This window comes from Ipomoea nil, unplaced genomic scaffold (genome assembly GCF_001879475.1).
Source record: "Ipomoea nil cultivar Tokyo-kokei standard unplaced genomic scaffold, Asagao_1.1 scaffold2782, whole genome shotgun sequence".
Lineage (NCBI taxonomy): Eukaryota > Viridiplantae > Streptophyta > Magnoliopsida > Solanales > Convolvulaceae > Ipomoea > Ipomoea nil.
In genome coordinates, this window is record NW_017619210.1 from 615,724 (window position 1) to 759,902 (window position 144,179).

Consider the following 144,179-nt stretch of genomic DNA (forward strand, 5'->3'; position numbering starts at 1 on the left):
GTCGCCTCGACTGAGGGACTCGGCGAGAGAGATAGGAAACAAGGGCCCAGACCCTTAGTTGTTTTCGAGAAAAAACCAGAAGGAGTCGCCTCGACTGAGGGTCTTGGCGAGTATATAAAGAAACAACGGGGCACCGACCCTATACCATTCCTAAGAGAAGGAAAAGCCTAAGGAGTCGCCTCGACTGAGGGACTCGGCGAGATGAGATCTGAGATGAATGCTCGAATCCTTATAAATGTCTCTTGCGACCCACGAGAGTCGCCCCAACTGAGTAACTAGATCGAGGGTTAGACCGTTTTAGAAGAACTCGATGCCTTAGCAATTTTTTCGATTTTGAAAATCGCAAAGTGGTTAAGGAGAGATCGAGGCCAAGACCATTCAAAAGGAACAGAAAGCGAAAGATTTCATTAAATAAAATAGGCCCGAAAGGGAGGCCAACCCATACAAAAAAGGCTATCCAAAAAAGACTAGCCCTAAGCTACTGGGGGAGGGGTGTCGACGTTGACCCTTTCAGCTTGCTCTCCCGCCGTTGGTCCAGCGGGGAGAACAGAAGAAGGATCCTCTGCTTGGAGGGGGGGCTCGGCAAGTTCGGAGGGCGTCGCCACCGGAAGAGCTGCCGGATCTACGGTCGACTCTTGCTCAGCAGTCGCCGGTAGAACATCCAACACTGGCTTGAGGCCCCAGCCCTCGGGGGTAAAGGCGGAATCGCGGGCCAGCAGAGCAGCGTAGGTTTCCGTCTGAGCCTCACGGAAACCAAGGCGATAGTCACGCTCGCCCAGATCCAGGAGATAGTCGTCCCCCTCCGACGTCGCCAGCCACTCTTTGGCAATCTCCTTTTGCCGAGCCGCTATTGCCGCCTTCACATCCGCCTCGAAGGCTGCCGACTTCTTGTAATCCTCCACCGAAGTCGCGGCCTTGTCCCGCTCCTCCTCCCACTGACGGGTAACCCTTAGCAGCTCGGAGGTATGCACTTCCACCGACTTGGCATGCTTAGCCTGCTCTTCCAGGAAAGCCTCCTCTGTTTGGCGTAGTCGAGTGGACAGAGACTGCAGCCCAGTCTTATACTCCCTCAGCCGCCTGCGCAGTTCCATCTGGAAAGTGAGGTTCTGCAAGGCCCTATGGAGTCAGATAACAAGAAGAAAAGAACGGGAAGATGGCAAGTCAGAAATACTTACGCGGTATGATTGGCGAAGCGAGGCCTCGATGATGTATTCGTCTGGCATGGCGCCAGTCGTCTCCACGTCCTTAGGAAGAAGGACGTGTTCGGCCCAGGAGCGGACGAAGGAATTGCCTTGCCAGATCTGGGCATCATCATCTACCTCGACGCTCAACCGGATCCTCTTCGGAGCCGGCGCATCCGATTGCTCGACCGGCTGCTTGTTGCTCGGACTCTCAGATGGAGGAGGAGGTGGTAGTCGAGTAGGCGAGACGACTGGCGACGGCGTCAGGTCAACCACCGTACGTGGTGGTGGAGGAGTCGACCTTGGAGCCGGTGACGGCTGGGATGACGAGGCAGCAGCAGCGCCGGTGGCGCGTTGAGTCAGTCGGCGCCTCATCTTTTCAGCTCTGTCAACCATCTCAGGAGTCGGAGCGGCAGGCTCGTCGGAACTGGTGGAGTCGGAGTCGTAAGGACCTGTAAAGAAAAAGATTAGTGTTAGCAGTCGGACAAGAAAAGAAAGAGAAAGGAAAGGCATGGGAGAACTACCTAAGGTGGCCGTGCTGTCTGGCAGCAAGCCTCGTTTTGCCATGGATCGGACCCGAGACCAGTACTTAACGGAGTACGGCCCAAAGCCCTTCAAGAACTCGCCACCCTGGATCGTATCTTGAGAGAAGACGACGCGCCGAGAAAAGGGCTTGAATAGAGCGGCCGGCCACAAGGTCGGAAAGGTGAAGGAAGAAAGAGCAGGACGAACAAAGAAGTAGAGGGGCTTCCAATCCTTGATGGAATTGGACAACCCCTCGAAAAGCTGTCGCCCCGGACGAGCGGCAACCTGGACGAAGCCCGGCGAGTGTGAGCCGAACTTATTCACGGTAAAAAGATACCAAAACAGGTCCAGATCCGGCTCACACATCCACCAATGGCAGAGGTTTATGAAGCAGGTGAGGAGGCGGTGAGAATTGGGCACTAGCTGACCAGGAACCAAATTATAGTGGCGATAGAGAAGGGAGAGAAATGGACACGGAGGAACTCGGAAGCCAAAGGCAACCGAGTGCAAGTGAATACCAACACAACCCTCCGATGGGTCATAAATGGGCCGGCCTTCCGGGGCAAAGACTAAGGCCGAAGGCCCAAGTAGAAAACGAGCCATGTCCAGGTCCGCCGCAGTAACAACGGACGGTAACCCGACCGGCCGGACGATTGAAATAAACTTGCCTCGCGGCCGTTCGGCGCCGTCTGGCAGAGCCGCCACCATCGTTAGAGGAGCGGGGCTCATGGGAGTAACCGCCCCCGAAGAAGAGGGGGTCAGTTGAGAAGAAGACGCCAATGGAAGACCTGCCGGAATTTCCATGCGACGGGGAGAAGAAGAAGAAGAAGAAGAAGAAGAAGGAGAAGAGGATGATGGGGAAGTTGCCGCTGGGATCTCAGCCAAGCAACGACGAGAAGAAGAAGAAGTGGAGGAGGAAGATGGTGAGCTGTGGTAGGCTTCCAAATTAAAACCTTACAAACGTAGTAGCGGGAGTAAGGATCGATCCCACGAGGAGTAACTAGTTTAACTTTTGTGCTCAAATTAAAGGTATGGGGGTTGGAATATATCGAGAATAAAGATAAAATAAAAGAGAATTTAAATAAACAAGAAATTTAATTGAACGAATAAAGCAATGAAAATAATATATTGAAAACACTTATAATAGGAGACCTTGGTTAGTAAAGATCCACCACCGGAATTTAACTCTGATCATTGATTAATAAATTAATTAATATGCAATTGAATATTTGTCGTGAAATTATTTCATTTCTGTTTTCCCTTAGTTATAGATAAATAAAGCACAAGCGGTTTAATTACCCCTAACTACTAAATAATCTAAGACAAGCGCTATAGATTTAATTTAATAGCAGCAATAGGAACTAGGAAAACCGACAAACTAAATAACACAAGCACAAGCGGTTGCATTTAACTTAGGAAAATATTCGACCCGAGACCAATTATCACTAAGCCGTCAATAATTAACCTCAGTTGCTACTGAATATTAGAATAATTTGTAGCACAACATTAACTAATATAGCAAATAATTATATCAAATAAATAACTAGTAGGCCTCCCTAGCAATTAAATGATACAACTATTCAAATAATTTAGAAGAATATTTAATACTCAAATGCATAAAAATATATATAATAAAAATAAATAAATAACCTTACAGTGTAATGAACTCCGGGGCTTCAATTCACTAAACCAAACTAGAAATTAGCCGCGAATGGACATTGATAACAACCTTAAAGAATATTCGAGAGGGGAAGAATGAACATTTTACAATAGGAAACTTCTTCTATTTATAGCATTCTAAAAATAACCTAAGCTATTCTCTACCACACAATTCCTAATTTTCCTCCGCACGTCCGAAGTCAGCTTCCACCATTTGCTTCGCATGAATTGAATATTTCTTCCAAAACAATATTTACCATCATTTTGCATGCATCTCCGTTGGACCAAACTACATTTGACATTAATATATATATTAAAATGCATATATGTACGTACGTAGTCTATATATTAGTGCATTCTATATTATATATATTAAATATATATATATATATGTTTAGTTTGTGCGCAATATATAATACATACTAATATATATATATATATATATATATATATATATATATATATATATATATATATATTATATAAAAAGAACTAATTATTAGATAATATTAAATAACCAATGCAAAATTATTATAAAGATGTACCTAAAATATGAGTGTAAAATGTGCATATCAAACTCCCTCACACTAAAACGTTTGCTTGTCCTCAAGCAAAAATATTATTTGCGAAGTAAATTAAAATAAAACTCCTGAAACTCATAACATATCATGAACAACAATTTGAAACACCCTGCAATTAATAAGTTAGCACCCCTGTTCAAAATTGGAGAGAACTAAACATGTAAGCTCTCACAGGAATATCACTCATCACTCAAGTGTTTGATGGGTTTAGATTTCACTCATATTCATTCCTATAAAATTGCTCTACCATAGGCTTGCATGTCTTCTCAATCACCACTACAAGAGTCATGCATGACACAAATCATAAGGACTTTCCATAGGTTGTAATGGGGCTAGGGTTAAGGTAGGGAATATTTTAGGGAAGTAGTTTAAATAAAACCTTCAAACTAGAGGAGCAAAATATATGCAAATAATCCAAGATACTTGCTTAACACCAAGTATAGAATGCTTCCTTAGTATTCCCTTGCTTAACTTATTTGGACGTAACTTCAACTCAAAATCAATTGCTGATTCTTTCTCATTTTCTCATAAATTTTCAGCAATACTTTTCTTTTTCAAACATATATTCTCTATTTTTCCATTTTTCATTTTTTCAATTTCCATATTTTTTTGGAATCATGAATTGTCTTCGTTTTCTTTTTCATAGAAGACCAGTGACAAATCGGCAATGAAGATACAACCCACCTCATTCTCCATCATATTAACACAAGAAAGTGACCTCCCCCACACTTCTTCCTCACAACCTCACGTAGATTACACGAATAATTCAAAATTTGCTCCACTAGTTATTCAGCTGGGTGAAGGCATTATTTTTAGATATAAAAGGCTTGTAATGTGGTTCAAAATAAAGAAAAGAATGACCATAAAGCTCAAAATGGTTAACAAGGGGAAATAAATCATAGGACAAACCGGTTATTTGGCTAGTGAGGCTCAAGATCAAATAATGGCCTTAATCACACTTGAATCATGCATGGTTTAATTAGCTTTAAAAGAGAATCAAGGCAAGTTCTAGAGAAACAAAATTATGGAAGAAATCACACAATAGAAAGAAAATAAGACCGAAGTGTCAGTCAATGGCTCAAAATCTCACAGGTTTATTGCTTACTTAATCTAGCCACTACATATCGAACAGGAAATGCTAACAAATTAATCACAACTTGCCAAACTATTTATTCAATCATGTTATGAATTTCAAGAAAGGAAAATATAATTTTTTTTTTTCAAAATAATAATTATTTTGCATAAAATACTAGTAAAATATATATATTTTTTAAAGTTTTTTTTTTGTTTTAAATTTTGATATAAGCAAACAAATAATAAAACTAAATCCCCTCCCCCACACTTATTATCAACATTGTCCCCAATGTTGAACAAAAAAGCACAGAAAAAGGGTTATTGAATGAGAAAAGGGAATAAAAGAAAAAGAATGGAACAAATACACCTTAGGTTGCCTCCCAAGCAGCGCCTTTGTTTATCGTCGTTGGCTCGACTTCTGATATTTCTTTAAATTTCCATCGTCTTTTTGAGTACCTTCGATGATTATGAGTATTCAAAGAAACAGTCCCTTCATGCAGATTAGTACTCAAAGATGATTTATTATTTCTTTCTTTTTCATTCGAAGCCATTTCATCAAATGTAACAAACTTCAAAGAATCAACAAAAATTTCAAAATTATCATCACTCGGAGATTTCATGGTATCATAAATATTAAAAGTCACGAGTTTACCATTAGACTCCATTGTAAGCAGACCACTATGAATATCAGTTTTAGTTTTGGCAGTTTTTAAAAATGGCCTTCCTAACAAAATATGATTATTATTTTCCATATCGAGCACATAAAAATCAGCAGGAAAAACCAAGTTATCAACTTCAACAATCAAATCCTCAATCACACCCCTAGGATATGTAGTAGATCCATCAGCCAATTGAATTATTATACTAGATTTATTCAGGGGTCCAAGATTTAAAGAAGCATAAACAGAATATGGCATGACATTAATAGAAGCTCCTAAATCTAACATAGCATTTTCAAATTCCACCCCACTTATCATGCATGGAATAGTAAACATACCTGGGTCTTTGCACTTTTCAGGAAGATTGCTTTGACTAGCCATAGAGACATTCTCTTGCACTTTCACTTCCTCAATTCTTTCATTATTTCGTTTCTTTTTCATAGTGCGTACCTCTTTTAGAAAATTTGCATAGCGAGGTACTTTTTCCATAGAATCTAAAAGTGGTTTATTAGCATCACATTCACGAAAGGTCTCATATAGATCAATATTTGAGTTTCCTCTTATTGGTTCTAAAAGAGCTTGAGGAAATGGGGGTACTGGTTCATAATCAGAAAAAGAAGAAAGCTTACCTTGGGACTTCTCTTTATTGTTGGCAATGATTCCTGCACTTATTTCCTTATTCAAATCAACATTCTTTTCCAGCGACATACTTTCAACATTAATTGCACTTACATTCTCTTTAGGATTAACGATCGTTTGAGAGGGTAATTTGCCAGAACTCTGTGCTTCCAACCGACTTACCGTAGTTGCTAGTTGGCCAACTTGCCTTTCTAAGTTTTGAATACTAGCCTTTGTTTCTTGAATACTAGCCCTTGTCTCCTGATGGAATAGTTGTGTTTCTTGTTGAAACTGCAAAGTGTTAGTAGCAAGAGATTTAACAATATCTTCTAGATTCATACCTGAGCTAGAGCTTTGGACTGGTTGTTGGCTGGAAGGAAATTGTTGTCTATACTGTTGAAAGTTGGAACGATTCTGAACAAACTGGTTCCCTTGTGAGTTCCCATAGCTAAGGTTCGGGTGATCCCTCCATCCAGGATTATATTTATTAGAAAATGGATCATACTTACCTTGAGTTTGTCCAAGAAAACCTCCAGCCATGTTGACTTGTTCAATAGGTTCTTCTTGAAGAGTTGGGCAGGCATCAGTTTGGTGCCCAACTACCGAGCAAATTCTACATGCTTTTACAGTTTGCATATTGCCTAATGCTAATTGACGAACAAGAGTAGTTAAACCAGTAATTTGTTGTTCAAGAGCAGAAATATTTACCTCATTCACTTGCTTAGGCGGTTGGACAAGTCTATTGCCAAATTGTTGAGAATTTGCAGCCATGTTTGCAATTAGGGTTCTTGCAGCGTCTGGTGTCTTGTCAACTAACGCACCACCGCTTGCGGCATCAATCATGCTTCTATCCACTGGGAAAAGTCCTTCATAAAAGTACTGAATGAGTAATTGATCACTAATTTGATGGTATGGGCAGCTTGCACATAATTTCTTGAAACGTTCCCAATATTCATACAACGACTCTCCATTGTTTTGTCTTATACCACAGATTTCCTTTCTAATGTTGGCCGCCCTTGAAGCTGGGAAATATTTTTCAAGGAACGCTGTCTTTAAGTTATTCCATGTGGTGATGCTTCCGGAGGGTAAATAATATAGCCAATCCTTCGCTAAATCTTTCAAAGAAAAGGGGAAGGCTCTCAACTTGATTTGTTCCTCAGTAACCCCAGTGGGTTTCATACTTGAACACACCACATGGAATTCCTTTAAGTGTTTATGAGGATCTTCACCTGCAAGTCCATGAAAAGAAGGCAAAAGATGAATTAATCCAGATTTAAGTTCAAATTGCACATTAGCATCTAGAGCAGGGAAAGTGATGCATAAAGGTTGCTGATCTAAATTTGGAGCTCCAACCTCTTTTAAGGTCTGATTTTGAGCCATGGGTTCCTCTTCTAAATCAGAATGGGCGGAAGGTTGGGGATCGGTAGCCAGATCACTAAACTCCAATTTCCTCAAAGCTTGTTTCTTCCACCTGCGTACAGTTCTTTCAATTTCTGGATTGTACGGCAAGATTTTTTTGATTAGCAGATCGAGTTACAGGCATAAACAAAAAGAAAATATATTGCAGCAATTTTATAAAAGTAACGAAAGAAAAGATTTAAAAAAAAAAAAAAATTTGGGACAAATGAAAAACAAATAAACAAATAACAAAATAAATAATTAAATAAATAAACAAACACAAAATAAGCTAGAAAATCTTCCCGGCAACGGCGCCAAAATTTGGTGAGCTGTCGTAGGCTTCCAAATTAAAACCTTACAAACGTAGTAGCGGGAGTAAGGATCGATCCCACGAGGAGTAACTAGTTTAACTTTTGTGCTCAAATTAAAGGTAGGGGGGTTGGAATATATCGAGAATAAAGATAAAATAAAAGATAATTTAAATAAACAAGAAATTTAATTGAACGAATAAAGTAATGAAAATAATATATTGAAAACACTTATAATAGGAGACCTTGGTTAGTAAAGATCCACCACCGGAATTTAACACTGATCATTGATTAATAAATTAATTAATATGCAATTGAATATTTGTCGTGAAATTATTTCATTTCTGTTTTCCCTTAGTTATAGATAAATAAAGCACAAGCGGTTTAATTACCCCTAACTACTAAATAATCTAAGACAAGCGCTATAGATTTAATTTAATAGCAGCAATAGGAACTAGGAAAACCGACAAACTAAATAACACAAGCACAAGCGGTTGCATTTAACTTAGGAAAATATTCGACCCGAGACCAATTATCACTAAGCCGTCAATAATTAACCTCAGTTGCTACTGAATATTAGAATAATTTGTAGCACAACATTAACTAATATAGCAAATAATTATATCAAATAAATAACTAGTAGGCCTCCCTAGCAATTAAATGATACAACTATTCAAATAATTTAGAAGAATATTTAATACTCAAATGCATAAAAATATATATAATAAAAATAAATAAATAACCTTACAGTGTAATGAACTCCGAGGCTTCAATTCACTAAACCAAACTAGAAATTAGCCGCGAATGGACATTGATAACAACCTTAAAGAATATTCGAGAGGGGAAGAATGAACATTTTACAATAGGAAACTTCTTCTATTTATAGCATTCTAAAAATAACCTAAGCTATTCTCTACCACACAATTCCTAATTTTCCTCCGCACGTCCGAAGTCAGCTTCCACCATTTGCTTCGCATGAATTGAATATTTCTTCCAAAACAATATTTACCATCATTTTGCATGCATCTCCGTTGGACCAAACTACATTTGACATTAATATATATATTAAAATGCATATATGTACGTACGTAGTCTATATATTAGTGCATTCTATATTATATATATTAAATATATATATATGTTTAGTTTGTGCGCAATATATAATACATACTAATATATATATATATATATATATATATATATATATTATATAAAATGAACTAATTATTAGATAATATTAAATAACCAATGCAAAATTATTATAAAGATGTACCTAAAATATGAGTGTAAAATGTGCATATCAGAAGATATTTACCAACCTGAGTGTGGACTGAGGAAAATGCAGAGAGGATCGGAGGTGCTTGGCGCTGAGTATGGAGAGTTGGGAGAAAGTGAGGAGAAGAGGGAAGAAGATGGCTATTTAAAAAGGGGGGGAACCCCAACGGACGGCCACGTGTCACCCTCTCATTGAAGAAGAGAAGGGTGACAAGAGGTGAAAAGACGCCGTAATTAATGCCTCGGAAAACGGGGAGACGGTTCAGACTTAGGGCTAGCCTACGGGCGGCGCGTCTACCCTATGCGTGAACCGGTGGCAGTGACCCGGCCTGCTAAGCTAAAAGCCCATCGTAGGCCGCGGCCTCTGGGCCCACCGGGTCTAGGTTGGAAGTTTCCAGAAAGGTCTGATGGAACCCGGTCCATCAGTCGACACGAGCAGGGCTCACAAAAAGATTGCGGACTCAGAGTCGGACAACCAGATTTGACGACTCCTCAACAAAGAATATTCCCGTGGGGGAGGGGTTGGAAGTCGATCAAGGAATGGATGAGCATCAAGCAAAACAGGAAAGCATACAGTTTATTCGATAAACACGAAAAGTACAAGGCCCAAGACTCGGCCGAAGGCAAGATACAAGGGAAAAGAAGATCAGGGCTTGGCTTCCTTCTCCTCTAACGGGCGAGCAGGCGGAGGACCCTCCAAGAAGTACTGAGGTCGGAAAGGCAGAGGACTCGACTCAGGCTCCGACACCTCGTCTAGATATACAGCCGGCTTCCCATCGTCAATCATTTGTAGGGGCCTCTCTAGGGCGCTCGGAGACATAGCCACCCCAAAGAGCGGAGGAGCCTCCCACACTTCTTCCTCCTCTGGAACCGGATCAACCACCACTGGTTCCATCTCCGCGACAGCTGGCTCCATACGCATCAGGTCCAGCACATCCGGGGGCACCGCGATTGGATCTGAAGCCGAGTCGCCCACCAAACGCCCTCCATTAGCCAGCCTTTTTTGCTTCAGCTTCTCCAGGCGAGCATGTTCCTGGTTGCGGATGGACCAGCGGCGATCACCGTCTCTGTAGCTCATAGTTCCGCGCTTTTGGAAGTAAGGTGTGTTGTGCTTTGCATGAACCATGAAAGGTCCTTATATAGTCATAAGGAAGCGAATACATAGGCGAGAATCACGGAAGAGATTACAACTGACATAACTGAACCGGATTAGACGGGTGGCGCGAATCTCTGTCAGAGATTAGTTCCATCAAATCCGCCTGGGAAGTGCAAGATTCGCACAGTGCGCAGAAAATATTAGATTCACCCGAGATATGGGAATCTTGCAGATGTCAGACTGAAAAAGGCCTGACGATGTGACCGACTCCTCGACCGGTCGGCCGGAAGGGTACGCGACAAACACGAAATATAAGACAAGGCAGAAAAATAGCATTTTATTGAAAAGAGGGGGATGTAACGAAACGGGAGCTTATTACAACAGAAATAATTAAAATGCTCCTAAGTAAGCCCCTCGGAAATACGAAGCTGACACTGGCCGAGGTGATCACTCGCCGGGTGAAGAGGAGTCGCTTCTAAAGAACATTCCCCCCGATGGCCCACGGGGAGATGGACAGAACGAATCCCAGAAGGACGGCATGAGCGGTGGGACCACGGGCTCCTCGTCATCAGGATACGTCTCCAAGTTGCGAGCATAATCCTCATCATCCATCAGGCCCATGACTGGCCCGTCCGGGTCATCCAGTGGGATGGAGAAAGTCATGCGAAAATTCAATTGTTCGGGGACGGCCACCTCCACAAAGGACCCATCTTGAGAAGTCACCCTGGCGGTTGTTGGAGTCAGCGGGCGGAGCAAAGACGGCACGACCTCCCGCTGGGGTGGCGTCGGCGGCTAAGGAGTTGAGGAGGTAGCACCAGCAGGAGATCTCCGAGAGGTCGGTCCAGGAGCTTTCTTCTTGCTTTCTCTCTCAGGTCGAGCCCGCTTCGAAGGAAGGGGACGTCGAGGAGATCCAAAATCGATCCGCTACCCTTTTAGAGGTGAGCGACTCATGGTGGACCAATGGATGAGCTGAGGAGAGCAAGAGGCCATTTATAGGGGCTGCACAGAGCTAGGAAATCTAAACGGTTCCATTGAATCCGGGAAAATAGCAAGGAATCCGGACGTTACGAGGGCTATTCATTACAAGGATCCGGTGATTGAAGAGAGCGATCGGTTATTACTTTCCTAAACCCGGAACGAAGGACCGGGTACGGAAAAGTGAGGGACTAGTTGATGGGGTGAGGACCCCGGCCCAAGGAAGATTGGCCCAAGAGAGCGATCCAAGGTAAAGGACGTGGGCCAGCATCAAAAGAGGCCCGACGGATGCTTGGGCCAAGTCCAGAAGCCGGCCTAGGCCCAAGCATAGGAGATTCGACTTGGTGCCACTAAGAATCCCAGTGAGAGCTTGGGCCGGGTCCAAGAGTCGACCAGGGCCCAAGCCCGGAAGGGAACTCGGTTCGGAGAGCCGTTTTAAGAGAGCATTGAAGAGCTTCATTTAAAAAGACCCAGAGCCATTGGGGGCATTAAAGGCAGGACTCGGTCGACCGGTTACAAATCTGTGAGAGCCGTTGGCCGGCCTGGTAACGGCATCCAACGGCTCGATAATTGTAATTAGCCTTGAAATCGACCATTAATGGCCTTCAAGTCGATAGGAGGGGAGCCTGCTATATAAAGGCTCCTCCACCTGTGTAAAGGGAGACAAGTTCATCCCTAGAGAAAGGAGAGAGACACTTGGTTAAATTTGGAATTTCAAGGAATAACGAGTATAAAGACCTATATGCCCCTATAAATTAATAAAATTAATATAATTGAAAAAAGTAAACAAGGGTAAAATAGGCATTCCATCTCACTTTTTCTTCTCATCGTCCATGGAAAACAAAATCGTTGGTCCAACCAAGAAATTTGTTTTCCTCAAATTTGAGGATTTCATTTTCCAATGGAAAATGAATTCGATGAACGAAACACAAGAAAACAACATTTTCCTCCACTTTAAGGAAAATGTTTTCCATGAACCAAACAACCCCTTATAGTGTGATGGTTACGATCTTTTTTATTAAAGAAGATGCTCAATACAATAGGGAATTTACAAATACATATTGCATATATATTTTAAAGCATATATTCCATATCAATAACATCTCATAGTGAAAATATACAATTTGTGGCAATTTTTTTGAAAACCAAAACGATGACTTTAATTAAAGAAGATGCTCAATACAGTAGGGAATTGAAGATAACCAACATCCGGGACCAGTTTGAGAATGCATAGCTCGAGCTAAGGCATGAGCCAAATTGTTCACTGATCTAGGTATATAATTAAAGGACAATACTTCAATGTGCTCCCCATCTTTCAAGGAAGATAACAATCTTCAAGTTCTTACATGGTGTAAAACAAAAAACCATCATTTTTAATGGAATGGTCCCGTAGCTCAGTTGGTTAGAGCGTTGGTCTTATGAGCTGAAGGTTGTAGGTTCAAGCCCCGTTGGGACCATATTTAGATAAATTATTGGGAATATTAATTCTATTATTTAGTTAAATTTGGAATTTTAAGGAATAACGACTATAAAGACCTATATACCCCTACAAATTAATAAAAGTAAACAAGGGTAAAAGAGGCATTCCATCTCACTTTTTCTTCACATCTTCCATGGAAAACAAAATCCATGGTCCAACCAAGGATTTTGTTTTCCTCAAATTTGAGGAATTCATTTTCCAATGGCAAATGAATTCCATGAACCAAACACAAGAAAACAACATTTTCCTCCACTTTATGGAAAATGTTTTCCATGAACCAAAAATCCTATTATAGTGTGATGGTTACGATCTTTTTTATTAAAGAAGATGCTCAATACAATAGGGAATTTACAAATACAAATTGCATATGTATTTTAAAGCATATCTTCCATATCAATAAGATCTCATAGTGCAAATATACAATTAGTGGCAATTTTTTTGAAAACCAAAACGATGACTTTAATTAAAGAAGATGCTCAATACAGTAGGGAATTGAAGATAACCAACATCCGGGACCAGTTTGAGAATGCATAGCTCGAGCTAAGGCATGAGCCAAATTGTTCACTGATCTAGGTATATAATTAAAGGACAATACTTCAATGTGCTCCCCATCTTTCAAGGAAGATAACAATCTTCAAGTTCTTACATGGTGTAAAACAAAAAACCATCATTTTTAATGGAATGGTCCCGTAGCTCAGTTGGTTAGAGCGTTGGTCTTATGAGCTGAAGGTTGTAGGTTCAAGCCCCGTTGGGACCATATTTAGATAAATTATTGGGAATATTAATTCTATTATTTAGTTAAATTTGGAATTTTAAGGAATAACGACTATAAAGACCTATATACCCCTACAAATTAATAAAAGTAAACAAGGGTAAAAGAGGCATTCCATCTCACTTTTTCTTCACATCTTCCATGGAAAACAAAATCCATGGTCCAACCAAGGATTTTGTTTTCCTCAAATTTGAGGAATTCATTTTCCAATGGCAAATGAATTCCATGAACCAAACACAAGAAAACAACATTTTCCTCCACTTTATGGAAAATGTTTTCCATGAACCAAAAATCCTATTATAGTGTGATGGTTACGATCTTTTTTATTAAAGAAGATGCTCAATACAATAGGGAATTTACAAATACAAATTGCATATGTATTTTAAAGCATATCTTCCATATCAATAAGATCTCATAGTGCAAATATACAATTAGTGGCAATTTTTTTGAAAACCAAAACGATGACTTTAATTAAAGAAGATGCTCAATACAGTAGGGAATTGAAGATAACCAACATCCGGGACCAGTTTGAGAATGCATAGCTCGAGCTAAGGCATGAGCCAAATTGTTCACTGATCTAGGTATATAATTAAAGGACAATACTTCAATGTGCTCCCCATCTTTCAAGGAAGATAACAATCTTCAAGTTCTTACATGGTGTAAAACAAAAAACCATCATTTTTAATGGAATGGTCCCGTAGCTCAGTTGGTTAGAGCGTTGGTCTTATGAGCTGAAGGTTGTAGGTTCAAGCCCCGTTGGGACCATATTTAGATAAATTATTGGGAATATTAATTCTATTATTTAGTTAAATTTGGAATTTTAAGGAATAACGACTATAAAGACCTATATACCCCTACAAATTAATAAAAGTAAACAAGGGTAAAAGAGGCATTCCATCTCACTTTTTCTTCACATCTTCCATGGAAAACAAAATCCATGGTCCAACCAAGGATTTTGTTTTCCTCAAATTTGAGGAATTCATTTTCCAATGGCAAATGAATTCCATGAACCAAACACAAGAAAACAACATTTTCCTCCACTTTATGGAAAATGTTTTCCATGAACCAAAAATCCTATTATAGTGTGATGGTTACGATCTTTTTTATTAAAGAAGATGCTCAATACAATAGGGAATTTACAAATACAAATTGCATATGTATTTTAAAGCATATCTTCCATATCAATAAGATCTCATAGTGCAAATATACAATTAGTGGCAATTTTTTTGAAAACCAAAACGATGATTTTTATTAAAGAAGATGCTCAATACAATAGGGAATTGAAGTAACCAACATCCGGGACCAGTTTGAGAACGCATAGGTCGAGCCAAGGCATGAGCCAAATTATTCACTGATCTAGGTACATAATTACAGGACACTACTTCAAAGTGTCGTTTTAAGATAAGACACTCTCGCATAATACAACTATTAGTTCATTAAGACCCAATCTTCACAATTGATTAGGGTAAATGTGTTCCCCATCTTTCCGTGAAGATAACAACCTTCAAGTTCTTACATGGTCTAATAAAAAACCGTCATTTCAAATGGAATGGTCCTGTAGCTCAGTTGGTTAGAGCGTTGGTGTAACACCCCGTGTTACGGCCTCTAACCCAAACTAATTATTTAATTGCTTACCCTAAAAAGAGAATTAAAAGTCCGCTAATTAACTAAGAAGGGTCCACCATAGACCATGGACCCTTATCCCTAAACCAAACCCTTAGTCCTATAAGAAATAGAATTAGTAAATCCATACCTTTCCGACCTTAATTAGGACTCTTAGATATATATAAGGACATAGGAGGCACCTAGAACTCAGACCACAATAAATTTCACCACACAAGAATTCCCAAGAACTCCCATAGGACAAATCAAGAAGACGAGATCTTAGAGAAAGGCCCTTTATAGCCAAGGAATCTAATTAAGGCTAAGAGGTAACCCATGTCTCAACAAAACCTATTTTCCTTGCTATAATCTCTATCTTTGGCTCCTTCTCTATGCTTGTGTCTTGATAAAATCTCTTATGATATTTATGATATGATCTTGATGATTGATGAGATGATTTTATGTGTGATCTTGATGATCTTGATGATGATAAGGGGATCTTGATGATTGTGTGATGTTCTTGATAAATCCTGATGTTTCTTGATATTAAAGATGAACTATGATTTTGATGATTTAAATGTGATTAGTGTCCTAGGTTAAATTGGGAATTTTATATTATGATATTCTTGATATATTTGGGTGGGATATCGCATGTTCGGGTGTTATTTACGTTTAGAAGTCATGTTAGGATATGTTCAATATGATTCTTGGTTTTGATCCATTATTTGACTACGTGGTGTCGTCGTTTATGTTTAAAAGTGTCTAAACATGGTTTCGGGTTCCACGAAAGATCCCGGAACCAATATATTGAAAAAGAGTCAGTGGGGGGTAGGTGGGGGTAGGGGAACCCGCCACCTACCCGCTGCCCCAAATGGGCATGGCCGGCAGTGGGCAGCCGGCGGGCAGGCGACTGCCCTCTGGGCACCCGCTGCCCGGTACTTCACCACCGGCGGGCAGCCGATGGGGGGTCCTCCACCCGCTGGAATTTCCCACTTCGGGGTGGTGGTTTCCCCGTTTGATGTTTCCCCGACCCTCGTGGTGTCCCAACGGACTCCGTTTATTGTGCCTAAGTCTAGTTTGATGTTTCGGGTGCCGTTCGTAGGATGAAAGAGTCTTTTATATTGCATGCTAGTTGAATTGGTACCCCATTGGCCTAGGTGGAAGAAGTATGAACCCCTTAGGATTATTCCTAGTATGTGGATGACCACGCATAGGTTTCTTTATACGTTTTCTACTCCTTCCCAATGTGATAATGTGGGTTGCATGTGTTTGCTATGTGTTATGTGTGCATGATTCCCCAATATTGGCTGCGGTCAAATTGGTTATAAATGAGCTGCGGTTCATAATCCTGGCTGCGGTCAGTGACACACTTTTAGGGCTGTGGTCCACCGACTGAATGCGTCAGTGGTGTGTAGCGCTACAAGCCGCGAGGAAGGCCATAGTCCACCGACTGAGTTCGTCAGCGGTGTGTAGGGCTATGGTCGGCTGCGATCCACTGAATGAACGTGCCAGCAGTGTGTAGGATCGTAGTCCCCAAAAAGGAGGTCATAGTCCACCGACTGAACTCATCAACGGTGTGTAGGGCTATGATCGACTACGATCCACCGACTGAGCTCGTCAAGCGGTGTGTAGGGTCGCAGTCCCCAAAAGAGGATCACTGTCCACCGACTGAACGCGTCAGCGGTGTGTAGGACTGTGATCCGCCGTTGAATCCATTGACGGTCTATGCAAATTGGCTGCGGTCAATTCCTTCATGCTGAGGTAGGGTGCTGCGGGGCCGTGTTAACGCTATATGCGCTAACCCTCATGAATAGGCATGCGATTGGTCCCGTGGCGCCACCAAAGTATGCTTGTGTGATAAATATATTGATTGAATGATGATATGAATTATATGAAAGTAATCTGTGACCTTAGATACATATATATATGATGTTGTCTCTATATAATTGATTATAATTGTTGAATGTGCTTATCCCTATCCGGCGAGTCTAATCCTAGTTTTAAAGCTAGAGTCTCCTAAGTATATATCTTCCTGCTTCAAAATGGTTTTCCTATATCTATACATATATATTTATCTATATTTTATTTTAACACGTTAGAGTGGGTTACCAGCATCATTCGCTAAAAAGATATATTTGGCTTTCAGGCACAGACGATTAGTTACCGGAGCGCGCTAGAGGACCTCGGCTTATATAGTTAGTCTTTCCTTTCGGCCTGTGTGCTTTGATGATGTAATGACAATATTTAAGGATAGTTAGTTAGATTAGCCTGTGCATCTGAGTTCTCCAGCTCAGATGTGGCATAACACCCCAGACCTCATGTTTAGAATGCTCGATTTGGAATTTATTTAATAGAATTGCTTTCATATTATAAGATTGAAAAGTTTTAAAATTTCGGGGTGTTACAGTTGGTCTTATGAGCCGAAATTCGATGGATCGAGCCTCGCCGGGACCATATTCATCTATGCTAGAAAATGAACTTATAATGAGATGGTTACGATGATTCTTTGGCCTCGCTGGGACCATATTCATCTATGCTAGAAAATGAACTTATAGTGTGATGGTTACGATGATTCTTTTTATTAAAGAAGTTGCTCAATACAATAGGGAATTTACAAATACAAATTGCATATATATTTTAAACCACATATTCCATATCAATAAGATCTCATAGTGAAAATATACAATTAGTGGCAATTTTTTTGAAAACCAAAACGATGACACTTATTAAAGAAGATGCTCAATACAATAGGGAATCGAACACAACCAACATCCGGGACCAGTTTGAGAACGCATAGCTCGAGCCAAGGCATGAGCCAAATTGTTCACTGATCTACGTACATAATTAAAGGACACAACTTCAAAGTGTCGTTTTAAGATAAAGCACTCTCGCATAATACAACTGTTAGTCTTTTAAGACCCCATCTTCACGATTGATTAGCGTAAATGTGCTCCTCATCTTCCCATGAAGATAACAACCTTCAAGTTCATACATGGTCTAAAACAAAAAACCATCATTTCAAATGGAATGGTCCCGTAGCTCAGTTGGTTAGAGCGTTGGTCTTATGAGCCGAAGGTCGTAAGTTTGAGCCCCGTCGGGACCATATTCACCTATACTAGAAAATGAACTTAGGGCTTGTGTGGAGAAAAATTACTAGGGGAATACTAAAAATAGGCATTCCATCTCACTTTTTCTTCTCATCTTCCATGGAAAACAAAATCTTTGGTCCACCCAAGGATTTTGTAATTGGAAAATGAATTCCATGAACCAAACACAAGAAAACAACATTTTTATCCACTTTAAGGAAAATGTTTTCCATGAACCAAACATCCCCTTATAGTGTGATGGTTACGATCTTTTTTATTAAAGAAGATGCTCAATACAATAGGAAATTTGCAAATACAAATTGCATATATATTTTAAAGCATATATTCCACATCAATAAGATCTCATAGTGCAAATATACAATTAGTGGCAATTTTTTTGAAAACCAAAACGATGACTTTTATTAAAGAAGATGCTCAATACAATGGGGAATTGAAGATAACCAACATTCGGGACCAGTTTGAGAACGCATAGCTCGAGCCAAGGCATGAGCCAAATTGTTCACTGATCTAGGTACATAATTAAAGGACACTACTTCAAAGTGTCGTTTTAAGATAAGGCATTCTCGCATAATACAACTGTTAGTCATTTAAGACCCAATCTTCACGATTGATTAGAGTAAATGTGCTCCCCATCTTTCCATGAAGATAACAACCTTCAAGTTCTTACATGGTCTAAAACAAAAAACCATCATTTCAAATGGAATGGTCCCGTAGCTTAGTTGGTTAGAGCGTTGGTCTTATGAGCCGAAGGTCGCGAGTTTAAGCCCCGCCGGAACCATATTCATCTATGCTAAAAAATGAACTTAGTGCTCGTTTGGTATCTATTGAGTATCGTATACTAATTTTATTGTTTGGTTAGATTTGGAATTGTAAGGAATAACGAGTATAAAAACCTATATGCCCCTACAAATTAATAAAAGTAAACAAGGGTAAAACATTCATTTTCCATGGAAAATGAATTCCATGAACCAAACACAAGAAAACAACATTTTCATCCACTTTAAGGAAAATGTTTTCCATGAACCAAACATCCCCTTATAGTGTGATGGTTACGATTTTTTTTTTACTAAAGAAGATGCTCAATACAATAGGGAATTTACAAATACAAATTGCATATATATTTTAAAGCATATATTCCACATCGATAAGATCTCATAGTGCAAATATACAATTAGTGGCAATTTTTTTGAAAACCAAAACGATGACTTTTATTAAAGAAGATGCTCAATACAATAGGGAATTGGAGATAATCAACATCCGGGAGCAGTTTGAGAACGCATAGCTCGAGAAAAGGCATGAGCCAAATTGTTCACTGATCCAGGTACATAATCAAAGGACACTACTTCAAAGTGTCGTTTTAAGATAAGGCACTCTCGCATAATACAACTGTTAGTCTTTTAAGACCCAATCTTCACGATTGATTAGAGTAAATGTGCTCCCTATTTTTCCATGAAGATAACAACCTTCAAGTTCTTACATGGTCTAAAACAAAAAACCATCATTTCAAAAGGAATGGTCCCGTAGCTCAGTTTGTTAGAGCGTTGGTCTTATGAGTCGAAGGTCGCGGGTTTGAGCCCTGCCGGGACCATAAGATAAATTTCATTGTTTGGTTGGTGGAAAAAGAATTACTGGGAAACAAATTCTATTGTTTGGTTAGATTTGGAATTGTAAGGAATAACGAGTATAAAGACCTATATGCCCCTACAAATTAATAAAAGTAAACAAGGGTAAAGAATTCATTTTCCAGAAAATGAATTCCATGACCCAAACACAAGAAAACAACATTTTCATCCACTTTAATGAAAATGTTTTCCATGAACCAAACATCCCCTTATAGTGTGATGGTTATGATTTTCTTTTTATTAAAGAAGATGCTCAATACAAAAGGGAATTTACAAATACAAATTGCATATATATTTTAAAGCATATATTCCACATCAATACGATCTCATAGTGCAAATATACAATTAGTGGCAATTTTTTTGAAAACCAAAACGATGACTTTTATTAAAGAAGATGCTCAATACAATAGGGAATCGAACACAACCAACATCCGGGACCAGTTTGAGAACGCATAGCTCGAGCCAAGGCATGAGCCAAATTGTTCACTGATCTACGTACATAATTAAAGGACACAACTTCAAAGTGTCGTTTTAAGATAAAGCACTCTCGCATAATACAACTGTTAGTCTTTTAAGACCCCATCTTCACGATTGATTAGCGTAAATGTGCTCCTCATCTTCCCATGAAGATAACAACCTTCAAGTTCATACATGGTCTAAAACAAAAAACCATCATTTCAAATGGAATGGTCCCGTAGCTCAGTTGGTTAGAGCGTTGGTCTTATGAGCCGAAGGTCGTAAGTTTGAGCCCCGTCGGGACCATATTCACCTATACTAGAAAATGAACTTAGGGCTTGTGTGGAGAACAATTACTAGGGGAATACTAAAAATAGGCATTCCATCTCACTTTTTCTTCTCATCTTCCATGGAAAACAAAATCTTTGGTCCACCCAAGGATTTTGTAATTGGAAAATGAATTCCATGAACCAAACACAAGAAAACAACATTTTTATCCACTTTAAGGAAAATGTTTTCCATGAACCAAACATCCCCTTATAGTGTGATGGTTACGATCTTTTTTATTAAAGAAGATGCTCAATACAATAGGAAATTTGCAAATACAAATTGCATATATATTTTAAAGCATATATTCCACATCAATAAGATCTCATAGTGCAAATATACAATTAGTGGCAATTTTTTTGAAAACCAAAACGATGACTTTTATTAAAGAAGATGCTCAATACAATGGGGAATTGAAGATAACCAACATCCGGGACCAGTTTGAGAACGCATAGCTCGAGCCAAGGCATGAGCCAAATTGTTCACTGATCTAGGTACATAATTAAAGGACACTACTTCAAAGTGTCGTTTTAAGATAAGGCATTCTCGCATAATACAACTGTTAGTCATTTAAGACCCAATCTTCACGATTGATTAGAGTAAATGTGCTCCCCATCTTTCCATGAAGATAACAACCTTCAAGTTCTTACATGGTCTAAAACAAAAAACCATCATTTCAAATGGAATGGTCCCGTAGCTTAGTTGGTTAGAGCGTTGGTCTTATGAGCCGAAGGTCGCGAGTTTAAGCCCCGCCGGAACCATATTCATCTATGCTAAAAAATGAACTTAGTGCTCGTTTGGTATCTATTGAGTATCGTATACTAATTTTATTGTTTGGTTAGATTTGGAATTGTAAGGAATAACGAGTATAAAAACCTATATGCCCCTACAAATTAATAAAAGTAAACAAGGGTAAAACATTCATTTTCCATGGAAAATGAATTCCATGAACCAAACACAAGAAAACAACATTTTCATCCACTTTAAGGAAAATGTTTTCCATGAACCAAACATCCCCTTATAGTGTGATGGTTACGATTTTTTTTTTTACTAAAGAAGATGCTCAATACAATAGGGAATTTACAAATACAAATTGCATATATATTTTAAAGCATATATTCCACATCGATAAGATCTCATAGTGCAAATATACAATTAGTGGCAATTTTTTTGAAAACCAAAACGATGACTTTTATTAAAGAAGATGCTCAATACAATAGGGAATTGGAGATAATCAACATCCGGGAGCAGTTTGAGAACGCATAGCTCGAGAAAAGGCATGAGCCAAATTGTTCACTGATCCAGGTACATAATCAAAGGACACTACTTCAAAGTGTCGTTTTAAGATAAGGCACTCTCGCATAATACAACTGTTAGTCTTTTAAGACCCAATCTTCACGATTGATTAGAGTAAATGTGCTCCCTATTTTTCCATGAAGATAACAACCTTCAAGTTCTTACATGGTCTAAAACAAAAAACCATCATTTCAAAAGGAATGGTCCCGTAGCTCAGTTTGTTAGAGCGTTGGTCTTATGAGTCGAAGGTCGCGGGTTTGAGCCCTGCCGGGACCATAAGATAAATTTCATTGTTTGGTTGGTGGAAAAAGAATTACTGGGAAACAAATTCTATTGTTTGGTTAGATTTGGAATTGTAAGGAATAACGAGTATAAAGACCTATATGCCCCTACAAATTAATAAAAGTAAACAAGGGTAAAGAATTCATTTTCCAGAAAATGAATTCCATGACCCAAACACAAGAAAACAACATTTTCATCCACTTTAATGAAAATGTTTTCCATGAACCAAACATCCCCTTATAGTGTGATGGTTATGATTTTCTTTTTATTAAAGAAGATGCTCAATACAAAAGGGAATTTACAAATACAAATTGCATATATATTTTAAAGCATATATTCCACATCAATACGATCTCATAGTGCAAATATACAATTAGTGGCAATTTTTTTGAAAACCAAAACGATGACTTTTATTAAAGAAGATGCTCAATACAATAGGGAATCGAACACAACCAACATCCGGGACCAGTTTGAGAACGCATAGCTCGAGCCAAGGCATGAGCCAAATTGTTCACTGATCTACGTACATAATTAAAGGACACAACTTCAAAGTGTCGTTTTAAGATAAAGCACTCTCGCATAATACAACTGTTAGTCTTTTAAGACCCCATCTTCACGATTGATTAGCGTAAATGTGCTCCTCATCTTCCCATGAAGATAACAACCTTCAACTTCATACATGGTCTAAAACAAAAAACCATCATTTCAAATGGAATGGTCCCGTAGCTCAGTTGGTTAGAGCGTTGGTCTTATGAGCCGAAGGTCGTAAGTTCGAGCCCCGTCGGGACCATATTCACCTATACTAGAAAATGAACTTAGGGCTTGTGTGGAGAACAATTACTAGGGGAATACTAAAAATATGCATTCCATCTCACTTTTTTTTCTCATCTTCCATGGAAAACAAAATCTTTGGTCCACCCAAGGATTTTGTAATTGGAAAATGAATTCCATGAACCAAACACAAGAAAACAACATTTTTATCCACTTTAAGGAAAATGTTTTCCATGAACCAAACATCCCCTTATAGTGTGATGGTTACGATCTTTTTTATTAAAGAAGATGCTCAATACAATAGGAAATTTGCAAATACAAATTGCATATATATTTTAAAGCATATATTCCACATCAATAAGATCTCATAGTGCAAATATACAATTAGTGGCAATTTTTTTGAAAACCAAAATGATGACTTTTATTAAAGAAGATGCTCAATACAATGGGGAATTGAAGATAACCAACATCCGGGACCAGTTTGAGAACGCATAGCTCGAGCCAAGGCATGAGCCAAATTGTTCACTGATCTAGGTACATAATTAAAGGACACTACTTCAAAGTGTCGTTTTAAGATAAGGCATTCTCGCATAATACAACTGTTAGTCATTTAAGACCCAATCTTCACGATTGATTAGAGTAAATGTGCTCCCCATCTTTCCATGAAGATAACAACCTTCAAGTTCTTACATGGTCTAAAACAAAAAACCATCATTTCAAATGGAATGGTCCCGTAGCTTAGTTGGTTAGAGCGTTGGTCTTATGAGCCGAAGGTCGCGAGTTTAAGCCCCGCCGGAACCATATTCATCTATGCTAAAAAATGAACTTAGTGCTCGTTTGGTATCTATTGAGTATCGTATACTAATTTTATTGTTTGGTTAGATTTGGAATTGTAAGGAATAACGAGTATAAAAACCTATATGCCCCTACAAATTAATAAAAGTAAACAAGGGTAAAACATTCATTTTCCATGGAAAATGAATTCCATGAACCAAACACAAGAAAACAACATTTTCATCCACTTTAAGGAAAATGTTTTCCATGAACCAAACATCCCCTTATAGTGTGATGGTTAGAATTTTTTTTTTACTAAAGAAGATGCTCAATACAATAGGGAATTTACAAATACAAATTGCATATATATTTTAAAGCATATATTCCACATCGATAAGATCTCTTAGTGCAAATATACAATTAGTGGCAATTTTTTTGAAAACCAAAACGATGACTTTTATTAAAGAAGATGCTCAATACAATAGGGAATTGGAGATAATCAACATCCGGGAGCAGTTTGAAAACGCATAGCTCGAGAAAAGGCATGAGCCAAATTGTTCACTGATCCAGGTACATAATCAAAGGACACTACTTCAAAGTGTCGTTTTAAGATAAGGCACTCTCGCATAATACAACTGTTAGTCTTTTAAGACCCAATCTTCACGATTGATTAGAGTAAATGTGCTCCCTATTTTTCCATGAAGATAACAACCTTCAAGTTCTTACATGGTCTAAAACAAAAAACCATCATTTCAAAAGGAATGGTCCCGTAGCTCAGTTTGTTAGAGCGTTGGTCTTATGAGTCGAAGGTCGCGGGTTTGAGCCCTGCCGGGACCATAAGATAAATTTCATTGTTTGGTTGGTGGAAAAAGAATTACTGGGAAACAAATTCTATTGTTTGGTTAGATTTGGAATTGTAAGGAATAACGAGTATAAAGACCTATATGCCCCTACAAATTAATAAAAGTAAACAAGGGTAAAGAATTCATTTTCCAGAAAATGAATTCCATGAACCAAACACAAGAAAACAACATTTTCATCCACTTTAATGAAAATGTTTTCCATGAACCAAACATCCCCTTATAGTGTGATGGTTACGATTTTCTTTTTATTAAAGAAGATGCTCAATACAAAAGGGAATTTACAAATACAAATTGCATATATATTTTAAAGCATATATTCCACATCAATACGATCTCATAGTGCAAATATACAATTAGTGGCAATTTTTTTGAAAACCAAAACGATGACTTTTATTAAAGAAGCTGCTCAATACAATAGGGAATTGAAGATAACCAACATCCGGGACCAGTTTGAGAACACATAGCTCGAGCCAAGGCATGAGCCAAATTGTTCACTGATCTAGGTACATAATTAAAGGACACTACTTCAAAGTGTCGTTTTAAGATAAGGCACTCTCGCATAATACAATTGTTAGTCATTTAAGACCCAATCTTCACGATTGATTAGAGTAAATGTGCTCCCCAACTTTCAATGAAGATAACAACCTTCAAGTTCTTACATGGTCTAAAACAAAAAACTATCATTTCAAATGGAATGGTCTCGTAGCTCAGTTGGTTAGAGCGTTGGTCTTATGAGCTAAAGGTCGTGGGTTCGAGCCTTATCGGGATCATATTCACTTATGCTAAAAAATGAACTTAGTGTTCGGTTGGTATCTATGGAGTGTGGTATACTAATTCTATAGTTTGGTTAGATTTGGAATTGTAAGGAATAACGAGTATAAAAACCTATATGCACCTACAAATTAATAAAAGTAAACAAGGGTAAAGAATTCATTTTCTATGGAAAATGAATTCCATGAACCAAACACAAGAATGATTTTTTTTATTAAAGAAGATGCTCAATACAATAGGGAATTTACAAATACAAATTGCATATATATTTTAAAGCATATATTCCGCATCGATAAGATCTCATAGTGCAAATATACAATTAGTGGCAATTTTTTTAAAATCCAAAACGATGACTTTTATTAACCAAGATGCTCAATACAATAGGGAATTGAAGATAACCAACATCCGGGACCAGTTTGAGAACGCATAGCTCGAGCCAAGGCATGAGCCAAATTGTTCACTGATCTAGGTACATAATTAAAGGACACCACTTCATAGTGTCGTTTTAATATAAGGCACTCTCGCATAATACAACTGTTAGTCTTTTAAGACCCAATCTTCACGATTGATTAGAGTAAATGTGCTCCCCAACTTTCCATGAAGATAACAACCTTCAAGTTCTTACATGGTCTAAAACAAAAAACCATAATTTCAAATGGAATGGTCCCGAAGCTTAGTTGGTTAGAGCGTTGGTTTTATGAGCCGAAGGTCGCGGGTTCGAGCTTTGTCGGGACCATATTCACTTATGCTAAAAAATGAGCATAGTGCTCGTTTGGTATCTATGGAGTATGGTATACTAATTCTATTGTTTGGTTAGATTTGGAATTGTAAGGAATAACGAGTATAAAGACCTATATGCCCCTACAAATTAATAAAAGTAAACATGGGTAAAGAATTCATTTTCCATGGAAAATGAATTCCATGAACCAAACACAAGAACGATTTTTTTTATTAAAGAAGATGCTCAATACAATAGGGAATTTACAAATACAAATTGCATATATATTTTAAAGCATATATTCCACATCGATAAGATCTCATAGTGCAAATATACAATTAGTGGAAATTTTTTTAAAATCCAAAACGATGACTTTTATTAACCAAGATGCTCAATACAATAGGGAATTGAAGATAACCAACATTCGGGACCAGTTTGAGAACGCATAGCTCGAGTAAATGTGCTCCCTATCTTTCTATGAAGATAACAACCTTCAAGTTCTTACATGATCTAAAACAAAAAACCATCATTTTAAATGGAATGGTCTCGTAGCTCAATTGGTTAGAGCGTTGGTCTTATGAGTTATAGGTTGTGAGTTCGAGCCACGTTGGGACCATATTCACCTATGCTAGAAAATGAAATTAGGGCTTGTGTGGAGAACAATTACTATGGGAATACGAATTCTATTGTTTGGTTAGATTTGGAATTGTAATGAATAACGAGTATAAAGACATATATGTCCCTATAAATTAATAAAAGTAATCAAGGGTAAAATAGGCATTCCATCTCACTTTTTTTTCTCATCTTCCATGGAGAACAAAATCCTTGGTCCACCCAAGGATTTTGTTTTCCTCAAATTTGAGGAATTCATTTTCCAATGGAAAATGAATTCCATGAACCAAACACAAAAAAACAACATTTTCATCCACATTAAGGAAAATGTTTTCCATGAACCAAACATCCCCTTATAGTGTGATGGTTACAATCTTTTTTATTAAAGAAGATGCTCAATACAATAGGGAATTTGCAAAAACAAATTGCATATATATTTTAAAGCATATATTCCACATCAATACGATCTCATAGTGCAAATATACAATTAGTGGCAATTTTTTTGAAAACCAAAACGATGACTTTTATTAAAGAAGATGCTTAATACAATGGGGAATCGAACACAACCAACATCCGGGACCAGTTTGAGAACGCATAGCTCGAGCCAAGGCATGAGCCAAATTGTTCACTGATCTACGTACATAATTAAAGGACACAACTTCAAAGTGTCGTTTTAAGATAAAGCACTCTCGCATAATACAACTGTTAGTCTTTTAAGACCCCATCTTCACGATTGATTAGCGTAAATGTGCTCCTCATCTTCCCATGAAGATAACAACCTTCAACTTCATACATGGTCTAAAACAAAAAACCATCATTTCAAATGGAATGGTCCCGTAGCTCAGTTGGTTAGAGCGTTGGTCTTATGAGCCGAAGGTCGTAAGTTCGAGCCCCGTCGGGACCATATTCACCTATACTAGAAAATGAACTTAGGGCTTGTGTGGAGAACAATTACTAGGGGAATACTAAAAATAGGCATTCCATCTCACTTTTTTGTCTCATCTTCCATGGAAAACAAAATCTTTGGTCCACCCAAGGATTTTGTAATTGGAAAATGAATTCCATGAACCAAACACAAGAAAACAACATTTTTATCCACTTTAAGGAAAATGTTTTCCATGAACCAAACATCCCCTTATAGTGTGATGGTTACGATCTTTTTTATTAAAGAAGATGCTCAATACAATAGGAAATTTGCAAATACAAATTGCATATATATTTTAAAGCATATATTCCACATCAATAAGATCTCATAGTGCAAATATACAATTAGTGGCAATTTTTTTGAAAACCAAAACGATGACTTTTATTAAAGAAGATGCTCAATACAATGGGGAATTGGAGATAACCAACATCCGGGACCAGTTTGAGAACGCATAGCTCGAGCCAAGGCATGAGCCAAATTGTTCACTGATCTAGGTACATAATTAAAGGACACTACTTCAAAGTGTCGTTTTAAGATAAGGCATTCTCGCATAATACAACTGTTAGTCATTTAAGACCCAATCTTCACGATTGATTAGAGTAAATGTGCTCCCCATCTTTCCATGAAGATAACAACCTTCAAGTTCTTACATGGTCTAAAACAAAAAACCATCATTTCAAATGGAATGGTCCCGTAGCTTAGTTGGTTAGAGCGTTGGTCTTATGAGCCGAAGGTCGCGAGTTTAAGCCCCGCCGGAACCATATTCATCTATGCTAAAAAATGAACTTAGTGCTCGTTTGGTATCTATTGAGTATCGTATACTAATTTTATTGTTTGGTTAGATTTGGAATTGTAAGGAATAACGAGTATAAAAACCTATATGCCCCTACAAATTAATAAAAGTAAACAAGGGTAAAACATTCATTTTCCATGGAAAATGAATTCCATGAACCAAACACAAGAAAACAACATTTTCATCCACTTTAAGGAAAATGTTTTCCATGAACCAAACATCCCCTTATAGTGTGATGGTTAGGATTTTTTTTTTACTAAAGAAGATGCTCAATACAATAGGGAATTTACAAATACAAATTGCATATATATTTTAAAGCATATATTCCACATCGATAAGATCTCATAGTGCAAATATACAATTAGTGGCAATTTTTTTGAAAACCAAAACGATGACTTTTATTAAAGAAGATGCTCAATACAATAGGGAATTGGAGATAATCAACATCCGGGAGCAGTTTGAAAACGCATAGCTCGAGAAAAGGCATGAGCCAAATTGTTCACTGATCCAGGTACATAATCAAAGGACACTACTTCAAAGTGTCGTTTTAAGATAAGGCACTCTCGCATAATACAACTGTTAGTCTTTTAAGACCCAATCTTCACGATTGATTAGAGTAAATGTGCTCCCTATTTTTCCATGAAGATAACAACCTTCAAGTTCTTACATGGTCTAAAACAAAAAACCATCATTTCAAAAGGAATGGTCCCGTAGCTCAGTTTGTTAGAGCGTTGGTCTTATGAGTCGAAGGTCGCGGGTTTGAGCCCTGCCGGGACCATAAGATAAATTTCATTGTTTGGTTGGTGGAAAAAGAATTACTGGGAAACAAATTCTATTGTTTGGTTAGATTTGGAATTGTAAGGAATAACGAGTATAAAGACCTATATGCCCCTACAAATTAATAAAAGTAAACAAGGGTAAAGAATTCATTTTCCAGAAAATGAATTCCATGAACCAAACACAAGAAAACAACATTTTCATCCACTTTAATGAAAATGTTTTCCATGAACCAAACATCCCCTTATAGTGTGATGGTTACGATTTTCTTTTTATTAAAGAAGATGCTCAATACAAAAGGGAATTTACAAATACAAATTGCATATATATTTTAAAGCATATATTCCACATCAATACGATCTCATAGTGCAAATATACAATTAGTGGCAATTTTTTTGAAAACCAAAACGATGACTTTTATTAAAGAAGCTGCTCAATACAATAGGGAATTGAAGATAACCAACATCCGGGACCAGTTTGAGAACACATAGCTCGAGCCAAGGCATGAGATAATGTGCTCCCCAACTTTGTTAGTCATTTAAGACCCAATCTTCACGATTGATTAGAGTAAATGTGCTCCCCAACTTTCCATGAAGATAACAACCTTCAAGTTCTTACATGGTCTAAAACAAAAAACTATCATTTCAAATGGAATGGTCCCGTAGCTCAGTTGGTTAGAGCGTTGGTCTTATGAGCTAAAGGTCGTGGGTTCGAGCCTTATCGGGATCATATTCACTTATGCTAAAAAATGAACTTAGTGTTCGGTTGGTATCTATGGAGTGTGGTATACTAATTCTATAGTTTGGTTAGATTTGGAATTGTAAGGAATAACGAGTATAAAAACCTATATGCACCTACAAATTAATAAAAGTAAACAAGGGTAAAGAATTCATTTTCTATGGAAAATGAATTCCATGAACCAAACACAAGAATGATTTTTTTTATTAAAGAAGATGCTCAATACAATAGGGAATTTACAAATACAAATTGCATATATATTTTAAAGCATATATTCCGCATCGATAAGATCTCATAGTGCAAATATACAATTAGTGGCAATTTTTTTAAAATCCAAAACGATGACTTTTATTAACCAAGATGCTCAATACAATAGGGAATTGAAGATAACCAACATCTGGGACCAGTTTGAGAACGCATAGCTCGAGCCAAGGCATGAGCCAAATTGTTCACTGATCTAGGTACATAATTAAAGGACACCACTTCAAAGTGTCGTTTTAATATAAGGCACTCTCGCATAATACAACTGTTTGTCTTTTAAGACCCAATCTTCACGATTGATTAGAGTAAATGTGCTCCCCAACTTTCCATGAAGATAACAACCTTCAAGTTCTTACATGGTCTAAAACAAAAAACCATAATTTCAAATGGAATGGTCCCGAAGCTTAGTTGGTTAGAGCGTTGGTTTTATGAGCCGAAGGTCGCGGGTTCGAGCTTTGCCGGGACCATATTCACTTATGCTAAAAAATGAGCATAGTGCTCGTTTGGTATCTATGGAGTATGGTATACTAATTCTATTGTTTGGTTAGATTTGGAATTGTAAGGAATAACGAGTATAAAGACCTATATGCCCCTACAAATTAATAAAAGTAAACAAGGGTAAAGAATTCATTTTCCATGGAAAATGAATTCCATGAACCAAACACAAGAACGATTTTTTTTATTAAAGAAGATGCTCAATACAATAGGGAATTTACAAATACAAATTGCATATATATTTTAAAGCATATATTCCACATCGATAAGATCTCATAGTGCAAATATACAATTAGTGGAAATTTTTTTAAAATCCAAAACGATGACTTTTATTAACCAAGATGCTCAATACAATAGGGAATTGAAGATAACCAACATTCGGGACCAGTTTGAGAACGCATAGCTCGAGTAAATGTGCTCCCTATCTTTCTATGAAGATAACAACCTTCAAGTTCTTACATGATCTAAAACAAAAAACCATCATTTTAAATGGAATGGTCTCGTAGCTCAATTGGTTAGAGCGTTGGTCTTATGAGTTATAGGTTGTGAGTTCGAGCCACGTTGGGACCATATTCACCTATGCTAGAAAATGAAATTAGGGCTTGTGTGGAGAACAATTACTATGGGAATACGAATTCTATTGTTTGGTTAGATTTGGAATTGTAATGAATAACGAGTATAAAGACATATATGTCCCTATAAATTAATAAAAGTAATCAAGGGTAAAATAGGCATTCCATCTCACTTTTTTTTCTCATCTTCCATGGAAAACAAAATCCTTGGTCCACCCAAGGATTTTGTTTTCCTCAAATTTGAGGAATTCATTTTCCAATGGAAAATGAATTCCATGAACCAAACACAAAAAAACAACATTTTCATCCACATTAAGGAAAATGTTTTCCATGAACCAAACATCCCCTTATAGTGGGATGGTTACAATCTTTTTTATTAAAGAAGATGCTCAATACAATAGGGAATTTGCAAAAACAAATTGCATATATATTTTAAAGCATATATTCCACATCAATAAGATCTCATAGTGCAAATATACAATTAGTGGCAATTTTTTTGAAAACCAAAACGATGACTTTTATTAAAGAAGATGCTTAATACAATGGGGAATTGGAGATAATCAACATCCGGGAGCAGTTTGAGAACGCATAGCTCGAGCCAAGGCATGAGCCAAATTGTTCACTGATCTAGGTACATAATTAAAGGACACTACTTCAAAGTGTCGTTTTAAGATAAGGCACTCTCGCATAATACAACTGTTAGTCTTTTAAGACCCAATCTTCACGATTGATTAGTGTAAATGTGCTCCCCATCTTTCCATGAAGATAACAACCTTCAAGTTCTTACATGGTCTAAAACAAAAAACCATCATTTCAAATGGAATGGTCCCGTAGCTCAGTTGGTTAGAGCGTTGGTCTTATGAGTCGAAGGTCGCGGGTTTGAGCCCTGCCGGGACCATAAGATAAATTTCATTGGTTAAAAACATTCAGAGTTGGGAGGATTGTGACAATTAATGTTGATCATTTATTCGGGCGTTAAAGACAATGAGAATTTCATCTCCGATGACACTTTTGATATTGAAAATGAGATTTTTGAAATTGACAACGATCATTCTTTTTTGAATGAACCTTTTTCTAGTTATAGTGATCGGAATTCTAGCTATCTGACTAATGTATTTACGAGTGAAGATCCCTACTATAATCGTTATGATCTATGGTGGTTATGATCTATTCGATAGAAGGGAAGGAATAGTGTGTATTTTTCGTTGGGGATTTCCTGGAAGAAATCGTCGCATATTCCTCCGATTTCTTATAAAGGATATTCGGTCTGTTAGAATAGAAGTGAAAGAGGGGATTTATGCTCGTCGTGTCCTTTATATGGACATCCGAGGCCAGAGGGTTATTCCTTTGACTCGTACTAATGAGAATTTGCCTCCAGGAGAGATTGAAAAAAAAAGCTGCTGAATTGGCCTATTTCTTGCGCGTACCAATTGAAGTATTTTGAAAATAAGGAACTAAAAAATAAAAAACGCAAGACTACTTTGGTTCTAACTGAACTTGATGTTTCGTCAGAACAGTCATTTGACCAAAGCAAACGTATATGAAACAAACATAAAACGAAACTCCTTTTGTGGTCTTTTATGCGTACGCAAATTCACACAACTCAATAACTTCAATAACAAATCGAAATAATAGATTCATCTCAGATAGCAAACCCTTTCGTTTTCTTTTCAATATTTGTTGGAATTGATACTTTAGATCTAGCATATCTTGTAAATCATTTCTTTTTTTGGCAGTTTCTTTTTCTCCCTTCTTTTGTATTCTTTAATGATCAACAATTGGATTTCTTACTAAGAATAAGAATGATACCGAGCCAATTTCTGTTTTACCAGTCATTTTTTATCATCGCAATATCTTTTCCTCTCAAGTATTCTATTCCTGACTATGGGTCATCAGTGAAATTTTTTCGAAAGATTGGATATTTTGATAGAATTTGATAGAAAAGGAGTTCGTTCGTCTCAAAAAAAAGATTCTTAGCCTATTTCTTTCTGTATTCTTTCTAGATTCAAAGACTCACCAAGAAAATAGATTCATACCTTCGATAAAATTCATGAAAAAATGGCAAAAAAGAAAGCATTCACTCCTCTTTTCTATCTTTCATTTATAGTCTTTTTGCCCTGGTGGATTTCTTTCTCATTTAAGAAATGTTTGGAATCTTGGATTACTAATTGGTGGAATACTGGGCAATCCGAAATTTTCTTGAATGATATTCAAGAAAAGAGTATTCTAGAAAAATTCATAGAATTAGAAGAATTCGTCTTCTTGGACGAAATGATCAAAGAATACTCGGAGACACATCCATAAGAGTTTCGTATAGGAATCCATAAAGAAACAATCCAATTCATCAAGATACAAAATGAGGGTCATATCCATACGATTTTGCACTTCTCGACAAATCTCATCTGTTTTGTTATTCTAAGCGGTTATTCTATTTGGGGTAATGAAAACCTTGTTATTCTTAACTCTTGGTCTCGAGAATTCCTATATAACCTAAGCGACACAGTCAAAGTCTTTTCCATTCTTTTATTAACTGATTTATGTATCGGATTCCATTCACCACATGGTTGGGAATTAATGATTGGCTCTATCTATCAAGATTTTGGATTTGGTTATAATGATCAAATTCTATCTGGTCTTGTTTCCACCTTTCCAGTCATTCTCGATACAATTTTGAAATATTGGATTTTCCGTTATTTAAATCGTGTATCTCCGTCACTTGTAGTTATTTATCATTCAATGAATGACTGATTAAAGGATCTATTGCACTGATATGAATCTAATCCAATTTGAATGTTTATTACTTTGTAGTTGTAGATAAACAAAGCATTGAAAATCTTACTTATTATATATAGCTTCATCCTATATTTTTTTATTCCAGTAAATAGCAGAATCGTGGATAGGGAACTATACTAGCGACCTACCCCATTTATTTTATTGTATAAATTTTGGAATCAATGATTGGACCATTCAAACTAGAAATATTTTTTCTTGCATAAAGAAACAGATTACTCGATCTATTTCCGTATCGCTCATGCTATATATCATAACTCGGACATCCATTGCAAGTGCATATCCCATTTTTGCGCAGCAGGGTTTTGAAAATCCACGAGAAGCAACTGGCCGTATTGTATGTGCCAATTGCCATTTAACTAATAAGCCCGTGGATATTGTGGTACCACAAGCGGTACTTCCCGATACTGTATTTGAAGCAGTTGTTCGAATCCCTTATGATATGCAACTGAAACAAGTTCTTTCTAATGGTAAAAAAGGGGGTTTGAATGTGGGGGCTGTTCTGATTTTACCGGAGGGTTTTGAATTAGCCCCTCCCGATCGTCTTTCTACCAAGATGAAAGAAAAGATAGGCAATTTGTCTTTTCAGAGCTATCGCCCCAATAAAAAAATATTCTTGTGACAATTCTAGTTGTCCACATCAATAAGAAACAGATTTCCTTGCCAAGCTACATGAAATCTAATACTAATATCATCAGATTTTCTTTGTTCAATGCTAGTCTTTTTTTTTTTTTTTTTTTTTTCTGAGTTTAGCCACTTTATCATGAAAGGTAAGGGCGGATAAAGGAATCGTGTGTTCACCATCCTCTAAATGTAAGTTTTCTTCCTCCATATGTAAAAAGGGAATAAATAAATCAATCAAATTGCGGGAGGCTTCATGAAGTGCTTCTTTCGGGGTTCAACTTCCGTTTGTCCATATTTCTAGAAAAAGTATCTCTTGTTTTTCATTCCCATAAGAATGAATACTATGATTCGTATTTCGAACCGGCATGAATACAACATCTATAGGATAACTTCCATCTTCAAAGTTATGGTGCGTTTTTAGAATATATCCGCGATTTCTCTCGATTTGTAATCCAATACAAAAATCAATTGGTTCCGTCAACCAAGCTATATGTTGTGTGTTATCAACGATTTCCACAGAAGGGGGTAAGATGATATCTTCAGCAGTTACACATCCAGGACCCTTGACACAAATAGACGCGTCACAAGTTCCATATAGATTACTTCTCAATACAATTTCTTTCAAATTCATTAAAATCTCATGTACTGATTCTTGAATACCCGCTATGGTAGAATATTCATGCGGGCCTTTCTCTGATTTTACACGTGTGATACATGTTCCTTCTATTTCCCCAAGCAAAGCTCTTCGCATCGCAATGCCTATTGTGTCGGCTTGACCTTTCATAAGTGGAGACAGAATAAAGCGGCCATAATAAAGGCGTTTACTGTCTATTCTTGATTCAACACATTTCCACTGTAGTGTCCGAGTAGATACTGTGACTTTCTCTCGAATCATAGCAATATTATTTGATTAGATTTGCGAATTCTTGATTTTATTTCTCTTTCTCCTGAGATATTTTCAATGTTCATTTCTACACACGTCTTTTTTTCGGAGGTCTACAGCCATTGTGTGGCATAGGGGTTACATCCCGTACGAAAGTTAATAGTATACCACTTTGAAAAATAGCTCGTAATGCTGCGTCTCTTCCGAGACCGGGACCCTTTATCATGACTTTTGCTCGTAGCATACCCCGATCAACTACTGTACGGATAGCATTTGATGCTGCGGTTTCAGCAGCAAAATGTGTCCCTCTTCTAGTTCCCTTGAATCCAGAAGTACCGGGGGAGGACCAAGAAACTACCCGACCCCGTACATCTGTAACAGTGACAATGGTATTATTGAAACTAGCTTGAACAAGAATAACTCCCTTTGGTAGTCTACGTGCACTCTTACGTGAACCAATACGTCCATTCCTACGCGAACTTCTTCTCAGTATAGCTTTTGCCATATTTTACATTTCGTAAATATGAGTTAGCGATATATGGATATATCCATTTCACGATTCTTTATTTTTACATTGGTTCAGTTGGCAAGTCTGATTATCCTTGTCGTTGTTTATGTCGCGGGTTGGAACAAATTACTATAATTCGTCCTCTTCTACGGATTAGTCGACATTTTTCACAAATTTTACGAACAGAAGCTCTTATTTTCATATTTCCCATTCCTTACCTTCATTTGAAATCTACTTTTTTCAAAAAAGTTTCTTGCTATTTTGCATCTCGAATTGTATTTCTGTGAAAGACATGTTTGTTAAAGTTGAAAAACGAATCCTTCGAATCTTTGTCGCCTTGCGAAGTTGATAAATTATACGCTCTCTGGTTGAATCATAAGGACTTACTTCAAATTTGACTTTTTGGCGGTCTCCATATAAACCTACGTCAGATCTTTTTCGAAACAGAACTTAGAATCCGATCTTCATTCTATAAATAAACCTGGAACATACTATTTGGAAGCGATTCATTAATGAAACCCTTAGGAATTCATTTTTGTTCTTTCATCCCAGGTACTGTAAGTGATCTTGAAGTATCGACTAATGGAGGTAGAACAATATTCAATAACTCCCCCATTTTTTCCTTTCCCAAATTTTACAAATAAGAAGTTTTGGATCCAATTTTTATATTCAATTCAAAATATCAAAATATTACCATATATAACACAAAATTTCTCCCCCGATTCCTTCTAGTCGAGCCTCTCGGTCTGTCATTATACCTCGCGAAGTAGAAAGAATTACAACTCCCATCCCACCTAAAATTTTAGGGATTCGTTGATAGTTAGAATAGATTCGTAAACCGGGTCGACTGATCCGTTGTAAATTGAAAATATTTCTATAGGGTCTTTTCCTATTCCTTCTATGTCGCAGGGTTAAAACAAATTTTTTTTTCTCGATGCTTTCTCACGTTTTCATTAAAACCTTCTCGTAAAAGTATTCTTACAATATTTTCGGTAATATTGGTGGATGATATTCGAACCACTCTTTTTCGATCCATATCATCATTTCGTATAGAAGTGATTATCTCAGCAATAGTCTCCCTACCCATGATGAACTATAATTATTGCGGCAAAAAATAATTGGATACTATCAATGTGTTTTTTTACTTATTTGTCTATGAATTCTATTTTTCAAGAAAGATATATGCGTGAGACACATTCTACTCAATTTTGAATCTATTTCTTTCAAATACTCCACTAGAAACATATCACGATTTCCTTTTATAAGACCTTTCTTTCAAATACTCCACTAGAAACATATCATGATTTCCTTTTATAATACTTTGGCAGCTAATGAAACTATTTTAGTAAAATTGAATTGTCTCAACTCTCGGGCGATTGCACCAAAAATTCTAGTTCCTTTTGGATTTCCTTCTTTATCAATAACAACTACGGCATTGTCATCATATCGTATTATCATTCCGTTGTCACGTTTGAGTTCTTTACAGGTACGCACAATTACCGCTTTGACTACTTCGGATCTTTCTAGAGGCATATTAGGTACTGCTTCTTTGATAACAGCAACAATAATGTCACCAATATGAGCATATCGACGATTGCTAGCTCCTATGATTCGAATACACATCAATTCTCAAGCCCCGCTGTTATCCGCTACATTTAAATGGGTCTGAGGTTGAATCATATCATTTTTTTTACTGTGTTTTTTACAATGCAATGGGCGGAGAAAAAAAGAAATATTTTTTGTCCACAAACAGAAAAAGAAACATGTGTTTTTGTTTCATTCCTAAGATTCCTTTCGTGTGGTTTTAGATTTTTCTTCTATCTCCAAACTAATGAATTGAATTCGTATAGGCATTTTGGATGCTGCTATTGAAATAGCTCTTCTGGCAATCTTTTTTGTTACTCCACCCATTTCATAAAGTATTCGACTGGGTTTCACAACTGCTACCCAATATTCAGGGGATCCTTTTCCCGAACCCATACGTGTTTCCGCGGGTCGTACAGTAACTGGTTTATCTGGAAATATGCGTACCCATATCTTTCCCCCACGACGTGCATTTCGTGTCATTGCTTGTCGACCTGCTTCTATTTGTCTAGATGTGATCCAAGCATGTTCAAGTGCTTGAAGAGCATATTTACCGAAACAAATATGATTACCTCCACAAGATATCCCCTTCGTTCTTCCTCTATGTTGTTTACGGAATCTGGTTCTTTTGGGGTTATAGTTGATGGTTGTTTCTCAATTCCATCTCTACTACAGAACCGGACGTGAGAGTTTCTTCTCATCCAGCTCCTCGCGAATCACGAATAAAGGATTTCAAAATTTGGATTTTTAATAATGAAGTTCATTTCAGTTAATTAAGATATAATATTCAAAAAATGAAGTTAAGATATATATGTACTTTTTGAGGAATACGAAGAATCGTTAGTCATTTATATATCTTGTTTGAATAGATAATTCAACATTTTCGTATTAGTTTTACTAATATTGTATTATTATTATTGTAACTAATCCTTATTCTGTCTTTTATCCTATTGCTTTTGCAATAAAAAAAGAAAGTTTTCGCGGGCGAATATTTACTCTTTCAATTTCTATTTCAGTTGTAGGGCTAGCTCGTGACGTCTCAGATCTCAGAATAGATAAATAGATCTCCGGCTCATTCCGCCATCCCGACCAGTGAATCTTTAATATTTTTTTTCAATGGAATCTTTTTCATTCACAGGTTCCGTCGTTTCCATCGCTTCTTACTTAATGGTTAGGTCCGAATTTGACAATGGAGCTCATAAGAATAATCAAATAAAGTCTTGAGCCATTCTTCTCAGTCTTTATTGGCTCGAAGCTCTTGATTTTTTTCTTGTATTATTCTATTAATTGATTAATTTCATTAATTAGGGTATGGATAAATAAGTATTCATGCTTTATTACACTGCCTTTTATGATAGACCTTACATATTGGAATTTTAAATCATTGAGATTCTTTTTCTCTCTTTCTCTCCTCCTTCCATTTATCCACATCTTTTTTTCTCTTCTATTTTGTTTTGCAACTTAGAATGTTTTTTGTTTATGAAAAAAAAAATAGCAGTTGCTACAAAGATATGACCTATACTATATATCATATCGTGACTGGTTCTTTAGATCCAGATAATGCGAAGTTGATGAGTTGGTTATTAGTTCTTCTCTAGTTATTAGTTCATACTATGGGTTTGGTTTAATCCTAATCCTAAAAAATCAACGAGTCACACACTAAGCATAGCAATGATATCAAATGGCCAATAGAATTTTTATTCAACCCTATAGAATTCAGTATTAGAAATTAGAATTGCTCCCTTTGATTGACCAGAAAAAGAATGACCGAGGTTCTCTGGTTTTGTTCAATTACTGGTATCGAAGGGAAAAATAAGTAATAAAGGTTTATTAGGCCTCGTCCAGAAATATCCAAATTTTTATGCCTAATACCCCATAGATAGTTCGAACTGGATAAGAACAATAATCAATTTTAGCTCGAATAGTTTGTCGGGGAACCCTCCCTTCTCTGATCCATTCGACACGTGCAATTTCCTTTCCGTCAATGCGCCCTGCAATTTGTACTTGAATGCCTTTTGTATCTGCTTTTTCAGCTAATTCAATAGCTTTTTTCATTGCTTTTAGAAATGAAACTCTATTCTTTAATTGTCCGGCTATAAATTCGGCAAGAATCTTAGGGTTTCCGTAAGGTTTTGCAATTCTTGTGATAGCAATGTTAAGTTTTCGGTTTACACAATTCAATTCTTTTTGTAGAGTCATTTGTAATTCTTCGGTTGCTCGCGGTCTATTTTCTATTAATAATTTTGGAAATCCCATAAAAATTATGACTTTGATCAGATCGATTCCTTTTTGAATATCTATACGTGCAATTCCCGTGACGCCAGAGGATGTTATCATATTCTTTTGTACATAATTCTTGAAAAAATTTCTTATTTTTTTATCTTCTTGTAGACTTTCAGAATAATTTTTTGGTTGTGAAAACCAAAGGGAATGATGACCTTGGGTTGTACCAAGTGGATTTATTTTTTGTCCCATAAACCCCCTCTATTATAGAGATCATAATATGCCATAGCTGTAGAATTTTTTTTCCATCTCAGTTTTTTTAACAAATTGAGCTCTATCGATTCAGAATCGTCTAAAGATATATCTTTCAGTACAATAGTTATATGGCAGGTGGTTCTTTTTATCGGATAACTACGTCCGCGAGCTCGAGGTTTGAATTTCTTTACGGTAGTCCCCTCATTCACTTCAGCTTTACTAATAACTAAATTGGCTTCATTGGAAGCCATAGTGTAACTAGCGTTTGTTGCTGCAGAATAAACCAATTTAAAAATGGGATAACCTGCTCGATAGGGCATTAGTTCTAATATCATAAGTGTTTCCTCATAGGAACGCCTATGAATTTGGTCAATGACTCTTCATGCTTTGTCAGCCGACATAGATATATGTTGACCTAAAGAGTATACTTCTAGTTTTTTCTTCTTTAGCACCTGGTACATAAAGTTTGCCTCCTACTAATGAATCATAGGCATCTAGATCTTTTTTTAGTATTTTAGTATTAACATTACCGATGGTGAGATCTATTATCACTTTTTGTGTGTCCTCGGAAATTGAAAGTAGATGCAAATTCTCCCAATTTGTGTCCTACCATATGATCCGTTATATAAATAGGCAGATGCTCTTTTCCATTATGGATGGCAATAGTATGACCAATCATTGTCGGTATAATGGTGGAGCCTCGGGACCAAGTTCTTATTATTTCTTTTTCTGCTTTTCTGTTAAGCTTATCAATCATTGTCGGTTTAGTGAACGTGCCACAGCTGACTCCTATATATTTTTTTGAAGAAATCAATTCGATTTTCTTTACTACTTACTACGGTGACGAAGAATGAACTTCTCACTATATTTATTTCTTTTTCTACTTTTTCTTCCAAGTGCAGGATAACCCCAAGGGGTTGTGGGTTTTTTTTCTACCAATTGGAGCTCTCCCTTCACCACCTCCATGGGGATGGTCTACAGGGTTCATAACTACTCCTCTTACTACAAGACGCTTACCTAGCTAACGTTTAGCTCCGGCTCTACCCAAACTTTTCTGGTTCACCCCAACATTCCCCACTTGTCCGACTGTTGCTGAGCAGTTTTTGGATATCAAACGGACCTCCCCAGAAGGTAATTTTATTGTGGCTGATTTTCCCTCTTTTGCAATCAGTTTCGCGACAGCACCCGCTGCTCTAGCTAATTGTCCACCCTTTCCAAGTGTGATTTCTATGTTATGTATAGCCGTGCCTAAGGGCATTTCTGTCAAAGGTAGGGCATTTCCGATTTTTATAGAAACCTCTATACCAGAAACAATGCTATCTCCAATTATAGCCCCCCTGGGATGTAAAATATATATCTTCTCACCATTCCCATAGTGTATGAGACAAATGTATGCATTTCGATTAGGGTCGTATTCTATGGTTACGATTCGACCATATATGTCTTTTTTCATTCCGTCGAAAATCTATTTTACGGTATAGACGCTTATGACCTCCCCCTCTATGCCTTGCAGTAATGATTCCTCTGGCTTTACGACCTTTACCACAACGATGCTGTCCATAGATCAAATTCTTTCCTCGAGTGGATTTCACTTGACCATTTACGGTTCCATTGCGTGTACTCGGGGTATAAGTTTTGGATAATTGTATCACCATGCTATTAAGTATTTTTCACCTATGCTAAAAAATGAACTTAGTGCTCGTTTGGTATCTATGGAGTATGGTATACTAATTCTATTGTTTGGTTAGATTTGGAATTGTAAGGAATAACGAGTATAAAGACCTATATGCCCCTACAAATTAATAAAAGTAAACAAGGGTAAAGAATTCATTTTCCATGGAAAATGAATTCCATGAACCAAACACAAGAAAACAACATTTTCATCCACTTTAAGGAAAGTGTTTTCCATGAACCAAACATCCCCTTATAGTGTGATGGTTACGATTTTTTTTATTAAAGAAGATGCTCAATACAATAGGGAATTTACAAATACAAATTGCATATATATTTTAAAGCATATATTCCACATCAATAAGATCTCATAGTGCAAATATACAATTAGTGGCAATTCTTTTTAAAACCAAAACGATGACTTTTATTAAACAAGATGCTCAATACAATAGAGAATTGAAGATAACCAACATCCGGGACCAGTTTAAGAACACATAGCTCGAGCCAAGGCATGAGCCAAATTGTTCACAGATCTAGGTACATAATTAAAGGACACTACTTCAATGTGTCGTTTTAAGATAAGGCACTCTCGCATAATACAACTGTTAGTCTTTTAAGACCCAATCTTCATGATTGATTAGAGTAAATGTGCTCCCTATCTTTCTATGAAGATAACAACCTTCAAGTTCTTACATGATCTAAAACAAAAAACCATCATTTCAAATGGAATGGTCCCGTAGTTCAATTGGTTAGAGCGTTGGTCTTGTGAGTTGAAGGTCACGAGTTCGAGCCTTGTTGGGACCATATTCACATAGGCGTGGAGAACAATTACTATGGGAATACAAATTCTATTGTTTGGTTAGATTTGGAATTGTAAGGAATAACGAGTATAAATACCTATATGCCCAATTCCATGAACCAAACACAAGAAAACAACATTTTCATCCACTTTAAGGAAAATGTTTTCCATGAACCAAACATACCCTTATAGTGTGATGGTTTTTTTATTTTTTATTTATTAAAGAAGATGCTCAATACAATTGGGAATTTACAAATACAAATTGCATATATATTTTAAAGCATATATTCCACATCGATAAGATCTCATATTGCAAATAAGTGGCAATTTTTTTGAAAACCAAAACGATGACTTTTATTAAAGAAGATGCTCAATACAATAGGGAATTGAAGATAACCAACATCCGGGACCAGTTTGAGAACGCATAGCTCGAGTCAAGGCATGAGCCAAATTGTTCACTGATCTAGGTGCATAATTAAAGGACACTACTTCAAAGTGTCGTTTTAAGATAAGGCATTCTCGCATAATACAACTGTTAGTCATTTAAGACCCAATCTTCACTATTGATTAGAGTAAATGTGCTCCCCATCTTTCCATGAAGATAACAACCTTCATGTTCTTACATGGTCTAAAACAAAAAACCATCATTTCAAATGGAATGGTCCCGTAGCTTAGTTGGTTAGAGCGTTGGTCTTATGAGCCGAAGGTTGCGGGTTCGAGCCCCGCCGGGACCATATTAACCTATGCTAAAAAATGAACTTAGTGCTCGTTTGGTATCTATGGAGTATCGTATACTAATTCTATTGTTTGGTTAGATTTGTAATTGTAAGGAATAACGAGTATAAAGACCTATATGCGCCTACAAATTAATAGAAGTAAACAACGGTAAAGAATTCGTATTCCATGAACCAAACACAAGAAAACAACATTTTTATCCACTTTAAGGAAAGTATTTTCCATGAACCAAACATCCCCTTATATTGTGATGGTTGCGATTTTTTTTTATTAAAGAAGATGCTCAATACAATTGGGAATTTACAAATACAAATTGCATATATATATTAAAGCATATATTCCACATCGATAAGATCTCATATTGCAAATATACAATTAGTGGCAATTTTTTTGAAAACCAAAACGATGACTTTTTTTAAAGAAGATTCTCAATACAATTGGGAGGGGACCAGTTTGAGAACGCATAGCTCGAGCCAAGGCATGAGCCAAATTGTTCACTGATCTAGGTACATAATTAAAGGACACTACTTCAAAGTGTCGTTTTAAGATAAGGCACTCTCGCATAATACAAAAGTTAGTCATTTAAGACCCAATCTTCACTATTGATTAGAGTAAATGTGCTCCCCATCTTTCCATGAAGATAACAACCTTCAAGTTCTTACATGGTCTAAAACAAAAAACCATCATTTCAAATGGAATGGTCCCGTAGCTTAGTTGGTTAGAGCGTTGGTCTTATGAGCCGAAGGTCGCGAGTTTAAGCCCCGCCGGAACCATATTCATCTATGCTAAAAAATGAACTTAGTGCTCGTTTGGTATCTATGGAGTATCGTATACTAATTCTATTGTTTGGTGTTAGATTTGTAATTGTAAGGAATAACGAGTATAAAGACCTATATGCGCCTACAAATTAATAGAAGTAAACAACGGTAAAGAATTCGTATTCCATGAACCAAACACAAGAAAACAACATTTTTATCCACTTTAAGGAAAGTATTTTCCATGAACTAAACATCCCCTTATATTGTGATGGTTGCGATTTTTTTTTATTAAAGAAGATGCTCAATACAATTGGGAATTTACAAATACAAATTGCATATATATATTAAAGCATATATTCCACATCGATAAGATCTCATATTGCAAATATACAATTAGTGGCAATTTTTTTGAAAACCAAAACGATGACTTTTATTAAAGAAGATTCTCAATACAATTGGGAATTGAAGATAACCAACATCCGGGACCAGTTTGAGAACGCATAGCTCGAGCCAAGGCATGAGCCAAATTGTTCACTGATCTAGGTACATAATTAAAGGACACTACTTCAAAGTGTCGTTTTAAGATAAGGCATTCTCGCATAATACAAAAGTTAGTCATTTAAGAACCAATCTTCACTATTGATTAGAGTAAATGTGCTCCCCATCTTTCCATGAAGATAACAACCTTCAAGTTCTTACATGGTCTAAAACAAAAAACCATCATTTCAAATGGAATGGTCCCGTAGCTCAGTTGGTTAGAGCATTGGTCTTATGAGCCGAAGGTTGCGGGTTCGAGCCTCGCCGAGACCATATTCACCTATGCTAAAAAATGAACTTAGTGCTCGTTTGGTATCTATGCAGTATCGTATACTAATTCTATTGTTTGGTTAGATTTGGAATTGTAAGGAATAACGAGTATAAAGACCTATATGCCCCTACAAATTAATAGAAGTAAACAAGGGTAAAGAATTCGTATTCTATGAACCAAACACAAGAGAAAACAACATTTTCATCCACTTTAAGGAAAATATTTTCCATGAACCAAACATCCCCTTATTGTGTGATGGTTACGATTTTTTTTTTTATTAAAGAAGATGCTCAATACAATTGGGAATTTACAAATACAAATTGCATATATATATTAAAGCATATATTCCACATCGATAAGATCTCATATTGCAAATATAGAATTAGTGGCAATTTTTTTGAAAACCAAAACGATGACTTTTATTAAAGAAGATTCTCAATACAATAGGGAATTGAAGATAACCAACATCCGGGACCAGTATGAGAACGCATAGCTCGAGCCAAGGTATGAGCCAAATTGTTCACTGATCGAGGTACATAATTAAAGGACACTATTTCAAAGTGTCTTTTTAAGATAAGGCATTCTCGCAAAATACAACTTTTAGTCATTTAAGACCCAATCTTCACGATTGATTAGAGTAAATGTGTTCCCCATCTTTCCATGAAGATAACAACCTTCAAGTTCTTACATGCTCTAAAACAAAAAACCATCATTTCTAATGGAATGGTCCCGTAGATCAGTCGGTTAGAGCGTTGGTCTTAAGAGCCGGAGGTCGCGGGTTTGAGCCCCGTCGGGACCATATTTACCTATGCTAATAAATGAACTTAGTGCTCGTTTGGTATCTATGGAGTATGGTATACTAATTCTTTTGTTTGGTTAGATTTGGAATTGTAAGGATTAACGAGTATAAACACCTATATGCCCTTACAAATTAATAAAAGTAAACAAGGGTAAAGAATTCATTTTCCACGGAAAATGAATACCATGAACCAAACACAAGAAAACAACATTTTCGTCCACTTTAAGAAAAATATTTTCCATGAACCAAACATCCCCTTATAGTGTGATGGTTTCGATTTTTTTTTTTTTTATTAAAGAAGATGCTCAATACAATTGGGAATTTACAAATACAAATTGCATATATATTTTAAAGAATATATTCCACATCGATAAGATCTCATATTGCAAAAAAGTGGCAATTTTTTTGAAAACCAAAACGATGACTTTTATTAAAGAAGATGCTCAATACAATAGGTAATTGAAGATAACCAACAACCGGGACCAGTTTGAGAACGCATAGCTCGAGCCAAGGCATGAGCCAAATTGTTCACTGATCTAGGTACATAATTAAAGGACACTACTTCAAAGTGTCGTTTTAAGATAAGGCATTCTCGCATAATACAACTGTTAGTCATTTAATACCCAATCTTCACGATTGATTAGAGTAAATGTGCTCCCCATCTTTCCATGAAGATAACAACCTTCAAGTTCTTTGATGGTCTAAAACAAAAAACCATCATTTCAATTGGAATGGTCCCGTAGCTCAGTTGGTTAGAGCGTTGGTCTTATGAGCCGAAGGTCGCGGGTTCGAGCCCCGTCGGGACCATATCTACTTATGCTAAAAAATGAACTTAGTGCTCGTTTGGTATCTATTGAGTATCGTACACTAATTCTATTGTTAGGTTAGATTTGGAATTGTAAGGAATAACGAGTATAAAGATCTATATGCCCCTACAAATTAATAAAAGTAAAGAATTCATATTGCATGAACCAAACACAAGATTACAACATTTTCATCCACTTTAAGGAAAATATTATACATGAACCAAACATCCCCTTATAGTGTGATGGTTACGATTTTATTTTTTTATTAAAGAAGGTGATCAATACAATTGGGAATTTACAAATACAAATTGCATATATAAATTAAAGCATATATTCCACATCGATAAGATCTCATATTCCAAATAAGTGGCAATTTTTTTGAAAACCAAAACGATGACTTTTATTAAAGAAGATGCTCAATACAATAGGGAATTGAAGATAACCAACATCCGGGACCAGTTTGAGAACGCATAGCTCGAGCCAAGGCATGAGCCAAATTGTTCACTCATCTAGGTGAATAATTAAAGGACACTACTTCAAAGTGTCGTTTTAAGATAAGGCACTCTCGCATAATACAATTGTTAGTCATTTAAGACCCAATCTTCACGATTGATTAGAGTAAATGTGCTCCCCAACTTTCAATGAAGATAACAACCTTCAAGTTCTTACATGGTCTAAAACAAAAAACCATCATTTCAAATGGAATGGTCCCGTAACTCAGTTGGTTAGAGCGTTGGTCTTATGAGCCAAAGGTTGCGGGTTCAAGCCCCGCCGGGACCATATTCACCTATGCTAAAAAATTAACTTAGTGCTCGTTTGGTATCTATGGAGTATCGTATACTAATTCTATTGTTTGGTTAGATTTAGAATTGTAAGGAATAACGAGTATAAAGATCTATACGCCCCCTCAAATTAATAAAACTAAACAACGTTAAAGAATTCCATATTCCATGAACCAAACACAAGAAAACAACATTTTCATCCACTTTAAGGAAAATATTTTACATGAACAAAACATCCCCTTATAGTGTGATGGTTACGATTTTTTTTTTATTAAAGAAGATGATCAATACATTTGGGAATTTACAAATACAAATTGCATATATAAATTAAAGCATATATTCCACATCGATAAGATCTCATATTGCAAATATACAATTAGTGGCAATTTTTTTGAAAACCAAAACGATGACTTTTATTAAAGAAGATTCTCAATACAATAGGGAATTGAAGATAACCAACATCCGGGACCAGTTTGAGAACGCATAGCTCGAGCCAAGGCATGAGCCAAATTGTTCACTGATCTAGGTACATAATTAAAGGACACTACTTCAAAGTGTCATTTTAAGATAAGGCACTCTCGCATAATACAACTGTTAGTCATTTAAGACCCAATCTTCACGATTGATTAGAGTAAATATGCTCCCCATCTTTCCATGAAGATAACAACCTTCAAGTTCTTACATGGTCTAAAACAAAAAACCATCATTTCAAATGGAATGGTCCCGTAGCTCAATTGGTTAGAGCATTGGTCTTATGAGCTGAAGGTCGCGGGTTTGAGCCCCGCCGAGACCATATTCACCTATGCTAAAAAATGAACTTAGTGCTCGTTTGGTATCTATGGAATATCGTATACTAATTTTATTGTTTGGTTAGATTTGGAATTGTAAGGAATAACGAGTATAAAGACCTATATGCCCTTACAAATTAATAAAAGTAAACAAGGGTAAAGAATTCATATTCCATGAACCAAACACAAGAAAACAACTTTTTCATCCACTTTAAGGAAAATATTTTCCATGAACCAAACATCCCCTTATAGTGTGATGGTTACGATTTTTTTTTTTTTATTGAAGAAGATGCTCAATACAATTGGGTATTTACAAATACAAATGGCATATATATATATTAAAGCATATATTCCACATCGATAAGATCTCATATTGCAAATATACAATTAGTGGCAATTTTTTTGAAAACCAAAACGATGACTTTTATTAAAGAAGATTCTCAATACAATAGGGAATTGAAGATAACCAACATCCGGGACCAGTATGAGAACGCATAGCTCGAGCCAAGGTATGAGCCAAATTGTTCACTGATCGAGGTACATAATTAAAGGACACTATTTCAAAGTGTCTTTTTAAGATAAGGCATTCTCGCAAAATACAACTTTTAGTCATTTAAGACCCAATCTTCACGATTGATTAGAGTAAATGTGTTCCCCATCTTTCCATGAAGATAACAACCTTCAAGTTCTTACATGCTCTAAAACAAAAAACCATCATTTCTAATGGAATGGTCCCGTAGATCAGTCGGTTAGAGCGTTGGTCTTAAGAGCCGAAGGAAGCGGGTTTGAGCCCCGTCGGGACCATATTTACCTATGCTAAAAAATGAACTTAGTGCTCGTTTGGTATCTATGGAGTATGGTATACTAATTCTTTTGTTTGGTTAGATTTGGAATTGTAAGGAATAACGAGTATAAACACCTATATGCCCTTACAAATTAATAAAAGTAAACAAGGGGAAAGAATTCATTTTCCATGGAAAATGAATACCATGAACCAAACACAAGAAAACAACATTTTCATCCACTTTAAGAAAAATATTTTCCATGAACCAAACATCCTTTTATAGTGTGATGGTTTCGATTTTTTTTTTTTTTATTAAAGAAGATGCTCAATACAATTGGGAATTTACAAATACAAATTGCATATATATTTTAAAGAATATATTCCACATCGATAAGATCTCATATTGCAAACAAGTGGCAATTTTTTTGAAAACAAAAACGATGACTTTTATTAAAGAAGATGCTCAATACAATAGGTAATTGAAGATAACCAACATCCGGGACCAGTTTGAGAACGCATAGCTCGAGCCAAGGCATGAGCCAAATTGTTCACTGATCTAGGTACATAATTAAAGGACACTACTTCAAAGTGTCGTTTTAAGATAAGGCATTCTCGCATAATACAACTGTTAGTCATTTAATACCCAATCTTCAAGATTGATTAGAGTAAATGTGCTCCCCATCTTTCCATGAAGATAACAACCTTCAAGTTCTTTCATGGTCTAAAACAAAAAACCATCATTTCAATTGGAATGGTCCCGTAGCTCAGTTGGTTAGAGCGTTGGTCTTATGAGCCAAAGGTCGCGGGTTCGAGCCCCGCCGGGACCATATCTACTTATGCTAAAAAATGAACTTAGTGCTCGTTTGGTATCTATCAAGTATCGTACACTAATTCTATTGTTAGGTTAGATTTGGAATTGTAAGGAATAACGAGTATAAAGATCTATATGCCCCTACAAATTAATAAAAGTAAACAAGGTTAAAGAATTCATATTGCATGAACCAAACACAAGATTACAACATTTTCATCCACTTTAAGGAAAATATTATACATGAACCAAACATCCCCTTATAGTGTGATGGTTACGATTTTATTTTTTTATTAAAGAAGGTGATCAATACAATTGGGAATTTACAAATACAAATTGCATATATAAATTAAAGCATATATTCCACATCGATAAGATCTCATATTGCAAATATACAATTAGTGGCAATTTTTTTGAAAACCAAAACGATGACTTTTATTAAAGAAGATTCTCAATACAATAGGGAATTGAAGATAACCAACATTGGGACCTGTTTGAGAACGCATTGCTCGAGCCAAGGCGTGAGCCAAATTGTTCACTGATCTAGGTACATAATTAAAGGACACTACTTCAAAGTTTAGTTTTAAGATAAGGCACTCTCGCATAATACAACTTTTAGTCATTTAAGACCCAATCTTCACGATTGATTAGAGTAAATGTGTTCCCCATCTTTCCATGAAGATAACAACCTTCAAGTTCTTACATGCTCTAAAACAAAAAACCATCATTTTAAATGGAATGGTCCCGTAGATCAGTCGGTTAGAGCGTTGGTCTTAAGAGCCGAAGGAAGCGGGTTTGAGCCCGTCGGGACCATATTTACCTATGCTAAAAAATGAACTTAGTGCTCGTTTGGTATCTATGGAGTATGGTATACTAATTCTTTTGTTTGGTTAGATTTGGAATTGTAAGGAATAACGAGTATAAACACCTATATGCCCTTACAAATTAATAAAAGTAAACAAGGGGAAAGAATTCATTTTCCATGGAAAATGAATACCATGAACCAAACACAAGAAAACAACATTTTCATCCACTTTAAGAAAAATATTTTCCATGAACCAAACATCCTCTTATAGTGTGATGGTTTCGATTTTTTTTTTTTTTTATTAAAGAAGATGCTCAATACAATTGGGAATTTACAAATACAAATTGCATATATATTTTAAAGAATATATTCCACATCGATAAGATCTCATATTGCAAACAAGTGGCAATTTTTTTGAAAACCAAAACGATGACTTTTATTAAAGAAGATGCTCAATACAATAGGTAATTGAAGATAACCAACATCCGGGACCAGTTTGAGAACGCATAGCTCGAGCCAAGGCATGAGCCAAATTGTTCACTGATCTAGGTACATAATTAAAGGACACTACTTCAAAGTGTCGTTTTAAGATAAGGCATTCTCGCATAATACAACTGTTAGTCATTTAATACCCAATCTTCACGATTGATTAGAGTAAATGTGCTCCCCATCTTTCCATGAAGATAACAACCTTCAAGTTCTTTCATGGTCTAAAACATAAAACCATCATTTCAATTGGAATGGTCCCGTAGCTCAGTTGGTTAGAGCGTTGGTCTTATGAGCCAAAGGTCGCGGGTTCGAGCCCCGCCGGGACCATATCTACTTATGCTAAAAAATGAACTTAGTGCTCGTTTGGTATCTATCAAGTATCGTACACTAATTCTATTGTTAGGTTAGATTTGGAATTGTAAGGAATAACGAGTATAAAGATCTATATGCCCCTACAAATTAATAAAAGTAAACAAGGTTAAAGAATTCATATTGCATGAACCAAACACAAGATTACAACATTTTCATCCACTTTAAGGAAAATATTATACATGAACCAAACATCCCCTTATAGTGTGATGGTTACGATTTTATTTTTTTATTAAAGAAGGTGATCAATACAATTGGGAATTTACAAATACAAATTGCATATATAAATTAAAGCATATATTCCACATCGATAAGATCTCATATTGCAAATATACAATTAGTGGCAATTTTTTTGAAAACCAAAACGATGACTTTTATTAAAGAAGATTCTCAATACAATAGGGAATTGAAGATAACCAACATTGGGACCTGTTTGAGAACGCATTGCTTGAGCCAAGGCGTGAGCCAAATTGTTCACTGATCTAGGTACATAATTAAAGGACACTACTTCAAAGTTTAGTTTTAAGATAAGGCACTCTCGCATAATACAACTGTTAGTCATTTAAGACCCAATCTTCACGATTGATTAGAGTAAATGTGCTCCCCATCTTTCCATGAAGATAACAACCTTCAAGTTCTTACATGGTCTAAAACAAAAAACCATCATTTTAAATAGAATGGTCCCGTATCTCAGTTGGTTAGAGTGTTGGTCTTATGAGCCAAAGGTCGTGGGTTCGAGCCCCGCCGGGACCATATTCACCTATGCTAAAGAATGAACTTAGTGCTCGTTTGGTATCTATGGAGTATGGTATACTAATTCCTTTGTTTGGTTAGATTTGGAATTGTTAGGAATAACGAGTATAAACACCTATATGCCCTTACAAATTAATAAAAGTAAACAAGGGTAAAGAAGTCATTTTCCATGGAAAATGAATTCCATGAACCAAACAAAAGAAAACAACATTTTCATCCCACTTTAAGGAAAATATTTTCCATGAACCAAACATCCCCTTATTGGGTGATGGTTACAATTTTTTTTTTTTTATTGTAGAAGATGCTCAATACAATTGGAAAATTTACAAATACAAATTGCATATATATTTTAAAGCATATATTCCACATCGATAAGATCTCATATTCCAAATAAGTGGCAATTTTTTTGAAAACCAAAACGATGACTTTTATTAAAGAAGATGCTCAATACAATAGGGAATTGAAGATAACCAACATCCGGGACCAGTTTGAGAACGCATAGCTCGAGCCAAGGCATGAGCCAAATTGTTCACTCATCTAGGTGAATAATTAAAGGACACTACTTCAAAGTGTCGTTTTAAGATAAGGCATTCTCGCATAATACAACTGTTAGTCATTTAAGACCCAATCTTCACGATTGATTAGAGTAAATGTGCTTCCCATCTTTCCATGAAGATAACAACCTTCAAGTTCTTACATGGTCTAAAACAAAAAACAATCATTTCAAATGGAATGGTCCCGTAACTCAGTTGGTCAGAGCGTTGGTCTTATGAGCCAAAGGTTGCGGGTTCAAGCCCCGCCGGGACCATATTCACCTATGCTAAAAAATTAACTTAGTGCTCGTTTGGTATCTATGGAGTATCGTATACTAATTCTATTGTTTGGTTAGATTTAGAATTGTAAGGAATAACGAGTATAAAGATCTATACGCCCCCACAAATTAATAAAACTAAACAACGTTAAAGAATTCCATATTCCATGAACCAAACACAAGAAAACAACATTTTCATCCACTTTAAGGAAAATATTTTACATGAACAAAACATCCCCTTATAGTGTGATGGTTACGATTTTTTTTTTTATTAAAGAAGATGTTCAATACATTTGGGAATTTACAAATACAAATTGCATATATAAATTAAAGCATATATTCCACATCGATAAGATCTCATATTGCAAATATACAATTAGTGGCAATTTTTTTGAAAACCAAAACGATGACTTTTATTAAAGAAGATTCTCAATACAATAGGGAATTGAAGATAACCAACATCCGGGACCAGTTTGAGAACGCATAGCTCGAGCCAAGGCATGAGCCAAATTGTTCACTGATCTAGGTACATAATTAAAGGACACTACTTCAAAGTGTCATTTTAAGATAAGGCACTCTCGCATAATACAACTGTTAGTCATTTAAGACCCAATCTTCACGATTGATTAGAGTAAATATGCTCCCCATCTTTCCATGAAGATAACAACCTTCAAGTTCTTACATGGTCTAAAACAAAAAACCATCATTTCAAATGGAATGGTCCCGTAGCTCAATTGGTTAGAGCATTGGTCTTATGAGCCGAAGGTCGCGGGTTCGAGCCCCGCCGAGACCATATTCACCTATGCTAAAAAATGAACTTAGTGCTCGTTTGGTATCTATGGAGTATCGTATACTAATTTTATTGTTTGGTTAGATTTGGAATTGTAAGGAATAACGAGTATAAAGACCTATATACCCTTACAAATTAATAAAAGTAAACAAGGGTAAAGAATTCATATTCCATGAACCAAACACAAGAAAACAACTTTTTCATCCACTTTAAGGAAAATATTTTCCATGAACCAAACATCCCCTTATAGTGTGATGGTTACGATTTTTTTTTTTTATTGAAGTAGATGCTCAATACAATTGGGTATTTACAAATACAAATGGCATATATATATATTAAAGCATATATTCCACATCGATAAGATCTCATATTGCAAATATAGAATTAGTGGCAATTTTTTTGAAAACCAAAACGATGACTTTTATTAAAGAAGATTCTCAATACAATAGGGAATTGAAGATAACCAACATCCGGGACCAGTATGAGAACGCATAGCTCGAGCCAAGGTATGAGCCAAATTGTTCACTGATCGAGGTACATAATTAAAGGACACTATTTCAAAGTGTCTTTTTAAGATAAGGCATTCTCGCAAAATACAACTTTTAGTCATTTAAGACCCAATCTTCACGATTGATTAGAGTAAATGTGTTCCCCATCTTTCCATGAAGATAACAACCTTCAAGTTCTTACATGGTCTAAAACAAAAAACCATCATTTCTAATGGAATGGTCCCGTAGATCAGTCGGTTAGAGCGTTGGTCTTAAGAGCCGAAGGAAGCGGGTTTGAGCCCCGTCGGGACCATATTTACCTATGCTAAAAAATGAACTTAGTGCTCGTTTGGTATCTATGGAGTATGGTATACTAATTCTTTTGTTTGGTTAGATTTGGAATTGTAAGGAATAACGAGTATAAACACCTTTATGCCCTTACAAATTAATAAAAGTAAACAAGGGTAAAGAATTCATTTTCCATGGAAAATGAATACCATGAACCAAACACAAGAAAACAACATTTTCATCCACTTTATGAAAAATATTTTCCATGAACCAAACATCCCCTTATAGTGTGATGGTTTCGATTTTTTTTTTTTTTTTTATTAAAGAAGATGCTCAATACAATTGGGAATTTACAAATACAAATTGCATATATATTTTAAAGAATATATTCCACATCGATAAGATCTCATATTGCAAACAAGTGGCAATTTTTTTGAAAACCAAAACGATGACTTTTATTAAAGAAGATTCTCAATACAATAGGTAATTGAAGATAACCAACATCCGGGACCAGTTTGAGAACGCATAGCTCGAGCCAAGGCATGAGCCAAATTGTTCACTGATCTAGGTACATAATTAAAGGACACTACTTCAAAGTGTCGTTTTAAGATAAGGCATTCTCGCATAATACAACTGTTAGTCATTTAATACCCAATCTTCACGATTGATTAGAGTAAATGTGCTCCCCATCTTTCCATGAAGATAACAACCTTCAAGTTCTTTCATGGTCTAAAACAAAAAACCATCATTTGAATTGGAATGGTCCCGTAGCTCAGTTGGTTAGAGCGTTGGTCTTATGAGCCGAAGGTCGCGGGTTCGAGCCCCGCCGGGACCATATCTACTTATGCTAAAAAATGAACTTAGTGCTCGTTTGGTATCTATCGAATATCGTACACTAATTCTATTGTTAGGTTAGATTTGGAATTGTAAGGAATAACGAGTATAAAGATCTATATGCCCCTACAAATTAATAAAAGTAAAAAAGGTTAAAGAATTCATATTGCATGAACCAAACACAAGATTACAACATTTTCATCCACTTTAAGGAAAATATTTTCCATGAACCAAACATCCCCTTATAGTGTGATGGTTACGATTTTTTTTTTTTTATTGAAGAAGATGCTCAATACAATTGGGTATTTACAAATACAAATGGCATATATATATATTAAAGCATATATTCCACATCGATAAGATCTCATATTGCAAATATAGAATTAGTGGCAATTTTTTTGAAAACCAAAACGATGACTTTTATTAAAGAAGATTCTCAATACAATAGGGAATTGAAGATAACCAACATCCGGGACCAGTATGAGAACGCATAGCTCGAGCCAAGGTATGAGCCAAATTGTTCACTGATCGAGGTACATAATTAAAGGACACTATTTCAAAGTGTCTTTTTAAGATAAGGCATTCTCGCAAAATACAACTTTTAGTCATTTAAGACCCAATCTTCACGATTGATTAGAGTAAATGTGTTCCCCATCTTTCCATGAAGATAACAACCTTCAAGTTCTTACATGGTCTAAAACAAAAAACCATCATTTCTAATGGAATGGTCCCGTAGATCAGTCGGTTAGAGCGTTAGTCTTATGAGCCGAAGGTCGCGGGTTTGAGCCCCGTCGGGACCATATTTACCTATGCTAAAAAAGGAACTTAGTGCTCGTTTGGTATCTATGGAGTATGGTATACTAATTCTTTTGTTTGGTTAGATTTGGAATTGTAAGGAATAACGAGTATAAACACCTTTATGCCCTTACAAATTAATAAAAGTAAACAAGGGTAAAGAATTCATTTTCCATGGAAAATGAATACCATGAACCAAACACAAGAAAACAACATTTTCATCCACTTTAAGAAAAATATTTTCCATGAACCAAACATCCCCTTATAGTGTGATGGTTTCGATTTTTTTTTTTTTTTATTAAAGAAGATGCTCAATACAATTGGGAATTTACAAATACAAATTGCATATATATTTTAAAGAATATATTCCACATCGATAAGATCTCATATTGCAAACAAGTGGCAATTTTTTTGAAAACCAAAACGATGACTTTTATTAAAGCAGATGCTCAATACAATAGGTAATTGAAGATAACCAACATCCGGGACCAGTTTGAGAACGCATAGCTCGAGCCAAGGCATGAGCCAAATTGTTCACCGATCTAGGTACATAATTAAAGGACACTACTTCAAAGTGTCGTTTTAAGATAAGGCATTCTCGCATAATACAACTGTTAGTCATTTAATACCCAATCTTCACGATTGATTAGAGTAAATGTGCTCCCCATCTTTCCATGAAGATAACAACCTTCAAGTTCTTTCATGGTCTAAAACAAAAAACCATCATTTGAATTGGAATGGTCCCGTAGCTCAGTTGGTTAGAGCGTTGGTCTTATGAGCCGAAGGTCGCGGGTTCGAGCCCCGCCGGGACCATATCTACTTATGCTAAAAAATGAACTTAGTGCTCGTTTGGTATCTATCGAATATCGTACACTAATTCTATTGTTAGGTTAGATTTGGAATTGTAAGGAATAACGAGTATAAAGATCTATATGCCCCTACAAATTAATAAAAGTAAAAAAGGTTAAAGAATTCATATTGCATGAACCAAACACAAGATTACAACATTTTCATCCACTTTAAGGAAAATATTTTCCATGAACCAAACATCCCCTTATAGTGTGATGGTTACGATTTTTTTTTTTTTATTGAAGAAGATGCTCAATACAATTGGGTATTTACAAATACAAATGGCATATATATATATTAAAGCATATATTCCACATCGATAAGATCTCATATTGCAAATATAGAATTAGTGGCAATTTTTTTGAAAACCAAAACGATGACTTTTATTAAAGAAGATTCTCAATACAATAGGGAATTGAAGATAACCAACATCCGGGACCAGTATGAGAACGCATAGCTCGAGCCAAGGTATGAGCCAAATTGTTCACTGATCGAGGTACATAATTAAAGGACACTATTTCAAAGTGTCTTTTTAAGATAAGGCATTCTCGCAAAATACAACTTTTAGTCATTTAAGACCCAATCTTCACGATTGATTAGAGTAAATGTGTTCCCCATCTTTCCATGAAGATAACAACCTTCAAGTTCTTACATGGTCTAAAACAAAAAACCATCATTTCTAATGGAATGGTCCCGTAGATCAGTCGGTTAGAGCGTTGGTCTTAAGAGCCGAAGGAAGCGGGTTTGAGCCCCGTCGGGACCATATTTACCTATGCTAAAAAATGAACTTAGTGCTCGTTTGGTATCTATGGAGTATGGTATACTAATTCTTTTGTTTGGTTAGATTTGGAATTGTAAGGAATAACGAGTATAAACACCTATATGCCCTTACAAATTAATAAAAGTAAACAAGGGTAAAGAATTCATTTTCCATGGAAAATGAATACCATGAACCAAACACAAGAAAACAACATTTTCATCCACTTTAAGAAAAATATTTTCCATGAACCAAACATCCCCTTATAGTGTGATGGTTTCGATTTTTTTTTTTTTTTTTTATTAAAGAAGATGCTCAATACAATTGGGAATTTACAAATACAAATTGCATATATATTTTAAAGAATATATTCCACATCGATAAGATCTCATATTGCAAACAAGTGGCAATTTTTTTGAAAACCAAAACGATGACTTTTATTAAAGAAGATTCTCAATACAATAGGTAATTGAAGATAACCAACATCCGGGACCAGTTTGAGAACGCATAGCTCGAGCCAAGGCATGAGCCAAATTGTTCACTGATCTAGGTACATAATTAAAGGACACTACTTCAAAGTGTCGTTTTAAGATAAGGCATTCTCGCATAATACAACTGTTAGTCATTTAATACCCAATCTTCACGATTGATTAGAGTAAATGTGCTCCCCATCTTTCCATGAAGATAACAACCTTCAAGTTCTTTCATGGTCTAAAACAAAAAACCATCATTTGAATTGGAATGGTCCCGTAGCTCAGTTGGTTAGAGCGTTGGTCTTATGAGCTGAAGGTCGCGGGTTCGAGCCCCGTCGGGACCATATCTACTTATGCTAAAAAATGAACTTAGTGCTCGTTTGGTATCTATCGAATATCGTACACTAATTCTATTGTTAGGTTAGATTTGGAATTGTAAGGAATAACGAGTATAAAGACCTATATGCCCTTACAAATTAATAAAAGTAAACAAGGTTAAAGAATTCATATTGCATGAACCAAACACAAGATTACAACATTTTCATCCACTTTAAGGAAAATATTTTCCATGAACCAAACATCCCCTTATAGTGTGATGGTTACGATTTTTTTTTTTTATTGAAGAAGATGCTCAATACAATTGGGTATTTACAAATACAAATGGCATATATATATATTAAAGCATATATTCCACATCGATAAGATCTCATATTGCAAATATAGAATTAGTGGCAATTTTTTTGAAAACCAAAACGATGACTTTTATTAAAGAAGATTCTCAATACAATAGGGAATTGAAGATAACCAACATCCGGGACCAGTATGAGAACGCATAGCTCGAGCCAAGGTATGAGCCAAATTGTTCACTGATCGAGGTACATAATTAAAGGACACTATTTCAAAGTGTCTTTTTAAGATAAGGCATTCTCGCAAAATACAACTTTTAGTCATTTAAGACCCAATCTTCACGATTGATTAGAGTAAATGTGTTCCCCATCTTTCCATGAAGATAACAACCTTCAAGTTCTTACATGGTCTAAAACAAAAAACCATCATTTCTAATGGAATGGTCTCGTAGATCAGTCGGTTAGAGCGTTAGTCTTATGAGCCGAAGGTCGCGGGTTTGAGCCCCGTCGGGACCATATTTACCTATGCTAAAAAATGAACTTAGTGCTCGTTTGGTATCTATGGAGTATGGTATACTAATTCTTTTGTTTGGTTAGATTTGGAATTGTAAGGAATAACGAGTATAAACACCTATATGCCCTTACAAATTAATAAAAGTAAACACGGGTAAAGAATACATTTTCCATGGAAAATGAATACCATGAACCAAACACAAGAAAACAACATTTTCATCCACTTGAAGAAAAATATTTTCCATGAACCAAACATCCCCTTATAGTGTGATGGTTTCGATTTTTTTTTTTTTTTATTAAAGAAGATGCTCAATACAATTGGGAATTTACAAATACAAATTGCATATATATTTTAAAGAATATATTCCACATCGATAAGATCTCATATTGCAAACAAGTGGCAATTTTTTTGAAAACCAAAACGATGACTTTTATTAAAGCAGATGCTCAATACAATAGGTAATTGAAGATAACCAACATCCGGGACCAGTTTGAGAACGCATAGCTCGAGCCAAGGCATGAGCCAAATTGTTCACTGATCTAGGTACATAATTAAAGGACACTACTTCAAAGTGTCGTTTTAAGATAAGGCATTCTCGCATAATACAACTGTTAGTCATTTAATACCCAATCTTCACGATTGATTAGAGTAAATGTGCTCCCCATCTTTCCATGAAGATAACAACCTTCAAGTTCTTTCATGGTCTAAAACAAAAAACCATCATTTCAATTGGAATGGTCCCATAGCTCAGTTGGTTAGAGCGTTGGTCTTATGAGCCGAAGGTTGCGGGTTCGAGCCCCGCCGGGACCATATCTACTTATGCTAAAAAATGAACTTAGTGCTCGTTTGGTATCTATCGAATATCGTACACTAATTCTATTGTTAGGTTAGATTTGGAATTGTAAGGAATAACGAGTATAAAGACCTATATGCCCTTACAAATTAATAAAAGTAAACAAGGTTAAAGAATTCATATTGCATGAACCAAACACAAGATTACAACATTTTCATCCACTTTAAGGAAAATATTTTACATGAACCAAACATCCCCTTACAGTGTGATGGTTACGATTTTTTTTTTTTATTAAAGAAGATGCTCAATACAATTGGGAATTTACAAATTCAAATTGCATATATATATTAAAGCATATATTCCACATCGATAAGATCTCATATTGCAAATATACAAATAGTGGCAATTTTTTTGAAAACCAAAACGATGACTTTTATTAAAGAAGATTCTCAATACAATAGGGAATTGAAGATAACCAACATCTGGGACCAGTTTGAGAACGCATAGCTCGAGCCAAGGCATGAGCCAAATTGTTCACTGATCTAGGTACATAATTAAAGGACACTACTTCAAAGTGTCGTTTTAAGATAAGGCACTCTCGCATAATACAACTGTTAGTCATTTAAGACCCAATCTTCACGATTGATTAGAGTAAATGTGCTCCCCATCTTTCCATGAAGATAACAACCTTCAAGTTCATACATGGTATAAAACAAAAAACCATCATTTCAAATGGAATGGTCTCGTAAGTTGGTTAAAGCGTTGGTCTTATGAGTTAAAGGTCGCGAGTTCGAGCCCTGCTGGGACCATATTCACTTATGTTGTAAAATCAACTTAGTGCTCGTTTGGTATCTATGGATTATCGTATACTAATTCTATTGTTTGGTTAGATTTGGAATTGTAAGGAATAACGAGTATAAACACCTATATGCCCTTACAAATTAATAAAAGTAAACACGGGTAAAGAATACATTTTCCATGGAAAATGAATACCATGAACCAAACACAAGAAAACAACATTTTCATCCACTTTAAGAAAAATATTTTCCATGAACCAAACATCCCCTTATAGTGTGATGGTTTCGATTTTTTTTTTTTTTTTTTATTAAAGAAGATGCTCAATACAATTGGGAATTTACAAATACAAATTGCATATATATTTTAAAGAATATATTCCACATCGATAAGATCTCATATTGCAAACAAGTGGCAATTTTTTTGAAAACCAAAACGATGACTTTTATTAAAGAAGATTCTCAATACAATAGGTAATTGAAGATAACCAACATCCGGGACCAGTTTGAGAACGCATAGCTCGAGCCAAGGCATGAGCCAAATTGTTCACTGATCTAGGTACATAATTAAAGGACACTACTTCAAAGTGTCGTTTTAAGATAAGGCATTCTCGCATAATACAACTGTTAGTCATTTAATACCCAATCTTCACGATTGATTAGAGTAAATGTGCTCCCCATCTTTCCATGAAGATAACAACCTTCAAGTTCTTTCATGGTCTAAAACAAAAAACCATCATTTGAATTGGAATGGTCCCGTAGCTCAGTTGGTTAGAGCGTTGGTCTTATGAGCTGAAGGTCGCGGGTTCGAGCCCCGTCGGGACCATATCTACTTATGCTAAAAAATGAACTTAGTGCTCGTTTGGTATCTATCGAATATCGTACACTAATTCTATTGTTAGGTTAGATTTGGAATTGTAAGGAATAACGAGTATAAAGACCTATATGCCCTTACAAATTAATAAAAGTAAACAAGGTTAAAGAATTCATATTGCATGAACCAAACACAAGATTACAACATTTTCATCCACTTTAAGGAAAATATTTTCCATGAACCAAACATCCCCTTATAGTGTGATGGTTACGATTTTTTTTTTTTTATTGAAGAAGATGCTCAATACAATTGGGTATTTACAAATACAAATGGCATATATATATATTAAAGCATATATTCCACATCGATAAGATCTCATATTGCAAATATAGAATTAGTGGCAATTTTTTTGAAAACCAAAACGATGACTTTTATTAAAGAAGATTCTCAATACAATAGGGAATTGAAGATAACCAACATCCGGGACCAGTATGAGAACGCATAGCTCGAGCCAAGGTATGAGCCAAATTGTTCACTGATCGAGGTACATAATTAAAGGACACTATTTCAAAGTGTCTTTTTAAGATAAGGCATTCTCGCAAAATACAACTTTTAGTCATTTAAGACCCAATCTTCACGATTGATTAGAGTAAATGTGTTCCCCATCTTTCCATGAAGATAACAACCTTCAAGTTCTTACATGGTCTAAAACAAAAAACCATCATTTCTAATGGAATGGTCTCGTAGATCAGTCGGTTAGAGCGTTAGTCTTATGAGCCGAAGGTCGCGGGTTTGAGCCCCGTCGGGACCATATTTACCTATGCTAAAAAATGAACTTAGTGCTCGTTTGGTATCTATGGAGTATGGTATACTAATTCTTTTGTTTGGTTAGATTTGGAATTGTAAGGAATAACGAGTATAAACACCTATATGCCCTTACAAATTAATAAAAGTAAACACGGGTAAAGAATACATTTTCCATGGAAAATGAATACCATGAACCAAACACAAGAAAACAACATTTTCATCCACTTGAAGAAAAATATTTTCCATGAACCAAACATCCCCTTATAGTGTGATGGTTTCGATTTTTTTTTTTTTTTATTAAAGAAGATGCTCAATACAATTGGGAATTTACAAATACAAATTGCATATATATTTTAAAGAATATATTCCACATCGATAAGATCTCATATTGCAAACAAGTGGCAATTTTTTTGAAAACCAAAACGATGACTTTTATTAAAGCAGATGCTCAATACAATAGGTAATTGAAGATAACCAACATCCGGGACCAGTTTGAGAACGCATAGCTCGAGCCAAGGCATGAGCCAAATTGTTCACTGATCTAGGTACATAATTAAAGGACACTACTTCAAAGTGTCGTTTTAAGATAAGGCATTCTCGCATAATACAACTGTTAGTCATTTAATACCCAATCTTCACGATTGATTAGAGTAAATGTGCTCCCCATCTTTCCATGAAGATAACAACCTTCAAGTTCTTTCATGGTCTAAAACAAAAAACCATCATTTCAATTGGAATGGTCCCATAGCTCAGTTGGTTAGAGCGTTGGTCTTATGAGCCGAAGGTTGCGGGTTCGAGCCCCGCCGGGACCATATCTACTTATGCTAAAAAATGAACTTAGTGCTCGTTTGGTATCTATCGAATATCGTACACTAATTCTATTGTTAGGTTAGATTTGGAATTGTAAGGAATAACGAGTATAAAGACCTATATGCCTTTACAAATTAATAAAAGTAAACAAGGTTAAAGAATTCATATTGCATGAACCAAACACAAGATTACAACATTTTCATCCACTTTAAGGAAAATATTTTACATGAACCAAACATCCCCTTACAGTGTGATGGTTACGGTTTTTTTTTTATTAAAGAAGATGCTCAATACAATTGGGAATTTACAAATTCAAATTGCATATATATATTAAAGCATATATTCCACATCGATAAGATCTCATATTGCAAATATACAAATAGTGGCAATTTTTTTGAAAACCAAAACGATGACTTTTATTAAAGAAGATTCTCAATACAATAGGGAATTGAAGATAACCAACATCTGGGACCAGTTTGAGAACGCATAGCTCGAGCCAAGGCATGAGCCAAATTGTTCACTGATCTAGGTACATAATTAAAGGACACTACTTCAAAGTGTCGTTTTAAGATAAGGCACTCTCGCATAATACAACTGTTAGTCATTTAAGACCCAATCTTCACGATTGATTAGAGTAAATGTGCTCCCCATCTTTCCATGAAGATAACAACCTTCAAGTTCATACATGGTATAAAACAAAAAACCATCATTTCAAATGGAATGGTCTCGTAAGTTGGTTAAAGCGTTGGTCTTATGAGTTAAAGGTCGCGAGTTCGAGCCCTGCTGGGACCATATTCACTTATGTTGTAAAATCAACTTAGTGCTCGTTTGGTATCTATGGATTATCGTATACTAATTCTATTGTTTGGTTAGATTTGGAATTGTAAGGAGTAACGAGTATAAAGACCTATATGTCCTTACAAATTAATAAAAGTAAACAAGGGTAAAGAATTCATTTTCCATGGAAAATGAATTCCATGAACCAAACACAAGAAAACAACATTTTCATCCACTTTAAGGAAAATATTTTCCATGAACCAAACATCACCTTATAGTGTGATGGTTACGATTTTTTTTTTTTTTTTTATTGAAGAAGATGCTCAATACAATTGGGAATTTACAAATACAAATTGCATATATATATTAAAGCATATATTCCACATCGATAAGATCTCATATTGCAAATATACAATTAGTGGCAATTTTTTTGAAAACCAAAACGATGACTTTTATTAAAGAAGATTCTCAATACAATAGGGAATTGAAGATAACCAACATCCGGGACCAGTTTGAGAACGCATAGCTCGAGCCAAGGCATGAGCCAAATTGTTCACTGATCTAGGTACATAATTAAAGGACACTACTTCAAAGTGTCGTTTTAAGATAAGGCACTCTCGCATAATACAACTGTTAGTCATTTAAGACCCAATCTTCACGATTGATTAGAGTAAATGTGCTCCCTTTCTTTCCATGAAGATAACAACCTTCAAGTTCTTACATGGTCTAAATCAAAAATCCATCATTTCAAATGGAATGGTCTCGTAGCTCAGTTAGTTAGAGCGTTGGTCTTATGAGTCGAAGGTCGCGGGTTCGAACCCCGTTGGGACCATATTCACTTATGTTAAAAAATCAACTTAGTGCTAGTTTGGTATCTATGGAGTATCGTATACTAATTCTATTGTTTGGTTAGATTTGGAATTGTAAGGAATAACGAGTATAAAGACCTATATGCCCCTACAAATTAATAGAATTAAACAAGGGTAAAGAATTCGTATTCCATGAACCAAACACAAGAAAACAACATTTTCATCCACTTTAAGGAAAATATTTTCCATGAACCAAACATCCCCTTATAGTGTGATGGTTACGATTTTTTTTTTATTAAAGAAGATGCTCAATACAATTGGGAATTTACAAATACAAATTGCATATATATATTAAAGCATATATTCCACATCGATAAGATCTCATATTGCAAATATAAAAATAGTGGCAATTTTTTTGAAAACCAAAACGATGACTTTTATTAAAGAAGATTCTCAATACAATAGGGAATTGAAGATAACCAACATCCGGGACCAGTTTGAGAACGCATAGCTCGAGCCAAGGCATGAGCCAAATTGTTCACTGATCTAGGTACATAATTAAAGGACACTACTTCAAAGTGTTGTTTTAAGATAAGGCACTCTCGCATAATACAACTGTTAGTCATTTAAGACCCAATCTTCGCGATTGATTAGAGTAAATATGCTCCCCATCTTTCCATGAAGACAACAACCTTCAAGTTCTTACATGGTCTAAAACAAAAAACCATCATTTCAAATGGAATGGTCCCGTAGCTCAGTTGGTTAGAGCGTTGGTTTTATGAGCCGAAGGTCTCGAGTTCGAGCCCCGCTGGGACCATATTCACTTATGTTAAAAAATGAACTTAGTGCTTTTTTGGTATCTATGGAGTATTGTATACTAATTCTATTGTTTGGTTAGATTTGGAATTGTAAGGAATAACGAGTATAAGGACCTACATGCCCCTACAAATAAATAAAAGTAAACAAGGGTAAAGAATTCATATTCAATGAACCAAACACAAGAAAACAACATTTTCATCCACTTTAAGGAAAATATTTTCCATGAACCAAACATCCCCTTATAGTGTGATGGTTACGATTTTTTTTTTATTAAAGAAGATGCTCAATACAATTGGGAATTTACAAATACAAATTGCATATATATATTAAAGCATATATTCCACATCGATAAGATCTCATATTACAAATATAGAATTAGTGGCAATTTTTTTGAAAACCAAAACGATGACTTTTATTAAAGAAGATTCTCAATACAATAGGGAATTGAAGATAACCAACATCCGGGACCAGTTTGAGAACGCATAGCTCGAGCCAAGGCATGAGCCAAATTGTTCACTGATCTAGGTACATAATTAAAGGACACTACTTCAAAGTGTCTTTTTAAGATAAGGCATTCTCGCATAATACAACTTTTAGTCATTTAAGACCCAATCTTCACGATTGATTAGAGTAAATGTGTTCCCCATCTTTCCATGAAGATAACAACCTTCAAGTTCTTACATGGTTTAAAACAAAAAACCATCATTTCAAATGGAATGGTCCTGTAGCTCAGTTGGTTAAAGCGTTGCTCTTATGAGCCGAAGGTTGCGGGTTCAAGCCCCGCTGGGACCATATCCACCTATGCTATATATACATATATATATATATATCTCATGCACCAAACCTATGCATGTCACCTCTCAACAACTTCTCAATGCAACAAGATAATTATATACCACATGCTCATGAATTTTTTGAAAGTAATACTTAGGTTCACGTTGGCCACTTATGCACTTTTAAAACATGATATGCTCAACCAAGCCATTTACTGTGAATTGGTGCCTCTAACTTATATTTACTGTGAAACTCGACAATTTCATAAATCATGCTTGCTACACAAAACTTAACAATTCATTTCAATAAACACTTAACAAGTATCTAACATGATATTGGAACTCAAGTTGCTTCAAGAACTCATTACTGTAGTTTAACCTTCAATTTGAACATACTCTGTTTCCTTTCAATAATGCTAAACAATAGCAGACAACTCAACCAATCATATAAACATTTTTTGGCATACTTTTCTATCCAAACTTAACACATAGTGTTCATGCTTCTCTTTTTAATACACAACTAGCATTAGGGAGATAACACACAGTAATTTCCAAAGGCAGTGAACTAAATTCATACTATTGTGAAGCAAATTCATCACTAAATCCATCATAACATGCTCATTTCTAATCCAAATTCATGGAAATCAAAGCCAAAATGGGCGTCAAGACGACCCTAAGGTACCGAGCTACAAGGGCCTGTGACACCTGGTCTGAAACAACACATAGCTGAGCCACAAGGGTCCGGCCACTGCACAGGAGGCCTGCAACGGTCCTAGCAGCGGGGCTAGGAGAGGCCCGCCGCCTAGAGCCGGCCAACGGTGGCCTAGGGCCGTGCCCTAGTGTAACACCCCGTGTTACGACCTTCAATCCCGGATTAATTATTTAATTAATCCCGTTAATAATAATTAATCCCGTGGTGGTTGTGGCAGTGACATTCCCACTAGTTTGTTTATTAAGTTGTTTATCCGCTGCTTAGTTTATATTAATTGTGGTTTTAGAATTATAATTAAGATTAAGAAAAGTGGGGTGTTACAAGTTGGTATCAGAGCGGTACGAACCGCGGGAAACATAGGAAGTTTGACCCATAGGATTGAGTATAGAAACTCTAAGTGGAAATCCTAGGAAGGACTGATTATGAAATGACTTCTAAGTTGAAATCATAAGTAGGATAAGCTAAGAAGATGAACTTAAGTGAAATCCTAAGAAGGATGAGACTAGGGGAAGAACCCTAAGTTATGAATTTGATATGAGAAAGACTCTAAGTTCAGTGATTAGGTATGAGAATCAGAGTTAAGAGAAACTCTAAGTTTCAATTAGGAACGCGGTGAGGTTGTGAGTTTCCTTACGCTTGTTTAACTGTTTATGTGCTTTATCAATGTGTTTAAAGTGCTTTTGCTATCAGTGAGAAGTTGAAAGTGAAAAAAAAAAAAACAAGAGTTCGAAAGCTAAAAGCTAAGAGTTTGAAAGTTGAAAGTAGAAGTGAAAGCTGAAAGTGAAAAGTTAAGAAAGCTGAAAGTGAAAAGTTAAGAAAGCTAAAAGTTAGAATGTGAAAGAAAAACCTTGTGAAGTTGATAACAGTAAAAAGTATACAGTTTATGCTTATGTGTGCTTGTTTGTGCTTTACTTGTTTGTTGTAAGCCTTGCTTTAAGAAAGGGAAAGTTAAAAGCAGTTAGTTCCTGAGTATCTTGTTGTGCTCATTGTGCCAATCTTCCATTCTAAATTCTTTGTTGTTGATGGCATGATAATCCTTGAAATTGTATCATCGAGTTTGAGCTTATACTTTCTGGAAATTTTCTCGTAGCTTGTTATTGATTCCTGAGTTATTCTGACAACTTCTAGTTTGCTTTCAATGTCTATCGAAGCTATCTAATGTCTAGAGTTGAGTATGAGAAGTTGTTTTGTTTGAGTTGAGCCTTGAATTATTGCTAATGTCTATTCTTGACATTCCATGCTTTATTGTTGAATCTGTATCTAGAATGCTTATAAATTCTTTCTAAGTATTCTTATGAACTATCATTGACTTGCAATGCTAGTATAATTGAATCTTGAAGCTAGTATGATCTTGTTGAAAGCCTTATTCTTGGAATCTCATTGTATATGACTTGAGCTTATTATCCTTGAATTCATATTGTTGGAATCCATCGAGTCGTTGAGTCAAGATCTAATTGTTGTTATGCCTTTGGAACCCGTATTTGTTGAGTAATTCTTATGAGCTTATATCTGTTGAGTATTCTTGAAAGCATTTTGTTCTTGGAGGGCTATTTTATTGACTATGTGTCCTTTTTTGTACTCTCGGATCCTGTTGCTAATGTCTTGAGATCGTCCATTGTGGTATTCTTTCCTTGTTATTGAGCTATTGAGCTAATGCTTCGAGATCATCTCTCTTTTATATCCTCCTTTGGAATTCACGAGTGTTGATCTATTGCTTGAGATTGAAACCTTATTGTATCTTTATTTGAAATCAATTAGTATTGAGTTATTTCATTGAAATTATTCTTTGTTGTGTCCTTCTCTTGGAATTCGATCCACAGCTTTTGTTTCACAAGACTTTGTAGAATCTTAGAAAATCATGACTTTGATAATTATGACTTTGGTTGTAACCAATAGTACTCTCGAGTGTCAATTTGGAAACCTCTTACTTTCTTCCTCTGAAAAGTCAATTTCCTTCAAATCAAGTGTACACCTATCTGGTGAATTCAAGTTTGTTAGTTCAGCAGTTGCATCGTTTAGCCTTGTTACTATCCTTGAAAAGTGAAAATTAAAAGTTGAAAATTATGTGAAAGTTGTTAATGTGATAAGTATATGAGTTATGTTTGTATCCTATTGGTGTGCTTTTGTTGTGTGTAAAGTGTTAGATTGAGACAAGCGTTATTGATTAAGTGTAGTTCCTGTAGCATCGTAATGGCGCCAAGAAGCAACGTTTGGATCCAGAGCATTCATGGAGTGGATCTTTCCGTCGTCGTGGCACATCAGATCCAAGGAAGCACGCAAAGCCAAAGCAAGAGAAAAGCTAGCGAAGACGTGATGCAAGTAGAGAAGAAGTCAAGACTTAGCCACCACGATCAAGTCAAGAGCTTCCAAAGGAACCATGACACGGTGGACAAGAAGGATAGCCCAAGTCAAGACCCAAGTGTAGCAAGGAAGAACAAGACTGGAGGGAGACACTACCATTGCAAGAAGTGCGGGAAGGACCACCCAAGAACCAACTGTAGTGGGAACCCAATAAGGTGCTTCAAATGTGGAAAGGTTGGGCATCGAACCTATAAGTGCTATGCAAATCAAAATGGGAACGCCTTAGGTCAAGGACCTAACGAGAGTGGACATCAGCTGAAGAAAAGATCTTATAGAAATCGGTCCGGGAACAAGAACGACAAGGGTGGACAAAGGGGCAACCACGACAGTATCAAGAACAAGAGAAGTAGGAAGGAAAAACAAGACCAAAATGGTGGTCGCAGTAATCAGCCGATGAAGAGGGCTCAAGTGAAGATTGTTGGCATGGAGACATGTACACTCCTAATGAACGCCATGCCTATTTAAGTAACATAGTTGATTTTTGAATTTCAACCTTCTATGGCTGTTATGCTTTTGGATTGCTAGTGATGAGACCTTTAAAGGTTAGACACAAAGAATGGGAGTTGAATTAGAAACATAGAGAATGGAAACGTGAGATTAGGTTATTCATAAGCAAGACAATTCCTTATATCTTTAAGAAGTTAATGAAGATATGAACTAGGGGTTGTGAACTCCGAAAGAAATGAAGTTTAAGATGATTGACAATGACTTTGGACTTGTGAGGTGTATGAAGGTGAGGAGAAAAGTTGTAAGTAAGTAGTGTGTTTTATGAAAGGTGAGGAACTAAGAATGGAATTAAGTAAGAAAAGAGCAAGTTAGGGTATGTGAATTTGGAAATGATAAGTTGTGAGAGAGTTGAACGAAAGGAACTTAGTGTTGAGATTGAAGAAGTGGTAAGAACGATAAGAATAAGAGAAGTAACAAAGAAACTTTGAGTTAGTGAATTCTAGTAGTTAGATTAAGCATAGCGCCTTAGTTGTTTCGGTGCTTGTTTAGAACTCAGAGATTCCATTTCTTCTTAGTGCTCCAAGAGAATTCCTAAACCAATTCTTGAAATCCTTACCATCTTTTCGAAAGCTTTCGTTCTGAGAAAATCCGTCCATTCCTTCTAAGTTTCGGGACGAAACTTCTTTTAATGGGGGTAGAATGTGACAACCCAAAATTTAATTTTTTAAATCCAATTTTAAGAAATTCCAAAATAGTCATTTTCATTCCATTAATTTTTATTTTTTTTTTTAGATAAATTGGTGTTTGAATAAATTATTTTGAGTTACCTTCTAAATTAATTCAACGCCGAAACTTATTTTAATTCCAAAATCCTAAATTTTTGGGTACTTCGTGTATCAAGTTTTAAACTGAGAAAATAATCTGAGTGAGACCGGGAGAAACCTGAACCAAATGTTTGTTTAGAAGTCATCTTTGGAAAAATCTATTTTGACCCCAAACTATTTAAACATCATATTTCTAGACTATGGTTCATGAAGCTTGGTGAACCACATTCCTCCAAAAACCTTTCCATTCATCTTCTAGCCTAACTATTTACCATTTTGCCATCAACCAATCATAAGGGAATTTCCTAGGGTTTTGCACCCTATAAAAGCCACCATATTTCTCCATTGTTCTCTGGTCTCATTTCCTCCTTGCCTCTCCAAAACTCTCTGTAGAAGAAAGACAACAAAGGCAGTAAGTATTCCACCTTCCTCATGCCATCTATTTCATTCATTTTTCCCTTATGGTTTCATCTTCCTTGTTTAAATCTCTGAAGTTCTATCTCTAGACTTGGGATGTATGGTTATATGAAGAGTCTAGGAAGAGTCATCTGAGGAAGGAAAGAGAACGACACAAGAGAGAGAAAAGGAAACAAAAAAGGTATAACCCCATGGACTCCCATCTTAGTTTTGGCTCTGTGAAGCCATTGTTTTATATGTAGAAATGTGTAGAAATGCTAGAATGTTGTGTATTTGAGCTATTAGATGACTTGTTGATGTTGTATAATGTGTTGGTGGTGTTCTGGATGTGGAAATATTGTCTGAAAATGTTTTACAGATGAAGAAGAAGGCTCTGGTGCACAACACAGTGTGCACCAGATAGTGTCACGGGCCTAGTCAATGGCCCATGAGGGGAACCGCTGGCTAGGGCCGTGATGGGACGGTCCTAGGGCACGACCCTAGGCAAGGGCCGTGGCCCTAGGCCGCCGTTGGCCGGCTCCAGGCGGCGAGCATCTTCTAACACCCTGTGTTACGGCCTCTAACCCAAACTAATTATTTAATTACTTACCCTTAAAAGAGAATTGAATTCCCTTAATTAATTAGGAAGGGTCCACCATAGATGATGGACCCTTATCCCTAAACTAAACCCTTAGTCCTATAAGGAATAGATTAAGTAAATCCTTACTATTCAGACCCCAGTTAGGACTCTTATATATATATATATATATATATATATATAAGGACATAGGTGGCACCTAGAATTCACACCACAATAGATTCCACCACATTAGAATTCCCAAGAATTCCCTTATCACCAGACGTAGGAGAAATCAAGAAGAGGAGTTCTTATGGAAAGAACCTTAGTAGCCAAGGATTCTAATTAAGGCTAAGAGGTAACTCATGTCTCAACAAAACCTATTTTCCTTGCTATAATCTTCTTCTTTGGCTCCTTTGATATGCAATTCCATGCTTGTGTCTTGATGAGGCTTTTATGATGATTATGAGATAATCTTGATGTTGAAGAGATGATCTTGATATTTATGTTATCTTGATAATCTTGATGTTTATGAGGTGATCTTGATATTTATGTGTTGATCTTGATAATCTTGATGTTTTTTATTTTAATATGACTAGAGCCCTAGGGTTAAATCGTGGATTTTGTATCGTGATATTCCTGGTATGTTTGGGCAGGATTTTGCATGTTCGGGTATTGAGTCTTGATTATGTTTAGAAGTCGTGTTAGGATGTATTTATTGTGATTCTTGATTTTAATCCATTACTTGATTACGTGGTGTCGTCATTTGTGTTTAAATGTGTCTGGACATGGTTTCGGGTTCCACGAAAGATCCCGGAACCGAATTATTACATAAGAGTCAGTGGGGGGTTGGTGGGGGCAAGGGTACCCGCCACCTACCCGCTGCCCCAATAGGCCGCCTGGCAGCGGGACTGCTCGCCGGGCAGCCGCTGCCTTGTGTTGGGCCGCCGAGCACCCGCTGCCTATGAGGACCACCCGCCGGGCACCCGCTGCCTTGGAGGACCACCCGCTGGAAACTCCAATGTGGAATATGGTGGTTTTCCCCGTTTGATGTTTCCCCGTATCCCGTGGTGTCCCATTGGACCCCGTTTGTCGTGTCTGAGTCTAGTTTGATGTTTCGGATACCGTTCGTAGGATAAAAGAGTCTTGTGTATTGCATGCTAGTCGAATTGGTATCCCGTTGGCCTAGGTGAAAGATGTATGAACCCCTTAGGCATATCTCTAGTAATTTGGTTGACCACGCATAAGTTTTATAGATATGTTTTCCCCCTCCTTATGTGTTAATGTGGGTTGCATGTGCTTGGCTATGTGTTATGTGTGCATGATACCCCAATTGGTTGCGATCAATTGGCTATACAGGCAGTTGGATGGGTTGAGAACCATCGGCTGTTAACCAGGCCGGTTGCGATCGGTTAGGTATATAAATATATATATAGGGTTGCGGTCCATAATCTAGTTGCGATCAGATATACACTTAATATTCGGGCTGCGGTCCACCGTTTGGTTGCGATCAAACGTTACTATATGAGCTGCGGTTCATCAATTGGTTGCGATCAATCCCCTTGTGCTGCGGTACAAGGCAGGGTGCTTCGGGGCCGTGTAAGAGCTATATGAGCTGACACTCATGTATGGGCATGCGATTGGTCCTGCGGCACAGCCAAAGTGTGTTTACGTCTTGAGATAATGATTGGATACTGATATATTTGATGTGAAATAATCTTGTGACCTTAGGGTATATGCTAGTATCTTGATATGCGTGATTATATGTGCTGAATGTGCCTACCCGTACTTGTTGAGTCTATTATCAATTTTAAAGTAGAGTTCATGAGTATATATGTACCTATATTGTATTTTAACGCGTTAGAGTGGGTTACCAGCATTATTCGCTGAACAGATATATTTGGCTTTCAGGCACAGATGAGTAACTCCGGAGCGCGCTAGAGGACCCGAGGCTTAGCTAGTTTAGTTCCTTATCGGCCTGCGTGCCATGATGATGTACTTGACATTAATTTGAGGATTTCTGATGTTTAGATAGTTAGCCTGTGCATCTGAGTTCTCCAGCTCAGATGTGGCATAACGCCCCAAACATTTATGTTTAGTTATGCTCTGTTTCGGGATTTAATGATAGTATTGCATTTATTTCATAAGTATTCAAAGTTTTAAATTTTAGGGGTGTTACAGTTGGTATCCGAGCCTAAGTTTGACCCTAGGATAAGACTCTTAAGACAAGACTTTAGGACATTAGGCTTGAACTCTAGGTATTTAGGAACTTAGGATTCGGGAAACTTAGGACGCGCAGTGAGATTGTGGGTTTACCTGTCATTACATGCCTAACTTTCCCCTCACTCTATTCTACACTTAATTTAAGAATTCCCCCTACGCTTATCGCATCAAGGTAAGGGTGCAACACACTAACTCACCATTACGATAAACATTGGCCCTGTAGACCATCAGCATGGCACCAACCAGAAGCCAATCAAGGACCCCCGAACCCTCCGCTCACGATCCTCTAGCTCAGAATCTACAACAACTGACTCAGGTCGCCCAGGCACTGAGCGACGTAGTCCTCCGTAACAACAACCGACCACCACCACCACCAAACAGAAACTCGGATGTCACTCGACAAGTCTCAAACCATCGGCCACCCACCTTCTCAGGGGAAGAGGACCCCACGATCCTTGAAGAATGGATCTGAACCTTCAACAAAATCCTCGGGTTAGTGGAATGCCCAGCGGAACGCCGCGTAGAGATAGCCTCATTCTACTTCGGACACGAGGCCGACCTTTGGTGGATCCACGAAGGACCCACCTATACGCAAGAATCGGGATTCAACTGGGAAGGCCTAAAAACACGACTGCGAGAACGGTTCTACCCTACACACGTAAGAGCAATCATGTACGAGGAATTCCTCCACCTAAAGCAAGGGATGGCCACCGTCACGGAATACCACAAACGATTCCTTGAGCTCGCTCGTTTCGCACTCGAATTAGTTCCTACAGAGACAACCAAGATAGAAAAGTTTGTGTCAGGCCTCAATTTCGAAGCCTGAAAGGCCCTAATCGTAAGCAGACACCGAACCCTTAACGAAGCCTACACCAGCACCGCAAACCTCTATAGAATCCAACTACTACAACGGGGAGTTTAGGAATAGATTCGTAAAAGAAACGCGGGGGGTGGGGCGCCACCTGTAAAAAGGACTAGGAACGACTCCAACACGAGGCCGGTCAACCCAGCTGGCCAAGGGCTACCCATGAGAAACAACGAAGCAAGTACAAGACCCTTCCTTTGCCGAAGATGCAACAAAGACCATAGAGGCAAGGTGTAACACCCATAAAATTTAAAACTTTCGAAGCTTATGAAATAAAGGTAGTACTATCATTAAATCCCGAAACAGAGCATATTATACATAAGAGTTTGGGGTTCTATGCTACATCTGAGCTGTAGAACTCAGATGCACAGGCTATACTAACTAAATATCCTCAAAGCAATGTCAATACATCATCATGGCACGCAGGCCGAAAGGAAAACTATCTATCTAATCCTCGGTCCTCTAGCGCATTCCGGAGCTACTCATCTGTGCCTGAAAGCCAAATATATCTATTCAGCGAATAATGCTGGTAACCCACTCCAACGCGTTAAAATACAATATAGTTATATATATATATATATATATATATATATATATATATATATATATATATATATATATATATATATATAGGAAAACCATTTTGAAGCCGGAAGATATATACTTAGGAGACTCTAGCTTTAAAACCGAGAATAGACTCAACAAGTAGGGACAAGCACATTCAATAGTTATAATCATGCATATAAAGATACTAGCATATATCCTAAGGTCACATCATTCACATCATTATTCAATCATTATCTCAACACATAAGCACACTTTGGTGGTGCCAATGGACCAATCGCACGCCCATACATGAGGGTCAGCGCATATTGTAACACCCCAGATTTTCAAGATACTTAAAACTTATAAAATAAAGGTGAAATCTCATTAAATCCCAAAACATAATACAAGAGTGCGGGGTGCTATGCCACACCTGAGCTAGAGAACTCAGGTGCACAGGCTAACTATCTAATATCCTTAGTAATGTAAATGCATAAACATGGCACGCAGGCCGGAAGGGAAACTATCTACTTCTACGCTCCAAGTTCTAGCGCGCTCCAGTGACTTATTCTTCTGTGCCTGAAAGCCAAATATATCTGTTCAGCGAGAGATGCTGGTAACCCACTCCAACGCGTTGAAATACAATACACATAGAGATATATATAGATATACGAAAACGATTTTGAAGCATGAAGATCTATCCTACGAGACTCTAGCTTTTAAAACCGGGAATGACTCGACAGATAAGGCTAGACATAAGCAACAGTTATAATCAAGCGTATACAATCCACAACAGGCAAGACAGATAAAGCTGATCACGAATAATAATCATAACCCATCATACACAATCCCTAGCCTAAATCCCATAGTCAATTCCCCCAATATACTCATAAACACAACTCATCCATATCTCATCAAATAGCACACTTTGTTGGCGCCACAGGACCAATCGCATGCCCATACATGAGGGTCAGCGCATATAGCTCTGACACGGCCCCGCAGCACCCTGCCCCGTCTCACATTACGGAGGAGCCGATCGCAACCGGCTGATGGACCTTTGTCCTACATAATATTTATATACCTGACCGGTCTTTACCAGCCTGGTTAACAGTTGAGATGGTTCTCAGCCCATTCAACTGCCCGTATAGTGGACCTTTGTCCTATATAATATTTATATACCTGACCGGTCTCTACCAGCCTGGTTAACAGCCGGTATGGTTCTCAGCCCATCCGACTGCCCGTATAGTGGAACTTAGTCCTATATAATATTTATATACCTGACCGGTCTCTACCAGCCTGGTTAACAGCCGGTATGGTTCTCAGCCCATCCGACTGCCCGTATAGCCCGATTGATCTCAACTAACTCGGGGTTACACACACACATAACATATAGCAAGTACATGCAACCCACATTAACATGTTGGGAAGGGGGAGAAAACGTATAACAAAACCTATGCGTGATCCCTCACATACTAAGAATAGTCCTAAGGGGTTCATGCTTCTTCCACCTAGGTCAACGGGATACCAATTCAACTAGCATGCAATATAATAGACCCATAACCTACGAACGGTACCCGAAATATCAAACTAGACATAGGCACGATAAACGGAGTCTGTTGGGACACCACGGGGAACGGGGGAACATCAAACGGGGAAGCCGGGATCCCAAGGTGGGATAATTTCCAGCGGGTAGCCGGTGGGTGGGGGGCCACCCGCCGGCTGACCGCCGGACTTTACTGTTCCGGGCAGCGGGTCGCCGGCGGGCAGCTGCCCGCCCGCCGGCCACCCGCTGCCGGGCGGTATTTCACGGCCGTGGGTAGGTGGCGGGTCCCCTACCCCCCACTGACCCTTTTCACACACTTTACGCCCCGGGAACCATTGTGGAACCCGAAACCATGCTTAGACACTTTACAATGTAATTAACGGCAACACGTAGACAATTAACGAATCAAATACAAGAAACGAACGGCACATAACCTATCATGCTTTTCTAAATATAATCAACACCCAAACATGCGATTTCCCCACCCGATAAACCAAGAATAAGATCATACGATACAACCTAGGGTTCTAATCACTTTTATATCAACAAGAATACGGTTCGTCTTCTAATTACAAGATTCGGTACAAATAACACATAAGCATTAAGAATGCCATACAATAATCAAGAACGACATATAATCATCAAGAACTCCACATAATCATCAAGAACACCATAATTATCAAGAATCTCCCAATATCAAGATCACCCATGGAATTATCCCATCAATCATCAATAATAGTATCACAAGTCACCAATACACAATAATATGGGGAAATCCTACGGGGGAAATCATAGCTATGAAAATAGGTTTTGTTGAGACATGGGTTACCTCTTTGCCTTAATTAATTCCTTGGCTATGAAGGGTCTTTCTTTAAGCTTTCTTGCTTTCTTGATTTCTTCTAGGGGGATTCTTGGAGCTCTTCGGGGAGGTGGGGCGTTATTCTTGTGGGGGTTTCTAGGTGCCTCTTAAGTCCCCTATTTATATATTTAGGTGTCCTAGTTAGGAACTAATATTATGGGCTTGCTAATTCTATTTCTTTTGGGACTAAGGATTGGGTTTAGGGATAAGGGCCCGTGGACTATGGTGGGCCTTTCCTAATTAATTATTGCGATTTAATTCTTTCTTTTGGGTAATTGATCAACGATTTAATTGATCTTAGGGGTCGTAACACGGGGTGTTACACTCTCCCCCCCTTATGAGGGGCTTCGTCCCCGAAGCCCGGTGTGTTAATCCACTCTTTCGCCCCCCAGGCATCCTGTATCTTGGCCTCCTGGTTAGGAATGTGGCCCCACATTTTGCCTTAGCTGGGGTAGACTGGTTTTCTGGTGGTGTTGTGATGGAAGGGTTTGAGGTCTACCTCGGTCTCCTGCTCCTGAGCTGGATGCCCCGCGAGTGCCCAAGGTGGCCTCGATTGCTGCCACCCTCTGATCTAGTGCGCATGTCGTACGGATCAGGGATGAGAATCTTTCCTCCATGATTTGGTTTTGCCGGTTGAGCTGTGCGAGTATGCGTTCATTGATTGATCCCTCGTTTTGCTCCCTTGGATTTCCTCCCGATCGTGGTTGCACTGTGGGGTTGGGCTCGTCGTCCTCTTCCTGGTCCTCAATTCCCTCCAGAACTCCGCAATCTTGCATTGCCCGTTTGAGCTTTTTGTTGGAGATGTCCAGTCGGTCGACCAATTCTCTTCGCTCATCGTCGGGTTTTTGGCAGATTTCCTCGAGGGTGAGGTAATGTCCTCCCTCGGTGTAGTAGATGTCATTGCGGCGTAGGTTCTGGGCGTTAAAGACCATGCCATTTGCGGTCTTGACCTCGGTGTGGCTTAGGTCCACCCCCTTTTTCTCCATGATCCAGCTTAGGATCATCCCGTAGGGTAGGCTAAGACGGTTGTTTGTCTTGCAAAACTCCATGTGTTTTAGCATGAGTGCCGGCAGGTTGAACTTGATTTTATGTTTCAGCAGATAGGCAAAGGTGCACTCTAAGCTCCCTACGTCCTTGCTCTTATTATTGGTGGGCAAGAGGCTATCGGTTACAATCATAACCAATATCTTTTGCTCCGCCGATAGCCACTTTCGGTTTGGTCGAGTGGCCGAGGTGAACCCGTCTTCCTTTCCGAGTAGGTACCCGAGGTAGTCCTTGTACCCCGTGGTTTGGGTATCAATCCACCCCTTTCGTTCATAGTCAGACACGCCCGTGGTGGTCAATTTCAAGAGCTTGGCCAAACGGCCTTCGGAAAACACTATTTCCTTGCCACGGACCTTGGTGGTGATTTCTACCTTGTCACCCCGTTTGGTGGCTACAAGGTGTTGATAGAACTCCTTCACCAATTCGGGGTACGTATCCCCTTTGATGGTGAGATACGTATCTAAAAGCCCTTGATGTTTGAGCATATCAACCAATTCCGGAGAGAATTGGTCGGGTTCAAGAGCTTTACCTCCGATCACGGTGTAATCGGCATTGCTCCACTCCGGGGTGCGGGTTCCGAGGGGTTTCTTTGGCATCGTGGTGCTTCAATTGATGGCGACGTTTTCCTGGCGATTTTCCGGCGAGGCGGCGGCGGGGCTCCGGCGTGTTTTTCCGGCGAGGTGAACGACGCTCCGGCGCGTTTTTCCGGCGAGCTTCTAGGTGGCGTGGTTTCCTGTTTTCGAGGGGGGCGCGGTGCTGTGGAGGTTCGGCGTTGGTGCGGTGGGGGTGAGATGGTGGGGTGGCGTCGTTCGGGTGGAGGAGCAGCGGGTCGCCGCTGGGGAGCCACCGGGTGGTGGGTTGTGGTCTGGCTCGGACGGCGGCGCGGCGGTGTGACGTTGGCGGGTGGTGTTCGGCCGGCGGCGGCGGTCGATCGGCGGTGATGATGGGTGGTTGTTGGTTTCTTTGGGGTGGGGCGGTGAGGTGTGCGAGAAGGAGAAGGGGAAGAGCGGTGGAAGAAGGAGGGGAGGAAGAAGAAGAAGGGTTTTTGATCTGGGGGTTTTGTGGGTTTTAGGGATTTGGAGGGGTTTAACAAGGGAGTATTCCCTTAAGGTTTTCAAGAAACACTCATGGCTTAATGGTTAGGGGCTTGGATTTGTAAGTAGGAGGTCTAGAGTTTAATTCTCATTGGCAACACTAGGTTTTTTGATGATGGGCTTTTGTCTTTTTCCTTATTCCGGCTTCTAGTGGTGAGGTTTGGCTAGTTTGCAAGTAGAACCGAATTATGAACTAATCCTTTATTTATAATACCCAAGTAATTAAGCTAAGTAAGTAACTCTACCATGAAGGTGATTACAAGAAATTGCCAACCTATCCTAGGCAGAATTCGTCTTCTTGGCTTTCTCCCACGGGATTTGCGTGGTCCTCATCTTCGGGGCCTTGGTTCCCTTCCTCGAGGTCGCCCTCGTTCCCGAGGTCGGCTTGAGTGTGGCTCATGACGAATATTTTTCCGGGAGTGCCGTAGTTTCCTTGATGGGTGGTGCCCCCATGTTGTCCCATGGTGGTAGTGCGCGGCCTTTGGGGTTGGGTGCAAAGGAAGGCCTTGTGTCCTTCTTCTCCGCAGTTGAAGCATCGCAAGGGTTTGCCCATGCAATCCTTGCCTCTATGGCTCTTGTCGCATTTTGGGCAAGGGAAGCCCCTGGCGCTGGCGTCGTTGTTTTCCCGAGGTGGTCTTTGGTTGGTCGGGTTGTCGGGCCTCGTGTTGGTGTCGCTCCTCGTTCTTTATACTGTGGCGCCCCTCCTCCGGGGTTCCTCTTCCGCATTTTCTCCTGAACCCCGCGTTGGAGTAGTTGGATTCGGTAGAGATTGGCGGCACTGGAGTAAGCCTCGTTGAGAGTCCGGGGTCTGCTTACCACTAGTGCTTTTCGGGCTTCAAAGTTGAGGCCCGATACGAATCTCTCTATTTTGGTTACCTCGGTGGGGACGAGTTCGGGTGCGAAGCGTGCTAGCTCAAGGAATCGTTTGTGGTATGCCATAACGGTCGCTGTCCCTTGTTTCAGATGGAGAAACTCCCCGTACATGGACGCTCTCACGTGTGTCGAGTAGAACCTCTCTCGTAGTCGTGTTTTGAGGTTCTCCCAACTGAACCCCGGTTCTTGTTGATAAGTGGGCCCCTCGTGGATCCACCAGAGATCGGCCTCGTGCCCGAAGTAGAACGAGGCTATCTCTACGTGGCGTTCTTCCGGGCATTCTACTACTCCAAAAATCTTATCAAGAGTCCGGATCCATTCTTCCAGGACCGCGGGATCCTCTTCTCCCGAAAATGTGGGTGGTCGGTGATTTGAAACTTGTCGGGCGACGTCCGAGTTCGCGTTTGACGGAGGTGGTGGGAGCCTGTTGTTGCGAAGGGCCGCGTCACTTAGTGCCTGTGCGACTTGGGTTAGTTGCTGTAGGGTCTGGGTCAAGGGGTTGTCTGTGGCGGGCTCTGGAGTTCTGGATTGCCTTCTGTTTGGTGCCATGCTGTCGTCTTTCTGGTCAGCGTTTATAAGAATGTTAAGTTAGAGTTCGACGCACTTCTTGTGAAGTGATAAGTGGGGGGGGAAGGGTTTTAGAATGGGGAAGGGTAAAGTGTAGGGAAGTTATGTGTAGGTTTCACAATCTCATCGCGCGTCCTAAGATTCCTGAGTCCTGTGCTCCTAGGTACCTGGAGTTCAAGCCTAGTGTCCTAAAGTCCGGTTTTTACGAGTCTTTTCCTAGGGTCAAACTTAGGCTCTGATACCAACTGTAACACCCCAGATTTTCAAGATACTTAAAACTTATAAAATAAAGGTGAAATCTCATTAAATCCCAAAACATAATACAAGAGTGCGGGGTGCTATGCCACACCTGAGTTAGAGAACTCAGGTGCACAGGCTAACTATCTAATATCCTTAGTAATGTAAATGCATAAACATGGCACGCAGGCCGGAAGGGAAACTATCTACTTCTACGCTCCAAGTTCTAGCGCGCTCCAGTGACTTATTCTTCTGTGCCTGAAAGCCAAATATATCTGTTCAGCGAGAGATGCTGGTAACCCACTCCAACGCGTTGAAATACAATACATATAGAGATATATACATAGATATACGAAAACCATTTTGAAGCATGAAGATATATCCTACGAGACTCTAGCTTTTAAAACCGGGAATGACTCGACAGATAAGGCTAGACACAAGCAACAGTTATAATCAAGCATATACAATCCACAACAGGCAAGACAGATAAAGCTGATCACGAATAATAATCATAACCCATCATACACAATCCCTAGCATAAACCCCATAGTCAAATCCCCCAATATACTCATAAACACAACTCATCCATATCTCATCAAATAGCACACTTTGTTGGCGCCACAGGACCAATCGCATGCCCATACATGAGGGTCAGCGCATATAGCTCTGACACGGCCCCGCAGCACCCTGCCCCGTCTCACATTACGGAGGAGCCGATCGCAACCGGCTGATGGACCTTTGTCCTACATAATATTTATATACCTGACCGGTCTTTACCAGCCTGGTTAACAGTTGAGATGGTTCTCAGCCCATTCAACTGCCCGTATAGTGGACCTTTGTCCTATATAATATTTATATACCTGACAGGTCTCTACCAGCCTGGTTAACAGCTGGTATGGTTCTCAGCCCATCCGACTGCCCGTATAGTGGAACTTAGTCCTATATAATATTTATATACCTGACCGGTCTCTACCAGCCTGGTTAACAGCCGGTATGGTTCTCAGCCCATCCGACTGCCCGTATAGCCCGATTGATCTCAACCAACTCGGGGTTACATGCACACATAACACGTAGCAAGTACCTGCAGCCCACATTAACACATTGGGAAGGGGGGGAAAACGTATAACAAAACCTATGCGTGATCCATCACATACTAAGAATAGTCCTAAGGGGTTCATACTTCTTCCACCTAGGTCAACGGGATACCAATTCAACTAGCATGCAATATAATAGACTCATAAACCTACGAACGGTACCCGAAATATCAAACTAGACATAGGCACGATAAACGAAGTCCGTTGGGACACCACGGGGAACGGGGGAACATCAAACGGGGAAGCCGGGATCCCAAGGTGGGATAATTTCCAGCGGGTAGCCGGTGGGTGGGGGGCCACCCGCCGGCTGCCCGCCGGACTTCACTGTTCCGGGCAGCGGGTCGCCGGCGGGCAGCTGCCCGCCCGCCGGCCACCCGCTGCCGGGCGGTATTTCACGGCCGTGGGTAGGTGGCGGGTCCCCTACCCCCCACCTACCCCCACTGACTCTTTTCACACACTTTACGCCCCGGGAACCATTGTGGAACCCGAAACCATGCTTAGACACTTTACAATGCAATTAACGGCAACACGTAGACAATTAACGAATCAAATACAAGAAACGAACGACACATAACCTATCATGCTCTTCTAAATATAATCAACACCCAAACATGCGATTTCCCCACCCGATAAACCTAGAATAAGATCATACGATACAACCTAGGGTTCTAATCACTTTTATATCAACAAGAATACGGTTCGTCTTCTAATTACAAGATTTTGGTACAAATAACACATAAGCATTAAGAATGCCATACAATAATCAAGAACGACATATAATCATCAAGAACTCCACATAATCATCAAGAACACCATAATTATCAAGAATCTCCCAATATCAAGATCACCCATGGAATTATCCCATCAATTATCAATAATGATATCACAAGTCACCAATACACAATAATACGGGGAAATCCTACGGGGGAAATCATAGCTATGAAAATAGGTTTTGTTGAGACATGGGTTACCTCTTAGCCTTAATTAATTCCTTGGCTATGAAGGGTCTTTCTTTAAGCTTTCTTGCTTTCTTGATTTCTTCTAGGGGGATTCTTGGAGCTCTTCGGGGAGGTGGGGCGTTATTCTTGTGGGGGTTTCTAGGTGCCTCTTAAGTCCCCTATTTATATATTTAGGTGTCCTAGTTAGGAACTAATATTATGGGCTTGCTAATTCTATTTCTTTTGGGACTAAGGATTGGGTTTAGGGATAAGGGCCCGTGGACTATGGTGGGCCTTTCCTTATTAATTATTGCGATTTAATTCTTTCTTTTGGGTAATTGATCAACGATTTAATTGATCTTAGGGGTCGTAACACGGGGTGTTACAATTTTTCCAGCGGGTAGCCGGTGGGTGAGGGGTCACCCCCCGGCTGCCCGCCGGCGACGATGATTCCGGGCAGCGGGTGCCCGGCGGGCAGCTGCCCGCCCGCCGGCTGCCCGCTGTCGGCGACGCCAACAATGGCCGCGGGTAGGTGGTGGGTCCCCTACCCCCACCTACCCCCCACTGACTCTTTTTTCACAAAAACGTCCCGGGAACCTTTGTGGAACCCGAAACCATGCTCAGACACTTTTAAACGCAATTGACAACGACACGTGAACAATTAACGGATCCAAACGCAAGAAACATACGACACATAACCTATCATGCTCTTCTAAACATAATCAACACCCAAACATGCGAATTCCCACCCAATACACCAAAAATAATACCATACGTGTTTCAAGATACAACCTAGGGTTCTAATCACTTTTAAATCAACAAGAACACAATTCATCTTCTAATATCAAGATTCAGTAAGAATATCACATAAACATCAAGAACATCATATAATCATCAAGAACATCAAGAACACCATATAAGCATCAAGAACCTCTTATCATCAAGATCACCCATGGAATCATAACACCAATTATCAAGATCATTATAACGAATCATCGACACACAAGAATATGGGGGAAATCCTAAGAGGGGAATCATAGCTATGAAAATAGGTTTTGTTGTGACATGGGTTACCTTTTAGCCTTAATTAATTCCTTGGCTATGAAGGGTCTTTCTTGAAGCTTTCTTCTTTCTTGATTTCTCCTAGGAGAATTCTTGGAACTTCTTGTGTGGTGAGGGATTATTGTGGTGGGGGGTTCTAGGTGCCTCTTAAGTCCCCTATTTATATATTTCGGAGTCCTAATTAGGAACTAAAATTATAGGCTTGCTAATTCTATTCCTTCTAGGGCTAGGGGTTGGGTTTTAGGGGTTAGGGCCCACGGGCCATGGTGGGCCTTTTCCTTAATTAATTATTATAATTTAATTCTTTCTTTGGATAATTGGTTAAATGATTAATGGGTTTTAGGGGTCGTAACACGGGGTGTTACACTCTCCCCCCCTTAACGGGAAGCTTCATCCCCGAAGCTTGGTTCTTGTCGGGCGACTCCCTCTTGGTTACCTGGTGTGAAGAGTTCGGGGTAGCGTTCCTTCATTGTGTCCTTGAGTTCCCATGTTGCTTCTTTGGTCCCATGGTTGGTCCAGAGGACTTTTACCATTTCTATGGCCCGACGACGGGTTGTTCTTGTCTTGGTGTCCAGGATTCTTACGGGTCTTTCTTCGTATGCTAGAGACTCGTCGAGGTCCACGACCTCGGGTTGTAGCACGTGGCTTGGGTCGTGCACGTATTTCTTTAGCTGGGATATGTGGAATACGTTGTGTACTCTTTCCAGTTCGATGGGTAGAGCGAGGCGGTAGGCTAGATTCCCGACCCTTTCTATGATTTCATAAGGGCCGATAAATCGGGGCTGAGTTTTCCTTTTCTTCCAAATCTCATTACCCCTCGTGTGGGTGAGATTCTCAACCAAACCTTGTCCCCGGGGTTGAATTCGGCTTATTTTCTCTTTAGGTCGGCGTAGGATTTCTGGCGGTCCTGAGCAGCCTTCATCCTTTCTTGGATGTGTTTGACCTTGGTTATGGTGCCTTGTAGGTATTGGGGCCCTAGTGTCACCGGGTCGACCATGTCCTCCCTACACAAGGGAGTTCTGCATTTTTGTCAGTATAAGGCTTCGTAGGGTGCCATACGGATGCTTGCGTGGTAGCTTTTGTTGTATGAGAATTCAATGAGGTCTAGGTGTTCTTCCCATGTCCCTTGAAAGTCTAACACACAGGCCCTCAGCATGTCTTCGAGAGTCTGAATGGTTCTCTCGGTTTGGCCGTCAGTGGTGGGGTGGAATGCCGTGCTTAGTTTTAGTTGTGTCCCCAAGGCCGATTGTAGTGACTTCCAGAATTGTGAGAGGAACCTGGAGTCTCTATCGGACACAATGTTTCGGGGAATTCCGTGGTATTTCACCACTCGGGCTAGGTAGGCTTGGGCTAGTTGTGTCATCGTCCATGTCTCCTTCATGGAAATGAATCGCGCCGTTTTGGTTAGTCGGTCCACTATGACCCAAATTTTATCCTTGCCGGTTTTTGTTGGGGGTAATCCTCCGACGAAGTCCATGGATATGGAATCCCACTTTCCTTGTGGTATCTCAAGGGGTTGCACGAGTCCCTTGGGTTTGCATCGTTCGGCCTTCACCCTTTGGCAGTTCAAGCATTTGGCCACGAAATCTGCGACTTCCTTTTTCATGTTGGGCCACCAAGACGACCTTTTCACCTCTTGGTATAGTTTGTCACCCCCGGGGTGCACCGAGTATGGGGCGTTGTGTCCTTCCTCCAAGATTTGTTGTTTTAAGTGGGGATGCGTCGTGGGTACGCACCACCTACCTTGGTAGCGGAGAGTGCCATCTTCGTGTATTTTGAAGGGTCCTTCTTTCCCTTGGGTTAGGTCGAGGCATATTTTATCTAGTTCCGGATCCTGCTGCTGTCCTATTTTGATTTCTTCGAAGAGTGTGGATATGATTTGTGTGTTGAATAGGTAGATCTCGGGGTGGGTTTGCTTTTGCTTTATTATTTCCAAGTTCAGCTTCTGGAAGTCTTTGTACAGCTGGTCGGGTAGGACCCAGGTGGCGTTGAGGGAGTGGTTAGCCTTCCTGCTTAGGGCGTCTGCCACAATGTTAGCTTTTCCCTCGTGGTACTGAATGTCTAGGTCGTAGTCTTTTATGAGTTCTAGCTACCTTCGTTGTCTCATGTTTAGGTCTTTTTGGGTGAAGATGTAGTTTAGGCTCTTATGGTCTGTGTAGATCTTGCATTGCACTCCGTATAGGTAGTGCCTCCAAATTTTCAGCGCGAATACGATAGCGGCTAGCTCGAGGTCATGGGTGGGGTAATTTTCTTCGTGGGTTTTGAGTTGCCTGGATGCGTATGCTATTACTTTGCCCTTTTGCATTAACACGCAACCCAATCCCTTTTTGGATGCCTCACTGAAGACCTCAAATCCCTCCACTCCGGAGGGGATAGCTAGTACGGGTGTCGTGGTTAGTTTATCTTTCAATTCCTGAAAGGCCGCGATGCAGTTGTCGTCCCATCGGAAGGGGGTCTCCTTTTTCATGAGTTTGATGAGAGGTTGAGCTATTTTAGTAAAGTCGGGTACAAACCTCCTGTAGTAACCAGCCAGGCTTAGGAAGCTGCGGACCTCTGACAGCGAACTTGGTGTGGTCCATTCCTTAACGGCACGGACCTTGGCGGGGTCTACCTTAATTCCTTCTTTGGTTATCACGTGGCCTAGGAAGGCCACGCTGTCTTTCCAGAATTCGCATTTGGAGAACTTTGCGTATAATTGGTGTTTTCTTAGAGTTTGCAAGGTTATGCGGAGGTGCCTTTTGTGTTCTTCCTTGTTTCGGGAGTAGACTAGGATGTCGTCAATGAATACAATGACGAAGTCATCCAGGTGGGGTCGGAAAACCCGGTTCATGAGGTCCATGAATATGGCGGGTGCATTGGTGAGTCCGAAGGGCATTACTGTAAATTCATAGTGGCTGTAACGCATCCGGAGGGCCGTTTTCTGAATGTCTGGTTTGGCCACTTGTATTTGGTGATATCCGGATCTTAGGTCAATTTTCGAGAACTACCCCCTTAAGTTGGTCGAACAAGTCATCTATCTGGGGAAGGGGGTACCTGTTCTTTATTGTGACTTGGTTAAGTTCCCTGTAGTCGATGCATAAGCGCATGCTCCCGTCTTTCTTTTTAACAAATAGTACCGGTGCTCCCCATGGGGAGGTGCTGGGGCGGATGTAACCTTTATCCAGCAATTCCTGGAGTTGTGTTTTCAGTTCCTTCATTTCTTTTGGTGCTATCCTGTAGGGTGGTTTAGAGATCGGGGCAGCGCCAGGTACGAGGTCTATGGTGAACTCGACTTCCCTGGCTGGGGGTGCCCCGGGGATTTCGTCTGGAAAGACGTCGGTGAATTCGTTTACCACTGTAACACCCCGTGTTACGAGTCCTAAAACCGATTAATTAATTAAATAATAGCCCAAGAGAAAGAATAAATTATAATGATTAATTACGGAAAAAGGCCCACCGTAGCCCGTGGGCCCTCCTATATAAACCCAACCCCTAATCCCAATAGGATTAGACCCTAAATAAGATCCCTAGATCTATAAATAGGGAACTTAGGAAGCACATAGAACTCCTCCCACAAGTCTAACGCCCCACCACCCCAAAAGAGCTCCAAGAATCCCCTTAGGAGAAATCAAGAAAGCAAGGAAGCTTAAAGAAAGATCCTTCATAGCCAAGGAATTAATTAAGGCTAAGAGGTAACCCATGTCTCAACAAAACCTATTTTCATAGTTATGATTCCCCCTTAGGGTTTCCCCCATATTATTGTGTATTAATGATTGGTGATGATTATTATTAATGATTGATATAATGATTCCATGAGGAATCTTGATAATCTTGATATTGGGAGATTCTTGATAATTATGGTGTTCTTGGTAATTATATGGAGTTCTTGATGATTATGTGTTGTTCTTGATAATTATGTGATGCTCTTGATGTTTATGTGTTATTCTTACCGAATCTTGCAATTAGAAGACGAACCGTATTCTTGTTGATATAAAAGTGATTAGAACCCTAGGTTGTATCGTATGATATTATTCTTGGTTTATCGGGTGGGGAAATCGCATGTTTGGGTGTTGATTATGTTTAGAAGAGCATGATAGGTTATGTGCCGTTCGTTTCTCGTATTTGATCCGTTAATTGTCTACGTGTTGTCGTTAATTGCGTTGTAAAGTGTCTAAGCATGGTTTCGGGTTCCACAACGGTTCCCGGGGCAAAATTATGTGATAAGAGTCAGTGGGGGGTAGGTGGGGGGGGTGGGGACCCGCCACCTACCCACGGCCGGAAATAGTATATCCGGCAGCGGGCAGCCGGCGGGTGGGCAACTGCCCGCCGGCGACCCGCTGCCCGGAACTGTGAGTCCGGCGGGTGGCCCCCCACCCACCGGCTACCCGCTGGAAATTCCCCCAACTTGGGATCCCAGCTTCCCCGTTTGATGTTCCCCGTTCCCCGTGGTGTCCCAACGGACTCCGTTTATCGTGCCTATGCCTAGTTTGATGTTTCGGGTACCGTTCGTAGGTTTATGAGTCTATTATATTGCATGCTAGTTGAATTGGTATCCCGTTGACCTAGGTGGAAGAAGTATGAACCCCTTAGGACTATTCTTAGTAAGTGATGGATCACGCATAGGTTTTGTTATACGTTTTCTCCCCCTTCCTAATGTGTAATGTGGGTTGCATGTGCTTGCTATGTGTTATGTGTGTGTTACCCCAATTCGGTTGCGATCGGATTGGTTATCCTGAGCTGCGGTTCAGAAGCTGGCTGCGGTCAGATTGATACTCTTGGGCTATGGTCCACCGTTTGGTTGCGATCAAACGTTTCTATACGAGCTGCGGTTCGTCCTTTTTCCTGGCTGCGGTCAGATGACATTCTCTTGGGCTGCGGTCCACTGTTTGGTTGCGATCAAACACTATGATGAGCTGCGGTTCATTGGTCGGTTGCGATCGACCCCTCCGTGTTGCGATACGGGGCAGGGTGCTGCGGGGCCGTGTCAGAGCTATATGCGCTGACCCTCATGTATGGGCATGCGATTGGTCCTGTGGCGCCAACAAAGGGTGTTATGTGTTGTGACATGGACGAGTTGTGATTACGAGTGTCTTGGGGGATGTGACTATGGGATTTATATTGGGGATTGTTCATGTTGGGTTATGATCATTGTTATGCCTTGCCTTATCTACCTTATCTGTTGTGAATTGCATATGCTCGTTATAACTGTTGCTTGTGTCTGGCCTTATCTGTCGAGTCATTCCCGGTTTTAAAGCTAGAGTTCGTAGGATATATCTTCATGCTCAAAATGGTTTTCGTATATCTATATATATCTCTATATGTATTGTATTTCAACGCGTTGGAGTGGGTTACTAGCATCTCTCGCTGAACAAATATATTTGGCTTTCAGGCACCGAAGATTAAGTCACTGGAGCGCGCTAGAACTTGGAATATAGAAGTAGATAGGTTTCCTTTTTGGCCTGCGTGCCACGGTTACGTAATTACGCTTTGAGGATATTAGTTAGTTAGCCTGTGCACTTGGGTTCTCTAGCCCAGGTGTGGCATAGCACCCCATACGCTTGTATTTATTTCTTGGGATTTAATGAGATTCTACCTTTATTATAAGTTTAAAAAGTCTTAAAAATCTGGGGTGTTACAGTTGGTATCAGAGCCTAAGTTTGACCCTAGGAAAAGACTCGTAGGACCGGACTTTAGGACATTAGGCTTGAACTCTAGATGCTTAAGAACATAGGCCTCAGGAATCTTAGGACGCGCGGTGAGATTGAGAAACCTACACATCACCTCCCCTCACTTCACCCCTCTCTAATATTAAGAAACTCTTCTCCGCTTGTTACATCAAGGTAAAAATACAAAATAATATCAACCTTTATCCACCAGGATGGCACCCAAGAAGAAACAGACAGGAACACCGAGACACCCTACTCAGGAACTCCTGACTCAGAATCTACAACGCCTGGCCCAAATCGCCCAGGCACTAAGCACTGTCATTCCCCAGCCCCTACCAACGAACGAGAACTTGGAAATCCACCACCAAGTCTCGGCACACCAACCGCCCACCTTCTCGGGAGACGGAGACCCCACGATCCTCGAGGAATGGATTGAGACCTTCGACAGGGTATTCAGGGAAACCCAATGCCCCGAACACCGCCAAGTCGGGATAGCCTCCTTCTACTTCAGACACGAGGCCGACATCTGGTGGGCCCGTGAGGGACCCATGTACGAACACGACCCCGGATTCGACTGGGAAGGCCTAAAAACACGGTTACGAGAACGGTTCTACCCCAACCACCTGAAAGCCGCCACACGCGAGGAATTCCTCCATCTAAGACAAGGGGCAGCCCCAGTCTCAGAATACTACCAACGATTCTGCCAACTGGCTCGCCTCGCCCCCGAGCTAGTACCCACTGAGGGGATCAAAGTCAGGAGATTCTTAGCAGGCCTTAACCCCGAACACCAGAGGGCCTTGGCCGCCCAAGAACCAAAGACCCTCGGAGAAGCCTACACCAAGGCGTGTCAACTACAACAGGTAACGAACCCGCCCCAAGGGACACAACTGGGGTATAACAGGAAGCCCGAAATAAGTCGCCCAATTCCCACCAAAGAGCCTAAAAACCCCAAAACCACCCCACTGGGCCGGGCCATCACGCCGACTGCCCGGGGGAGGATCCACACCCTAAGCAAGGCCAGGGTCGGAGATAGCAACATAGTCTCCGGAACCTTCCTAGTGCACGCCACCCCAGCCACCATACTATTTGACTCGGGGCTACCAACTCATTTATAGCAACCGAATTCGCCGCCCAGCTCGACCTTAACGCCAGCACCAAGGTCCGGCTCCAAGTCAAGGTGGCCTCAGGCGAGATCATAAAATGTGATCGCATGTACGAACATGTGATAATCACCATTCAAGGGGTGGAATTTCCCAGCAACCTAATCCAGTTCCAACTGGATGGGATACAAGTAATCTTGGGCATGGACTGGCTAGGGAAATTCCAAGCGCAAATCTTGTGCGGAGAGCAGAAAGTGGTCATACGAGGACCAAACGGAAAGAGGTGTCATACCGCAGTATCCGCCAGGATCCGGGGATCAAGCTTGTAAACATGATGAAAATTAAGAAGTATCTGGGCCAAGGAAACGAGGCCTTCTTATGCTCAGTCGAAGACCTCAACGCCAAAATACTCGAACCACAAGACATCCCAGTGGTAAACGAGTTCACCGACGTCTTTCCGGACGAAATTCCCTGGGCACCCCCGGCCAGAGAGGTCGAGTTCACCATAGACCTCACACCGGGCGCCGCCCCGATTTCTAAACCACCCTACAGACTAGCACCAAAGGAAATGAAAGAACTGAAAACGCAACTCCAGGAACTACTAGATAAGGGTTATATCCGACCCAGCACCTCCCCATGGGGAGCACCGGTACTATTCGTTAAGAAAAAGGATGGGAGCATGCGCCTATGCATCGACTACAGGGAACTCAACCAAGTTACAATAAAGAATAGGTACCCCCTTCCCCGGATAGATGACTTATTCGACCAACTTAAGGGGGCAGGGGTATTCTCGAAGATCGACCTAAGATCCGGATATCATCAAATCCAAGTGGCCAAACCGGACATCCAGAAAACGGCCTTCCGAACACGTTACGGCCACTACGAGTTTACCGTAATGCCCTTCGGCCTCACTAACGCACCCGCCATATTCATGGACCTCATGAATCGAGTGTTCCGACCTTACCTGGATGACTTCGTCATTGTATTCATCGACGACATCCTAGTCTACTCCCGAAATAAAGAAGAGCATGAGAAGCACCTTCGTATATCACTACAAACCCTCAGAGAAAACCAACTTTACGCTAAATTCTCCAAGTGCGAATTCTGGCAGGACAGCGTAGCCTTCTTGGGCCACGTAATAACCAAAGAAGGGATCAGGGTGGACCCCGCTAAGATTTGCGCCGTTAAAGAATGGACCACGCCAAGCTCACTCTCGGAGGTCCGAAGCTTCTCAGGCCTGGCCGGTTACTACAGGAGGTTTGTACCCGACTTCACCAAGATAGCCCAACCCCTCATTAAGCTCATGAAAAAGGAAACCCCCTTCCGATGGGACAACGACTGCATCTCAGCCTTCCAAGAATTAAAGGACAAATTGACCACGGCGCCCGTGCTAGCCATCCCCTCCGGAACGGAAGAATTCGAGGTCTACAGCGATACATCCAGGAAAGGGTTGGGATGCGTGCTGATGCAAAAAGGGAAGGTAATAGCATACGCATCCAGACAACTCAAAACCCACGAAGAAAATTACCCCAACCATGACCTCGAACTAGCCGCTATCGTTTTCGCACTAAAAATCTGGAGGCACTACCTGTATGGGGTACAATGCAAAATCTACACCGACCATAAGAGCTTAAAGTACATCTTCACCCAAAAGGACCTAAACATGAGACAACGAAGGTGGCTAGAACTCATAAAAGACTACGACCTAGACATCCAATACCACGAGGGAAAAGCCAATGTCGTTGCAGACGCCCTAAGCCAAAAGACGAACCATTCCCTCAACACCACGTGGGTCTTACCGGACCAACTGTACAGGGACTTCCAAAAACTACACTTGGAAATAATAGAGCAAGGACAAACCCGCCCCAATGCCTACCTACTCAACACGCAAGCTATACCCGCCCTCTTCGAGGAGATCAAAGCAGGGCAACACCAAGACCCGGAACTAGATAAGATCCGCCACGACCTAACCCAAGGGAAGGAAGGCCCCTTCGAAGCACGCCCGGACGGTAGCCTCCGTTACAAAGGAAGGTGGTGTGTACCCTCAACGCACCCTCACTTGAAACAACGGATCTTGGAGGAAGGACACAACTCCCCGTACTCGGTCCACCCGGGAGGTGACAAGTTATACCAAGACGTAAGGAGAACGTTTTGGTGGCCAAACATGAAGAAGGAAATCGCAGATTTCGTGGCCAGGTGCCTGAATTGCCAAAGAGTAAAGGCTGAACGATGCAAGCCCAAGGGGCTCGTACAACCCCTTGAAATACCACAAGGAAAATGGGATTCCATATCCATGGACTTCGTCGGAGGGTTACCCCCAACAAGAACCGGCAAGGACAAAATCTGGGTCATAGTGGATCGGCTGACCTAAACGGCACGATTCATTGCCATGAAGGAAACTTGGACAATGACGCAACTAGCCCAAGCCTACATAAACCAAGTGGTGAAATACCACGGAGTCCCCCGAAACATTGTGAACGCGCCTAAAACTAAGCACAACCTTTCACCCCAACACAGACGGCCAAACCGAGAGAACCATCCAAACCCTCGAGGACATGCTAAGAGCCTGCACACTAGACTTCCGAGGGACGTGGGAAGAACACCTAGACCTCATCCAGTTCTCATACAACAACAGCTACCACGCGAGCATTCGCATGGCGCCCTACGAAGCACTGTATGGTCAGAAATGTAGAACCCCATTATGTTGGGAAGATATGGTCAACCCGGTAACACTGGGCCCCCAATACCTACAAGACACCATAGCTAAAGTCAAACACATCCAGGAAAAGATGAAGGCCGCCCAAGACCGCCAGAAGTCTTACGCCGACCTAAAGAGGAAACAAGCCGAATTCAACCTCGGGGACAAGGTCTGGCTAAGGATCTCGCTCACACGAGGAGTAATGAGGTTCGGAAGAAAAGGAAAACTCAGCCCCCGGTTCATCGGTCCTTAAGAAATCGTGGAGAAAATCGGGGACTTGGCCTACCGCCTCGCCTTACCCATCGAACTAGAACGAGTACACAATGTGTTCCATGTATCTCAGCTAAAGAAATACATACATGATCCAAGCCACGTACTCCAACACGAGACCATAGACCTCGACGAGTCACTAGTATACGAAGAGAAACCCGTAAGAATCCTGGACACCAAGACAAGAAATACCCGGAACCGAGTCACAGAAATGGTGAAAGTCCTCTGGACCAACCACGGGACCGAGGAAGCAACAAGGGAACTTAAGGACACGATGAAGGAGCGGTATCCCGAGCTGTTCACTCCAGGTAACTAAGAGAAAACCTTTTTCACCAAGGGCCAAGCTTCGGGGACGAAGCTTCCTGTTAAGGGGGGGAGAGTGTAACACCCCATGTTACGAGTCCTAAAACCAATTAATTAATTAAATAATAGACCAAGAGAAAGAATAAATTATAATGATTAATTAGGGAAAAAGGCCCACCGTAGCCCATGGGCCCTCCTATATAAACCCAACCCCTAATCCCAATAGGATTAGACCCTAAATAAGATCCCTAGATCTATAAATAGGGAACTTAGGAAGCACATAGAACTCCTCCCACAAGTCTAACGCCCCACCACCCCAAAAGAGCTCCAAGAATCCCCTTAGGAGAAATCAAGAAAGCAAGGAAGCTTAAAGAAAGATCCTTCATAGCCAAGGAATTAATTAAGGCTAAGAGGTAACCCATGTCTCAACAAAACCTATTTTCATAGTTATGATTCCCCCTTAGGGTTTCCCCCATATTATTGTGTATTAATGATTGGTGATGATTATTATTAATGATTGATATAATGATTCCATGAGGAATCTTGATAATCTTGATATTGGGAGATTCTTGATAATTATGGTGTTCTTGGTAATTATATGGAGTTCTTGATGATTATGTGTTGTTCTTGATAATTATGTGATGCTCTTGATGTTTATGTGTTATTCTTACCGAATCTTGCAATTAGAAGACGAACCGTATTCTTGTTGATATAAAAGTGATTAGAACCCTAGGTTGTATCGTATGATATTATTCTTGGTTTATCGGGTGGGGAAATCGCATGTTTGGGTGTTGATTATGTTTAGAAGAGCATGATAGGTTATGTGCCGTTCGTTTCTCGTATTTGATCCGTTAATTGTCTACGTGTTGTCGTTAATTGCGTTGTAAAGTGTCTAAGCATGGTTTCGGGTTCCACAACGGTTCCCGGGGCGAAATTATGTGATAAGAGTCAGTGGGGGGTAGGTGGGGGGGGTGGGGACCCGCCACCTACCCACGGCCGGAAATAGTATATCCGGCAGCGGGCAGCCGGCGGGTGGGCAGCTGCCCGCCGGCGACCCGCTGCCCGGAACAGTGAGTCCGACGGGCAGCCGGCGGGTGGCCCCCCACCCACCGGCTACCCGCTGGAAATTCCCCCAACTTGGGATCCCGGCTTCCCCGTTTGACGTTCCCCGTTCCCCGTGGTGTCCCAACGGACTCCGTTTATCGTGCCTATGTCTAGTTTGATGTTTCGGGTACCGTTCGTAGGTTTATGAGTCTATTATATTGCATGCTAGTTGAATTGGTATCCCGTTGACCTAGGTGGAAGAAGTATGAACCCCTTAGGACTATTCTTAGTAAGTGATGGATCACGCATAGGTTTTGTTATACGTTTTCTCCCCCTTCCTAATGTGTAATGTGGGTTGCATGTGCTTGCTATGTGTTATGTGTGTGTTACCCCAATTCGGTTGCGATCGGATTGGTTATTCTGAGCTGCGGTTCAGAAGCTGGCTGCGGTCAGATTGATACTCTTGGGCTGCGGTCCACCGTTTGGTTGCGATCAAACGTTTCTATACGAGCTGCAGTTCGTCCTTTTTCCTGGCTGCGGTCAGATGACATTCTCTTGGGCTGCGGTCCACTGTTTGGTTGCGATCAAACACTATGATGAGCTGCGGTTCATCGGTCGGTTGCGATCGACCCCTCCGTGTTGCGATACGGGGCAGGGTGCTGCGGGGCCGTGTCAGAGCTATATGCGCTGACCCTCATGTATGGGCATGCGATTGGTCCTGTGGCGCCAACAAAGGGTGTTATGTGTTGTGACATGGACGAGTTGTGATTACGAGTCTCTTGGGGGATGTGACTATGGGATTTATATTGGGGATTGTTCATGTTGGGTTATGATCATTGTTATGCCTTGCCTTATCTACCTTATCTGTTGTGAATTGCATATGCTCGTTATAACTGTTGCTTGTGTCTGGCCTTATCTGTCGAGGCATTCCCGGTTTTAAAGCTAGAGTTCGTAGGATATATCTTCATGCTCAAAATGGTTTTCGTATATCTATATATATCTCTATATGTATTGTATTTCAACGCGTTGGAGTGGGTTACCAACATCTCTCGCTGAACAGATATATTTGGCTTTCAGGCACCGAAGATTAAGTCACTGGAGCGCGCTAGAACTTGGAATATAGAAGTAGATAGTTTTCCTTTTTGGCCTGCGTGCCACGGTTACGTAATTACGCTTTGAGGATATTAGTTAGTTAGCCTGTGCACTTGGGTTCTCTAGCCCAGGTGTGGCATAACACCCCATACGCTTGTATTTATTTTTTGGGATTTAATGAGTTTCTACCTTTATTATAAGTTTAAAAAGTCTTAAAAATCTGGGGTGTTACAACCACTGGAATGGATTGTGGTTCGGGTGGTTTGGTGTTGAGGTTCTCGACGAGCATAGGAAGGCCTCGCTTCCTTGGTTTAGGTACTTCTTCATTTTCATCATGTTCAAAAGTTTGATCCCCGGATCCTGGCGGGTCCCGCGGTATGACACACTTTTTCCGTTCGGTCCCCTAGGACCACTTTTTGTTCTCCGCACAGGATTTGTGCTTGGAATTTCCTTAGCCAGTCCATGCCCAAGATCACTTGTACCCCATCCAGTCCGAACTGTATTAAGTCGCTGGGAGAGTCCACTCCCTGGATGGTGATCATTACGTTCTCGTACATGCGGTCGCATTTCATGATCTCGCCAGAGGCCACCTTGACCTGGAGTTGGACTTTGGTGCTGGCGTTAAGGCTGAGTTGAGTGGCGAACTCGGTTGCTATAAATGAGTTGGTAGCCCCTGAATCAAATAGTATAGTGGCGGGGGTGGCGTGTACTAGGAAGGTTTCGGAGACTATGTTGCTGTCTCCGATCCTGGCTTTGCTTAGGGTGAGGATTCTTCCTTGAGTAATCGGTGTCGTGACCTTAGGGGGTGAGACGGTCCTGGAGCTTTTAGGTCCTTGGGTGGGATTTGTGTGATTCCCCTCAGGTTTCCTTTTGTACCCCAGGTGTGTCTCCCGGGGTTGGTTTGTTTCTTGTTGTAGTTGGAATGCCTTGGCATAGGCTTCCCCGAGGGTCCTTGGTTCTTGTGTGGCCAGGGCTTTCTGGTGTTCGGAATTAAGGCCTGTTATGAACTTCTTGACCTTGATCATCTTGGTGGGTACTAGCTCGGGTGAGGCGAGCCAGTCTGTGGAATTGCTGGTAGTATTCCGTCATCGGGGCTGCCCCTTGTTTTAGGTGGAGGAACTCTTCGTATATGGTGGCTTTTAGATGGTCGGGATAGAATTGTTCTCGCAGCCGTGTTTTTAGGGTTTCCCAATTGAATTCGGGGCTTTGTTCGTATGTGGGTCTCTCGTGGACCCACCAGGTGTCGGCCTCGTGTCTGAGGTAGAAGGAGGCTATTCTGACTTGGTGGTTTTCTGGGCATTCGGTTGCCCTGAATATCTTGCCAAAAGTTCCGATCCATTCCTCGAGGATCGTGGGGTCTTCGTTCCCTGAGAAGGTGGGTGGTTGATGCGCCGAGACTTGGTGGTGGATTTCCAAGTTCTCGTTTGTTGGTAATGGTTGGGGAATGGTAGTACTCAGTACCTGGGAAATTTGGGCCAGGCGTTGTAGATTCTGAGTCAAGAATTCCTGAGTGGGGAGTTTCGGTGTTCCTGTTTGTCTCCTTTTTGGTGCCATCCTGGTGTTCATAGGTCGATGTTATTTTGCATTCTTACCTTGATGCAATAAGTGAAGGGGGATTAAGTCAGGGGGCTATGTGTAAGTTTCACAATCTCACCGCGCGTCCTACGATTACTGAATCCTATGTTCCTAAGTACCTAGAGTTTAAGCTTAATGTCCTAAAGTATGCTCTTAAGAGTCTTATCCTAGGGTCAAACTTAGGCTCTGATACCAACTGTAACACCCTAGATTTTCGAAACTTTTGAAACTTATATAAAGAAGGTAAAATTTCATTAAATCCCAAACATAATATAAAGAGTACGGGGTGCTATGCCACACCTGAGCTAGAGAACTCAGGTGCACAGGCTAACTAACTAATATCCTTGACAAAGTAAATGCATAACCGTGGCACGCAGGCCGAAAGGGAAACTATCTACTTCTATGCTCCACGATTCTAGCGCGCTCCAGTGTCTACTCTTCTATACCTGAAAGCCAAATATATCTGTTCAGCGAGAGATGCTGGTAACTCACTCCAACGCGTTGAAATACAATACATATAGATATATACATAGTTATACGAAAAACCATTTCGAAGCATGAAGATATATCCTAAGAGACTCTAGCTTTCAAGACAGGGAATAGACTTAACAGGTAGGGCTTAGCACAGACAATGGACATAACCAAGCATAAACAATTCACAAGCATAGGGAATCAGGCAAGGCAGATAAAGATAAGCACAGTTAATATCCATAACCCAACATATACTATTCCCGGCATAAATCCCGAAGTCACCTCCCGAGACACTCATAACGACAACTCATCCATATCTCATCACATAGCACACTTTGTTAGCACCACAGGACCAATCGCATGCCCATACATGAGGGTCAGCGCATATAGCTCTGACACGGCCCCGCAGCACCCTGCCCCGTATCACAACACGGAGGGGTCGATCGCAACCGACCGATGAACCGCAGCTCATCATAGTTTGATCGCAACCAAACAGTGGACCGCAGCCCAAGAGTATGTCATCTGACTGCAGCCAGGAAATATGAACCGCAGCTCATGTAGAAACGTTTGATCGCAACCAAACGGTGGACCGCAGCCCGAGAGTGTAAATCTGACCGCAGCCAGCTTCTGAACCGCAGCTCAGGAATAACCAATCCGATCGCAACCGGATTGGGGTATCATGCACACATAACACACAGCAAGCACATGCAACCCACATTAACACATTGGGAAGGGGGAGAAAATGTATAACCAAACCTATGCGTGATCCTTCACATACTAAGAATAATCTTAAGGGGTGCATACTTCTCTTACCTAGGTCAACGGGATACCAATTCAACTAGAATGCGATATATAAGACCCATACAACCTACGAACAGTACCCGAAATATCAAACTAGACATAGGCACGATAGACGGAGTCCGTTGGGACACCACGGGGGTCGGGGGAACATCAAACGGGGAAGCCAAAATCCAAAATTGGGTATTTTTCCAGCAGGTAGCCGGTGGGTGAGGGGTCACCCGCCGGCGACGATGATTCCGGGCAGCGGGTGCCCGGTGGGCAGCTGCCCGCCCGCCGGCTGCCCGCTGCCGGCGACGCCAACAATGGCCGCGGGTAGGTGGCGGGTCCCCTACCCCCACCTACCCCCCACTGACTCTTTTATCACAAAAACGTCCCGGGAACCTTTGTGGAACCCGAAACCATGATCAGACACTTTTAAACGCAATTGACAACGACACGTGAACAATTAACGGATCCAAACGCAAGAAACAAACGGCACATAACCTATCATGCTTTTCAAAACATAATCAACACCCAAACATGCGAATTCCCACCCAATACACCAAAAATAATACCATACGTGTTTCACCATACAACCTAGGGTTATAATCACTTTTAAATCAAAAAGAACACAATTCATCTTCTAATATCAAGATTCGGTAAGGATATCACATAAACATCAAGAACATCATATAATCATCAAGAACATCAAGAACACCATATAAGCATCAAGAACCTCTTATCATCAAGATCACCCATGGAATCATAACACCAATTATCAAGATCATTATAACGAATCATCGACACACAAGAATATGGGGGAAATCCTAAGAGGGGAATCATAGCTACGAAAATAGGTTTTGTTGAGACATGGGTTACCTTTTAGCCTTAATTAATTCCTTGGCTATGAAGGGTCTTTCTTGAAGCTTTCTTCTTTCTTGATTTCTCCTAGGGGAATTCTTGGAACTTCTTGTGTGGTGAGGGATTATTGTGGTGGGGGGATCTAGGTGCCTCTTAAGTCCCCTATTTATATATTTTGGAGTCCTAATTAGGAACTAATATTATAGGCTTGCTAATTCTAAGCATTGTTTCGGGTTCCACATTGGTTCCCGGGGCGTTTTCTGTGATAAAAGAGTCAGTGGGGGGGGGGGGGGTAGGGGACCTGTCACCTACCCACGGCCAATATGGGCAACACCGGCAGCGGGAAGCCGGCGGGCGGGCAGCTGCCCGGAATCACGCCACCGGCGGGCAGCCGGCAGGTGAACCCTCACTCACCGGCTACCCGCTGGATAATACCCCACATCGGGATTCCGGCTTCCCCGTTTGATGTTCCCCCGACCCCCGTGGTGTCCCAACGGACCCCGTCTATCGTGCCTATGTCTAGTTTGATATTTCGGGTACCGTTCGTAGGTTGTATGAGTCTTATATATCGCATGCTAGTTGAATTGGTATCCCGTTGACCTAGGTAAGAGAAGTATGCACCCCTTAGGATTGTTCTTAGTATGTGAAGGATCACGCATAGGTTTTGTTATACGTTTCTCCCCCTTCCCAAGGTATTAATGTGGGTTGCATGTGCTTGCTATGTGTTATGTGTGCATGATACCCCAATCCGGTTGCGATCGGATTGGTTATTCCTGAGCTGCGGTTCAGAAGCTGGCTGCGGTCAGATTTACACTCTCGGGCTGCGGTCCACCGTTTGGTTGCGATCAAATGTTTTACATGAGCTGCGGTTCATATTCCTGGCTGCGGTCAGATAACTACTCTTGGGCTGCGGTCCACTGTTTGGTTGCGATCAAACTATGATGAGCTGCGGTTCATCGGTCGGTTGCGATCGACCCCTCCGTGTTGCGATACGTGGCAGGGTGCTGCGGGGCCGTGTCAGAGCTATATGCGCTGACCCTCATGTATGGGCATGCGATTGGTCTTGTGGCGCCAACAAAGTGTGCTAAGTGATGAGATATGGATGATTGGATTGTTATGAAAGCGTGACCATAGGATACGTGCTAGTAACTGTATATGCTTGTTTGTGATTATTGGTTGTGCTTATCTCTATCTGTCGTATCTGTTCCCTACACCTGTGAATTGTGCATGCTTGATTATGGCTGTTGGTTGTGCTTATCCCTATCTGTCGAGTCGATTCCCTGTTTTGAAAGCAAGAGTCTCTTAAGATATATCTTCATGCTTCGAAATGGTTTTCGTATATCTATGTATATATCTATATGTATTGTATTTCAACGCGTTGGAGTGGGTTACCAGTATCTCTCGCTGAATAGATATATTTGGCTTTCAGGCACAGAAGAGTAGACACTGGAGCGCGCTAGAACCGTGAAGCGTAGAAGTAGATAGTTTCCCCTTTCAGCCTACGTGCCATGCTTATGCTTTTATCTTGTTGAGGATATTAGTTAGTTAGCCTGTGCACCTGAGTTCTCTAGCTCAGGTGTGGCATAGCACCCTGTACTATTTATATTATGTTTTGGGATTTAATGAGAACTTACCTTTATTATATAAGCTTCAAAAGTTTAAAAATTTCGGGGTTTTACAGTTGGTATCAGAGCCTAAGTTTGACCCTAGGATAAGACTATTAAGATAGACCATTAGGACATAGACTTGAACTTTAGGGACATAGGATTCGGGAATCCTAGGACGCGCGGTGAGATTGTGAAACCTACACATAATCTCCCCTCACTTTATCCCTCCCCTATCTAAAGAGGACTTTTTCCCCCACTTATCGCATCGAAAGAAGGGCACCAAGCTCTAACTTAACGTTCTTATAAACATTGACCCAGAAAGACGACAGCATGGCGCCAAACAGAAGACAATCAATTGAAGCATGTGCTCCATCTCAACTAAAAGCTTAAGCTCATAGTTAGATACACATTAATGGTTATATGCTCACACGCCCCCTCACGTGTACGGTGGATTCCAACCAACACGTGGACCGGTAAATCGTAGTCGCTTATGAGTGGCGTTGAGATTCGAACCCATGACCTTTGGTCTGGCTCTGATACCAAATTGAAGCATGTGCTCCATCTCAACTAAAAGCTTAAGCTCATAGTTAGATACACATTAATGGTTATATGCTCACACAATCAAGGACTCCAGAACCCGCCACACACGACCCCCTGACCCAAACACTACAACAACTAACGCAAGTCGCCCAGGCACTAAGCGACGTAGCCCTTCACAACAACAGGCCCCCGCCTCCTCCATCAAACACGAACTCAAACGTCGCCCGACAAGTTTCAAACCATCGACCACCCACGTTGTCAGGAGAAGAGGACCCCGTGATCCTAGAGGAATGGATCCGGACCCTCGACAAAATTCTCGGGTTAGTGGAATGCCCAGAAGAACGTCGCGTGGAGATAGCCTCGTTCTACTTCGGACACGAGGCCGATCTTTGGTGGATCCATGAGGGTCCCGCTTACCAACAAGAACCAGGGTTCAACTGGGAAAACCTCAAAACACGACTACGAGAACGATTCTACCCAACACACGTAAAAGCATCCATGTACGAAGAGTTCCTCCATCTAAAACAAGGGACAGCCACCGTCATGGAATACCACAAGCGATTCCTCGAACTAGCGCGCTTCGCACCAGAGCTAGTCCCCACCGAAGTAACCAAAATAGAAAGATTCGTCTCGGGCCTCAAATTCGAAGCCCGAAAAGCACTAGTGGTAAGCAGACCTCGGACTCTCAACGAGGCTTACTACAGTGCCGCCAATCTCTATCGAATCCAACTACTCCAGCGCGGGGTTCAGGAACAGATACGAAAGAGGAACACCGGAGGGGGAGCACCACCGGTAAAAAGAACAAGGAACGACACCAACACAAGACCAAGCAACCTGACCAACCAAAGATCGTCCCTAGGGAACAATGAAGCAAACCCAAGAAGCTTCCCTTGCCCAAAATGCAACAAAAGCCATAGAGGGAAAGATTGCATGGCCAATCCCTGGCGATGCTTCAACTGCGGAGAAGAAGGGCACAAGGCCTTCCAGTGCACTCAACCCCAAAGGCCACGCCCCACCACCACAGGTCAACACGGAGGCACCACCCACCAAGGGAACTACGGCGCTCCCGGGAAAATATTCGTCATGAGCCGCACTCAAGCCGACTTCGGGAACGAGGGCAACCTCGAGGAGGGGAACCTAACCCCAGAAGACGAGGACCGCACAAACCCCACGGAAGAAAACCAAGAAGATGAATTCTGTCTAGGATAAACCGGCAAATTCCTTGTAATCACCTTCGTAGTAAAACTACTTACTTAGCTCAATTACTTCGGAATTCTTATAAATAAAAGATTAGATCGAAATCCGATCCTACGTACAAAGATAAAACCAAAATTATACTACAAGCCAAGTCTCCCACCACTAGAGGACGAAAGAGGGAAAAAGACAAAGGACCACACCATCAAAAACCTAGTTTTGCCAATAAGAATTGAACCCTTGACCTCCCATATACAAGACCAAGGTCTTAACCACTAGGCTAAGAGTGTTTCTTGAAACCTCAAGGGAACACTTTCTTCTTAAAGCCCTAAGAGTCCCTAAACCCACAAAAATCCCCAAATCAAAAACCCTTCTTCTTCTTCTTCTTCCACACCCTCTCTCTCTCCCTTCTTCTCCCTCTCACCCCCGCCGACCCAATGACACCCAGCAACCACCACCCACCCGTCGCCGTCACCGGCCAAACCACCGCCGGCCATCCAAGCAACGCACCGCCGCACACTACCGTCGCTACCCGGAGGCAACCCGCGACGCCGTCACCGTCCGCCACCCACCCGGACGAACCCCGCTGCCACACGCCTCGCCACTGCCGGTTCCACCCAAAACCACTACCACCGCGCCGAGCCACCGCTGAGACCAAGCTGCACTGTTACCCGCTCGCCAAACGAGGAAGCAACGCCACCGGAAACTCACCGGAACCGCGTCGGAGTCTCACCGGAACCCTCGCCGGAAGTTCACCGGGAAAAAAAAAAAAAAACTCTTCACCAAGGAAGGCTTCACAATGCCAAAGAAACCCCTCGGAATCCGTACCCCGGAATGGAGCAACGCCGGCTACACCGTAATCGGAGGTAAAGCCCTTGAACCCGACCAATTTTCTCCGGAATTTGTTGATATGCTTAATCACCAAGGGCTTTTTGATACGTATCTCACCATCAAGGGGGATACGTACCCCGAATTGGTAAAAGAATTCTATTAACATCTAGTAGCCACCAAACGGGGTGATAAGCTAGAAATTGCCACCAAGGTACGCGGCAAAGAAATTATACTCTCCGAAGGCCGTTTGGCCAAGCTCTTGAAATTGACCACCACGGGTGTGTCAAACTACAACCGAAAGGGGTGGATTGATACCCAAAACACGGGGTACAAGGACTACCTCGGGTACCTACTCGGGAAGGAGGAGGGATTCACCTCGGCCACACGACCGAATAAAAAGTGGCTACCGGTGGAGCAAAAGATATTGGTTATGATTGTAACCGATAGCTTCCTGCCCACAAATAATAAGAGCAAGGACGTGGGGAGTTTAGAGTGCACTTTTGCCTATCTCTTGAAACACAAAATCAAGTTCAACCTGCCGGCCCTCATGCTAAAACACATGGAGTTTTGCAAGACAAGCAACCGACTTAGCCTACCCTACGGGATGATCCTAAGTTGGATCATGGAGAATAAGGGGGTAGACCTAAGCCACACTGATGTCAAGACCGCAAACGGCATGATCTTTAACGCCCAGAACCTCCGCCGCAATGATATCTACTACACTGAAGGGGGACACTACCTCACCCTCGAAGAAATTTGCCTAAAACCCGAGGAGGAGCGAAGGGAATTGGTCGACCGACTGGACATTTCCAACAAAAAGCTCAAACGAGCAATGCAAGACTGTGGGGGTCTGGAGGGAGATGAGGAACAGGAGGAGGATGACGAACCTAACCCATCGGTGCACCCGCAAGCGGGAGGGAACCCAAGGGAACAAAACGAGGGTTCGGTCAATGAGCGTATCCTAGCGCAACTCAACCGGCAAAACCAAATCATGGAGGAGGGGTTCTCATCCTTGATCCGGACGACACGCGCACTAGATCAGAGGGTGGCAGCAATCGAGGCCACCTTGGGCACTCGCGGGGCGTCCAGTTCAGGAGCAGGAAACCGAGGTAGACCCAAACTTTCCTATCACAACACCACCAGAAGTCCAGTCTACCCCAGCTAAGACAAAACGTGGGGCCACACTCCTAAACCAGGAGGCCATGATGCGGGATGTCTAGGGGTGAAAGAATGGACTACCACACCGGGCTTCGGGGACAAAGCCCCTCGTAAGGGGGGGGGGGGAGAGTGTAACACCCCGTGTTACGACCCCTAAAACCAATTAATCATTTAACCTATTATCCAAAGAAAGAATTAAATTATAATAATTAATTAGGGAAAAGGCCCACCATGGTCCGTGGGCCCTCACCCCTAAAACCCAACCCCTAGTCGTAAAAGGAATAGAATTAGCAAGCCTATAATATTAGTTCCTAATTAGGTCTCCTAGATATATAAATAGGGGACTTAAGAGGCACCTAGAACCCCCACCACAATAATCCCTCACCACACAAGGTGTTCCAAGAATTCCCCTAGGAGAAATCAAGAAAGAAGAAAGCTTCAAGAAAGACACTTCATAGCCAAGGAATTAATTAAGGCTAAAAGATAACCCATGTCTCAACAAAACCTATTTTCATAGCTATGATTCCCCTCTTAGGATTTCCCCCATATTCTTGTGTGTCGATGATTCGATATAATGATCTTGATAATTGGTGTTATGATTCCATGGGTGATCTTGATGATAAGAGGTTCTTGATGCTTATATGGTGTTCTTGATGTTCTTGATGATTATATGATGTTCTTGATGTTGATGTGATATTCTTACCGAATCTTGATATCAGAAGATGAATTGTGTTCTTGTTGATTTAAAAGTGATTAGAACCCTAGGTTGTATCGTGAAACACGTATGGTATTATTTTTGGTGTATTGGGTGGGAATTCGCATGTTTGGGTGTTGATTATGTTTAGAAAAGCATGATAGGTTATGTGCCGTATGTTTCTTGCGTTTGGATCCGTTAATTGTTCACGTCTCGTTGCCAATTGCGTTTAAGAGTGTCTGAGCATGGTTTCCGGTTCCACAAAGGTTCCCGGGACCTTTTTGTGATAAAAGAGTCAGTAGGGGGTAGGTGGGGGTAGAGGACCCGCCACCTACCCGCGGCCATTGTTGGCGTCACCGGCAGCGGCCAGCCGGCGGGTGGGCAGCTGCCCGCTGGGCACCCGCTGCCCGGAATCATCGTCGCCGACGGGCAGCCGGCGGGTGACCCCTCACCCACCGGCTACCCGCTGGAAAAATACCCAATTTGGGATTTTGGCTTCCCCGTTTGATGTTCCCCCGACCCCCGTGGTTCCCAACGGACTCCGTCTATCGTGCTTACGTCTAGTTTGATATTTCGGGTACCATTCGTAGGTTGTATGGGTCTTATATATCGCATGCTAGTTGAATTGGTATCCCGTTGACCTAGGTAAGAGAAGTATGCACCCCTTAAGATTATTCTTAGTATGTGAAGGATCACGCATAGGTTTGGTTATACGTTTTCTCCTCCTTCCCAATGTGTTAATGTGGGTTGCATGTGCTTGCTATGTGTTATGTGTGCATGATACCCCAATCCGGTTGCGATCGCATTGGTTATTCCTGAGCTGCGGTTCAGAAGCTGGCTGTGGTCAGATTTACAGTCTCGGGCTGCGGTCCACCGTTTGGTTGGGATCAAACGTTTCTACATGAGCCGCGGTTCATATTTCCTGGCTGCGGTCAGATGACATACTCTTGGGCTGCGGTCCACTGTTTGGTTGCGATCAAACTATGATGAGTTGCGGTTCATCGGTCGGTTGCGAACGACCCCTCCCTGTTGCTATACGGGGCAGGGTGCTGTGGGGCCGTGTCAGAGCTATATGCGCTGACCCTCATGTATGGGCATGCGATTGGTCCTGTAGCGCCAACAAAGTGTGCTATGTGATGAGATATGAATGAGTTGTCGTTATGAGTGTCTCGGGAGGTGACTTCGGGATTTATGCCGGGAATAGTATATGTTGGGTTATGGATATTAACTGTGCTTATCTTTATCTGCCTTGCGTGTTTCCCTATGCTTGTGAATTGTTTATGCTTGGTTATGTCCGTTGTCTGTGCTAAGCCCTACCTATTGAGTCTATTCCCTGTTTTGAAAGCTAGAGTCTCTTAGGATATATCTTCATGCTTCGAAATGGTTTTTCGTATAACTATGTATATATCTATATGTATTGTATTTCAACGCGTTGGAGTGGGTTACCAGCATCTCTCGCTGAACATATATATTTGGCTTTCAGGCACAGAAGAGTAGACACTGGAGCGCGCTAGAATCGTGGAGCATAGATGTAGATAGTTTCCCTTTCGGCCTGCGTGCCATGGTTATGCATTTAGTTTGTTAAGGATATTAGTTAGTTAGCCTGTGCACCTGAGTTCTCTAGCTCAGGTGTGGCATAGCACCCCGTACTCTTTATATTATGTTTGGGATTTAATGAGATTTTACCTTCTTTATATATGTTTCAAAAGTTTTAAAAATCTGGGGTGTTACAGTTGGTATCAGAGCCTAAGTTTGACCCTTGGATAAGACTCTTAATACCAGACTTTAGGACATTAAGCTTAAACTCTAGGTACTTAGGAACATAGGATTCAGGAATCGTAGGACGCGCGGTGAGATTGTGAAACCTACATATAGCCCCCTCACTTAATCCCTCTCTGACTTAAAGAAACTCCCCCCTCACTTATTGCATCAAGGTAAGAATGCAAAATAACATAGACCTATGAACACCAGGATGGCACCAAAAAGGAGACAAACAGGAACACCAAAACTCCCCACTCAGGAATTCTTAACTCAGAATCTACAACGCCTGGCCCAAATTTCCCAGGCACTGAGTACTACCATTCCCCAACCTTTACCAACAAACGAGAACTTGGAAATCCACCACCAAGTCTCGGCGCATCAACCACCCACCTTCTCAGGGAACGAAGACCCCACGATCCTCGAGGAATGGATCGGAACTTTTGACAAGATATTCCGGGCAATCGAATGCCTAGAAAACCACCAAGTCTGAATAGCCTCCTTCTACCTCAGACACGAGGCCGACACCTGGTGGGTTCACGAGAGACCCACATACGAACAAAGCCCCGAATTCAACTGGGAAACCCTAAAAACACGGCTGCGAGAACAATTCTATCCCGACCATCTAAAAGCCACCATATACGAAGAGTTCCTCCACCTAAAACAGGGGGCAGCCCCGATCACGGAATACTACCAGCAATTCCGCAGACTGGCTCGCCTCACCCCCGAGCTAGTACCCACCGAGATGATCAAGGTCAAGAAGTTCATAACAGGCCTTAATTCCGAACACTAGAAGGCCCTGGCCACACAAGAACCAAGGACCCTCGGGGAAGCCTATGCCAAGGCATTCCAACTACAACAAGTAACAAACCAAGCCCGGGAGACACACCTGGGGTACAAAAGGAAACCTGAGGGGAATCACACAAATCCCACCCGAGGACCTAAAAGCTCCAGGACCGTCTCACCCCCCAAGGTCACGACACCGATTACTCAAGGAAGAATCCTCACCCTAAGCAAAGCCAGGATCGGAGACAGCAACATAGTCTCCGAAACCTTCCTAGTACACGCCACCCCCGCCACTATACTATTTGATTCAGGGGCTACCAACTCATTTATAACAACCGAGTTCGCCACTCAACTCAGCCTTAACGCCAGCACCAAAGTCCAACTCCAGGTCAAGGTGGCCTCTGGCGAAATCATGAAATGCGACCGCATGTACGAGAACGTAATGATCACCATCCAGGGAGTGGACTTTCCTAGCAACTTAATACAGTTCGGACTGGATGGGGTACAAGTGATCTTGGGCATGGACTGGCTAGGGAAATTCCAAGCACAAATCCTGTGCGGAGAACAAAAAGTGGTCCTACGGGGACCGAACGGAAAAAAGGGTGTCATACCGCGGGACCCACCAGGATCCGGGGATCAAACTTGTGAACATGATGAAAATGAAGAAGTACCTAAACCAAGGAAGCGAGGCCTTCCTATGCTCGGTCGAGAACCTCAACACCAAACTACCCGAACCACAATCCATTCCAGTGGTAAACGAATTCACCGACGTCTTTCCAGACGAAATCCCCGGGGCACCCCCAGCCAGGGAAGTAGAGTTAACCATAGACCTCGTACCTGGCGCTGCCCTGATCTCTAAACCACCCTACAGGCTAGCACCAAAAGAAATGAAGGAACTGAAAACACAACTCCAGGAAATGCTAGATAAAGATTACATCCGCCCCAGCACCTCCCCATGGGGAGCACCGATACTATTTGTTAAAAAGAAAGACGGGAGCATGCGCTTATGCATCGACTACATGGAACTTAACCAAGTCACAATAAAGAACAGGTACCCCCTTCCCCGGATAGATGGCTTGTTCGACCAACTTAAGGGGGCAGGGGTGTTCTCGAAAAGTGACCTAAGATCCGGATATCACCAAATACAAGTGGCCAAACCAGACATTCAGAAAACGGCCTTCCGGACGCGTTACGGCCACTATGAATTTATAGTAATGCCCTTCGGACTCACCAATGCACCCGCCATATTCATGGACCTCATGAACCGGGTTTTCCGACCCCACCTGGATGACTTCGTCATTGTATTCATTGACGACATCCTAGTCTACTCCCGAAACAAGGAAGAACACGAAATGCACCTCCGCATAACCTTGCAAACTCTAAGAAAACACCAACTATACGTTAAGTTCTCCAAATGCGAATTCTGGAAAGACAGCGTGGCCTTCCTAGGCCACGTAATAACCAAAGAAGGAATTAAGGTAGACCCCGCCAAGGTCCGTGCCGTTAAGGAATGGACCACACCAAGTTCGCTGTCAGAGGTCCGCAGCTTCCTAGGCCTGGCTGGTTACTACAGGAGGTTTGTACCCGACTTTACTAAAATAGCTCAACCTCTCATCAAACTCATGAAAAAGGAGACTCCCTTCCGATGGGACGACAACTGCATCGCGGCCTTTCAGGAATTGAAAGATAAACTAACCACGGCACCCGTACTAGCTATCCCCTCCGGAGTGGAGGGATTTGAGGTCTTCAGTGACGCATCCAAAAATGGGTTGGGTTGCGTGTTAATGCAAAAGGGAAAAGTAATAATATACGCATCCAGGCAACTCAAAACCCACGAAGAAAATTACCCCACCCATGACCTCGAGCTACCCGCTATCGTATTCGCGCTGAAAATTTGGAGGCACTACCTATACGGAGTGCAATGCAAGATCTACACAGACCATAAGAGCCTAAAGTACATCTTCACCCAAAAAGACCTAAACATGAGACAACGAAGGTGGCTAGAACTCATAAAAGACTACGACCTAGACATTCAGTACCACGAGGGAAAAGCTAACATTGTGGCAGAAGCCCTAAGCAGGAAGGCTAACCACTCCCTCAACGCCACCTGGGTCCTACCCGACCAGCTGTACAAAGACTTCCAGAAGCTGAACTTGGAAATAATAAAGCAAAATCAAACCCACCCCGAGATCCACCTATTCAACACACAAATCATATCCACACTTTTCGAAAAAATCAAAATAGGACAGCAGCAGGATCCGGAACTAGATAAAATACGCCTCGACCTAACCCAAGGGAAAGAAGGACCCTTCAAAATACACGAAGATGGCAGTCTCCGCTACCAAGGTAGGTGGTGTGTACCCACGACGCATCCCCACTTAAAACAACAAATCTTGGAGGAAGGACACAACGCCCCATACTCGGTGCACCCGGGGGTGACAAACTATACCAAGAGGTGAAATGGTCGTTTTGGTGGCCCAACAAGAAAAAGGAAGTCGCAGATTTCATGGCCAAATGCTTAAACTGCCAAAGGGTGAAGGCCGAACGATGCAAACCCAAGGGACTCGTGCAACCCCTTGAGATACCACAAGGAAAGTGGGATTCCATATCCATGGACTTCGTCGGAGGATTACCCCCAACAAAAATCGGCAAAGATAAAATTTGGGTCATAGTGGACCGACTAACCAAAACGGCGCGATTCATTGCCATGAAGGAGACATGGACGATGACACAACTAGCCCAAGCCTACCAAGCCCGAGTGGTGAAATACCATGGAATTCCCCGAAACATTGTGTCCGATAGAGACTCCAGGTTCCTCTCACAATTCTGGAAGTCACTACAATCGGCCTTGGGGACACAACTAAAACTAAGCACGGCATTCCACCCCACCACTAACGGCCAAACCGAGAGAACCATTCAGACTCTCGAAGACATGCTGAGGGCCTGTGTGTTAGACTTTCAAGGGACATGGGAAGAACACCTAGACCTCATTGAATTCTCGTACAACAACAGCTACCACGCAAGCATCCGTATGGCACCCTACGAAGCCGGTGACATGGTCGACCCGGTGACACTAGGGCCCAAATACCTACAAGACACCATAACCAAGGTCAAACACATCCAAGAAAGGATGAAGGCTGCTCAGGACCGCCAGAAATCCTACGCCGACCTAAAGAGAAAACAAGCCGAATTCAACCCCGTGGACAAGGTTTGGTTGAGAATCTCACCCACACGAGGGATAATGAGATTCAGAAGAAAAGGAAAACTCAACCCCCGATTTATCGGCCCTTATGAAATCATAGAAAGGGTCGGGAATCTAGCCTACCGCCTCGCTCTACCCATCGAACTGGAAAGAGTACACAACGTATTCCACATATCCCAGCTAAAAAAATACGTGCACGACCGAAGCCACGTGCTACAACCCGAGGTCGTGGACCTCGACGAGTCGCTAGCATACGAAGAAAGACCCGTAAGAATCCTGGACACCAAGACAAGAACCACCCGTCGTCGGGCCATAGAAATGGTAAAAGTCCTCTGGACCAACCATGGGACCAAAGAAGCAACATGGGAACTCAAGGACAAAATGAAGGAACGCTACCCCGAACTCTTCACACCAGGTAACCAAGAGGGAGTCGCCCGACAAGAACCAAGCTTCGGGGACGAAGCTTCCCGTTAAGGGGGAGAGAGTGTAACACCCCGTGTTACGACCCCTAAAACCAATTAATCATTTAAACAATTATCCAAAGAAAGAATTAAATTACAATAATTAATTAAGGAAAAGGTCCACCATGGCCCGTGGGCCCTCAAACCTAAAACCCAACCCCTAGCCCTAAAAGGAATAGAATTAGCAAGCCTATAATATTAGTTCCTAATTAGGACTCCTAAATATATAAATAGGGGACTTAAGAGGCACCTAGAACCCCCCACCACAATAATCCCTCAGCACACAAGAAGTTCCAAGAATTCCCCTAGGAGAAATCAAGAAAGAAGAAAGCTTCAAGAAAGACCCTTCATAGCCAAGGAATTAATTAAGGCTAAAAGGTAACCCATGTCTCAACAAAACCTATTTTCATAGCTATGATTCCCCTCTTAGGATTTCCCCCATATTCTTGTGTGTCGATGATTCGTTATAATGATCTTGATAACTGGTTTTATGATTCCATGGGTGATCTTGATGATAAGAGGTTCTTGATGCTTATATGGTGTTCTTGATGTTCTTGATGATTATATGATGTTCTTGATGTTTATGTGATATTCTTACCAAATCTTGATATCAGAAGATGAATTGTGTTCTTGTTGATTTAAAAGTGATTAGAACCCTAGGTTGTATCGTGAAACACGTATGGTACTATTTTTGGTGTATTGGGTGGGAATTCGCATGTTTGGGTGTTGATTATGTTTAGAAAAGCATGATAGGTTATGTGCCGTGTGTTTCTTGCGTTTGGATTCGTTAATTATTCACGTGTCGTTGTCAATTGCGTTTAAAAGTGTTTGTGCATGGTTTCGGGTTCCACAAAGGTTCCCGGGATGTTTTTGTGGTAAAAGAGTCAGTGGGGGGGTAGGTGGGGGTATGGGACCCGCCACCTACCCGCGGCCATTGGTGGCGTCACCGGTAGCGGGCAGCCGGCGGGCGGGCAGCTGCCCGGCGGGCACCCGCTGCCTGGAATTATCGTCGCCGGCGGGTGACCCGCAACTGTTTGGTTGCGATCAAACTATGATGAGCTGCGGTTCATCGGTCGGTTGCGATCGACCCCTCCGTGTTGCGATACGGGGCAGGGTGCTGCGGGGCCGTGTCAGAGCTATATGCGCTGACCCTCATGTATGGGCATGCGATTGGTCCTGTGGCACCAACAAAGTGTGCTATGTGATGAGATATGGATGAGTTGTCGTTATGAGTGTCTCAGGAGGTGACTTCGGGATTTATGCCGGGAATAGTATATGTTGGGTTATGGATATTAACTGTGCTTATCTTTATCTGCCTTGCCTGTTTCCCGATGCTTGTGAATTGTTTACGCTTGGTTATGTTCATTGTCTCTGCTAAGCCCTACCTGCTGAGCCTATTCCCTGTTTTGAAAGCTAGAGTCTCTGATGAACCCCTGTTTTGAAAGCCCTACCTGCCTTGCCTGTTTCCCTGCACCACTACACACCACCGTCGCTACCCGGAGGCAACCCGTGACGCCGTCACCGTCCGCCACCCACCCGGACGAACCCCGCTGCCACACGCCTCGCCACTGCCGGTTCCACCCAAAACCACTACCACCGCGTCGAGCCACCGCCGACCCCTAAAACCAATTAATCATTTAACCAATTATCCAAAGAAAGAATTAAATTACAATAATTAATTAGGGAAAAAGCCCACCATGGTCCATGGGCCCTCACCCTTAAAACCCAACCCCTAGCCCAAAAAGGAATAGAATTAGCAAGCCTATAATATTAGTTCCTAATTAGGACTCCTAGATATATAAATAGGGCGCTTAAGAGGCATCTAGAACCCCCACCACAATAATCCCTCACCACACAAGGAGTTCCAAGAATTCCCCTAGGAGAAATCAAGAAAGAAGAAAGCTTCAAGAAAGACCCTTCATAGCCAAGGAATTTATTAAGGCTAAAAGGTAACCCATGTCTCAACAAAACCTATTTTCATAGCTATGATTCCCCTCTTAGGATTTCCCCCATATTCTTGTGTGTCGATGATTCGTTATAATGATCTTGATAATTGGTGTTATGATTCCATGGGTGATCTTGATGATAAGAGGTTCTTGATGCTTATATGCTGTTCATTTATGTTCTTGATGATTATATGATGTTCTTGATGTTTATGTGATATTCTTACCGAATCTTGATATTAGAAGATGAATTGTGTTCTTGTTGATTTAAAAGTGATTAGAACCCTAGGTTGTATTGTGAAACACGTATGGTATTATTTTTGGTGCATTGGGTGGGAATTCGCATGTTTGGGTGTTGATTATGTTTAGAAAAGCATGATAGGTTATGTGCCGTATATTTCTTGCGTTTGGATCCGTTAATTGTTCACTTGTCGTTGTCAATTGCGTTTAAAAGTGTCTGAGCATGGTTTCAGGTTCCACAAAGGTTCCCGAGACGTTTTTGTGATAAAAGAGTCAGTGGGGGGTAGGTGAGGGTAAGGGACCCGCCACCTACCCGCGGCCATTGTTGGCGTCACCGGCAGCGGGCAGCCGCCGGGCGGGCAGCTGGCCGCCGGGCACTCGCTGCCCGGAATAATCGTCGCCGGCGGGCAGCCGGCGGGTGACCCCTCACCCACCGGCTACCCGCTGAAAAAATACCCAATTTGGGATTTTTGCTTCCCCGTTTGATGTTCCCCCGACCCCCGTGGTGTCCCAACGGACTCCGTCTATCGTGCCTATGTCTAGTTTGATATTTCGGGTACCGTTCGTAGGTTGTATGCGTCTTATATATCGCATGCTAGTTGAATTGGTATCCCATTGACCTAGTTAAGAGAAATATGCATCCCTTAAGATTATCGTGCCTATGTGGGTTGCATGTGCTTGCTGTGTGTTATGTGTGCATGACACCCCAATCCGGTTGCGATCGGATTGGTTATTCCTGAGCTGCGGTTCAGAAGATGGCTGCGGTCAGATTTACACTCTCGGGCTGCGGTCCACCGTTTGGTTGCGATCAAACGTTTCTACATGAGCTGCGGTTCATATTTCCTGGCTGCGGTCAGATGACATACTCTTGGGCTGCGGTCCACTGTTTGGTTGCGATCAAACTATGATGATTTGCGGTTCATCGGTCGGTTGCGATCGACCCCTCCGTGTTGCGATACGGGGCAGGGTGCTGCGGGGCCGTGTCAGAGCTATATGCGCTGACCCTCATGTATGGGCATGCGATTGGTCCTGTGGCGCCAACAAAGTGTGCTATGTGATGAGATATGGATGAGTTGTCATTATGAGTGTCTCAGGAGGTGACTTCGGGATTTATGCCGGGAATAGTATATGTTGGGTTATGGATATTAACTGTGCTTATCTTTATCTTCCTTGCCTGTTTCCCTATGCTTGTGAATTGTTTATGCTTCGTTATGTCTGTTGGTTGTGCTTATCCCTATCTGTCGAGTCGATTCCCTGTTTTGAAAGCTAGAGTCTCTTAGGATATATCTTCATGCTTCGAAATGGTTTTCGTATATCTATGTATATATCTATATGTATTGTATTTCAACGCGTTGGAGTGGGTTACCAGCATCTCTCGCTGAAGAGATATATTTGGCTTTCAGGCACAGAAGAGTAGACACTGGAGCGCATTAGAACCGTGAAGCGTAGAAGTAGTTAGTTTCCCCTTTCAGCCTGCGTGCCATGCTTATGCTTTTATCTTGTTGAGGATATTAGTTAGTTAGCCTGTGCACCTGAGTTCTCTAGCTCAGGTGTGGCATAGCACCCTGTACTATTTATATTATGTTTTGGGATTTAATGAGAACTTACCTTTATTATATAAGCTTCAAAAGTTTAAAAATTTCGGGGTGTTACAGTTGGTATCAGAGCCTAAGTTGACCCTAGGATAAGACTCTTAAGACCAGACTTTAGGACATTAAGCTTGAACTCTAGGTATTTAGGAACATAGGACTCAAGAATCTTAGGACGCGCGGTGAGATTGTGAAACCTACACATAACCTCCCCTCACTTTATCCCTCTCTAAACTTAAAAGAACTCCCCCTACGCTTACCACACCAAGGTAAGGGTGCAGCACACTGACTCACCATTACAATAAATATTGGCCCTGGAAACCAGCAGCATGGCGCCAACAAGACGACAGTCAAGGACCCCACACTCCTCGAAGAATGAATCCGAACCTTCAACAAAATCCTCGGGTTAGTGGAATGCCCAGAGGAACGCCGCGTAGAGATAGCCTCATTCTACTTCAAGACACGAGGCTGATCTTTGATAAATCCACGAAGAACCCACTTATGGGCAACAACCGGGGGTTCAACTAGGAGTGCCTAGGGGCACGGTTACGAGGACGATTCCACCCCGCATCCGTAAGGGCAACCATGTACAAGGGAATTCTCCACCTAAAACAAGGGATGGCTACCATTAGGGAATACCACAAACAATTCCTCCAGCTGGTTCGTTTCGCGCCTGAATTAGATCCTACAGAGATAACCAAGAAAAAAAAACGTCTATGACAGACCTCAAACTACGAAACCCAGAAGGCCCTAATTGTAAGCAAACCCCGAACACCCAACGAAGCCTACACCAGTGATGCCAACTTCTACAAACGGGGAATTCAGGAACAGGCCCGAAAGAAGAAGTAACAGAAATGGGAGACCACTCCCTCCAGCATGAGCAAACCCTTTCGGAACTGGTTAAGAATGGGTGCAACTATCCCAGCCCGGAGACTGGGAACGCCAATTAAATGCAAGAAAGTAACATAGTACGTAAACAACATCTTTTCTTAATCGTTAGCACAAATTGTCGAAAAGGGCTCGATGTGACAAAAAGAGGCAACAGGCGCATGGAAAGTGTCATACCACTAGAGCCTCCCAGCAATAAGGGTCTTACCTTGGAACAAGGACCTTGATGGTTTTAAGGCACCGTAAGAAGTACATGTAACACACAAAATCGCCAAAACACCATGCGACGTCAAGGGCAGCCAATCAAATGCATTCCAAGGAAGAGAAATGCATCACCAAGCACTTAGTCACCAAAGGATTGAACAAAGAACGAGCGACAAGCCGAACCCCAAGAAAAACCAAGAAGGCTTATCATTAATCAAGCAAGGAAAAGACAAGGTCGACTTATAACCAACTATCCGGTGAAGGTAACGAGGTTGCTGATTGGAAACCGGATCCGACCTACTGAGCGAAAAGAACATACGAGAGTCTTGACTCATCTATAACTCGTACTTAAGAATCAATAAAACTATACGAGGGGTCATCCTATGTATTCAAGCCCCTTTTATTGTGCACATGGGCATGGGACTTGCCGGGACTTGAATCTGTGCATTTTTGGGATTTTTCCCGAAAGAATTTACTCTTCCTAGTCACCTTCCCGCGGGTCCCCAACGGGACCTTGATGGGACCCCAACGGGTCCTTGACGGGACCTTGGCGGGACCTTGACGGGGCCCTGGCAGGAGCATGGCAGGCGGACGACCGCCCACCTCGCGCCCACTGGTACAATGTGCTGATTTCTTAACTCCTCATTTTATTGATTCGTGGCGCACTTGTGTGCCTCGATTGATGAACGCGAGTCTTGGGTAAGGAACCATGGGCCACCCAAACATGGTGTCCTCGGTAAAAGACCTTGACACACGAGACACCGTCGGGAAAGCACAACCAATTGTATTACACGAGTAGTTGAAGTTGGACTCTACGATGCAACCGACTAGGGATTATTGGCATAAAGGATTGTGCAAACCAAGGAGGCGAGTTGGGAACTCGTGCTAAGGACTCACAAAAGCCTTAAAAGTCAAAATGCTAAGGATGGACCGGGACTCCCTCAAACCATGGTTATCATTCAAGCAAATCAGAGGACTCCTTACAAGTTGTATGGAATCAAGAACTACGTAGTCTGTGGTGCTAGGCAAAAAGTAAAGAGCACATTTGTGCCAAGATCTCAAAGGGTCATTAAGGACCCACCAGGAGATGAGATGACTTGTAAAGTCACCAAGTCATTCCACAACGAGATTAGGTAACCAACTGCACTTCAAGAAGAAAAAGAGCATGCAAGGACACCTTCATCATTAAAAGTAACACAAAAGGGCACAACAAGCCGAACCTCGGGGAAGACATGAAGTCTTATTAAGAATTTCATTCACTAAAGAGGAGATGAAATTCAATAAGAAGAGAAAGCCAACCCAAAGTTTATCGACACCCAAGAGACTTTGGGAGGAATTTGGGAAGTGCACCCTAAGAGATTGGCTTGGTTGACCAAACTTGGTCAAGACCTTGGACGCATTAAAGAAGTAAGTGTTAAATCATCACGGGAGATTCCCTCAAGATAGGAGAGAAGGATGAAACTTTAGCCTGGGAAGCAAGGTCTAACAAGGATCTCAAAGTCAAGCAAGTGCCAACACTAATGAAGAAGGATCATCAGTTCGCCAATACGTCATGATCAAAGCATCAAACCAAAATAGTCACTTTAGATCGAGAACCCTTAACCCATCCTAGCCGAATTCCTTCCCCTCCCGCAGAAAATCGCCCCCCTCCTTATTTCAAAACCCTTTCTACCCTTCAAAACACATTCTTGATTCCCCATTTTAACGATTCCATACAAGGTGGCAACCTCACACCCTAAGTTGCGACCTTGAAAACTTTGATCCTAATTCCTAAATTCACTTCGTCCTCAGGTTGAAACCCACTCTCTTAGCCCTTCAAACCTAATCGTTCCCAAAAACCTAGCACACATAGACACACAATTATACAGTTTCCCCGTAAAATACTTTCTCTATAGGACCACCGTACTACTTTTGACTCGTTACCCCCGCAATGATTTCTAAGCTTCGGGGACGAAGCTTCTCGTAAAGGGGGGAGAGTGTAACACCCCGTGTTACGGCCTTCAATCCCGGATTAATTATTTAATTAATCCCGTTAATAATAATTAAATATGATTTAATTCGGTTAGGTTTCTCTTTAATAAATTAATAAAGGTCCACCATGAACCACAGACCCTTGCCTAAACTAGAGTCTTAAGCCTATAAGGAATAAAGAAAGTAAACCTTTTACTATTCAGATTATGATTAGGATTCTCTTTAAATTAATTAATATGGTCCACTATGGACCATGGACCCTTATCCCTAAAACAAGCCCTTAGTCCTATAAGGAATAGAATTAGTAAACCCATACCATTCAGGCCCAAATTAGGAGTCTTAAATATATAAATTGGGATATAGGAGGCACCTAGATCTTTCTCCACAATAATCTCTCACCACACAAGAAGTTCCAAGAATACCCTTAGGAGGAATCAAGAAAGAAGAAAGCTTAAAGAAAGACCCTTCATAGCCAAGGAACTAATTAAGGCTAAGAGGTAACCCATGTCTCAACAAAACCTATTTTCATAGCTATAATTCCCCTCTTAGGATTTCCCCCATATTCTTGTGTGTCGATGATTCGTTATAATGATCTTGATAATTGGTGTTATGATTCCATGGGTGATCTTGATGATAAGAGGTTCTTGATGCTTATATGCTGTTCTTGATGTTCTTGATGATTATATGATGTTCTTGATGTTTATATGATATTCTTACCGAATCTTGATATTAGAAGATGAATTGTGTTCTTGTTGATTTAAAAGTGATTAGAACCCTAGGTTGTATCGTGAAACACGCATGGTATTATCATGCGTGTTTCACGATACAACCTAGGGTTCTAATCACTTTTAAATCAACAAGAACACAATTCATCTTCTAATATCAAGATTCGGTAAGAATATCACACAAACATCAAGAACATCATATAATCATCAAGAACATCAAGAACACCATATAAGCATCAAGAACATCTTGTCATCAAGATCACCCATGGAATCATAACACCAATTATCAAGATCATTATAACGAATCATCGACACACAAGAATATGGGGGAAATCCTAAGAGGGGAATCATAGCTATGAAAATAGGTTTTGTTGAGACATGGGTTACCTTTTAGCCTTAATTAATTCTTTGGCTATGAAGGGTCTTTCTTGGAGCCTTCTTCTTTCTTGATTTCTCCTAGGGGAATTCTTGGAACTTCTTGTGTGGTGAGGGATTATTGTGGTGGGGGGTTCTAGGTGCCTCTTAAGTCCCCTATTTATATGTTTAGGAGTCCTAATTAGGAACTAATATTATAGGCTTGCTAATTCTATTCCTTCTAGGGCTAGGGGTTGGGTTTTAGGGGTGAGGGCCCACGGGCCATGGTGGGCCTTTCCCTTAATTAATTATTGTAATTTAATTCTTTCTTTGGATAATTGGTTAAATAATTAATTGGTTTTAGGGGTCGTAACACGGGGTGTTACACTCTCCCCCCCCCCCTTAACGGGAAGCTTCGTCCCCGAAGCTTGGTTCTTGTCGGGCGACTCCCCCTTGGTTACCTGGTGTGAAGAGTTCGGGGTAGCGTTCCTTCATTGTGTCCTTGAGTTCCCATGTTGCTTCTTCGGTCCCATGGTTGGTCCAGAGGACTTTTACCATTTCTATGGCCCGACGACGGGTGGTTCTTGTCTTGGTGTCCAGGATTCTTACGGGTCTTTCTTCGTATGCTAGAGACTCGTCGAGGTCCACGACCTCGGGTTGTAGCACGTGGCTTGGGTCGTGCACGTATTTCTTTAGCTGGGATATGTGGAATACGTTGTGTACTCTTTCCAGTTCGATGGGTAGAGCGAGGCGGTAGGCTAGATTCCCGACCCTTTCTATGATTTCATAAGGGCCGATAAATCGGGGGCTGAGTTTTCCTTTTCTTCCGAATCTCATTACCCCTCGTGTGGGTGAGATTCTCACCCAAACCTTGTCCCCGGGGTTGAATTCGGCTTGTTTTCTCTTTAGGTCGGTGTAGGATTTCTGGCGGTCCTGAGCAGCCTTCATCCTTTCTTGGATGTGTTTGACCTTGGTTATGGTGTCTTGTAGGTATTGGGGCCCTAGTGTCACCGGGTCGACCATGTCCTCCCAACACAAGGGAGTTCTGCATTTTTGTCCGTATAAGGCTTCGTAGGGTGCCATACGGATGCTTGCGTGGTAGCTGTTGTTGTACGAGAATTCAATGAGGTCTAGGTGTTCTTCCCATGTCCCTTGAAAGTCTAACACACAGGCCCTCAGCATGTCTTCGAGAGTTTGAATAGTTCTCTCGGTTTGGCCACATGTATTTGGTGATATTCGGATATTAGGTCAATTTTCGAGAACACCCCTGCCCCCTTAAGTTGGTCGAACAAGTCATCTTTCCGGGGAAGGGGGTACCTGTTCTTTATTGTGACTTGGTTAAGTTCCCTGTAGTCGAAGCATAAGCACATGCTCCCGTCTTTCTTTTTAACAAATAGTACCGGTGCTCCCCATGGGGAGGTGCTGGGGCGGATGTAACCTTTATCTAGCAATTCCTAGAGTTGTGTTTTCAGTTCCTTCATTTCTTTTGGTGCTAGCCTGTAGGGTGGTTTAGAGATCGGGGCAGCGCCAGGTACGAGGTTTATGTTGAACTCGACTTCCCTGGCTGGGGGTGCCCCGGGGATTTCGTCTGGAAAGACGTCGGTGAATTCGTTTACCACTGGAATGGATTGTGGTTCGGGTGGTTTGGTGTTGAGGTTCTCGACCGAGCATAGGAAGGCCTCGCTTCCTTGGTTTAGGTACTTCTTCATTTTCATCATGTTCACAAGTTTGATCCCCGGATCCTGGCGGGTCCCGCGGTATGACACCCTTTTTCCGTTCGGTCCCCGTAGGACCACTTTTTGTTATCCGCACAGGATTTGTGCTTGGAATTTCCCTAGCCAATCCATGCCCAAGATCACTTGTACCCCATCCAGTCCGAACTGTATTAAGTCGCTGGGAAAGTCCACTCCCTGGATGGTGATCATTACGTTCTCGTACATGCGGTCGCATTTCATGATTTCGCCAGAGGCCACCTTGACCTGGAGTTGGACTTTGGTGCTGGCGTTAAGGCTGAGTTGAGTGGCGAACTCAGTTGTTATAAATGAGTTGGTAGCCCCTAAATCAAATAGTATAGTGGCGGGGGTGGCGTGTACTAGGAAGGTTCTGGAGACTATGTTGCTGTCTCCGATCCTGGCTTTGCTTAGGTTGAGGATTCTTCCTTGAGTAATCGGTGTCGTGACCTTGGGGGGTGAGACGGTCCTGGAGCTTTTAGGTCCTCGGGTGGGATTTGTGTGATTCCCCTCAGGTTTCCTTTTGTACCCCAGGTGTGTCTCCCGGGGTTGGTTTGTTACTTGTTGTAGTTGGAATGCCTTGGCATAGGCTTCCCCGAGGGTCCTTGGTTCTTGTGTGGCCAGGGCTTTCTGGTGTTCGGAATTAAGGCCTGTTATGAACTTCTTGACCTTGATCATCTCGGTGGGTACTAGCTCGGGGTTGAGGCGAGCCAGTCTGCGGAATTGCTGGTAGTATTCCGTGATCGGGGCTACCCCTTGTTTTAGTTGGTGGAACTCTTCGTATATGGTGGCTTTTAGATGGTCGGGATAGAATTGTTCTCGCAGCCGTGTTTTTTGGGTTTCCCAGTTGAATTCGGGGCTTTGTTCGTATGTGGGTCTCTCGTGGACCCACCAGGTGTCGGCCTCGTGTCTGAGGTAGAAGGAGGCTATTCTGACTTGGTGGTTTTCTGGGCATTCGGTTGCCCGAAATATCTTGTCAAAAGTTCCGATCCATTCCTCGAGGATCGTGGGGTCTTCGTTCCTTGAGAAGGTGGGTGGTTGATGCGCCGAGACTTGGTGGTGGATTTCCAAGTTCTCGTTTGTTGGTAAAGGTTGGGGAATGGTAGTACTCAGTGCCTGGGAAATTTGGGCCAGGCGTTGTAGATTCTGAGTCAAGAATTCCTAAGTGGGGAGTTTCGGTGTTCCTGTTTGTCTCCTTTTTGGTGTCATCCTGGTGTTCATAGGTCGATGTTATTTTGCATTCTTACCTTGATGCAATAAGTGAAGGGGGAGTTTCTTTAATTCAGATAGGGATTAAGTGAGGGGGCTATGTGTAGGTTTCACAATCTCACCGCGCGTCCTACGATTCCTGAATCCTATGTTCCTAAGTACCTAGAGTTTAAGCTTAATGTCCTAAAGTCTGGTCTTAAGAGTCTTATCCTAGGGTCAAAGTTAGGCAAACCCCACGGAAGAAAACCAAGAAGATGAATTCTGTCTAGGATAAACCGGCAAATTCCTTGTAATCACCTTCGTAGTAAAACTACTTACTTACCTCAATTACTTCGAAATTCTTATAAATAAAAGATTAGATCGAAATCCGATCCTACGTACAAAGATAAAACCAAAATTATACTACAAGCCAAGCCTCCCGCCACTCGAGGACGAAAGAGGGAAAAAGACAAAGGACCACACCATCAAAAGCCTAGTGTTGCCAATAGGAATTGAACCCTTGACCTCCCATATACAAAACCAAGTTCTTAACCACTAGGCTAAGAGTGTTTCTTGAAACCTCAAGGGAACACTTTCTTCTTAAAGCCCTAAGAGTCCCTAAACCCACAAAAATCCCCAAATCAAAAACCCTTCTTCTTCTTCTTCTTCTTCTTCCACACCCTCTCTCTCTCCCTTCTTCTCCCTCTCACCCCCACCGACCCAACGACACCCAGCAACCACCACCCACCCGTCGCCGTCACCGACCGAACCACCGCCGGCCATTCAAGCAACGCACCACCGCACACCACCGTCGCTACCCGGAGGCAACCCGCGACGCCGTCACCGTCCGCAACCCACCAGGACGAACCCCGCTACCACACGCCTCGCCACTGCCGGCTCCACCCAAAACCACTACCACCGCGCCGAGCCACCGCCGAGACCAAGCCGCACCGTCACCCGCTCGCCAAACGAGGAAGCAACGCCACCAGAAACTCGCCGGAACCGCGTCGGAGTCTCACCGGAAAAAAAAAAAAACTCGTCACCAAGGAAGGCTTCACAATGCCAAAGAAACCCCCTGATATCCGTACCCCGGAATGGAGCAACACCGGCTACACAGTAATCGGAGGTAAAGCCCTTGAACCTGACCAATTTTCTCCGGAATTGGTTGATATGCTTAATCACCAAGGGCTTTTGGATACGTATCTCACCATCAAGGGGGATACATACCCCGAATTAGTAAAAGAATTCTATCAACATCTAGTAGCCACCCAATGGGGTGATAAGCTAGAAATCGCCACCAAGGTACGCGGCAAAGAAATTATACTCTCCGAAGGCCGTTTGGCCAAGCTCTTGAAATTGACCACCACGGGTGTGTCAAACTACGACCGAAAGGGGTGGATTGATACCCAAAACACGGGGTACAAGGACTACCTCGGGTACCTACTCGGGAAGGAGGAAGGATTCACCTCGGCCACACGACCGAATAGAAAGTGGCTATCGGCGGAGCAAAAGATATTGGTTATGATTGTAACCGATAGCCTCCTGCCCACAAACAATAAGAGCAAGGACGTGGGGAGTTTAGAGTGCACTTTTGCCTATCTCTTGAAACACAAAATCAAGTTCAACCTGCCGGCCCTCATGCTAAAACACATGGAGTTTTGCAAGACAAACAACCGACTTAGCCTACTCTACGGGATGATCCTAAGTTGGATCATGGAGAAAAAGGGGGTAGACCTAAGCCACACTGAGGTCAAGACCGCAAACGGCATGATCTTTAACGCCCAGAACCTCCGCCGCAATGATATCTACTACACTGAAGGGGGACACTACCTCACCCTCGAAGAAATTTACCTAAAACCCGAGGAGGAGCGAAGGGAATTGGTCGACCGACTGGACATTTCCAACAAAAAGCTCAAACGAGCAATGCAAGGGAACAGGATGAGGATGACGAACCTAACCCATCGGTGCACCCTCAAGCGGGAGGGAACCCAAGGGAACAAAACGAGGGTTCGGTCAATGAGCGTATCCTAGCGCAACTCAACCGGCAAAACCAAATCATGGAGGAGGGGTTCTCATCCTTGATCCGGACGACACGCCCACTAGATCAGAGGGTGGCAGCAATCGAGGCCACCTTGGGCACTCGCGGGGCGTCCAGTTCAGGAGCAGGAAACCGAGGTAGACCCAAACTTTCCTATCACAACACCACCAGAAGTCTAGTTTACCCCAGCAAAGACAAAACGTGGGGCCATACTCCTAAACCAGGAGGCCAAGATGCGGGATGTCTAGGGGTGAAAGAATGGACTACCACACCGGGCTTCGGGGACGAAGCCCCTCGTAAGGGGGAGAGAGTGTAACACCCCGTGTTACGACCCCTAAAACCAATTAATCATTTAACCAATTATCCAAAGAAAGAATTAAATTACAATAATTAATTAGGGAAAAGGCCCACCATGGTCCGTGGGCCCTCACCCCTAAAACCCAACCCCTAGCCCTAAAAGGAATAGAATTAGCAAGCCTATAATATTAGTTCCTAATTAGGATTCCTAGATATATAAATAGGGGACTTAAGAGGCACCTAGAACCCCCACCACAATAATCCCTCACCACACAAGGAGTTCCAAGAATTCCCCTAGGAGAAATCAAGAAAGAAGAAAGCTTCAAGAAAGACCCTTCATAGCCAAGGAATTAATTAAGGCTAAAAGGTAACCCATGTCTCAAAAAAACCTATTTTCATAGCTATGATTACCCTCTTAGGATTTCTCCCATATTCTTGTGTGTCGATGATTCGTTATAATGATCTTGATAATTGGTGTTATGATTCCATGGGTGATCTTGATGATAAGAGGTTCTTGATGCTTATATGGTGTTCTTGATGTTCTTGATGATTATATGATTTTCTTGATGTTTATGTGATATTCTTACCGAATCTTGATATTAGAAGATGAATTGTGTTCTTGTTCATTTAAAAGTGATTAGAACCCTAGGTTGTAACATGAAACACGTATGGTATTATTTTTGGTGTATTGGGTGGGAATTCGCATGTTTGGGTGTTGATTATATTTAGAAAAGCATGATAGGTTATGTGCCGTATGTTTCTTGCGTTTGGATCCGTTAATTGTTCACGTGTCGTTGTCAATTGCGTTTAAAAGTGTCTGAGCATGGTTTCGGGTTCCACAAAGGTTCCCGGGACGTTTTTGTGATAAAAGAGTCAGTGGGGGGTAGGTGGGGGTAGGGGATCCGCCACCTACCCGCGGCCATTGTTGGCGTCGCCGGCAATGGGCAGCTGCCCGCCGGGCACCCGCTGCCTGGAATCATCGTCGCCGGCGGGCAGCCGGCGGGTGACCCCTCACCCACCGGCTACCCGCTGGAAAAATACCCAATGTGTGATTTTGGCTTCCCCGTTTGATATTCCCCCGACCCCCGTGGTGTCCCAACGGACTCCGTCTATCGTGCCTATGTCTAGTTTGATATTTTGGGTACCGTTCGTAGGTTGTATGGGTCTTATATATCGCATGCTAGTTTAATTGGTATCCCGTTAACCTAGGTAGGAGCAGTATGCACCCCTTAAGATTATTCTTAGTATGTGAAGGATCACGCATAGGTTTGGTTATACGTTTTCTCCCCCTTCCCAATGTGTTAATGTGGGTTGCATGTGCTTGCTGTGTGTTATGTGTGCATGATGCCCCAATCCGATTGCGATCGGATTGGTTATTCCTGTGCTGCGGTCAGATTTACACTCTCGGGCTGCGGTCCACCGTTTGGTTGCGATCAAACGTTTCTACATGAGCTGCGGTTCATATTTCCTGGCTGCGGTCAGATGACATACTTTTGGGCCGCGGTCCACTATTTGGTTGGGGCGCGCTAGAAGCTTGGGGCGTAGATTAGATAGTTTTCCCTTTCGGCCTGCGTGCCATGAATTTGTATTGATAATGATTGAGGTTTTAGAATTTAGCCTGTGCACCTGAGTTCTCTAGCTCGGGTGTGGCATAACACCGCGTACTCTTGTATTATGTTTGGATTTACGATCATTACCTTTGTTATATAGTCTTAAAAGGTTTTTAAAATTTCGGGGTGTTACAGTTGGGGACGGCATCGCGGGTTGCCTCCGGCTAGCGACTGTGGTGTGCGGTGGTGCGTTGCTTGGATGGCCGGTGGTGGTTCGGCCAGTGACGGCGACGGGTGGGTGGTGGTTGCTGGGTGTCGTTGGGTCGGCGGGGGTGAGAGGGAGAAGAAGGGAGAGAGAGAGGGTGTGGAAGAAGTAGAAGAAGGGTTTTTGATTTGGGGATTTTTGTGGGTTTAGGGACTTGTAGGGCTTTTAAGAAGAAAGTGTTCCCTTGAGGTTTCACCAAATACAAGTGGCCAAACCGAGAGAACCATTCAGACTCTCGAAGACATGCTGAGGGCCTGTGTGTTAGACTTTCAAGGGACATGGGAAGAACACCTAGACCTCATTAAATTCTCGTACAACAACAGCTACCACGCAAGCATCCGTATAGCACCCTACGAAGCCTTATACGGACAAAAATGCAGAACTCCCTTGTGTTGGGAGGACATGGTCGACCCGGTGACACTAGGGCCCCAATACCTACAAGACACCATAACCAAGGTCAAACACATCCAAGAAAGGATGAAGGCTGCTCAGGACCGCCAGAAATCCTACACCGACCTAATGAGAAAACAAGCCGAATTCAACCCCGGGGACAAGGTTTGGTTGAGAATCTCACCCACACGAGGGGTAATGAGATTCGGAAGAAAAGGAAAACTCAGCCCCCGATTTATCGGTCCTTATGAAATCATAGAAAGGGTCGGGAATCTAGCCTACCGCCTCGCTCTACCCATCGAACTAGAAAGAGTACACAACGTATTCCACATATCCCAGCTAAAGAAATACGTGCACGACCCAAGCCACGTGCTTCAACCCGAGGTCATGGACCTCGACGAGTCTCTAGCATATGAAGAAAGACCCGTAAGAATCCTGGACACCAAGACAAGAACCACCCGTCGTCGGGCCATAGAAATGGTAAAAGTCCTCTTGACCAACCATGGGACCGAAGAAGCAACATGGGAACTCAAGGACACAATGAAGGAACGCTACCCCGAACTCTTCACACTAGGTAACCAAGAGGGAGTCGCCCGACAAGAACCAAGCTTCGGGGACGAAGCTTCCCGTTAAGGGGGGGAGAGTGTAACACCCTGTGTTACGACCCCTAAAACCAATTAATCATTTAACCAATTATCCAAAGAAAGAATTAAATTACAATAATTAATTAAGGAAAAGGCCCACCATGGCCCGTGGGCCCTCACCCCTAAAACCCAACCCCTAGCCCTAGAAGGAATAGAATTAGCAAGCCTATAATATTAGTTCCTAATTAGGACTCCTAAATATATAAATAGGGGACTTAAGAGGCACCTAGAACCCCCCACCACAATAATCCCTCACCACACAAGAAATTCCAAGAATTCCCCTAGGAGAAATCAAGAAAGAAGAAAGCTTCAAGAAAGACCCTTCATAGCCAAGGAATTAATTAAGGCTAAAAGGTAACCCATGTCTCAAAAAAACCTATTTTCATAGCTATGATTCCCCTCTTAGGATTTCCCCCATATTCTTGTGTGTCGATGATTCGTTATAATGATCTTGATAATTGGTGTTATGATTCCATGGGTGATCTTGATGATAAGAGGTTCTTGATGCTTAAATGGTGTGCTTGATGTTCTTGATGATTATATGATGTTCTTGATGTTTATGTGATATTCTTACCGAATCTTGATATTAGAAGATGAATTGTGTTCTTGTTGATTTAAAAGTGATTAGAACGCTAGGTTGTATCGTGAAACACGTATGGTATTATTTTTGGTGTATTGGGTGGGAATTCGCATGTTTGGATGTTGATTATGTTTAGAAAAGCATGATAGGTTATGTGCCGTATGATTCTTGCATTTGGATCCGTTAATTGTTCACGTGTCGTTGTAATTGCGTTTAAAAGTGTCTGAGCATGGTTTCGGGTTCCACAAAGGTTCCCGGGACGTTTTTGTGATAAAAGAGTCAGTGGGGGGTAGGGGACCCGTCACCTACCCGTGGCCATTGTTGGCGTCACCGGCATCGGGCAGCCGGCGGGCGGGCAACTGCCCGCTGGGCACCCGCTGCCCGGAATCATCGTCACCGGCGGGCAGCCGGCGGGTGACCCCTCACCCACCGGCTACCCGTTGGAAAAATACCCAATTTGGGATTTTGGCTTCCCCGTTTGATGTTCCCCCGACCCCCGTGGTGTGCCAACGGACTCCGTCTATCGTGCCTATGTCTAGTTTGATATTTCGGGTACCGTTCGTAGGTTGTAAGGGTCTTATATATCGCATGCTAGTTGAATTGGTATCCCGTTGACCTAGGTAAGTGAAGTATGCACCCCTTAAGATTATTCTTAGTATATGAAGGATCACGCATAGGTTTGGTTATACGTTTTCTCCCCCTTCCCAATGTGTTAATGTGGGTTGCATGTGCTTGCTGTGTGTTATGTGTGCATGATACCCCAATCCGGTTGCGATCGGATTGGTTATTCCTGAGCTGCGGTTCAGAAGCTGGCTTCGGTCAGATTTACACTCTCGGGCTGCGGTCCACCGTTTGGTTGCGATCAAACGTTTCTACATGAGCTGCGGTTCATATTTCCTGGCTGCGGTCAGATGACATACTTTTGGGCCGCGGTCCACTATTTGGTTGCGATCAAACTATGATGAGCTGCGGTTTATCGGTCGGTTGCGATCGACCCCTCCGTGTTGCGATACGGGGCAGGGTGCTGCGGGGCCGTGTCAGAGCTATATGCGCTGACCCTCATCTATGGGCATGCGATTGGTCTTGTGGCGCCAACAAAGTGTGCTATGTGATGAGATATGGATGAGTTGTCGTTATGAGTGTCTTAGGAGGTGATTTCGGGATTTATGCCGGGAATAGTATATGTTGGGTTATGGATATTAACTGTGCTTATCTTTATCTGCCTTGCCTGTTTCCCTATGCTTGTCAATTGTTTGTGCTTGGTTATGTCCGTTGTCTGTGCTAAGCCCTACCTGTTGAGTCTATTCCCTGTTTTGAAAGCTAGAGTCTCTTAGGATATATCTTCATGCTTCGAAATGGTTTTTCGTATAACTATGTATATATCTATATGTATTGTATTTCAACGCGTTGGAGTGGGTTACCAGCATCTCTCCCTGAACAGATATATTTGGCTTTCAGACACAGAAGAGTAGACACTAGAGCGCGCTAGAATCGTGGAGTATAGAAGTAGATAGTTTCCCTTTCGGCCTGCGTGCCACGGTTATGCATTTACTTTGTTAAGGATATTAGTTAGTTAGCCTGTGCACCTGAGTTCTCTAGCTCAGGTGTGGCATAGCACCCCGTACTCTTTATATTATGTTTGGGATTTAATGAGATTTTACCTTCTTTATATAAGTTTCAAAAGTTTCGAAAATCTGGGGTGTTACAGTGTATATATATATATATATATATATATATATATATATATATATATATATATATATATGACTTTAAACTATAATATTCCCGGTTTCAAAAAAATTAATACAAAATGACAAAAACTTAAAGTCATAATGTTCTATGTTATTATTTTGAGAAATAACACTGCAAAATATGAATATGCAACTCAATTTAATATGAACATGCAACACAATTAATAAACATAAAATAATATGTTGGATTTTCAACTATAAGCTATCAGTTATTAAAAAAGAAATAGACACAAAATGACAGAAACTTAAAACCATAATCTACATTTTTTTTTCAACATCTAACACTGCAAAATATGAATAGGCAACACAATTAATAAGAGAAATATAGATTATGGTTACATGGTGCACAATAGATTGCTAAAATCTACCACATGTGATGCTATTGAGAAATATATATCACTCATTAGGACTGTGTAATGGTTACAAGGTTGGTTGATCCTGTTTTGGAAGCTCAGATTTTGTGTGGAACGAATACAGGAACAAAGGATTTAATTCCTCGAATGTCGTTAACACCTTCCAATTCAAAATTGCCTTTCAAGTTCAAAAGAAAGTGATTTTAATTGATGCCATCATATGTCATTATAATAAATAAAAGTCAATGGCAAACACTATCACCGGTGAGATTATTTTTGAGAAGGCCGGTCTTTAATCATGGTCAAATGTGTGTAACAATCTCAAAAGTAAATAAATTAAGGAGATTAAAAAAATAGAATAATATATGATATGTCATATATAAAGAAGTTTTCAATAATGGGTAATACAATTGCAGTGTTAATCATTTAAAAATAATTATTTCATATATTATTCATTTTTTTTAAAAATATTGTTAATATTTTGTCTATATCATATGTTCATGCATCGCATATATTTGCCCCGTGCGATGAATTAAAAACAAGTCGTTGAATTTTGTTATAATTACAATAAATTATTTGTTTATATATATATATATATATATATATATATATATATATATATATATATATATATATAAACGTAGGAACTAATCTAATCCATTTATTTGAATCAATCTACGTGTAGATTTAATTGTTTTAAATTTTTATGTTATACGCTTGTTAGAGCCGTGTAGGGGTAATTTGGACAGTGGATGTCATCTTGCGTGCGGCAGTGAGGGTCTTTCCCTGAAATGTCGCTATCTCCCTTTCGTTGTAGTAGTTCACCATATGTAGTGTTCGGAGTCCAACAGAGCGTCGTGTTCGTTGATTGACTTCCCATCTGAGATGGCCGGCACCGTTGCTCGGAACCCTAAGCGCGCAAGTCCGGCGACCTCATCGGCTGTTGTTCCAGGTCAGTTTTCACCTTTTTTTTTTGAATTTAGGATTCGTATCGGTTTTGTGTGTGTGTGTTCTTTTTTATATATGATTTGTGTATTTGTTTGATTTTGTTGTATTTGTTTAGCTGTGTTTTTGGTGTGGCTTGGTGTTTGAGAGTGGAGTTCTGTAACACCCCACTTTTCTTAATCTTATTTACAGATCTAAGACCAAAATTAATATAAACTAAGCAGCGGATAAACAATCCTAAATAATAAACTAGTGGGAATGTCACCGCCACAACCACCTCTGCTCGGTGATTGCACATGCTAAGGATGAAACTAACTCATTGAATCAAAATAATATAGCAATTACTTTGTGACACCCCGTAATCCAAATTCAATTAAGGGATTAATTAAGTAATTAATCCTAATTCAATTGGTAATTTAATTCCTTAAATTCCTGAAAATTCAATAGTCGGGGACTAGTAATTGACTTGTCAACCCAAAGTCAAAAGTTGTACCTAAAGCTTTGTGAGTTGTTCCCTTGTTCCCTTACACATTTCATCTTAGTAAGGGTAAATAAGACATTTAATTGGCAATAGTCTTTCAAGCTAACCTAGGAAGACACATTTCATTTCATCAAACACTCTCTAAGAGAAAAATCATAAGCTCTCTCTCTTCTCTCTAAAAGCTAGTTAGCTTTCTTTCCAAGCCACACCTAGGGCTACCAAGATCTTTCAAGTTTAGCTTCAAGATTCTACCTTTCATACTTTTGAGCATCTAGGAGGGTAAGATCTAAGCTCCTCTTGTGTTTTTAGTGTTTTCTAAGGTATCTTTTTATAAGGGTGAAATCTTTATGTTGTTTTGGTGTGTTCTTGAAGTGGGTGTGGAAAGGGAACCTTGTTGGGAGCCTTCTGGAGTGTTAGAAGTGAATGATAAGTCTTCAAGAGGTAACCCATGCTCTACAAAATCTATTTTGCTTACCTATATGATGATTCTTGGATTCTACATGTGATTTTGCTATGAAATGTGAGCGTTTATGCATTGTCTTGTGAAAATGAATATCTAGAGCTTGTTATTAGGATTCATGTATGCCATGGCTTGGCTATTCCTTTGATTCAAGTCATTTTGTTGTATTTGGTGAGATTTGGCATGTTTTGGACTTGAATTTAAGCTTGGTGTTGAAAATTCCCGAAGGGATTGTTTTTGGTACAGGACGTGTACCCGCGGGTGGAACGGCGGGCGGGGCACCACCCGTCGCCCCACTCGCGGGGTACAAGCCGGTGGGAAGTGGTTCCCGCGGGCAGAACCACGGGTGGAGGTCCACCCGTGGCTCCACCCACGGGGTACATATGTTGGCTTGGCGGGGATTTGTTCCCCGTGATTCTTTTGACTCGGTATTTGGTTTTTTGACTTTCTGATGTTCTTTTGTAGAACTATTTGAGCGTCTTCTTGATGTTTCGTATGTGTAGAACTATATGGTAGGAATCCATGTAGGTTTTGGTGTCTTGAATCGTGCTAAGTGTTCAACATTGTGCTTCGTTGAACCATGATGAGTCTTGTGTGTTCTTCGGAACTACTTTCGGTTTACCCATTTGATGAGCATGCTAGTTCGGTGTTTAAACGCTAGCGTGTGTGTTGTTTGTACCTTCCTATCGTTGATGATAACTTGTGCTATTCATCGTTGTGGTTGGATTGTGATCCATTCCTTGATTGAGTATGGTTTCATATCTTCGTTGTGATCCGTTGATTGATTCCTGTTGTGGTGTGGTGTGTGTGGCTGTACCTGGTTTGCACGATTAGTGGTATGGGACACTAGTCACCAAGGTACGGCAGTGGTCCTCGTGGTAGCCATGACGTGTTTATGGAGGTTGTGACCTTTATGTAATGTTCACATATTTATTTCTGGGATAACATGTGTTTTGCCGATGGTTGTGTCCTTATTCTCTTGTGTTACGCTTGTCGGGTGTTAATCTGCCGTGTGATGATAGATTATGCCTTGAGCCGTTCTTGAGTGTCATTATTGTTTCTTGGTGTCTTGGGATGTGTTCCCTTATCGTTATTGTGAGTGCAAAGAGTCTTGTGTTGACTTCTGTCTTGGCTTTGAAATTGATATATACTATATCCCGTTCCGCAAATGATTTTTTACACTTATAAACTATCTACATATGATATTTCACATGTATTAGTGGGTTGCTAGCATTATTTGCTGACCGAGCGTCGTCCCATTTATATCTGTGTTTCTTTCAGGTGCCGAGTAGACGAGAGTGCGGTCTAGAGACTGTTAGAATAGATCCTTTGAACCTTATGATGGTTTTGGCCTGTGTGCCGTTGTTAGAATTTAGTCCTCTTGTTGTTGACTTTGTTTTTGGATTGATAGATTATGTTGCAAATGTTTACGCCTGTGCATTCACCGTTGTGTGAGCGTGGCATAACACTCTACGTTTTCCATCTATTTCATGCTTAAGTCTTCCGCTATGTATGCTTTTATGGTTAGAATTATCTGCATGTTTAAGGTTTAACTTGGTATGGAAATCGGGGGTGTTACATACTTAGTTAAAGCCATTTAGGGGAAAAACACCCCGATGTCTATCATCGAACATAAGGAGCATAGTTTTAAAATCCAACATCAAACGTCATAATAAAATAAAGAGTTTCGACGACTAGATCTACTAAACTAGTCTAACTCGATCATCTCTCATACGCTGGGCCCACCTGAAAGGGGTTTTGCAAACAACACATAGACAAGTAGGAAAACACTCGTTAGCACGAAGCTAAGTACACTCAACCCTGTAAAGTACTACAGTATATACTTTGGAAAAATATTTGTTCACAAACTCAATCAAGCAATCTTAACACTTAGACAACTTTAGATACATCACAGACTTTCTCTATATGCTCATAACAAAGCTTGTCATAACGAACTCATGCTATCAAGCAATTTCATACTAACAATCAATACGAAATTATCTTCATGCTTTCAAGATCACATCTTGCAAACTAGATATATAAGACATCAAAATGCAACTAAAGCAATCATGCTCAATATACAATCCCGATTAATCAAACTCATTATGCAATCTAGTGCAAACATTCTCATTATGCAATCTCGTGCAATACTATACTCCAATGCAATCTCGTGAAATACTAAACTCAAATGCAATCTCGTGCAATACTATAATTATACCCAACACTTGCTTGTAAAATAGAATACTTTTTTGTGGAGGTTTCTTAGAGCCACAAGGACTCGCTTGCTTTCTTTCTTTTCTTAGAGTCGCAATGACTCGCTTTCTTTCTTTCTTTCTTTCCTTAGAGTCGCAATGACTCGCTTTCTTTACAAATGGACGAGGTAGGAACTTCACCATATCGTGAACGAACCTATCCGGGCACGGCGTCTAGCCGGCCTAATACTCATCTTGTCCACCGAACCACTCTCTTGGTTCTATGCTCAAACTCTGTGGAATCAGGTATCAAACTTTTAGCGTGCACACCCCATGTCCAGGATTCCGAGCCTGGCAGGCAGTTTCCAACCTCGTAACGTGGGAATACACCGCGTTACATATACTGGGACCGCAATGTCCATAACATTCATCCGAGAGGACGTAGTCCAAACAGGTCCTCCAAAACAAGGTTTTCCTCACGATAGATATATATAGGTATACCGCTCATGCATCTCATATATGCAACACCTAACTTATGCAAAAGACATGCACATACATCTCAATTCATTCTCAAAGATAAGATAAAGATTCTCTACGTGGAATGAGATTTTTGGAAAATAATACTTAGGCTCACGTTGGCCACTTATGCACTTTTAAAACATGATTTACTTTGAATGCAACTTACTGTACAACATGCTTCAAATTAAAAAATCACAGTTGTGACACCCCGTAATCCAAATTCAATTAAGGGATTAATTGAGTATTAATCCTAATCCAATTGATAATTTAATTTCTTAAATTCCTGAAAATTCAATAGTCGGGGACTAGTAATTGATTAGTCAACCCAAAGTCAAATGTTGTACCTTAAGCTTTGTGGGTAGTTCCCTTGTCCCCTTACACCTCTTCATGTTAGTAAGGGTAATAAAGACATTTCACCCTATGTTAGAATTGCAAGCTAACCTAGAGGATACTTCTCATTCTTTCCCCTTACACTTTCTAACTTGAGCTCCTCCTTCTCTCTAAAAGTTAGATAGCTTTTCTTCCAAGCCAAGTTGGAGCTTTACCAAATCCTCAAAGTTTGTCTTCAAGATTCCACCTTTCCTACCTTTGAGCATCTAGGAGGGTAAGATCTATGTTTATGTTGTGCTTTTAGTGTTTTCTAAGGTGTCTTTTCTTAAAGATAGAATCTTTATGATCTTTTGGTATGTTCTTGAAGTGGGTGTGGAAGGTGAACCCTATTAGGAGCTTGGTGAAGTGTTAAGTGAAGGTTTTTGTCTACAAGAGGTAACCCATGCTCTACAAAATCTATTTTGCTTACCTATATGCATGGTTGCAATAGGCGCTAGGCACTAGTCGGGCGGTAGAGTAGCGCCTAGCGCCTAGACGGCCTAGGCGGCTAACTAAAAAAGAAAAAGAAAAACAGTGCACGTGTTTAGGTGCATATATGTCATATATATATATATATATATATATATATATATATATATATATATATATATATGTAGGGAAGAGATCAGGTGCATTTGTGGCTTCCCGTGCGGATGTGCGGTGGATTAATGTGCGTGAGGTTTATACTTAATGTGCGTGACATTTGTACTCAATGTGCCTGAGATTTGTACTTAATGTGCGTCATGTTAATATGCATGAGTTTTGTACTTAATGTGCCTGAGTATTGTGTTTAATGTGCGTGAGATTTGTGCTTAATGTGTGTGGGTATTTCAGAATTACGAGCTCAGAAGGAAGTAGAACAGAAACTCACGCACATTAACGCCCAAGCTTCTTGTTACTTCTTCCTTCAATTTGGCCATGGATTCTGGATTATCAGCTACCTTCAGTGCAGTTGAATGTTTATATAAATGACGCACGCACAATAAAATTTGAACAGCAGCTAAGTGTGAATTTCTGTTGTATTATTCACATAATTCTACCACCATAGCCCGCCTCCGCATCATCATCATCAGGGAGGGGCAAATGGCTACTGGGGATGGGGAAGAAGCTAACATCAATCTTTTCTGCGGCATTTTACACATTCACGCACATTAAGCACAACACTCACGCACATTGATTACAAATCTCACGCACATTAATCCACCGCACATCCGCACGGGAACCTTTCACTATATATATATATATATATATATATATATATATATATATATATATATATATGTGTGTGTGTGTGTGTGTGTGTGTGTGTGTGTGTGTGTGTGTGTGTGTGTGTGTGTGTGTGTGTGTGTCATATAAATGAAAAAAAATTAGCAAGGTCGAGTCGGTCGGGTTAACACGGCTAACTCGACAGAAATTGACGAGTTAACTATGCGTAATCGGCCGAGTTAGGCGCTAGGCGGCCGAATTAGGCGCTAGGCGGGTGCCTAGGCGGCTGGTTTCCTAGGTGGGAGCCTAGGGGGAAAATCGCCACGGCCAAGGGGCGCCTAGCGCCTAAGCGCCAATTACTCGGTGCCTAGGCGGGATTTTTACAACCCTGCCTATATGATGATTTCTTGGATTCTACATGTGATTTTGCTATGAAATGTGAGTGTTGATGCATTGTCTTGTGAAAATGCATATCTAGAGCTTGTTATTAGGGTTCATGTATGTCATTGCTTGGCTATTCCTTTGATTAAAGTCATTTTGTTGTGTTTGGTGAGATTTGGCATGTTTTGGACTTGAATTTGAGCTTGGAGTTGAAAATCCCCGAAGAGATATTTTTGTACAGGTGGATGTACCTGCGGGCGGAACGGCGGGCAGTAGCCTACCCGCCGCCCCACCCGCGGGGAACGATGGTGTGCGGGTGTGTTCCCGCGGGCGGAACCACGGGTGGTGGTCCACCCGTGGACCCACCCACGGGGTATATATTTTGGTTTGGCGGGGATTTGTTCTCCGTGATTCTTTTGACTCGATATTTGGTCTTTTGACTTCCCGATGTTCTTTTGTGGAACTATTTGAGTGTCTTCTTGATATTTCGTATGTCTAGAACTATATGGTAGGATTCCTTGTAGGTTTTGGTGTCTTGAATCGTGCTAAGTGTTCAACATTGTGATTCGTTGAACCGTGATGAGTCTTGTGTGTTCTTCGGAATTATGTTTGGTTTACCCGTTTGATAAGCATGCTAGTTCGGTGTTTAAATGCTAGCATGTGTGTTGTTTGTACTTTCCTATTATTGATGATGACTTGTGTTAATCATAGTTGTTGTTGGACTGTGATACATTCCTTGATTGAGTATGGTTTCATATCTTCGTTGTGATCCGTTGATTGATTCCTGTTGTGGTGTGGTGTGTGTGGCTGTACCTTGATTGCACGATTAATGGTACGGGACATTAGTCACCAAGGTACGGCAGTGGTCCTCGTGGTGGCCATGACGCGATTATGGAGTTTGTGACCTTTGTGTAAGGTTCACATATTTCTTGGGTGGCATGTGTTGCCGTGTGTGATCGATACCTCGTGTACTATGAAATCGGTGGTCTTGTTGGAGATTGTCGGAGTGGGGATGACGGTCCTTGGGGGAATAAGGTTGGACTTGGTGTACAGGGGTCCTGGAGGTATAGGTTGGAACTAGCTATAAGGTTTGGGGCAGCCATAAGGTTGGAACCGGGCATAAGGAAGGCATCTCAATTCGTGATGGGTGATGTCACGAAGGCTTGTGTAGTCGTTGTGTGTGTGATTCTCTATTTGTGACATGTGTTGTTGTAACACCCCGTGTTACGACCCCTAAGATCAATTAAATCATTTAATCAATTACCCAAAAGAAAGAATTAAATCACAATAATTAATTAGGAAAGGCCCACCATAGTCCACGGGCCCTTATCCCTAAACCCAATCCTTAGTCCCAAAAGAGATAGAATTAGCAAGCCCATAATATTAGTTCCTAACTAGGACTCCTAAATATATAAATAGGGGACTTAAGAGGCACCTAGAAACCCCCCACAAGAATAACGCCCACCACCCCCAAAAGAGCTCCAAGAATCCCCCTAGAAGAAATAAAGAAAGCAAGAAAGCTTAAAGAAAGACCCTTCATAGCCAAGGAATTAATTAAGGCTAAGAGGTAACCCATGTCTCAACAAAACCTATTTTCATAGTTATGATTTCCCCCGTAGGTTTTCCCCATATTATTGTGTATTGATGATTTGTGATGTTATTATTGGTGATTGATGGGATAATTCCATGGGTGATCTTGACATCGGGAGATTCTTGATAACTATGGTGTTCTTAACGATTATGTGGAGTTCTTGATGATTATATGGTGTTCTTGATAATTGTATGGCGTTCTTGATGCTTATGTGTAATTTGTACCGAATCTTGTAATTAGAAGACGAACCGTATTCTTGTTGATATAAAAATAATTAGAACCCTAGGTTGATGTTCTTGTTGGTGTTCTTGATGCTTATGTGATATTCTTACCGAATCTTGTAATTAGAAGACGAATCGTATTCTTGTTGGATTAAAAATAATTAGAACCCTAGGTTATATCGTGGAATTCGTATGGTATTATCCTTGGTATATTGGGTGGGATTTCGCATGATTGGGTGTTTATTATGTCTAGAAGAGCATGATAGGTTATGTGCCGTTTGTTTCTTGATTTTGATCCGTTAATTGTCTACGTATGTTACCAATTGCGTTTGAAAGTGTCTAAGCATGGTTTCGGGTTCCACAAAGGTTCCCGAGGCGTTTTTGTGATGAAAGAGTCAGTGGGGGGTAGGTGGGGGTAGGGGACCCGCCACCTACCCGCGGCCTTCTTGGGCAACGCCGGCAGCGGGCAGCTGCCCGCCGGGCACCCGCTGCCCGAATTTGCTACCGCCGGCGGGCAGCCGGCGGGTGATCCCTCACCCACCGGCTACCCGCTGGTTTGGACCCCAATTTGGGATGTTGGCTTCCCCGTTTGATGTTCCCCCGACCCCCGTGGTGTCTCAACGGACTCCGTCTATCGTGCCTATGTCTAGTTTGATTTTCGTGTACCGTTCGTAGGTCGTATGAGTCTTATATATTGCATGCTAGTTGAATTGGTATCCGGTTGACCTAGGTGAAAGAAGTATGAACCCCTTAGGACTATTCTTAGTATGTGAAGGATCACGCATAGGTTTTGTTATACGTTTTCCCCCCCTTTCCCAATGTGTTAATATGGGTTGCATGTGCTTGCTATGTGTTATGTCTGCATGTTACCCCGATTGGTTGAGATCAATCGGGCTATACGGGCAGTCGGATGGGCTGAGAACCATACCGGCTGTTAACCAGGCCGGTAAAGACCGGTCAGGTATATAAATATTATATAGGACTAAGTTCCACTATACGGGCAGTCGGGTGGGCTGAGAACCATACCGGCTGTTAACCAGGCTGGTAAAGACCGGTCAGGTATATAAATATTATATAGGACAAAGGTCCACTATACGGGCAGTTGAATGGGTTGAGAACCATCCCAAACTGTTAACCAGGCTGGTAAAGACCGGTCAGGTATATAAATATTATATAGAACTGCGGTTCATTAGTCGGTTGCGATCGACTCCTCCGTAATGTGAGACGGGGCAGGGTGCTGCGGGGCCGTGTCAGAGCTATATGCGCTGACCCTCATGTATGGGCATGCGATTGGTCCTGTGGCGCCAACAAAGTGTGCTATGTGAGGAGATATGGACAAGTTGTGTTTATGAGTATATTGGGGGATGTGACTATGGGATTTATGCTGGGGATTGTTTATGTTGGGTTATGATTATTAATTGTGCTCAGCTTTATCTGTCTTGCCTGTTGTGGATCGTATACGCTTGTTATAACTCTTGCTTGTGTCTAGCCTTATCTGTCGAGTCATTCCCGGATTTGAAAACTAGAGTCTCGTAGGATATATCTTCATGCTTCAAAATAGTTTTCGTATATCTATATATATCTCTATATGTAATGTATTTCAACGCGTTGGAGTGGGTTACCAGCATCTCTTGCTGAACAGATATATTTGGCTTTCAGGCACAGAAGAATAAGTCACTGGAGTGCGCTAGAGCTCGGAACATAGAAGTAGTTAGTTTCCCTTTCGGCCTGCGTGCCACGTTCATGCATTCAAATTATTGAGACATTAGTTAGTTAGCCTGTGCACCTGAGTTCTCTAGCTCAGGTGTGGCATAGCACCCCGTACTCTCGTACTCTTATTGGGATTTAATGAGATTCCACCTTTATTTTATAAGTTTTAAATATCTTGAAAATCTGGGGTGTTACAGTTGTCACAAAGGCAATGTGTTGCCAATTGTTGTGTCCTTACTCTCTTGTGTTATGCATGTTGGGCGTTAATCTACTGTGTGGTGGTAGATTATGCCTTGAGCCGTTCTTGTGAGTCGTTATTGGTTGTTGTTGTCTTGGGATGTGTTCCCTTGTCTTTCTTGTGAGTGCATAGAGTCTTGTGTTGATCTCTATCTTGGCTTTTGAAATTGATATATACTATATCCCGTTTCGCAAATGATTTTGTATACATATAAACTATCTACATATGATATTTCACATGTATTGGTGGGTTACCAGCATCATTCGCTGACCGGGCGTCGTCCCATATATATACCTGTGTTTCTTTCAGGTGCTGATTAGATAAAGGCGCTGTCGAGAAGCTGTTAGAATAGATCCCCTTTTCTTGATGAAGATTCGGGCCTGCGTGCCTTTGATTAGACTTAGACGTTATGTTGTTGACTTGGTTTCTGAGATTGTTGGATTATGATGCAGATGTTTACGCCTGTGCGCTCACTGTTGAGTGAGCGTGGCATAGCACTCTACTTTTTCCATATATTTCATATCTAGTCTTCCGTTGCGTATGCTTTTATGGTTAGAATTATCTGCATGTCTAAGGTTTAAATTGGTATGGAAATCGGGGGTGTTACAGTTGGTATCAGAGCCTAGGTTTGAGCCTAGGATGGTAGAGTCTAGACTTCTAAGTGGCTAAGTATGGTTTGAGACCTTAAGGTGACAATAGGAATCTAAGTGTTTAGGCTTAGGATTTCTTAGGATGCGCGGTGAGCTGAGCGTTGTTTATAGTTGTTTGCTTGTCTGTTGTCTTGTTGGTAACCGTGTTGTGAGAACTCAGGCAACATTTCTGTGAAACATTCCATCTCAAATTCTATTATAACATACTCATTTCTAAACCAAAAGCAACGAAATCAAAGCCAAAACGTGCGTCAAGACGGCCCCGAGGTACCAAACCACAAGGGCCCGTGACACCTGGTCCGAAACGACACGTAGCTGATGTAACACCCCATATTTTCGAAACTTTTAAAACTTATATAATAAAGGTAATACTATCATTAATTCCGAAACAGAGCATTACTAAACATAAGAGTTAGGGGTGCTATGCCACATCTGAGCTGGAGAACTTAGATGCACAGGCTATACTAACTAAATATCCTCAAAGCAATGTCAATACATCATCATGGCACGTAGGCCGAAAGGAAAACTAACTATGTAAGCCTTGGTCCTCTAGCGCGCTCCGGAGCTACTCATCTGTTCCTGAAAAGCCAAATATATCTGTTCAGCGAATAATGCTGGTAACCCACTCCAACACGTTAAAATACAATATAGGTATATATATATATATATATGAAAACATTTTGAAGCCGGAAGATATATACTTAGGAGACTCTAGCGTTAAAACTGAGAATAGACTCAACAAGTAGGGACAAGCACATTCAACAGTTATAAAATCATGCACATAAAGATACTAGCATATATCCTAAGGTCACAAGATTATCATTCATATCATCATTCATATCATCATTCATTCATTATCTCAACACATAAGCACACTTTGGTGGCGCCACAGGACCAATCGCACGCTCATACATGAGGGTCTGCGCATATAGCGCTAACACGGCCCCGCAGCACCCTGCCTCGTATCGCAACACGAAGGGGTCGATCGCAACCGACCGATGAACCGCAGCTCATCATGATGTTTGATCGCAACCAAACAGTGGACCGCAGCCCAAAAGTGTATTTTTGATCGCAACCAGATTATGAACCGTAGCTCATGTAAAACGTTTGATCGCAACCAAATGGTGGACCGCAGCCCTATATAATATTTATATACCTGACCGATCGCAACCGGCCTGGTTAACAGTTGGTATGGTTCTCAACCCATCCAACTGCCCGTATAGCCAATTTGATCGCAACCAAATTGGGGTATCATGCACACATAACACATAGCAAGCACATGCAACCCATATTAGCACATTGGGAGAGGGGAGAGAAAGCGTATAATAAACTTATGCGTGGTCATCCACATACTAGGAATATTCCTAAGGGGTTCATACATCTTTTACCTAGGCCAACGGGATACCAATTCAACTAGCATGCAATAAACAAGACTCTTTTATCCTACGAACAGTACCCGAAACATCAAACTAGACTCAGGCACGATAAACGGAGTCCGTTGGGACACCATGAGGGTCGGGGAAACATCAAACGGGGAAACCACCATCCCACATTAGGAGAAACCAGCGGGTGGAGGACCACC

The 144,179-nt window shown here is 41.1% G+C and overlaps 46 non-coding genes across 46 annotated transcripts; all 46 read left to right on the forward strand.

The window, feature by feature from the left end:
• The first annotated feature begins 12,732 nt into the window (after nucleotides 1-12,732).
• On the forward strand, nucleotides 12,733-12,806 carry TRNAI-UAU. Its single transcript has one exon. It is a non-coding gene; the product is annotated as a tRNA-Ile (tRNA).
• A 706-nt stretch (nucleotides 12,807-13,512) lies between these two features.
• TRNAI-UAU lies at nucleotides 13,513-13,586 on the forward strand. The gene has a single exon. It is a non-coding gene; the product is annotated as a tRNA-Ile (tRNA).
• A 706-nt stretch (nucleotides 13,587-14,292) lies between these two features.
• Nucleotides 14,293-14,366, forward strand: TRNAI-UAU. Its single transcript has one exon. It is a non-coding gene; the product is annotated as a tRNA-Ile (tRNA).
• A 3,866-nt stretch (nucleotides 14,367-18,232) lies between these two features.
• Nucleotides 18,233-18,306, forward strand: TRNAI-UAU. The gene has a single exon. It is a non-coding gene; the product is annotated as a tRNA-Ile (tRNA).
• Nucleotides 18,307-19,014: 708 nt separating this feature from the next.
• On the forward strand, nucleotides 19,015-19,088 carry TRNAI-UAU. Its single transcript has one exon. It is a non-coding gene; the product is annotated as a tRNA-Ile (tRNA).
• A 736-nt stretch (nucleotides 19,089-19,824) lies between these two features.
• Nucleotides 19,825-19,898, forward strand: TRNAI-UAU. The gene has a single exon. It is a non-coding gene; the product is annotated as a tRNA-Ile (tRNA).
• A 722-nt stretch (nucleotides 19,899-20,620) lies between these two features.
• TRNAI-UAU lies at nucleotides 20,621-20,694 on the forward strand. Its single transcript has one exon. It is a non-coding gene; the product is annotated as a tRNA-Ile (tRNA).
• A 708-nt stretch (nucleotides 20,695-21,402) lies between these two features.
• Nucleotides 21,403-21,476, forward strand: TRNAI-UAU. Its single transcript has one exon. It is a non-coding gene; the product is annotated as a tRNA-Ile (tRNA).
• Nucleotides 21,477-22,213: 737 nt separating this feature from the next.
• Nucleotides 22,214-22,287, forward strand: TRNAI-UAU. Its single transcript has one exon. It is a non-coding gene; the product is annotated as a tRNA-Ile (tRNA).
• A 722-nt stretch (nucleotides 22,288-23,009) lies between these two features.
• TRNAI-UAU lies at nucleotides 23,010-23,083 on the forward strand. Its single transcript has one exon. It is a non-coding gene; the product is annotated as a tRNA-Ile (tRNA).
• Nucleotides 23,084-23,791: 708 nt separating this feature from the next.
• Nucleotides 23,792-23,865, forward strand: TRNAI-UAU. The gene has a single exon. It is a non-coding gene; the product is annotated as a tRNA-Ile (tRNA).
• A 736-nt stretch (nucleotides 23,866-24,601) lies between these two features.
• TRNAI-UAU lies at nucleotides 24,602-24,675 on the forward strand. Its single transcript has one exon. It is a non-coding gene; the product is annotated as a tRNA-Ile (tRNA).
• Nucleotides 24,676-25,397: 722 nt separating this feature from the next.
• TRNAI-UAU lies at nucleotides 25,398-25,471 on the forward strand. The gene has a single exon. It is a non-coding gene; the product is annotated as a tRNA-Ile (tRNA).
• Nucleotides 25,472-27,632: 2,161 nt separating this feature from the next.
• TRNAI-UAU lies at nucleotides 27,633-27,706 on the forward strand. The gene has a single exon. It is a non-coding gene; the product is annotated as a tRNA-Ile (tRNA).
• A 708-nt stretch (nucleotides 27,707-28,414) lies between these two features.
• Nucleotides 28,415-28,488, forward strand: TRNAI-UAU. Its single transcript has one exon. It is a non-coding gene; the product is annotated as a tRNA-Ile (tRNA).
• A 736-nt stretch (nucleotides 28,489-29,224) lies between these two features.
• On the forward strand, nucleotides 29,225-29,298 carry TRNAI-UAU. Its single transcript has one exon. It is a non-coding gene; the product is annotated as a tRNA-Ile (tRNA).
• A 654-nt stretch (nucleotides 29,299-29,952) lies between these two features.
• TRNAI-UAU lies at nucleotides 29,953-30,026 on the forward strand. The gene has a single exon. It is a non-coding gene; the product is annotated as a tRNA-Ile (tRNA).
• A 663-nt stretch (nucleotides 30,027-30,689) lies between these two features.
• TRNAI-UAU lies at nucleotides 30,690-30,763 on the forward strand. Its single transcript has one exon. It is a non-coding gene; the product is annotated as a tRNA-Ile (tRNA).
• Nucleotides 30,764-32,187: 1,424 nt separating this feature from the next.
• On the forward strand, nucleotides 32,188-32,261 carry TRNAI-UAU. Its single transcript has one exon. It is a non-coding gene; the product is annotated as a tRNA-Ile (tRNA).
• Nucleotides 32,262-43,360: 11,099 nt separating this feature from the next.
• On the forward strand, nucleotides 43,361-43,434 carry TRNAI-UAU. The gene has a single exon. It is a non-coding gene; the product is annotated as a tRNA-Ile (tRNA).
• A 700-nt stretch (nucleotides 43,435-44,134) lies between these two features.
• On the forward strand, nucleotides 44,135-44,208 carry TRNAI-UAU. The gene has a single exon. It is a non-coding gene; the product is annotated as a tRNA-Ile (tRNA).
• A 721-nt stretch (nucleotides 44,209-44,929) lies between these two features.
• TRNAI-UAU lies at nucleotides 44,930-45,003 on the forward strand. Its single transcript has one exon. It is a non-coding gene; the product is annotated as a tRNA-Ile (tRNA).
• Nucleotides 45,004-45,726: 723 nt separating this feature from the next.
• On the forward strand, nucleotides 45,727-45,800 carry TRNAL-UAA. Its single transcript has one exon. It is a non-coding gene; the product is annotated as a tRNA-Leu (tRNA).
• Nucleotides 45,801-46,533: 733 nt separating this feature from the next.
• On the forward strand, nucleotides 46,534-46,607 carry TRNAI-UAU. Its single transcript has one exon. It is a non-coding gene; the product is annotated as a tRNA-Ile (tRNA).
• A 705-nt stretch (nucleotides 46,608-47,312) lies between these two features.
• Nucleotides 47,313-47,386, forward strand: TRNAI-UAU. The gene has a single exon. It is a non-coding gene; the product is annotated as a tRNA-Ile (tRNA).
• Nucleotides 47,387-48,107: 721 nt separating this feature from the next.
• On the forward strand, nucleotides 48,108-48,181 carry TRNAI-UAU. Its single transcript has one exon. It is a non-coding gene; the product is annotated as a tRNA-Ile (tRNA).
• A 725-nt stretch (nucleotides 48,182-48,906) lies between these two features.
• Nucleotides 48,907-48,980, forward strand: TRNAL-UAA. The gene has a single exon. It is a non-coding gene; the product is annotated as a tRNA-Leu (tRNA).
• Nucleotides 48,981-49,713: 733 nt separating this feature from the next.
• Nucleotides 49,714-49,787, forward strand: TRNAI-UAU. Its single transcript has one exon. It is a non-coding gene; the product is annotated as a tRNA-Ile (tRNA).
• A 1,528-nt stretch (nucleotides 49,788-51,315) lies between these two features.
• Nucleotides 51,316-51,389, forward strand: TRNAI-UAU. Its single transcript has one exon. It is a non-coding gene; the product is annotated as a tRNA-Ile (tRNA).
• Nucleotides 51,390-52,110: 721 nt separating this feature from the next.
• Nucleotides 52,111-52,184, forward strand: TRNAI-UAU. Its single transcript has one exon. It is a non-coding gene; the product is annotated as a tRNA-Ile (tRNA).
• A 734-nt stretch (nucleotides 52,185-52,918) lies between these two features.
• Nucleotides 52,919-52,992, forward strand: TRNAI-UAU. The gene has a single exon. It is a non-coding gene; the product is annotated as a tRNA-Ile (tRNA).
• Nucleotides 52,993-53,714: 722 nt separating this feature from the next.
• Nucleotides 53,715-53,788, forward strand: TRNAI-UAU. The gene has a single exon. It is a non-coding gene; the product is annotated as a tRNA-Ile (tRNA).
• A 724-nt stretch (nucleotides 53,789-54,512) lies between these two features.
• Nucleotides 54,513-54,586, forward strand: TRNAL-UAA. The gene has a single exon. It is a non-coding gene; the product is annotated as a tRNA-Leu (tRNA).
• A 736-nt stretch (nucleotides 54,587-55,322) lies between these two features.
• TRNAI-UAU lies at nucleotides 55,323-55,396 on the forward strand. Its single transcript has one exon. It is a non-coding gene; the product is annotated as a tRNA-Ile (tRNA).
• A 725-nt stretch (nucleotides 55,397-56,121) lies between these two features.
• On the forward strand, nucleotides 56,122-56,195 carry TRNAI-UAU. Its single transcript has one exon. It is a non-coding gene; the product is annotated as a tRNA-Ile (tRNA).
• A 734-nt stretch (nucleotides 56,196-56,929) lies between these two features.
• On the forward strand, nucleotides 56,930-57,003 carry TRNAI-UAU. The gene has a single exon. It is a non-coding gene; the product is annotated as a tRNA-Ile (tRNA).
• A 725-nt stretch (nucleotides 57,004-57,728) lies between these two features.
• On the forward strand, nucleotides 57,729-57,802 carry TRNAL-UAA. The gene has a single exon. It is a non-coding gene; the product is annotated as a tRNA-Leu (tRNA).
• A 737-nt stretch (nucleotides 57,803-58,539) lies between these two features.
• Nucleotides 58,540-58,613, forward strand: TRNAI-UAU. The gene has a single exon. It is a non-coding gene; the product is annotated as a tRNA-Ile (tRNA).
• A 724-nt stretch (nucleotides 58,614-59,337) lies between these two features.
• TRNAI-UAU lies at nucleotides 59,338-59,411 on the forward strand. Its single transcript has one exon. It is a non-coding gene; the product is annotated as a tRNA-Ile (tRNA).
• Nucleotides 59,412-60,145: 734 nt separating this feature from the next.
• TRNAI-UAU lies at nucleotides 60,146-60,219 on the forward strand. The gene has a single exon. It is a non-coding gene; the product is annotated as a tRNA-Ile (tRNA).
• A 1,529-nt stretch (nucleotides 60,220-61,748) lies between these two features.
• Nucleotides 61,749-61,822, forward strand: TRNAI-UAU. Its single transcript has one exon. It is a non-coding gene; the product is annotated as a tRNA-Ile (tRNA).
• A 725-nt stretch (nucleotides 61,823-62,547) lies between these two features.
• TRNAI-UAU lies at nucleotides 62,548-62,621 on the forward strand. Its single transcript has one exon. It is a non-coding gene; the product is annotated as a tRNA-Ile (tRNA).
• A 734-nt stretch (nucleotides 62,622-63,355) lies between these two features.
• TRNAI-UAU lies at nucleotides 63,356-63,429 on the forward strand. Its single transcript has one exon. It is a non-coding gene; the product is annotated as a tRNA-Ile (tRNA).
• Nucleotides 63,430-64,962: 1,533 nt separating this feature from the next.
• TRNAI-UAU lies at nucleotides 64,963-65,036 on the forward strand. Its single transcript has one exon. It is a non-coding gene; the product is annotated as a tRNA-Ile (tRNA).
• A 720-nt stretch (nucleotides 65,037-65,756) lies between these two features.
• TRNAI-UAU lies at nucleotides 65,757-65,830 on the forward strand. The gene has a single exon. It is a non-coding gene; the product is annotated as a tRNA-Ile (tRNA).
• A 720-nt stretch (nucleotides 65,831-66,550) lies between these two features.
• TRNAI-UAU lies at nucleotides 66,551-66,624 on the forward strand. The gene has a single exon. It is a non-coding gene; the product is annotated as a tRNA-Ile (tRNA).
• The last annotated feature ends 77,555 nt before the right edge of the window (nucleotides 66,625-144,179 follow it).